We start from the raw sequence: 144,179 nt of genomic DNA on the forward strand, positions 1-144,179 counted from the left end.
TGGCAAAGTGAGCAAGGGACTCACGTCTGAGCATACCCTGCCACACTTATGTCGGCCAAAAGCGGTACAAAAGGGGGTGGTGATGGACGGTGCATCTGAATCAATCAAACACTCACACCCAGTCAAAAGATCTGGGTTTAATCCATTACCGTTCTTTAGCCCACTCTGCCACCCCAGTTCAGACATGGCTGTATGCAAATCAGTCTGACCCTGTGCCTCATGGGAACAGTCCAGCCCGAGCTGCCAAGCCATGTCTTCCCTGGACCGGAAACAAGCTTCCGAGGACCGGTTTCTCGCATTCCAGCCGTCTTCAGCCCGGCTTGCTTGAATCCAGTGGCAAAGTGAGCAAGGGACTCACGTCTGAGCATACCCTGCCACACTTATGGCAGCCAAAAGCGGTACAAAAGGGGGTGGTGGTGATGGACGGAGCATCTGAATCAATCAAACACTCACACCCAGTCAAAAGATCTGGGTTTAATCCATCACCGTTCTTTAGCCCACTCTGCCACCCCAGTTCAGACATGGCTTTATGCAAATCAGTCTGACCCTGTGCCTCATGGGAACAGTCCAGCCCGAACTGCCAAGCCATGTCTTCCCTGGACCGGAAACAAGCTTCCGAGGACCGGTTTCTGGCATTCCAGCCGTCTTCAGCCCGGCTTGCTTGAATCCAGTGGCAAAGTGAGCAAGGGACTCACGTCTGAGCATACCCTGCCACACTTATGGCGGCCAAAAGCGGTACAAAAGGGGGTGGTGATGGACGGAGCATCTGAATCAATCAAACACTCACACCCAGTCAAAAGATCTGGGTTTAATCCATCACCGTTCTTTAGCCCACTCTGCCACCCCAGTTCACACATGGCTGTATGTAAATCAGTCTGTCCCTGTGCCTCATGGGAACAGTCCAGCCCGAACTGCCAAGCCATGTCTTCCCTGGACCGGAAACAAGCTTCCGAGGACCGGTTTCTTTCATTCCAGCCGTCTTCAGCCCGGCTTGCTTTAATCCAGTGGCAAAGTGAGCAAGGGACTCACGTCTGAGCATACCCTGCCACACTTATGGCGGCCAAAAGCGGTACAAAAGGGGGTGGTGATGGACGGAGCATCTGAATCAATCAAACACTCACACCCAGTCAAAAGATCTGGGTTTAATCCATCACCGTTCTTTAGCCCACTCTGCCACCCCAGTTCAGACATGGCTGTATGCAAATCACTCTGACCCTGTGCCTCATGGGAACAGTCCAGCCCGAACTGCCAAGCCATGTCTGCCCTGGACAGGAAACAAGCTTCCGAGGACCGGTTTCTGGCATTCCAGCCGTCTTGAGCCCGGCTTGCTTGAATCCAGTGGCAAAGTTAGCAAGGGACTCATGTCTGAGCATACCCTGCCACACTTATGGCGGCCAAAAGGGGTACAAAAGGGGGTGGTGATGGACGGAGCATCTGAATCAATCAAACACTCACACCCAGTCAAAAGATCTGGGTTTAATCCATCACCGTTCTTTAGCCCACTCAGCCACCCCAGTTCAGACATGGCTGTATGCAAATCAGTCTGACCCTGTGCCTCATGGGAACAGTCCAGCCCGAACTGCCAAGCCATGTCTTCCCTGGACCGGAAACAAGCTTCCGAGGACCGGGTTCTGGCATTCCAGCCGTCTTCAGCCCGGCTTGCTTGAATCCAGTGGCAAAGTGAGCAAGGGACTCACTTCTGAGCATACCCTGCCACACTTATGGCGGCCAAAAGCGGTACAAAAGGGGGTGGTGATGGACGGAGCATCTGAATCAATCAAACACTCACACCCAGTCAAAAGATCTGGGTTTAATCCATCACCGTTCTTTAGCCCACTCTGCCACCCCAGTTCAGACATGGCTGTATGCAAATCAGTCTGACCCTGTGCCTCATGGGAACAGTCCAGCCCGAGCTGCCAAGCCATGTCTTCCCTGGACCGGAAACAAGCTTCCGAGGACCGGTTTCTCGCATTCCAGCCGTCTTCAGCCCGGCTTGCTTGAATCCAGTGGCAAAGTGAGCAAGGGACTCACGTCTGAGCATACCCTGCCACACTTATGGCGGCCAAAAGCGGTACAAAAGGGGGTGGTGGTGATGGACGGAGCATCTGAATCAATCAAACACTCACACCAAGTCAAAAGATCTGGGTTTAATCCATCACCGTTCTTTAGCCCACTCTGCCACCCCAGTTCAGACATGGCTTTATGCAAATCAGTCTGACCCTGTGCCTCATGGGAACAGTCCAGCCCGAACTGCCAAGCCATGTCTTCCCTGGACCGGAAACAAGCTTCCGAGGACCGGTTTCTGGCATTCCAGCCGTCTTCAGCCGGGCTTGCTTGAATCCAGTGGCAAAGTGAGCAAGGGACTCACGTCTGAGCATACCCTGCCACACTTATGGCGGCCAAAAGCGGTACAAAAGGGGGTGGTGATGGACGGAGCATCTGAATCAATCAAACACTCACACCCAGTGAAAAGATCTGGGTTTAATCCATCACCGTTCTTTAGCCCACTCTGCCACCCCAGTTCACACATGGCTGTATGCAAATCAGTCTGACCCTGTGCCTCATGGGAACAGTCCAGCCCGAACTGCCAAGCCATGTCTTCCCTGGACCGGAAACAAGCTTCCGAGGACCGGTTTCTGGCATTCCAGCCGTCTTCAGCCCGGCTTGCTTTAATCCAGTGGCAAAGTGAGCAAGGGACTCACGTCTGAGCATACCCTGCCACACTTATGGTGGCCAAAAGCGGTACAAAAGGGGCTGGTGATGGACGGAGCATCTGAATCAATCAAACACTCACACTCAGTCAAAAGATCTGGGTTTAATCCATCACCGTTCTTTAGCCCACTCTGCCACCCCAGTTCAGACATGGCTGTATGCAAATCAGTCTGACCCTGTGCCTCATGGGAACAGTCCAGCCCGAACTGCCAAGCCATGTCTGCCCTGGACCGGAAACAAGCTTCCGAGGACCTGGTTTCTGGCATTCCAGCCGTCTTCAGCCCGGCTTGCTTGAATCCAGTGGCAAAGTGAGCAAGGGACTCACTTCTGAGCATACCCTGCCACACTTATGGCGGCCAAAAGCGGTACAAAAGGGGGTGGTGATGGACGGAGCATCTGAATCAATCAAACACTCACACCCAGTCAAAAGATCTGGGTTTAATCCATCACCGTTCTTTAGCCCACTCTACCACCCCAGTTCAGACATGGCTGTATGCAAATCAGTCTGACCCTGTGCCTCATGGGAACAGTCCACCCCGAACTGCCAAGCCATGTCTTCCCTGGACCGGAAACAAGCTTCCGAGGACCGGTTTCTGGCATTCCAGCCGTCTTCAGCCCGGCTTGCTTGAATCCAGTGGCAGAGTGAGCAAGGGACTCACGTCTGAGCATACCCTGCCACACTTATGGCGGCCAAAAGCGGTACAAATGGGGGAGGTGATGGACGGAGCATCTGAATCAATCAAACACTCACACCCAGTCAAAAGATCTGGGTTTAATCCATCACCGTTCTTTAGCCCACTCTGCCACCCCAGTTCAGACATGGCTGTATGCAAATCAGTCTGACCCTGTGCCTCATGGGAACAGTCCAGCCCGAGCTGCCAAGCCATGTCTTCCCTGGACCGGAAACAAGCTTCCGAGGACCGGTTTCTGGCATTCCAGCCGTATTCAGCCCGGCTTGCTTGAATCCAGTGGCAAAGTGAGCAAGGGACTCACGTCTGAGCATACCCTGCCACACTTATGGCGGCCAAAAGCGGTACAAAATGGGGTGGTGGTGATGGACGGAGCATCTGAATCAATCAAACAAACAATCAATCAAACAAACACTCAATCAACTCACTCAAACAAACAATCAAACAAACACTCACACGGTGACCTAGTTCTAGGACACCCCCGCGCCGCACGGCCACCAGCTGCTGCGTGTGCCTACCCTGCCTGACTGCCTCGCTACCGCCGCGTGACCACGCCCCCTGCCTTCGAGCGGCGTGGTCCGTGCTCGCCTGACCGGCCCCTGTTGTCTTTGCTGTTTTTGAACTGTTTTTGTCAATCTGTATTGCCTGTTTTCCTCAAGTTGATTGTATTTTCCTTTCTGTATCCTTTCTGTATTTCCCTTTCTGCATTGCCTAGCTGCCCTTCGTCCTCCCTCCCCGCTTCCCGCCACCGCCGCTAACCCCGCCCCTTTTTGCCTTCTGTACCCTCCCCGCTCCCGCCTCCCAGCTGCTCCGCCCCCCCGCGCACTTCGCCATTTATGGCGACCGTGCGAACGCGCAGCGGGCGCGCCGAAGGCGCGCCAAAGGTAAGCCCGTCTGCGCCTCGACCGCGCCCAGTGCCAGGACCCCTGGCCCCCACCAACGTAAGCCGACCCGACGAACCTACAACGCCGCCGAACTCATCGCACTCAACACCGGCGGCACCCCGGGATGTCACCGAGCCACCCCGAGGCACACCCACGGACCCTTCAGCTGCCACGCCTGCAAGTTCACCTGCATCCGGACCTACCCTGCACCAGCACCCACCTCAAGTGCATCCTGCTCAACACCCGCTCCGTCCACAGACACGCCATCGAACTCTGGAACCTCCTCGACACCACAGCCCCTGACGTCGCCTTCCTCACGGAGACCTGGATGAACGCCTCCTCAGCGCCCGCCATCGCCATCCCAGAGGGCTACAAGATCACCCGGAGGGACCGCACCGCCAACCAGATGGGAGGAGGCATCGCCATCATCCACAGAGACACCATCCGCATCACGACCAACACCGACGACACCCTAACCACCGCCGAACACCTGCACTTCCAGATCCACACCGACCCGAAGACCACCCTCAGAGGCACCCTGATCTACCGACCCCCGGGACCACGCACACGATTCAGCGAGGACATCGCCGACTTCATCAGCCCGCATGCCCTCCCCTCCGCCGACTACATCCTCCTGGGGGACCTCAACTTCCACCTGGAGAACAACAGCGACCGCAACACCATCACCCTGCTCGACAACCTCGCCAACCTCGGACTCAAGCAGCTGGTGTCCACCCCCACCCACCTCGCCGGACACACACTCGACGCCGTCTTCTCATCCAGCAAAGACATCGCCTTCAGCCACGCAACAGGACTCCACTGGACGGACCACAGCTGCGTCCATTTCACCTTCAAAAGAACGACGATCCACCACCACCAGCAACAGGTTGCCCGAAGAAGCTGGAACAAGATCACAGCCGACCAGCTCACCGCCTCCCTGAGCCTGCACCCTCCTGCCGGCTCAGCGAACCCCAGCCAGGCCGCCGACAACCTCACGAAGTGGATCAGCAACTGCGCGGACGAACTCGCCCCTCTGAGGACCCCGCCCAGCAGACCCGGCAGCAGAAAAACCCCATGGTTCACCGACGAACTCAAGAGCTCCAAGAAGAACTGTCGAGCTGTGGTATATAAATAAATAATACCGGATCTAGGTTTTATTGGACATAGCAATAACAGATAGCTCAATAAATAAGAGTCAAGATTCGAGGTAGTAGGAGTTTGCAGGTTTAATACAGCATAAAGGACAGGAACAGGACAACCTGCACGGGAACAGGATGGCAGCGCTGCCGGGGGCAGGATCAGAATCGGCACAACCTTTAATAACAGTGCACAAATATATATACTAAAACAGTTACATTACAATGAATTACAGTAGGCGGGCAGTGGGTGTAACAGGGGCGTATACATAGACATGTGATGCAAACGTAACAGAATATGTCATAAATGGGGCGGAAACATGGAGGGGGCTACCTAAGGAGCCGGGACCTCTAACCTAATGGTGCGCGCAAACTGACAATGACGTGTTACTAGGAGAAGCTGGGGGCTATGAACTCTGTGCTAGGAGCAGAGACTGAAGTCTGGAGAGTCAGGGCGACATGTACCTAAACAGTATCTAGTATCTGATGTTTAGAGAACATGTTGATAGAATCCAAAAGTTATCGGGGTAAAGGCTAACAGACTCTAAGAATGGTGCATGCATTATTCCACATGTAGTGCGTGATGAAGAATATTAAATGACCATTAAATGCAGTATTTCTCTTACATGGAGACGTAAAGGCTAGACAATGACGGAAACTATTGATGCGATTCAGTAGCTTAGGAATGCAGAGAAGGAGGGCTGGACTGATAACTAGAATCATAACATACTCTTGGCAGACTCAGAGGCAGAGCCAGGCTGAGCCGGGCACTGTGAGGCAGGAAGTAAGTGAAGGGTCGAGGATACAGGTGGGGGCTGTATCGCTCCTCAGCGAGGCTCAGGAGACAGGAGCTGAATCTGGTGTCCGGGCCCTTTTGAGGCCTAGAAACGGGGACTTTACAATGAAATAACGTGCACACTGAGAAACGTGGCAACGTAACTTTACATAGGCCTGATACTCGTAGCTTTCACGAGAACTGGAAACTGGCATACTAGTGATGGACACAACTGTAATTGCGTCTTTAATCAAACATGGGGAATACATATGCATATTTAATCATGCACACATAACATAAGATGGAGGACACGTAGGGACACAGAACATGGCAAAATTTACTTTTCCACATTCCCTCCTTGTCACTACGTTTCCATCAGGAAACATCAATATTCATGATACCATCTATCATTTCATACAGTATCATTTGCTCGTCTCGAATTTTCTTGGAACAGGATTTAGGACGGGACTTGGGACTAGGAACACATGATGTAGCACAAATGCCGCAAATCGCAGGGCCACATTGTAAACAGAGGCAGCAACTGAATATGATCGCTACTGCAATACCCAGAAATGACAATACTTTCCATCCCCAGGCGGAAATTATATTCCAGAACCAACCGGACCATGTCCAGGTGCCTGGATCTTGGTGTAACATATGGGCAATTTTATGGAGTCTGGTAATAGCTGAATAAACAGACGGTGCGTTATTAGGAATGAAAATGCAGCAACTAGATCCGATGACTCTACATGCCCCGCCCCTATCGGCCAGTATGACGTCAAGGACGAGACGATTCTGGAGCACGACAATTCTCATAAAGGATTGTTCTTCGGTTAAGTTACCTAGAGCAGAAGTAGTCTCAATCACTACTGCTTCAAGTGTTCTGGTTAATCTACGTATCAGTTTACTATTCACGACAGTACCTAAGTAGGGGAAGACACCTTTATTGATATCTATGTATTGTTCTAGAGCAGTTTCAGTATAATCGACAATCGGGAAATTTCTCTTGTGTCTAATATGTACTAGGAGGGAATTCCTATGATAGTCAGGTGGGGCTAGGAAAACTGGTGGCAGTAGGAAGGCAATGTAACATGTTCCCTCCCAATCGAGGGGCAGACGAACATATGCGGTCTGACCACAAACAAAATAAGAATGACGTGAAGCTTTGAAAATAGATTTCCCACTGTCACTATACTTGACAATAGTAGTACAATCACTATGGCCTACATGTACGGAACCATTATTTCGGACACATAATTCACCTTTGACTGGTAGTACTGAAATAGCAGGTAAGTCTGGAGTAGAATCAGACTGAACATTCAGGACCATGAAATTCGAAGAATAATTACCCAAATTATAAACTTCATTTTCTAGATCTAACCCTGTTCTGTGGGGAAGACCTTGCTTGTCTGGGAAACATGTGCTGTTCAGAAAAGACATATCTGTTGAGGATGACGTTAACGTGGACCATGCTCCACACGAACCATTATGTGAAAATGGATAAGGAAAGAGTGGCAGAACTCCCTTCGGTGTCTGGAAAGGGGGGAGTCGACCACACACCCAACAATTTGTGGCATTGCTGGTCTGGTGTGAATAATGTAACATGCGGATAAAGGAGTTATTACGCATAGCAAGACGATATGAGAGTTCATGAGGAGGCAGATCACTAAACGTGTGCTCTACTGTAACATTAGCAGACTTATTTACATGAGAAACTGAAAAATACAAATAAAATGCATAACTGGTGCAGGAAATTACAATGCTGAAATATAGCAGAAAACATAAAATAATAGTGCAACTTCTAGAGTTCTCACTAACTCTCTCTCTGTGGGGGTCTATTATATACATGTCAGAAACCGGTCTAACCGTTTCACCTAGGGGAGGACTTAGACAATCAAACTGGCTGACTTATTTTACTAGACCTTAGTTTAAGCTTATACTCCTGTTGCGGAGTTTTCTCTAACAGGGAAGGGTTCGTAGCAATGTCTTTTGCGGGACAGTCCTTAAGAATAGTACTTTGGCAGTCTTTAAGATCCTCGGAAATGTTCTTTGAAACAGGTTTCAATCCAAAAAATCTTTTCACATGTGACAAATGGACCCAGCCCTTCCTGCCTTCCAGCTTGACGGCAGTACGGGTGGCCAGGAGGACCTGTCGGGGTTCCTTCCAGCGAGGCTCCAGCGGACTTGAACGATCGAAATTCCGGACGAGAACCATGGATCCGGGAACGATTTCATGCGGTGCCACCTCGGTATTGTCTGGAAATGCGGCAGCAACCTGTGAACGACAAGAGTTGAGGGCAGACATCAAGGAAGCTAGGTAATCTGTCAGCATATTACTTGAAACATCGGTAATACTTCGGGGTCTAGGTGTACCCCACATATTGGGGGGGCGGCCGAATACGACCTCATAAGGGGACAGACCTGATCTGGAATGTGCGACCATGCGCATATAAAATAGGGCAACTGGCAGAGCTACTAGCCAGTCTACACCTTTCTCTTTACATATTTTAGCAATGCGGATTTTCAGGGTTTGATTATGTCTCTCTACGAGACCGGCTGCTTCAGGATGGCGTACACAATGGAACTTCCACTGGTACCCTAACAAAAGGGAAACATGTTTCATCAACTCGGATGAGAATGGCTGGCCGTTATCAGAATATACGACCCTAGGGAGTCCATAACGGGGGAAGAACTCACGAACCAACTGCTTGGCAGTGGTCGCGGCTGTGTAATCTGGGACTGGATATGCCTCTGTCCATCTGGACAAAGCGCATACAACTACAAGGACATACTTGAAACCTCGACATCGCTCCATCTGAATATAATCCATCTGGAGGACTTCAAAAGGGTGGTCAGGGGGCTGGAATCCACCTTGTTCCACCGGAACACTTTTACCTGGATTAAACTGGCAACATATCATACAGGTACGGACTTTCTGCTTGGCTGCAGCTCGTAAATGCTTGTTGAACCAAATGTTCTGGATACTATCTAACATAGCTTTTTCTCCTAAATGTGCTGGACTATGTGCGGTATTGATAATGACTTGAACCATAGAGTCGGGGAGAAACCATGTGGCTTTACCCTTCGTTACCCATCCCTGATCTGTCTGAACCCCTCCTTGTTCGGACCATTTCTTGATTTCCTCGGGAGTAGCATGTAACTGGATATCTATGACATCTTGAGTAGGGTCCTTAACTGTCATACATGTAGTCGGATCTGGAGTGGATGTCGGTGTCTTGTTAACTGGAATGTCCTGTGTCTGTGCTGTAAGCTTGGCTGTGCGATCTGCTAGATCATTACCTTGAGAAATAGTGTCAGTAACTTTCGTATGTGCTTTGCATTTCATGATAGCAATAGATGTCGGTAAGTGTATGGCATCTAACAGAGCTTGAATAAGGAGACCATGCTGAATCTTGGTTCCATGAGAAGTCATGAAACCTCTCTCCTGCCAGAGCACTCTAAAGTCGTGTACGACTCCAAATGCGTAGCGTGAATCTGTGTAAACATTAACATTCAGGTTCTTGGCGTGTATGCAGGCTTGAGTCAGAGCAACTAGCTCTGCTGCTTGAGCAGACAGGGTGTCAATACGATGTGTTTCAATAACTTCAGTGTCAGTAGTCACTGCATACGCGGCTACTAGTTCTCCTGTACTTGTTCTCATACATGAACCATCCACATAAAGTGTCAGGTCGGGATCTGGTAATGGAATATCTGTCAAGTCTTGTCTTGGCTTAGTCATAATGTTAACTACTTCCACACAGTCGTGTGTGGCAGGATTTGAATTAACTGACGGTAACAGTGTTGCAGGATTTAGAACGTTGCAGCGTCGGATTTCTATGTGTGGCTGGAACAGTGTCAATTCATAACCTGTTAAACGTGCAATTGTCAAGTGCTGAGTCTGTGTTCGGTTTAAAAGAACTTCCACGGAGTGTGGGACTTGTACTGTCAAGGAATGTCCTAATACTATGGAATCACTTTGTCTGATAGCTAGTGCTGTGGCTGCAACTGACTTGAGGCACGCAGGCAGAGCCTGGGCTACAGGATCTAATGTGCTCGAAAAATAAGCACAGGGCTTGTATTGTCCTGCTTGATCTTGTGTGAGAACAGATAATGCTGTACCTTCGCGTTCAGTGACAAAAAGTGTAAAAGGCTTACTGTAGTTCGGTGTAGCTAGAACTGGAGCTTGGCATAGAGCTTTCTTTAACTCATTAAAACTAAGTGTATGTTCAGATGTCCAAGGGAGGACAGTCGATACGGCTGCCTCCTGTGTCGTTAACTGTATCAGTGGCTTAGCTAGAAATGCATACTGAGGAATCCATTGTCTGCAATAAGAAGTGAGGCCGATGAAAGCACGTACCTCCTTCTGGGTCTTGGGCTGAGGAAGACTCGCTATTAACTGGATACGGTCGGGTGTCAACTGCCTACCCCTCTTGGACAGTAAGTGGCCTAAATAGATCACTTGCTGGACACAGAATTGAAGCTTAGAAGGGAACACCTTGTGCCCCATCTCGGCAAGGAAATACAAGACTGTAAGGGATGCTCGCTCGCAAGCACGTTCAGAACGGGCTGTGATCAGTAGATCATCGACATACTGGAGCAGGGCAGTGTCAGCTGGCATGTGAATATTGTCTAGTTGTCTCTTAAGTGCTTGACTGTAAATACTTGGACTTTCTGTGAAACCTTGAGGAGCGCGTGTGAACATATAGCTCCTTCCATTTAAACAAAATCCGAAAAGAAACTGACTGTCTGGATGAATGGGGACACTAAAGAATGCGTTCTTGAGGTCTATGACTGTGAAAAATGAGGCTTCAGAATCAATGGCTGTCAATAGGGAAGAAATATCTGGGACAACTGGGTACTGGGGAATAATACATTTGTTGAGTTCTCGTAGGTCAATCACTAATCGATATACTGGCGGTGCATTTGGATCAGTACGTTTCATGACTGGAATGATCGGAGAATTACATACATTGGAGTCAGTTTCTACAACTACTCCTTGAGCGATGAGCTCGTCAATAATTTTGGATAAGGCTGCTACAGCCTCAGGTGGCAATCTGTACTGTCTGATTCGTGGTAACACTACACCTGGCTTGAGAGTCACACGATGGGGTGTGATTTGCATATAACCAACATCAGTTGGACCTTGTGCCCATAGATGCTGCGGAACATTGGACAATCTCGGATCAAAATCTCGTAATACATAGTGACCCTTGAAGTCACGTAGGAACAATTGTATTCCCTCTGGGGAACAGCAAATAACTGCACCTAATTCTTTCAGTGTTTTAATGCCTAACAGATTTTCTGGACATGACTTCGTAAGTAACAGATCAGTAGTGCGGGACAATGGACCTACTTCTAGAGTAACTGGCTGAGATATCTCATTTACAATAGGCTTTCCTGAAAATCCAAGGGAAACATTTCTTGAGCCTGAGAGCGGAGCCCCTGGAACTTCGGCGTGACTAATGGTGGTCCTACTTGCCCCTGTATCAATCAGAAACTTTCTGTCTTTCCCTAATACTTGACTATGAACATAGGGACCCTCTTGATTTACAGGAATCTCGATGAGAGGCAAGCCTACCTCCCTCTCTAGGCTGTTTCATGAATATGGCTGATACTCTGGATACTCAGACTGCGCATACTGGTACATCTGCTGTGTAATATGCTGTGTTGCAGCAATAGGCTGCGGTGCTGGAACTGTCTGTTGTGCATTCTGTGGCTGAGAAGTCTGTGAAACTTGTTCTTGTCTAGGCGGACGTGGTCTTTCTTTAGTTTTACCGGTAGCTATATTGTGTTTCAGAACTGCACACTCGTTTATAAAATGACCTGGCTGTTTACAATAATTGCATGTCCCTTTAACGGGAACTGCAGGATGACTGGCTTGATTCGTACCCCTCTTCTGACTGTCTTGTGGAATAGATTGTGCAACCAGCACTTTCATTTTCGTGTCTTTCATACGTTTTCTCTCGTGTTCTTGCTCTTCTCTGATTCTATTCTGGTGGTATTGGAGCATCTGTAACATCTGGGACGGGGTATTAGCTTGCCAGGTACTTTCGACTTTCAAAACTCGATTCTTAACTTGTGGACTTGAATTCTCGACTAATTTATTAACAAAAAGATGAGGGTATGACTCGCTACTTGTCTTGAGGCCACTGTTGATACTAAAGCATTTCTCGAATCTAGAATAAAAATCACTAGTGTCTTCGTCTTGTTTCTGTTTACAGGCTGAGATTGCATCCCAGTCTTCCTTTTTAGTGGCTAATAATCTTGGCAAAACTTGTATTAATAGTTCTGGTAATTCTTTACATTTCTCTCCTAGACCGGTACCTGGTACTCGTATCTTATCTTCAGCTTCTAGGACTGCCCAATCGATCTTTTTCTCTCCCACCTCCCAATCTTTTTCCTTGAGTTTCTCGTATACCCCTGCGGGCAACAGGACTTTTAACATTTTAATTATATCTGGATACGTGTATTCTCCCATACGGAGCATGTCTTTTAATTCTCGGTGGAACCCTGCTGGATCTTTATCATGACAGGGAATTAACTTTTTCCTCTCTAAGAGTTCCATCTTTGTAATCGGAGTGTAAACAAACACTCGTTGCATTTCACCATCTGTTGTCCTAACTGGGTGTACTTCTCGTAACGGATTCTGTCTGTCTATGTAAAACGGTTTACTTTCTGGAGGTGAGACATGAACAAAATGCGGGTTCAAAAACATACTATATTTGTGGCGCTGTTCTAGAATGACACTAATTAAATCGGTACCTAAACCTTTCCATCTATACTGGAGTAACTCGTTCAGGACATCGTGTAACGGACCTGGATCAGAATGTTGACCCTCATACAATGTAATGAGGTGCTGGATCATATACATACCCACCAGTCGCTGCTCGGCTGGGGGCAATTTCAGGAACATTTGTGCCACTATTTCGTCTGGAAAAGTGGTAGAATCAGTAATCCATCGGACTGCTGATCGGGCTAGTTCTTGTTCATGCATAGTACTTAACTCACTGTAACCGATTCGTGATTTCAGAATGTGATCGGTAGCTTGAAATACTTGTTCCAGAGAACCTTGTTCTGGTGCTGGATGACGTAAAACTGACTTGTGTTCTAGGCGCAAATGGCGATCTGGAAATCTAGATTTTCCTACATACGCTATTCTAGTGGGATTCTCGTCCTCTACCTCTTCAGTAGAGTCATTTTCTTTCTCGCTTACTTGTGCTGCTTTACGTTGTTCGTGTAACTTTAGTATTTCCTTACGAATTTTCTTGTACATACTCTCTATACTACTGATAGTCTTGTGTTTACCCTCGGCTATATTATCACTCCACCTTGTCAGGATTTTCATTTCGGCCGGATCTTTAGTCGGGTAATCTTGTTCTCTTATTAGACAATTAATCAGAAACTTTAATATCATGAGCTGGATCTCAGCTTTCCTTTGAGACATGGCTTCGCCAATACTTTCTGGATCATCCCCTGTACGGATGAAACGATATATTCTGTCTAGATCTCCTTTCATATCTGGTAGGGTGTCTAAATACCCGGTCACCCGTCTTACACGGATGGAATATATTACTGTACTATCATCACCTGCAACTGGATCATAGCGGCATTCAGTGAGAGCTCGTCGGATTTCTGCAACGGACTTGAATTTGGGCGTACGCTGTAACGCACATTCATGTAACTCGGCCAACGTTCTACGTTGGTGCGGTGGCGGGGTACCAGGAGGACCTCCTCCTGCGGCCCCTAAACTGGAATCGTCGACTGATACTCTTCGTACCAGCGCGGCGGGAAATTGTAATGTAGGCTGGACCGGGGGTACCGTAGCAGGTACTGCAAGAGGTGCCCCGGTGTCTGGGGGAGCAGGAATTGCCTGATTTACAGGGACTGGCGGAACAGGATTTGCATATTCCGGGACTGTGTCGTCCAAATAGGACGAGATGAAAATATCAGCTGCGGTCGGTTTGTGACGTAGCTTGGTCGGAACTAATGGTGGCGGAAAATTACTGGATGCCTCCGGGGTCGCTTTTGGCAAGCCCTCGGCAAGAAGAGGATACATACCCTTGATGAGGGCATGCCTCTGTCTGTCTGACTGTTCTGTTTTAACTCGTTCACCTATCTCGATTAGTTCCCTTTCTTGGGCTCGTTCTAAGGATTCTCTACTTAATTCTGACCTTCTGATTTCTTTTTCGGTTCTTTTATGAGATTCTTTGCGCCATAACTCGATGGCATCTTTCTGTGACTGTCTGGCTTTCTTTTTCCATAATGCTTCTTCTACTCGCATGATGCACTCGGCATCCCATGTACCCGATACGGGCCATCTATACTTTTCTTCTAACTGTTTGGTATACTCTACCCATAAATCTAGATATAATATGGCACTTATGCCATGCTTTTGATACATAAAATGACCTGGACTGTCCCTAGGCGGGACAGGAACTGCTTCTTCTAACAGACCTTTTCTAGTTCTTAACTGACGTAGTCTGGAAAATAACGGCATGACTGAACTGTAATCTGGACACAATACAATACACAATGAACACGATAATTACTCCACATTCATACCACGACATTAAAATACATGAAGAACATTTAAAATAACAGTTCGAACAGAATACTACCTGGAATACGGAAAACAGAATACATGAATTTCTCGAGAACAGAACTGACTAGAACAGAAACTAGATGCACTGCTGAAACAGTACGAAACTTACCGGTCTCATAAAGAGACACGTCAGGACCCGCATCCACCGAAGTGGACACTTCGTTTGGGGGTCTGTGTACCACCAACCCACGGACCAGAGTCAATTAGATTGACCCTGTCTAGATACTACCCCAGCAATGGTACTCACCGGGCAGCAAGAACGGAAGGCCTCGGACTGGACTGGACTGCTTCGACGCCGGACGGACGAGCTTCGGACTTCTGTTACGGGTGGGCCTCCGGATACCTCGGACCTTGGACTCTCGGCTTGGGCTCTGGTCGGGACTCGCCGCGTTCCTCCACCGCCTCGTCTGGATGCTGGACCGCCACCTCCGTCTCCTCCGTGGGCCTGAGGGATACTTGAAGCAGAAATATCTGCACGTGCACGGTATGGTTCCGTCACGGCTGCAGAGGGTCAGGGGGCCGGCGTGGCTTCACCGGCGCGTGGGGAAAGGGCAAGTCCCTGTTCGGGCGCCATTATGTGGTATATAAATAAATAATACCGGATCTAGGTTTTACTGGACATAGCAATAACAGATAGCTCAATAAATAAGAGTCAAGATTCGAGGTAGTAGGAGTTTGCAGGTTTAATACAGCATAAAGGACAGGAACAGGACAACCTGCACGGGAACAGGATGGCAGCGCTGCCGGGGGCAGGATCAGAATCGGCATAACCTTTAATAACAGTGCACAAATATATATACTAAAACAGTTACATTACAATGAATTACAGTAGGCGGGCAGTGGGTGTAACAGGGGCGTATACATAGACATGTGATGCAAACGTAACAGAATATGTCATAAATGGGGCGGAAACATGGAGGGGGCTACCTAAGGAGCCGGGACCTCTAACCTAATGGTGCGCGCAAACTGACAATGACGTGTTACTAGGAGAAGCTGGGGGCTATGAACTCTGTGCTAGGAGCAGAGACTGAAGTCTGGAGAGTCAGGGCGACATGTACCTAAACAGTATCTAGTATCTGATGTTTAGAGAACATGTTGATAGAATCCAAAAGTTATCGGGGTAAAGGCTAACAGACTCTAAGAATGGTGCATGCATTATTCCACATGTAGTGCGTGATGAAGAATATTAAATGACCATTAAATGCAGTATTTCTCTTACATGGAGACGTAAAGGCTAGACAATGACGGAAACTATTGATGCGATTCAGTAGCTTAGGAATGCAGAGAAGGAGGGCTGGACTGATAACTAGAATCATAACATACTCTTGGCAGACTCAGAGGCAGAGCCAGGCTGAGCCGGGCACTGTGAGGCAGGAAGTAAGTGAAGGGTCGAGGATACAGGTGGGGGCTGTATCGCTCCTCAGCGAGGCTCAGGAGACAGGAGCTGAATCTGGTGTCCGGGCCCTTTTGAGGCCTAGAAACGGGGACTTTACAATGAAATAACGTGCACACTGAGAAACGTGGCAACGTAACTTTACATAGGCCTGATACTCGTAGCTTTCACGAGAACTGGAAACTGGCATACTAGTGATGGACACAACTGTAATTGCGTCTTTAATCAAACATGGGGAATACATATGCATATTTAATCATGCACACATAACATAAGATGGAGGACACGTAGGGACACAGAACATGGCAAAATTTACTTTTCCACAGAGCCCTCGAGAAAGTATGGAGAAGGGAACCAACAATGGACAACATGACCACCCTCAAGCTCGCCACCCGGAAACACCACCAACTGATCCGCGCCACCAAGAAAAATACATACAAGGACCGGCTGGACAACAACGCACACAACTGCAAGGAACTCTTCAACATCGTGAAAGAGCTCTCCAACCCCAACGCCGGAAACAACGACATCACCCCGTCGCAAGACCTCTGCAACTCCCTCGCCTCCTACTTCCACAACAAGATCGCGGACATACACAACAGCTTCAGCATCCAACCAACGCACGCCACAACCGCAGCAACGCCACCCACCACCACCCTCCGCGCCTGGACTCCGATCAGCACGGAAGACACCATCCGCACAATGAACTCCATCCACTCCGGATCTCCGACCGACCCCTGCCCTCACCACGTCTTCAACAAGGCCGACGCTGTCATCGCACCCCACCTGCGGGACATTATCAACACCTCCTTCGACACCGCCACCTTCCCGGAGAGCTGGAAGCACGCAGAACTCAGCGCTCTACTCAAGAAACCTACAGCGGACCCCACCGAACTCAAGAATTACCGTCCCATCTCGCTCCTCCCGTTCCCGGCCAAAGTCATCGAAAAGACCGTCAACAAACAGCTGGCCGCCTTCCTCGAGACGAATGGATCCCTCGACCCCTCACAGTCTGGCTTCCGTGCCAACCACAGCACCGACACCGCCCTTATCGCTGCCACCGATGACATCCGAACCCTGATGGACAACGGAGAAACAGCGGCCCTCATCCTCCTGGACCTCTCCGCGGCATTCGACACTGTCTGCCACCGCACCCTAGTGCAGCGCCTGGGCAACATCGGAATCCAGGAGAAGGCACTGGAATGGATCACCTCCTTCCTCAACGGAAGAACACAGAGAGTCCGCCTACCACCGTACAAGTCAGAGGCCACCGACGTCATCTGCGGCGTCCCTCAAGGATCCTCGCTGAGTCCCACCCTCTTCAACGTCTACATGAGCCCCCTCGCGGCCATCGCACGCCAGCACAACCTCAACATAATCTCCTACGCCGACGACACCCAGCTGATCCTCTCCCTGACCAACGACCCCGCCGCCGCCAGAGCCAACCTGCATGAAGGGATGAGAGATGTAGCCGAGTGGATGACGACCAGCCGCCTGAAACTGAACTCAGACAAGACGGAGGTCCTCATCCTGGGCTCCTCGCCCTCCGCCTGGGACGACTCCTGGTGGCCCCCCGCCCTGGGCACCGCACCCAAACCGACGGACCACGCACGCAACCTGGGCTTCATCCTGGACTCCTCCCTCTCCATGACCAGACAAGTCAACGCCGTCTCCTCGTCATGCTTCAACATCCTACGCATGCTACGGAAGATCTTCTGGTGGATCCCCACCGAGACCAGGAAGACTGTCACCCAGGCTCTCGTCACCAGCCGACTGGACTACGGCAACGCCCTCTACGCCGGAACCACCGCCAAGCTCCAGAAGAGACTCCAGCGGATCCAGAACGCTTCAGCCAGACTCATCCTCGACATCCCACGAAACAGCCACATCTCCGGACATCTGAGAGACCTGCATTGGCTCCCCGTCAACAAAAGAATCACCTTCCGTCTCCTCACCCACGCACACAAAGCCCTACACGACCAAGGCCCGAGCTACCTCAACAACCGAATCAACTTCTACGCTCCCAAGCTCCACCTCAGATCAACCAGCCACGCCCTCGCCGCCGTCCCCCGCATCCGAAGAGCGACAACAGGAGGAAGGTCCTTCTCCTACCTGGCCACCAAGACCTGGAACTCCCTCCCGACCGACCTGCGCCTGACCCAAGACCACCTCTCCTTCAGGAAGAAGGTCAAGACCTGGCTGTTCGAGCAGTAACGGCACCCCCCCCTCCTAGCGCCTTGAGACCCTACGGGTGAGTAGTGGGTTCTATAAATGTCTTGATTGATTGATTGATTGATTGACACACAGTCAAAAGATCAAGGTTTAATCCATCCATCATGACGACAAGAAGTGGCTGCTTGAAGATTTGGGCTACCTACTCACCCCAGCGGGTTTCTTAGGCAGTCGAGGCAGTGTGCTGCTAACAGGTCAGCCAAGTGACCCCTAGAGTCTCTTACTTTGGCTGGGATTTTTAGATGACTTCTCCATGAGCAGAACACAGCAGGAACAGTCCCTTCACTAGCTATTAGGTTCAGCAGGTACAGTGCACTCTGGCACAGCCTCTCTTTGTCGGTTCCTTGATGCAGGACAGCAGTCCTTCTTTGTTCCTTTTTCCGAGTCCATTGAGATTTCAGATTTCGAAGGACTGAGGAAGATTCCCAGAGTGCCAAGGGTGACCTACTTATGCCCAGAAAATGTCTGCAGTGACAGACTATGAGCCGTGTGTACTTCGGTCAAATCCAGGGTGGCGCAATCAGTGCTGTAGTCCCTGGGGTGACCCTCCAACTTACCGGCCGAGTACCTGAGTACCGTACTCTAGAGACTTACAAGCAAGTTAGCTCATGCTAATTGGGATAAGCCAATCACACATACACAGTTTAAGGTCAGGGCACAGGCCCTAAGGTCTAGTTAGCAGGCCTCAGTGAACTTCAAAGTTGAAAAAACCAGCAGCATCAGTCCAAACCTTTTGGGGTGACGATATAAAAAGAGGAATTTCCTTACATATCCCTTCTGAAGAAACCCTCAACAGCCTGAAGACACTGGCAATCTACAGACTGATCTCCCTGCTCCCCTACCTAGCCAAAAGACAGGAAAAAATAGGACTGCCTTCTCGTAAACAAACGGTTAGTGACCTCCTCAACTACAACCACCTCCTGGACCTCTCTCAATCTGCCCAATCAAGCCCAATCACAGAAGCAAGACTGACCACATCGCCGCCACCTACAATCTTTGCATGCTTATTGACAGAGGAAAGACAGCTGCACTCCCCCTGCTCAACTTCTCAGCTGCGTTCGACATAATCTCCCACCTCATCCTCATAGAATGCCTTCACGAGACAGGCATACGTGGACCTGCAGTCTCATGAATCAGATCCTCCTTACAGGGCACCCCTAGTCTATCAGCCTGGTGGTATACACTTCCACTGCCACCAACGGAATATGCAGAGTACCCCATGGATCCTTGCTCGGCTCTGTTCTATTCAATGTCTACATGGCACTGTTCATCAACATCGCCTGTGCACATGGAATCAACAACATCTCAAACACCAACGCCACCCAGCTCATCCTCTCCCTTCAGCTACGCCACCCCCAACACCCAGATGAAATTCACCACCAGCATGTCTGAAGTCACCAACTGGACCAACTAAAGACCTGCTGCCTAAAGAAGCTCAACTTCGAGAAGATAGAGGTGGTTCTCCTTGAAAAGGACACGGTGCTGTAGACCCACTCCTGGTGACCTGACGAACTAGGACCACCACCCCACCTGTCCAACCAAGCCAGACATCCTAGGATAATAATGTACAACCAACTCTCAATGACCAGCTAGATCACCACAGTCACTCCTCCTGCTGCCTCACCCTCACGCTCCTCAGAAAAATCTTCAGATGGCTCCCGCTCTGCACCCGCACAGCTCTGGTCTCTAGTAAGCTGGACTACAGGAATACGCTCTAGGTCAATATCACCACACTTTTCACCAAGAGACACCAGGTCATTACAAATGCAGCTGACAGACTTACACTCAAACACCCACCACACACTCACATCTCCATACACCTAAAAGACCTCCACTGGCTCCCAGTTCACAAACAAACTCTCTTCAAACTCCTCACGTACACATACAAATCACATAAACTATGCCCTATTTACCTGAACAGCCACATGAAATTCCATACCCCGGCCAGTAGCCTCTGCTCGGCCTGTCTCCTACTTATCCATGTCCCCACCTACGAAGAACCCAAAGCTGGCGGGCACACTTTCTCACACCTCTCGCCTAAAGTCTGGAATTATGTACCTCTGCACATCAGAGCCTCCAGAGCAGCACCGTCCTTTTTTAGGCGCTAGGATACTCACCCTGGTGAGAGGGATGCCATGCAAATACACATAATAACATAATATACCTCTTCCAAAGACCTAGAAAACTAAAGTTTCTTATCGGAGAGTGGTAGTTTAAGTCTGCTCATGAAAACATTTTACAAAAATAAGTTATTGGTTATACCTGTCCAGTGTTTGGATTCTCAGAGGTAACCGCCACTAATGGCACAATAGGAAGCAATAAAGGGATGTTCAGCATTAGGATGCTGGCAGAAAGGGGCAACAAGAAAAACATTCCTTTAAGGAACTAACAACCTGATTAGCCTCTTTGAGTAGCAGCTTGGTGATTGGTCCTAGAGTCAGAAAATGAATGCTTGAGCTTTCTTTTAAATGTTGTGCACCCGAAAACGTTTAATGCCTTAACTGTAATTGGTGTGGGCACCTGAACAATTGCTGGTACAGTCTTGCCATCTATCTAAATGCTCTGCACTGCGATTATGTATTTCTAAAACTCTACAGTGCTATGGAATACACATTTACCCATTGTGCCACAAGAATGGTGATGTCTCATTAATGCAACAACTATGTGAGAGTTCAAGGAGCAGTTTTGGGGTATTACACCCCGCGTCTGCCGAGTACTGAACGGTAAGCCATACATTTTGGCATTAATTATCAGGAGAAGAGAATGAGTCCTTCCTCTCCTGCCCTTTGGATGACATCATTTTTTGCCAACCTTTGTCTTCGGAAGTGGTTTGATCCAAAAAGGTGGAGTGGCATTTATTTATAGGTTTTTATTGAGTTAATGCCATCTTGAACTGATCTACTAAACATGCGGAGCTTTTTTGAATGGTTACGTTTGAACGTTAACTGCAGAGCTGTACCAAGGTCTCCCGAGGCCTCTGTGAATGGCCATCTCTATTCACTTACCAAACAACTGTGCTCTCACTCCCCTGCCTCATTCGAGATAACATGTTCCGTCCATATAGTGTGCTCTCCTGACATTCTTCTAGTCTTACTTTTTGGGTCCACCAGAAAAACTGGGCCCTATGCCTTTCGGTGGAACACTACCAGGAGATCCTAAGAATGCTCTACCATCCCCCATATTAAGGAGGGCTCCTAGTTAAAAAATATCTTCTGTTTGCATTCCAACCAGAAGATGCATTTCAAGATGTTGCTTAATTAACAAAATAGTCACAGTTTAGGTGTAGAGCAACTTGCTTATGGCACTTCATGCACATGTGCAAGATTACACAGGTTGGAAACCCGGGAGGGTATTTCTAAAATTGTCGACTTCAAATCACACAATTTATTTCATGCTAGCAAGATATCTTGTTTTCAAGTGAAATTTGTATGCAGAGGTTACTGGGCAATAATTCTGGGGGTTGGGACTTTTTACCACCAATTTACTGGTGCCTGACTAACTATTGCACTGCAGACTGGGTACCAAGTGCACCATTTCTGCACTTTACCCTTAGGGTAACAAGGGCAAGCAGTCAGAGGCTTCTCAGGGAAGATGGTGTGGGGGTAGAGAATCAGAACTCAAACATTCAGACAATAGACACAATAGATATTGTCCAGCTTTTCTTTGTAAAAAGAAAAGTATTTATTCACACACCAAAATGTAATACAAAACATAGAAAATGAGCTACACAGAAATTCAGGCGTAAATCTGCCACAGCTGAGAGCTCTTTTCAATATGGTGCAAGGAGCTTCCCGATTCTGCAACTTGTAGACTACCCTGTATATGTCTATACAAGGTTATTTTGGGTGATTCAGCGCCCCCCATGTTAAATAATCTGTTGGAGTTTTAGCAAAGGGAGACTCAGTCAATGTTTAAGTTTATGTGGCTCAAGTTATATGGTGGATTGGGCTCTTGGGACACAGAAACAAACAGCAGCTGGTAACCAGAGCATAGGCAAAGGACCCTGCTCTAAGCTCCCTATAATGTATTCAGTCCTGAACTGAGGGCTATCACTGACAGACACATGGTCATCCCCCACATCATGCTGTAAAGATACACTGCATTGTGCTGTGAGGCTGTAGCCCCCCTCCAGTCCAAACCTCTCTCTCCTCTTCTGCCCACCAGAGGTCTCTCCCCTCACTGCCACCAATGAACATGGAAGAGGCATCCGGGCAATTTTAGTAACACCCTAATCTCACATGTTCATGGCGTTATTCCCCTGTGGTGGTTGAAAAAACTCCCCCCAGTCAAAATGTTTCCTTTTCAATTAGCCTACATTCTAATATACTTTTGCTTTGTGTGAGTCATGTAGAACCGGGGGGTCTTAGAAGCAGACCACCCAGCAGTGCAGGAAAACACCCAAGTCCACAGCTTCCTCCACGTTCAAGAATGGGAGACCACACCACTTGGAGTGAAGAAACACAGGTTTATTAATCTTACACAGGAATCTCTAGAGATTGAAAAGTGTTAGTGACCCACTGGAGGTAGGTAATGGGAGACTGTTCAATTTGCAAGGAGCACGCAGCATCCTTTATAGGACGTGGACACTCCTCTTTGCAGAAAAGGCACGCAGAAAGTCCATATAGCCTGCAGAGATACAGATCACCTGCCCTTTGTCTTGGAGCTTGATGCAGATACAGATCACCTGCCCTTTGTCACGGAGATTGATGCAGGAATGGGGCAGTCTAAGCCTTAGGCACATCACCTGCCTCTTGCCGAGTAGTTGGAACAGGAATGAAACCTCCCCCAGGCGAGGTCATCTGCCATCTCAACATTCCTGGAACATTTTAGCATGGGTGCAGGGAATAGGTCAGCTCCAGTGCAGGTCGACCTGTACGTGGTCAGTGGGACAGAGGTGAAATGGACGCTGTAGTCACAAAGATGGTGGGGCACATGGCAACTTAGCAGATTCAGGTTTCACAGTCCCTCCTTTTGCCATGGGCAACACCTCAGTCAATATTGATCCGCATAAGCTCGTCTACAGCTTGTTGATACAGTATTTTACTATCTTTGGTCCGTTGAGGCGGCGTGGTAGGTGGTGTACATCCAATAGCACAGTTAGAACAGAGTGCGGGGCCACAGTGGATGCACAGACAGCAGAAGAACAGGAGAGCTAGCGGAATCAGTAAGATTGTCATCATTTTCCAACCTCAGGAGACGAGCAGTTGCCAGAATCCAGAGCTCCAAGACCAGGGAGTTTCAGTTTCTTGATGGATTTCGGAGGCAATTCGGTGAAGCTTGGAGATAGCATCATATACTGACGGTGACGAATCAGGAATATACACACAACAGCATGCGCCGATGATGCAGCAGGCTCCTCCCCTATCCACCAAGATGACGTCTAGCACCATATGATTCTGGAGGGCAACCATGCGGGTGGCATCAAGTTCGGCAGAGTAGTTGGTCAGTATTCCTGCAGTCACATTAATTGTTGCTTCAAGGACTCTGGTTAGTCTTCTGATTTGGAGGCTGTTGGACATAGGACCCCAGTACAGCAACAGTCCTTTCATAGTGTCATATAGATATGCTTTGCCTATATGCTGTGTTAAGTTAGGACGAGCTTATTAGGAGTTTAAACGCCATTTTACCTTTCTGCTGCTTCTGCACACGACACATAACTGTTATTGTAGCTTTGAGCCTAGTAGAGTGTTTTGATTCACACACAAATAATATGTTGTTACTCTGATATCAGCTTTGCTTAGTGAGCCGTGTCTGTACAGTGAGCGCTGAAGCCTTCAAGGATATCTCGACACAGTTGTGTGAGGTCTGATCTTCACACCTTCCTAGACATAACATACATGCAGCTGCGGCCAAATTCAGGCTTTAGGCGCGTTTTATATTGCTTTGCACAGAGCATACACACACACTTGATGGTGCTTTGCATGCAGAGAGCTAGTGGAATATGATATGATCCCTTACCACTAAGATCTGAGGTATGGGCCCGCCCTGCTAAAACCCAAAGAGAACTTCTTAGATATAATATAATATGCTAGCTAGGGAGGGTGAGAATTAGGTGTTGTTTAACCCTATTCATGTTAGCATTTTAATATGCTTTCACCTTTTGTATTCTATGGATTAGTAACTATGCTGATTACTTTGTTTCTTATAATATGTTTGCTTGTATTAGCTAAGATACTGCGTTTGAGAACACTGCATTAGTAAATAAACATTTCAAATGTGCACGCGTCCTCTTTTACTCCTTGTTCTGGATTGAACTGATTGTATAACGAAAGAGTGTTCATGTGTTCCACGTTACCTGAGGTATTCTAAGTCCATGTTCTGGTTTGTCTAAGCATTGGGAGTTTGTAATGACCAATGGGACACTGTAGCTAGTCTGGTAGGGGATTTTGGGTACTAAGGTGAGTTTTGGCACACCCTAACTCACTGAGGTTCCAAGTCTCTATGCACAGTTCTGTAGGAGAACGGAATCCCTGCGACATGGCGCCCAACGTTTTGGTGGTCCTATTACATGATGCTTGAGTAGTACATCATTCAGTCCTTAACCCCTTCACTATTGTTTCCGGATAACGGTGGTGTTGGACAAACCTACCTATTTTTTAAATAGGTCTTTTCAAGCTTGAATCTTTCTAAACGATTTCCTTGAATTACAACCCAGTTGTGCTACAAAGTTTACTTGGTACCTCTTTCTTTCTGTGTCGTTATGGCTGCGGTGAACATTCTGCAACATAGTCGTATTGCGGTGCGCAATCATTTGCAGCATTTTAATGTTCCCTTGGATGGCATGGCTGTGATTATGGTGGTGAGTGCAGAGGTAGCTTACCCTTACGAAATCTTTTACTCGTGGGTGACCTTCCCAGCTGCGAATGCAAATACTACTGTGTTCGACACATACACTGCCAAAGCTGTGCCACTGGAATATACTCTGTATAGGGCACAGGACGTTTCTATTGATGCTTGGCAGCACCGCGTTTGGTTTGATGGCGCCCTCCCCCACTCTTTGACAGCTCCGAGGTTAGGTCCTTTGTCCATTCCGGGCGCAAATTGGCCTGTTTTGGCTGGATTTACTCCTCATCCTCAACATGGCGCTTGTACCGTTGTTGAACTAAGACGACTACATGTAGTCGCAATTAGCGTGATTAGGTCGTTAGTGCAATACATAATCCGTAATCTCCCGGGCGGGGCCCCAGGAGATGCGGCGCTTCCTGCTGGACAGGGCGGTATGAAGCTCAGTCCCGTGATGGTCAACGCTGTGATGGGCAAGTGCCCCCACGATAGGGTGATTTTCCTTTCTGGCTTGCCGAAAAGTTTGACCAGCTGGAAGCCGTATTTCCTAACACGACTCCTGGTGAAAAACACAGGTTTCTGACAATTAGCATGCCGAAAGACTTGACCCCTGAAATCGGTGACTGTGAGACCTGGGGTAGAACATTTGCGGCAGTCTATGCGAGGTGTTACGGCACACCGTCTATGACTGTTTTGCCAACGGTCCTTAAGCGTGTTCATGATGAGCACAGACCTGAGGCTGCTGTTGAATTGGGTATGCGCCTTTGTGGCTCCTTTGATGTAGTTTATGATCTCATACTGGCTAATGTCAAGGGAGATGTGGTGAACTTTCAGGTAGCCAATGCTTTGCAGGCGATACCCGAGGTCGAGAAACCCCGACAGTTAGCACGGATTATTGTGGCGGCTTATAAAACCGTGGGCCACAATAGTAGGGGTCTCAAGCCTTTTTCTACAAAAGAGAAAAAACAACCCCAAGGGCAAAAGTCAGAAACTGACGAACAGCCCAAGACCAAAAAACAAAATTGGCCGAAAAAACAAAAACAGGGTAAGCAACATCAACAGAGACAGGAGTCTCGTCCTGCGTCTCCATTGCCTGCACCCACAGAAGTGTTTATGACTTGCGCGATCGCGCGACGATAAAATCACCTGATCGTTTTCAGGTTTCTGATCAACGCTCTCCTCGTTCTTTTCAGGAGTCATCGGCCTCAACGACCGGTGGTGAAGGAGGCGGCAGAGGTCGGGGTGGCCAGCAAGGACGCGACCAGCCCCGCCCGAAAGACGGTAAAGGCAAGCAGGACGATTCTACACCGTAAAGACCCCAGTTTCAGAAAAATAAAGTCGCAGCTTTAACAGCGAGATATGCCACAGATAGTGAGAACGCAGCTTCAGAATCAGACATGGGCTCTGACCTTGCTGGACAGCGCGGCGGAGATCACCATAGTACGAGAGGCGCTCCATCCACTACTGAAGGTGAAAGCGACTGACCGTTATGTTGTTGTGGAAACAGCTGACACTAGAGTTGCTCCCCCTGACAGACTTTATGAAATAGTCCTGTTCATTGAAGGTGACATACAACGTACCATAAAAGGGGTATTTTGGGAAAATCTTACAACTACCTATGACATTTTGTTAGCGGAGGCTGACTGGCGCCCGCCTTTTGTTCTCGCAGCTCCGAGAGGGGAGGAGGTAATCCTCCCTAGTTTCGCGCACACGGTCTCAAAGGAGCATGCGCTGAATTTTGCAGAAGAGTGGGCTAGAGCCCTTGCGCCAGCTCTGTACCGTACACACTGTGGTTGGGATACATTTTTCCCACACCACGAAATTCCTTTGCGGTCACAGCCACAGCCTCAACCGCAATATCCCATTAGATCTGAAGATAAGGCTTCTGTTGCGGAAATTCTTGAACAATTGGAATATCAAGGTGTGATTGAAACGTGTGTTTCACCAATGAATAACCCTCTTTTTACTGTGACCAAGCCTGACGGATCATATCGTTTGGTATTGGATTACCGGCATTTAAACTCGCATTGCTGTACCTGTGCAGTAAAGAATACTCACGGCTCTGCCTTAGTGGATAGTCTTGTGCGTAAGCGGTTTAAGACCACGCTTGACATTTCCAACGGTTTTTATGCCCACCATTTGGATGGTCTGAGTTCCCAATTGACCAGTTTTACATGCGGCGGCGTCCAAAAACAATTCAGGCGTTTACCGATGGGCTATAAGAATAGTCCTGGGGTATTTGCTGCCCGCATAGTCTCTCTGTTAGAGAGAATCGACCCTGATGCATGCTCGTATGTGGATGACATTTATCTCACAGATGACAAACTTTGGGAGCATCTGTGTCGAGTTGACCGCATAATTTGTAGCTTTGCGGACTTCGGTTACAAATTCAACTATGCAAAGTCGCACATTGCAAGGTATACAGTGTTGTTCCTGGGCTATGAGCTCAACAATGAAGGTCGAGGATTAGCTCCTCACTTCTTGGAGAAATGCGCACAACTGCTCGCTCCGACAACTCTGAAAAAATTACAGTCTTTGCTGGGATTTTTAAATTTCATAAGGACATACATTCCGGAATATGCCCAGCGTATCAAGCATTTGTATGCTTTGATACAACCTACTTTCACCAAATCGTGCTGGCTGCCTGAGCACTCAGCTATACTGCAATCTTTGCAGGCTGATCTGCTCGCTTCTAAATACTTACTGACTCGTGATAACCACACCAACCTGGTGATAAGAATCGTTCCTGGGGTGGTGGGTTTCACTTACCTTACTTTTAACGAAGGAGACACAGTACCAACTGCCTACAAGTCACACTTGTACACTTCGGCTGAAATGCGGTTTTCGACTGTGGAGAAAGTTTTAACGGCTGTACAGATGGCGATTCTTAAGGAACGTGCTCTGTCACAGGGAAAACGCATGTTGGTTGTTATCCCGTGTCCTGCTTTCGAAGCAGTCACGAAAGCCAGTGTACCTAATTCTAAAGCTTTGCACCCTCGGTGGATACAATGGGCTGCTTCATTGACATCTCCGGATGTCACATTCATTTTTGATGCCTCCTTACGGTCGCTGAGTTTTTGCAGTATGAATTTGTTCATTCTGCGCCTTTGGCTATGCGGCCTTTGGAGGATTTCCCTTGTATCATACACACTGATGGCTCGGCGCAGGTTGCGCATGGTTCTAAACACGCCTACGTTTCCGCATGCGCCATTGTGGTAGGTGCCATGGTGAACGATGAGTTCAAGTCCAGAGTTGTGCATACGCAGACTCTAGGGGACTGCACCACGCAATTGGCAGAGCTTCGTGCTTTGATGCTTGCATTGGAGTACGCTGATCCTAGTGTGATGACTCTTATTAGGAGTGATTCTTACTACTGTGTCCAGTCTTACAATGAGAACTTGTTCTTTTGGATTCAGAATGACTTTCGTGATTCCAAGGGTAGCACAATAAAACATAAAGTGATCTGGGTCCGAGTGGCTGAGCTCAAAGAGCAGTTACCACTCGTGTTTGTAATTCATACTCTTGGTCATCAGCGCGTTGGAGTCCACGCTCTTGGCAACTCGCTTGCTGATGAGGCAGCGAATCAGCGGTATCGACATATTTAGTTGCCGCTGTTACACGGTCCAAAAGTAAGATTGATGATGATATCTTGGCGGCTGTTGCTGCCACTGAGAAGGGAGGTAAATATCCTAAGGGATTCCCTTTGAAGTACTCTTACCACTTAAGTCCCAATAAGGTTCCTTATGTGAAAATACCTGACGTTGGGGAGAGATTGATTCCCAACGCGGATCGCAGGAATACATTGATCACAGCGGCTCATGAAGGTGTTGCGTCTGCGCATGCGGGCGTTTCTGCCACTGTGTCTCAATTACAACAGCGTTTTTAGTGTTGGAGATACAGATCACCGGCCCTTTGTCACGGAGCTTGATGCAGATACAGATCACCTGCCCTTTGTCACGGAGCTTGATGCAGTAATGGGACAGTCTAAGCCTTAGGCACATCAGCTGCCTCTTGCCAAGTAGTTGGAACAGGAATGAAACCCCCAGCAGGCGAGGTCATCTGCCATCTCAACATTCCTGGAACATTTTAGCATGGGTGCGGGGAAAAGTCCGGCTCCAGTGCAGGTCGACCTGTACGTGGTCAGTGGGACAGAGGTGAAATGGACGCTGTAGTCACAAAGATTGTAGGGCACATGGCAACTTAGCAGATTCAGGTTTCACAGTCACAGCTAAAGGCACGTTTCCATTTCTGTTTTGAGGGATGACTGGCTTTCCATGCTGCCTAAAACTAAAAGCAACATAATTAGGCATGAAAAGCAGAATTTAGTATAAACTGGGAAGGGAAATGTTATTTCGATTACATAGCCACAATGCAATGCATTTAGAAGGCAAAATGTTGTTGTTGAGAAGAAAATAATGTGTAAATTGTCATAACGAGATTTATAAAAAAAAATATGACAATTGAAAGAAAAACAAAAGAGCTTGCTTCCTACAGTGATTATGACAGAAATCCTCTTTTTTCTTTTCCATACCTTGAACAAACATAATTTGGACTTCTATCCTGCATTGTAGAAAGCATGGCACTTTCCACATTAACTTCACCACTGTTACTTACTATCTGCAGTTATCATTATAGTGAGACTAGATGTACCAATGGTGTGTATGGTTCCTTTAAGACTTCCCAGACAGCGTATAAGCCAGAGTTGTGAAACATCTTCCACCCTCAAGACATGTTAAATTTACACCAGCGTGCTTTTCTCTATCTTTCTCAATCTCCATTTTCTCAACAGCTCATCATGTGGCATGTGAGGGCCAGCACCACTGGCACTGGAGAGACACATCCTTGCCCTGGGGTCAGTTTGAGCCAAAATTCCTAAGTCCAGCCTTATGGGGCATCAGTTGGCTTCTCTTACCAACTGGACATTTTTTGCAGTCATTGCTCCCAGGTCCTTTGTCTTTTCATCTATTGCTCCCTTACGCCGGGGTTTTTAAGTGGGGTGGAAAGCTCTAGAAATCAGACCATTGGCCAGTGCTGGGGTGCAACATCATCACTCCACCCCATCCCAACCTCCTGCACAGCATTATGGGACAAGTCTGTAGAAAGAGCTCCCCTGAGAGCCTCACCTCCACTCCCGCTGCCTGGTTCCTTTCCACCAAAATTTCACTGACAAGTCGCTCATGTGATGGCTCCAGAAGTCTGGCCCTTATCCTTTGTTTCTGTGGGCCTGGGTTGTCCCAGCCCACTTGCAGTGTAAGAAGCTAATTAACACATTCACATTTCCTACCCATCCTTCCTGTACCAGGAACTGGGCCAAGCACTGTTAGTTCCTCTATTGTGTGAAGCGGTCACTGATCCTCCTGCCGGGGAACAAAGTAATTAACTTGGCCCAGCAGGGGGGACTCGAATATGATTATGAACTGGGCCAGGGGAATATGATAATACATAAACTGTCATAAGAAGTGCAAATATGAATTTATGAACAGTAAAGCTACACTTAGGGTACATGTTTACCACTAGATTGGTACCTCGCTTGACATCAATAGGCTTAAGTGGTACAAAACTCACGTTAAGTGCATATTTCGCCTGGAATGTGAAATACAGAATAAGCACAATAGATCTTCAGTAAGCACTATAGACATACACTACATCATTAGGCCTAGCCCAGGTCAGTATCAATAATTGAAGATGGCTTTCTGCAACAAGATACCAATGTGCAGATACTGAGTTGCGCAAGACAGTAGTCTGACATGCAGAACCCACGCACGTGTTGGCTTACCTGTTAGATTGTAACCAGTTCATAGCTTCTTACTCTAGCTGCGCAGCAAATTCCTTGTCTTAAAAGGGAGACACTGATGATTAGCACTCTCAGTCCATTTACCGAGAATGTACAGTGAGTGAGACTTAGGTAGTGAGACTTGTCCAGATTTAAAGTCCAAAAATGCGAAAAATGCAGGGGTATTAAATGCACTGAACTTATTTGCTACAAGGCCTTTCTGCAGAACTGTGTAGTTGGTGCCCAAAGTAAGATCTCTACTAAGAGAAATATGGTGTTATTAAAACTGCTCCCTACCGCACAGACACTTTCGCCTCGCCTATCAATGGATTTTATTGTAGAGTTGTAAGAATCCCAGGGTTCCCACCCCAGAAATACTTGGGACCTGTTGGGTTCCTAACTTATTGGGTTGGCTTTCGTGTCCCGACTTTGTCCATATTGATGCAACCCGTGGGAATGATTGATGAGGTGGGTGGGAGTGGGCCTAAACCGTCGCTCTGGAAAATGCTACCCTGACATGGTTTGTTCATCGTTGTAAGAAAACACCAATTTCTGGGCAGTCACCCCAGACTATTCACCTTTTGGCTAGACCCTATATTTGTGCTGACTTTAGATTTCTGCGCTAATACTACTACTACTTACTAGTAGTAAAATGCCTGTGCTCTCCCTTTAAACATGGTTGAATTGGCATATTCCTAATTGGTGTATTTACCTTACCTATAAGTCCCTAGTATATGGCACAAGGTGTACCCAAGGCCTGTAATTTAAATGCCACTACTGGACTGCAGCACCCTCTGTGGCATCCACTACAGTGACAGTCAAATCATGGCCGGAGAAACATGGCTTGAGACCTGCCATTGTAGTCTGAATGCTGCAGTTATAAACCTGTAGTCTGACATGTCAAAAGAACAATTTTTTGACAAGAGAAAATTTCCCTTTTGAATATTAACAATTCACTTCTATGTAAGCCTTGTAGGCCACAGGGTAGGGTGCATGGTATTTGAAAGTGGGATATGCAGAACATTCATATTGCCGTGTCTCTACGGTGACAAGGCCCAAATAGCTATTTTCCCTGAAGCAGGCCCAGCTGCCCTGTGTAGAAAATCATAGTGCATATTAAAATACTTATAATCTATCTTGGTAATGTGACCAGTTGGAAGAACAATTAAACATGTATTTTGAGTAGTTATTAAAAATCCAACCCAAATGAGAGTTAACTTTTTAATAAATATTAAGAAAAAGTAAGTTTTAAAAAGTTTACTTTTACCTGCCTGACGATACAGGAGGCTAATTTGCATTGGTTCTCTAGTTTCTCTTAATCAATGGACAGCCTTGAATAGGTGTAAAAAAGATATGAAAGGACTTGTAGAGCAAATAATAGCCTGGCCTGAATGGGCAGAGAGGAGTCCTCCAAGTTCAGCAGAATTTTCAGGGTTAGGGTTGTGGGCCTCTTACGGACAGCACAGTGTCAAATCATGATGTAACAATAGGGGTGCACTTTAAAAGAAGACAACAGAATTTCACAACAATTTTTGTGGGTCCATTGTCTGGGTGCTGAAAAACCCTACTTTTTTCCTATCAGACACCTGTCTCTGGGTTTATATATAATATTTTGGGTGCACTTGAAAGGAAGAGAACAGGATGCCAAGACGATTCTTGTGTGCCTACTGTCTGGTTGTTGAAGGACCCTGCTTTTTTCTTTTCAGATGTCTGTCTCTGGCTTTGATGTGGGTACAGTATCTGCTTTAGGATAAATTTTACTGTTAGATGTGGAAGGACACAAAGATTATCATAGTACACTCCCTACCCACCCCACCAACCCTCACAGTTCAAGTTTAATGTCGCCAAAGGCTCGCGCCATATTGAAAATGACCTGATACTTGGCATTTTTGACCTGTTTGCAATAAGGCAAACAAACTAAAAAAGTGGGTAGGTTAGGACCTCTGAACTTTTACCTCATAGGTTACGGTAGGGAAGAAGTCACCCATGTCCCCACCCACTAGCTAGTGCCAGGCATAAATGTGGCACCTCTAGACATTCACTTCAGAACACTTTCTGGACCCCCAGAAGATCAGAAGTGGACTCTAAGGCTCAGTTGGCAGACCTACTGCAAGAGGCCTTTTCCTGAAAAGTATCTAGCTGACTAGAGATAAATGGACCTACAAGCCTGTTGGCCAGTCGCAACTGGTGGCGGGGCAAAGTGGCATGGGGACAAAACAAAAAATTAATACTAAAAAAAGTATCTGAATCCTGCAGCATTACCACTCTTCTGACTCCACTGCAGGCACAGGCTCCGAGACTGCTCTGCGGCCAATCCTGATGCTGCTCTCACAGCATGAGAGCAACGTCACGATTGGCCTGAGTGCCTTCGATTTGTAATCCCAGGGAGAGTGGGACCTTGTGCCCCAGTGGCGGCTCCTCCGTTATGATGGAAGAGTGTCGCCTCCCCCCCGCTGAAAGCCAGCAGAGGCAAGGACAAAAAGAAAATGACAATAAATCGTTTTTATTATCATTTTATTTGGTGTCCTGCAGGCTGCCTGCCAGGGAGCTGCGGGAGTGGGGAGGACAGCCACAGTGATGCTATAGCTGCAGCACCAGGGAGGAGAGGGGAGTGGTGGGCACTGCTAGATGAGCACAATGTTTTGGCCGGCTCCATAGTGCCGACCAAACCATTATGCACACTTAGCCTTTCTCCACCTAACTGTGTTGTACAGCTGGGCGGAGAAAACAACAAAGTCTCCCAGTCTACTTCTGAGTGCCGAACTGAGGTGCTCAGACCTATCCAAGAGTGCTGCACACATGCTGGGAATGACATTCCCAGCATGTGATCAGCACTGGGATTGGGAGATGGGAGCCTGCACCAAGTTCCTGACACGGATGCAACGAATGGGAGAAACGCATCTGGCCGTCGTAGCAGGTAAGTGCAGTTTTATTTATTTTTTAATTGTCTTTTCTTATATCCCACTCCCCTGCTTCACCACTTCACAGTATGAGTGGCCGTTTCTGCTGTACCTGCTGTCTCCAGTCCAGCAACGCAGCTCAGGTTGGAGACAGCTTCAGTGCGCATGATGGTTTGGCAGGCCTGAGACAGCCGGCGAAATCGTCATGCGCACTGATATCAGTGCCCATCACTCCCCTCAGTGCCTGTCATCCCCTGGCCCCTCACCCAAGACTCCATGGTAGTAGAAAAATAAAATGATAATAAACATGGTTTATTATAATTTTATTTTTCAAGTTTTGCAGCTGCTGCTGATGGCAGGGGGCCAACACTCCTCCGCCTTAGCGAAGGAGCCGCCACTGCTGTTGGCCTCTGCCTGACACCTTCTGAGTTTCTATGTGCCCCCACTGAGATCCTATGGGGCTACAGAGGTGTACTCCTGTGGTAGATTGGGACTTAAAAGACTAAGTCAGAAGGTAAAATCTTTAACCCGGATGAACCTGGTTAATGTATTCGAGTCGTGTTCCATTGTGGTTCGCCTCAAATTGTGCCTTGGTCCCACTCTACCATGACCATTGACTATCATTGGCACTTTGTACTTCTTTGCACCATTTCTACTTAAAATGTTAAAACATCGTATCTCGGGACTTAGCCTGGTGCGCTAAGATGGCAGACATGCACTAGGCAGGCTCCCAGCAGTAATTCACTAATCCGCCAATATCCTGACAAAATCAATAGATTTGGTGCTTTCTACACCACTCTTGGCACAGTGAAGATGTCCAGGAACAGTTTAATGCCACAAGTGATGCTGGGGACAGTCCTTAGCTGCAGAGTGTCGATGGCATTGGGATTCGCACATCGCCACCGGGTCTTGCTTGGAGGCGGATGTGGCGGGAGTGCTGCTGTGAAAGTGAGGGTGGCCCTGCACCTCGGGCCCTGCGGCCTTGCAGACTATGATGGAGCGAGGTGAGAGATACTCCCGGCCTGGGACCCGCTGGAGAACTGTGAATCTCTAAGCAGGCCGGAGCAGAGGTGATTAGGCCTGACAGACAGCCCTGCCTGCTCCTGCTGCTGTTGGCTGGTGCCTGGGCATCCCTCGGCCTGGTGTGGGCCCCGTGTGTGTGTGTGTGTGTGTGTGTGGGGGAGCCCCTTTGGGACATCAGATGGTCACTGGGAGGGAATAGGGCCCCGCGGCCTGGAGCCTTCCTGCAGGGAGCGCAATGGGGGAATCAGCGTCCATCCACAATACACTCTGTGATACACTTGCCTGGCCCTGGAGGATATGGACAAATACAATACCTGTTCTGACAGCAACAAATTGGGCTCAAAACCTCACAGGACTCCCCAGCCTACAGCAAGCCTGTGAGGGTATACTCCCTGGTACAGCAATCTGTTAGGGGGTGCTGCGCTACGCTAAGCACCGGTTGCGCGGGTCAGCCAGGCCCTGGTGCCGCTTATGACCGAGGATGGACTGGGGCTCGAGTGACTGGTGCGGGGAGGGTTCACTCAGAATCGCTGACTGCTCTCCCTTTCTCCATGTAATACCGGAGTGGAGCTTCCCCCAACCCCTGTTGGCTGCTTGTGCCACCCTGGAGATCTGCATTGGGGTCTGGTGGGTCACACACATCACAATAGTTTGTCTCACCCCCGCGTATAGCAGTGGACTGCAGATGAAATCATGTCAAGAGATAAACACCTTGAACAGCTCCCGAACAAAGCACTATGGACCAATTTACAAATACTAACCCTAGGGGTGCTGGCCAGTTGGGGCCCCCTGCGTCGGGTCCTGACAATGTGGCATTGGTTGCAGCTAATATTCAGTCCCAGGATGCTCTTGATGCCAAGATTGGGGCTGGTGGCTCCGATGTTGCATTCTTACACCAAGACCTCCAGAAGGCAATAGTTCCTATCACAGACGCGGAGACCAGAGTTTCAGATGTTGAGGACTTGGTTACAGCCCTCCAACAAAAAGTCATTACCCTAATGGAAGCAACAAAGGAACTCATGATGTGAGTGGAAGATGTGAAGGGTCGCGCTCCTTGCAACAATTTGCTGTTTGTGGGCTACCCAGAGGGATACGAGGGCTCCTCCATCGCCAGTAGCGAGCCTATTATCTGTCTTTGTTTTGGAGAGGGATCCCAGAGCCTTGGGGAGGAAAGCCCTGCTGGGTGACAGGCCTTTTCCAATTATTGTGAAAATTCTTAATTATTTGGATAGAGATGCCATACTCTGGCAAGCCCAAAGTCAGACAAACTCATGTTTGAATTGGCCTCCAGCATGATATTCTCGGACTATCCGTAGATGGTACAGCAACACTGTCAATTCTTTTTGGCAGCAAATAAAATGTCCTTGACCTTAAGATTAAATACATTACTGTATTCTGCACGCCTGCAAGCAACTTACAACACCTTCACATTATTCTTTGATACCCCCAAGGAAGTATTCCAGGGTGCAGTCGAGTTTGTTTCAGTCATGCCCCATACGCTGCTAAGAATGGACACCGATTTGTCCCTAAGTGACAGATGTAATATCCCTATGAAGTCCACCTCCAAACGCTGAAATAGGTCTCGTTCTTCTTGGAAGAACCCATGCAACAACGAAGAACATTGAAATTGGTTTCACAATTTCACTTGCTTTCAGATAGATGTGGGATATTGTTATTGCATTCTCTTTCCTTACTGTGTCTGATTAACTATCTTTTGCAGGCTCCTGTATATTAGATATTGGATACTATCTCAACTGGTAATGCATACAGCTGGGTGTTTTATCACTGTGCTACTTTCACATGTTACACTGACTTCAATATTCTAGTATAGACCCCTGTAATACGGCCGCCAAGATGTCAACTGCACCTCTGGAGAGACGTGGTTGACAGTCTCCCTAGAGTTTATGTTTATGGGTTTAGGGTATACCGGATCCACTGGCGGTGTCCTGTCCCTTCTCCCTCGTTGGGGGCTGTGATGACACCTTCTGTGACAGGTACTTCTTGTTTACTGAAGTATGGGGGAGAGGGGAGGAGATGGTAATCAGTTATAACGATGTTGTCTTTGCGTGTGCTCTAGCACAGCCCTATTGCTCATGCCCTTCAAGACTCAAACCTGGAGACATTATATGTATGCCATAGACACTCATGATTGACTCAATCTCAGAGGGCCTGGAGGGACCTATCTGAGTCCTCACATGGAACGTCTCAGGCATGCTCGAAAAGATCAAGCGTAGTGCCATCCTACCACAAGCTAAAAGGCTGGATGCGGACATATTACACCTGCAGGAAACTCACCTGTTTGGGCCTAAGGTTCCTGTCTCGCTCGCTGTGGATATACACAGTTGTTTCACTCAGGGTTCACACGGGGATAACCGGGTATGGGAATTTTTAATTCATCGCAAAGTTCAGTTTCAATTCCTTATGGTGTGGACTGATGCCTATAGTCGCTACATAATGGTGACAGGCACACAATATGGGGAACAGCTAACATTGGGCAGCTTATATGTCTCCTCCATCAGGGGCAAACTTCATAGAGTGTATTATCTGCCTCTGGGAGGTTTTAACTGATGGCCTCTCTTTAATATGTGGAGACTGGAATGACGTCCTCAACCCTGAGATAGATAGATGGTACACAAGGGCAGGCGGAACCGCAGGGATCCATATTGACCTCTTTCTCCAGACTAGATTACTTATTGCTCCCAACTATATATCGCCATAGCAAATTGGGTCTTAATATTCTTACACTAGGGCTTTCTGATCATTCCCTGTTGTCCCTTGAGCTCCAGATGGGCCCAAGGCACCCTCGGTTTTGTTGCTGTATGTCGCTGTGACATCTCCAAAACCCGTCCTACTGATTACTCCTGCATTACTCTATTAAGGAATATTTTTCAGTTAACACTGCTACAGAATCCTCCAAGGTGATATTATGGGAAGCACTTAAATCATTCTCAGAGGGATAGATGTAAGCTTTCACATAGGAGAACGCAGACTAAAAACACAAGTATTTGTAGAATTAGTAGTGCAGATAGCTATGTTGGAGCGGTAAGCAGCTGTCAAGAATCCAGTGAGATTCCCCAGAGTTTTGTGGCTTACTACAGTAGATTATATGCTTAAAACGACAGGGTCAATGCCAACCAGCTTCTAGAATTCTTTAGCACTTTCCTACCGCATTCCGTGTCAGATATGGCTAGAGCACAACTCAACGAGAAGTTTACCTTGGTGGAGCTATCGGCGGACCTTGCTGATACACGGACTGGGTGGGTTCCTGGGCCTAATGGCTTCGCCAGTGAGTTCTTTAAAGCCTATATGCTACAAATGGAGAGTTCTCTAATAGATGCCATTCACACGGTTTCGGAAGACACTCTGCTTCCACTGGACTGGTGCCATGCTGAGATTGTCATTTTCCTCAAACTCTGGTGCCCACGGGAAGCCAACTCATCCTGTAGGCCAATCCCCCTCATCAATTTCAAGGTGAAACTCTTCACCAACACCCTGGACAATAGATTAATACAACACATGCCTGATCTGGTTCATCCAGATCAGGTAGGTTTTATGCCCTGAAGGGCCATATGACACAATATACAATGAGTCTATAATCCATTAGCTATGGTGGACTGCCTGAGGCAACCCGCTGCTATGTTGCTGGTTGACATAGATAAAGCATTTAATTCAGTTAGCTGAGAATGCCTGTTCGCTCTTCTCTGCAGTATCAGTCTAGGCCCGTGCTTCCTGTCCTATATTTGGCTTTTATGCACTAAATTACCTGCCTACATTTGTGTTGCCGGAACATTCTCTGACCCCTTTGACATTGGCAGGGGTACCCGACAGGGATGTGCGCTATGCCCCCTGTTGTTCGCCCTAGCGATGGAACCTCTAGCAGCGTGGGTGCAGATTGAGGACCTGCTACGAGGCTCTGAGTGGTCCACAGAGCTGTCTGACAGGATAGCTCTATATGCAGATGATGTTTTATTCTTTCTCATGAACCCTGCGACCTCTGGTCCACGTATCCTACAGTTCATGCAGGTCTTTGGTGAGACCTCGGGAGCGGCGAGTCAGTGGCGTTTTTCATTGAAGGATCTGCTGCAGATAGGATGGGCATCAGGGATAACGTTGGCCACCGCTGGGTTTAAGTATTTGGGCATATATATTACACCAGATCCTACCACATCCTGGGCTCATAATATGACACCCACATATAAAATAAGAAGTCAAACATTGGTCCCCACAGCCATTGTCTCTGCTAGGCCGTATGACAATATTTAAAATGGTCTTGATGCACCACATCTTGTATCAACTACAGAATTACCCCTTTGCCATTCCCTCTACCTAGTTTAGACAAGTTGATACAGTGCTAACCCACTTTCTCTGGGGAGGAGGGGTGTTACGCATCGCCCTTCGGACATGCTTTTAGTCCACCTATAATGGTGACATTGACGCAACAGACATATATTCATATTATGCTGCGTCCCACTTATTGATCATTAATAATTAGTGGTATACCTCGCAGGACAATCAGGCATACATGATAGATCGCTGGGAGGTGGGGGACACCCCAGTATTAGACCTGCTTTATGGAGGAAAAATTAAAAATGACCTTCCTCCGGTGATCCAGGTAGTGATTCATTATTGGAAACGATCTGTCCAACGGATGGGCTGGTGAGAGCGGCTGACTCGGACAACGCCTTTGTGGGACGGGGGCTTCCTTCATCAGGTGGCCTCGCTGCCGCGATTCTGGCAGTGGGGCACCATAGGGATTTCAGCCTTAGGAGATTTTATGCGAGCCATGGTCCGAAGTCGTTTCAGGAGCTACAGATAGATTTTCAATTACATTGTAACCAGTTCCATAAATATCTATAGATGCGCCACGCTTTTTCTCCACACATTCGAGATCTCCACGATCTACCAGGGTTCAATTCCTTAGAAGGCAATCTTCTAATGGGAGATTTAGGCACACACATGTGGAAAAGTAAATTTTGCCATGTTCTGTGTCCCTACGTGTCCTCCATCTTATGTTATGTGTGCATGATTAATATGCATATGTATTCCCCCTGTTCGATTTAAGATGCAATTATGTTGTGTCCATCTCTAGTATGCCAGTTTCCAGTTCTCGTGAATACTACGAATATTAGGCCTATGTAAAGTTACGTTGCCACGTTTCTCAGTGTGCACGTTATTTCATTGTAAAGTCCCCGTTTTCTAGGCCTCAAAAGGGCCCGGACACCAGATTCAGCTCCTGTCTCCTGAACCCTCGCTGAGGAGCGATACAGCCCCCACCTGTATCCTCGACCCTTCACTTACTTCCTGCCTCACAGTGCCCGGCTCGGCCTGGCTCTGCCTACGAGTCTGCCAAGAGTATGTTATGATTCTAGTTATCAGTCCAGCCCTCCTTCTCTGCATTCCTAAGCTACTGAATCGCATCAATAGTTTCCGTCATTGTCTAGCCTTTACGTCTCCATGTAAGAGAAATACTGTATTAATGGTCATTTAATATTCTTCATCACGCACTACATGTAGAATAATGCATGCTCCAGTCTTAGAGTCTGTTAGCCTCTCCCCTCCTGACTCTTAGTTTATATCAACATGTCCTCTAAACATTAGATACTAGATAGGGTTTAGGTACATGTCGCCCTGACTCTCCAGACTTCAGTCTCTGCTCTTAGCACAGAGTTCATAGCCCCCAGCTTCTCCTAGTAACACGTCATTGTCAGTTTGCACGCACCATTAGGTCAGAGGTCCCGGCTCCTTAGGTAGCCCCCTCCATGTTTCCGCCCCATTTATGACATATTCTGTTACGTTTACATCACATGTCTATGTACACGCCTCTTGTTACACCCACTTCCACTCTTATCTTTCGCGACTGCTATTGACCACACCCACTGCTCCGCCTATTGTATTCGCTGTAATGCAACTGTTTTAGTATATATGCTTGTGTACTGTTATTAAAGTTAGCGCGCTCATCCCATATCCAGCCCCGGCAGCTGCCGGGCCCTGCCATCCTATTCCTATGCAGGTTGTCCTGTTCCTGTCCTTTATGCTGTATTAAACCTGCAAACTCCTACTACCTCGAATCTTGACTCTTATTTATTGAGCTATCTGTTATTACTATGTCCAGTAAAACCTAGATCCGGTATTATTTATTTATATACCACATAATGGCGCCCGAACAGGGACTTGCCCTTTCCCCACGCGCCGGCGAAGCCACGCCGGCCCCCTGACCCTCTGCAGCCGTGACGGAACTCTTCTGCGCACCGGCAGATATTTCTGCTTCAAGTATCCCTCAGGCCCACGGAGGAGACGGAGGTGGCGGTCCAGCATCCAGACGAGGCGGTGGAGGAACGCGGCGAGTCCTGACCAGAGCCCAAGCCGAGAGTCCAAGGTCCGAGGTATCCGGAGGCCCACCCGTAACAGAAGTCCGAAGTTCGTCCGTCCGGCGTCGAAGCAGTCGAGTCCAGTCCGAGGCCTTCCGTTCTTGCTGCCTGGTGAGTACCATTGCTGGGGTAGTATCTAGACAGGGTCAATCTAAATTGACTCTGGTCCGTGGGTTGGTGGTACACAGACCCAAAACGAAGTGTCCACTTTGGTGGATGCGGGTCCTAACGTGTCTCTTTATGAGACCGGTGAGTTTCGTACTGTTTTAGCAGTACATCTAGTTTCTGTTCTAGTCAGTTCTGTTTCTCGAGAAAATTCATGTATTCTGTTTCCAGTATTCCAGGTAGTATTCTGTTCGAACTGTTATTTTAAATGTTTTTCATGTATTTTAATGTCGTGGTATGAATGTGGAGTAATTATCGTGTTCATTGTGTATTGTAATTACGTATTGTGTCTAAGTTACAGTTCAGTCATGCCCTTATTTTCTAAACTACGTCAGTTAAAAACCAGAAAAGGTCTGTTAGAAGCAGCAGTTCCTGTCCCGCCTAGGGACAGTCCAGGTCATTTTATGTATCAGAAGCATGGCATAAGTGCCATATTATATCTAGATTTATGGGTAGAGTATACCAAACAGTTAGAGGAAAAGTATAGATGGCCTGTATCAGGCACATGGGATGCCGAGTGCATCATGCGAGTAGAAGAAGCATTATGGAAAAAGAAAGCCAGACAGTCACAGAAAGATGCCATCGAGTTATGGCGCAAAGAATCTCATAAGAGAACCGAAAAAGAAATCAGAAAGTCAGAATTAAGTAGAGAATCTTTAGAACGAGCCCAAGAAAGGGAATTAATCGAGATAGGTGAACGAGTCAAAACCGAACAGTCAGACAGACAGAGGCATGCCCTTATTAAGGGTATGTATCCTCTTCTTGCCGAGGGCTTGCCAAAAGCGACCCCGGAGGCATCCAGTAATTTTCCGCCACCATTAGTTCCGACTAAGCTACGTCACAAACCGACCGCAGCTGATATTTTCATCTCGTCCTATTTGGACGACACAGTCCCGGAATATGCAAATCCTGTTCCGCCAGTCCCTGTAAATCAGGCAATTCCTGTTCCTCCAGACACCGGAGTACCTGTTACGGTACCCCCGGTCCAGCCTACATTACAATTTCCCACCGCACCGGTACGACGAGTATCAGTTGACGATTCCAGTTTAGGGGCCGCAGGAGGAGGTCCTCCTGGTACCCCGCCACCACACCAACGTAGAACGTTGGCCGAGTTACATGAATGTGCGTTACAACGTACGCCCAAATTTAAGTCCGTTGCAGATATCCGACGAGCTCTTACTGAATGCCGCTATGATCCGGTTGCAGGTGATGATAGTACAGTAATATATTCCATCCGTGTAAGACGGGTGACCGGGTATTTAGACACCCTACCAGATATGAAAGGAGATCTAGACAGAATATATCGTTTCATCCGTACAGGGGATGATCCAGAAAGTATTGGCGAAGCCATGTCTCAAAGGAAAGCTGAGATCCAGCTCATGATATTAAAGTTTCTGATTAATTGTCTAATAAGAGAACAAGACTACCCGACTAAAGATCCGGCCGAAATGAGAATCCTGACAAGGTGGAGTGATAATATAGCCGAGGGTAAGCACAAGACTATCAGTAGTATAGAGAGTATGTACAAGAAAATTCGTAAAGAAATACTAAAGTTACACGAACAACGTAAAGCAGCACAAGTAAGCGAGAAAGAGAATGACTCTCCTACGGAAGAGGTAGACGACGAGAATCCCACTAGAATAGCGTATGTAGGAAAATCTAGATTTCCAGATCGCCATTTATGCCTAGAACACAAGACAGTTTTTCATCATCCAGCACCAGAACAAGGTTCTCTAGAACAAGTATTTCAAGCTACCGATCACATTTTGAAGTCACGAATCGGTTATAGTGAGTTAAGTACTATGCATGAACAAGAACTAGTCCGATCAGCAGTCCGATGGATTACTGATTCTACCACTTTCCCAGACGAAATAGTGGCACAAATGTTTCTGAAATTGCCCCCAGCCGAGCAGCGACTGGTGGGTATGTATATGATTCAGCACCTCATTACATTGTATGAGGGTCAACATTCTGATCCAGGTCCGTTACACGATGTCCTGAACGAGTTACTCCAGTATAGATGGAAAGGTCTAGGTACCGATTTAATTAGCGTCATTCTAGAACAGCGCCACAAATATAGAACGTTTTTGAACCCGCATTTTGTTCATGTCTCACCCCCAGAAAGTAAACCCTTTTACATAGATAGACAGAACCCGTTACGAGAAGTACACCCAGTCAGGACAACAGATGGTGAAATGCAACGAGTGTTTGTTTACACCCCGATTACAAAGATGGAACTCTTAGAGATGAAGAAATTAATTCCTTGTCACGACAAAGATCCAGCAGGGTTCCACCGAGAATTAAAAGACATGCTCCGTATGGGAGAATACACGTATCCAGATATAATTAAAATGTTAAAGGTCCTGTTGCCCGCAGGGGTATACGAGAAACTCAAGGAAAAAGAATGGGAGGTGGGAGAGAAAAAGATCGATTGGGCAGTTCTCGAAGCTGAAGATAAGATACGAGTACCAGGTACCGGTCTAGGAGAGAAATGTAAAGAATTACCAGAACTGTTAATACAAGTTTTGCCTAGATTATTAGCCACTAAAAAGGAAGACTGGGATGCAATCTCAGCCTGTAAACAGAAACAAGACGAAGACACTAGTGATTTTTATTCTAGATTTGAAAAGTGTTTTATCATAAACAGTGGATTGAAAACGAGTAGCGAGTCATACCCTCATCTTTTTGTTACTAAATTAGTCGAGAATTCTAGTCCACAAGTAAAGAATCGAGTTTTGAAAGTCGAAAGTACCTGGCAAGCTAATACTCCATCCCAGATGTTACAGATGCTCCAGTCCCACCAGAATAGAATCAGAGAAGAGCAAGATCATGAAAGAAAACGTATGAAAGACACGAAAATGAAAGTACTAGTTGCACAATCTGTTCCTCAAGACAGTCAGAAGAGGGGTACGAATCAAGCCAGTCATCCTGCAGTTCCCGTTAAAGGGACCTGCAATTATTGTAAACAGCCAGGTCATTATATAAACGAGTGTGCAGTTCTGAAACACAATATAGCTACTGGTAAGACTAAAGAAAGACCACGTCCGCCTAGACAAGAACAAGTTTCACAGACTTCTCAGCCACAGAATGCACAACAGACAGTTCCAGCACCGCAGCCTATCGCTGCAACACATCATGTTACACAGCAGATGTACCAGTATGCACAGTCCGAGTATCCAGAGTATCAGCCATATTCATGAAACAGCCTAGAGAGGGAGGTAGGCTTGCCTCTCATCGAGATACCTGTAGATCAAGAGGGTCCCTATGTTCATAGTCAAGTACTAGGGAAAGACAGGAAGTTTCTGATTGATACAGGGGCAAGTAGGACCACCATCAGCCACGCCGAAGTTCCAGGGGCTCCGCTCTCAGGCTCTAGAAATGTTTCCCTTGGATTTTCAGGAAAGCCTATTGTAAACGAGATATCTAAGCCAGTTACTCTAGAAGTAGGTCCATTGTCTCGCACTACTGATCTATTACTTACGAAGTCATGTCCAGAAAATCTGTTAGGTATTAAAACACTGAAAGAATTAGGTGCAGTTATTTGCTGTTCCCCCGAGGGAATACGACTGTTTCTACGTGACTTCAAGGGTCACTATGTGTTACGAGATTTTGATCCGAGATTGTCTAATGTCCCGCAGCATCTATGGGCGCAAGGTCCAACTGATGTTGGTTATATGCAAATCACACCCCATCGTGTGACTCTCAAGCCAGGTGTAGTGTTACCACGAATCAGACAGTACAGACTGCCACCTGAGGCTGTAGCAGCCTTATCCAAAATCATTGACGAGCTCATGGCTCAAGGAGTAGTTGTAGAAACTGACTCCAATGTATGTAATTCTCCGATCATTCCAGTCATGAAACGTACTGATCCAAATGCACCCCCAGTATATCGATTAGTGATTGATCTTCGAGAACTTAATAAATGTATTATTCCCCAGTACCAGTTGTCCCAGATATCTCTTCCCTATTGACAGCCATTGATTCCGAAGCCTCATTTTTCACAGTCATAGACCTCAAGAACGCGTTTTTCAGTGTCCCCATTCATCCAGACAGCCAGTTTCTTTTCGGATTTTGTTTAAATGGAAGGAGCTATATGTTCACACGAGCTCCTCAAGGTTTCACAGAAAGTCCTAGTATTTACAGTCAAGCACTTAAAAGACAACTAGACAACATTCACATGCCAACTGACACTGCCCTGCTCCAGTATGTCGATGATCTACTAATCACAGCCCGTTCTGAACGTGCTTGCGAGCGAGCATCCCTTACAGTCTTGTATTTCCTTGCCGAGATGGGGCACAAGGTGTCCCCTTCGAAGCTTCAATTCTGTGTCCAGCAGGTGATCTACTTAGGCCACTTGCTGTCCAAGAGGGGTAGGCAGTTGACACCAGACCGTATCCAGTTAATAGCGAGTCTTCCACAGCCCAAGACACAGAAGGAGGTACGTGCTTTTATCGGCCTCACTTCTTACTGCAGACAATGGATTCCTCAGTATGCATTTCTAGCCAAGCCACTGATACAGTTAACGACACAGGAGGCAGCCGTATCGACTGTCCTCCCTTGGACATCTGAACATACACTTAGTTTCAATGAGTTAAAGAAAGCCTTATGCCAAGCTCCTGTTCTAGCTACACCGAACTACAGTAAGCCTTTTACACTTTTCGTCACTGAACGTGAAGGTACAGCATTATCTGTTCTCACACAAGATCAAGCAGGACAATACAAGCCATGTGCTTATTTTTCGAGCACACTAGATCCTGTAGCCCAGGCTCTGCCTGCGTGCCTCAAGTCAGTTGCAGCCACAGCACTAGCTATCAGACAAAGTGATTCCATAGTGTTAGGACACTCCTTGACAGTACAAGTTCCACACTCTGTGGAAGTTCTTTTAAACCGAACACAGACTCAGCACTTGACAATTGCACGTTTAACAGGTTATGAACTGACACTGTTCCAGCCACACATAGAAATCAGACGCTGCAACGTTCTAAATCCTGTTACACTGTTACCGTCAGTTAATTCGAATCCTGCCACACACGACTGTGTGGAAGTAGTTAATATTATGACAAAGCCAAGACAAGATCTGACAGATATTCCATTACCAGATCCCGACCTGACACTTTATGTGGATGGTTCATGTATGAGAACAAGTACAGGAGAACTAGTAGCCGCGTATGCAGTGACTACTGACACTGAAGTTATAGAAACACACCGTATTGACACCCTGTCTGCTCAAGCAGCAGAGCTAGTTGCTCTGACTCAAGCCTGCATACACGCTAAGAACCTGAAAGTTAATGTTTACACAGATTCACGTTACGCATTTGGAGTCGTACACGACTTTGGAGTGCTCTGGCAGGAGAGAGGTTTCATGACTTCTCATGGAACCAAGATTCAGCATGGTCTCCTTATTCAAGCTCTGTTAGATGCCATACACTTACCGACATCTATTGCTATCATGAAGTGCAAAGCACATACGAAAGTTACTGACATTATTTCCCAAGGTAATGATCTAGCAGATCGCACAGCCAAGCTTACAGCACAGACTCCAGACATTTCAGTTAACCCGACACAGACACATATTCCAGATCCGACTACATGTATGACAGTTAAGGACCCTACTCAAGATGTCATAGATATCCAGTCACATGCTACTCCCGATGAAATCAAGAAATGGTCCGAACAAGGAGGGGTCCAGACAGATCAGGGATGGGTAACGAAGGGTAAAGCCACATGGTTTCTCCCCGACTCTATGGTTCAAGTCATTATCAATACCGCACATAGTCCAGCACATTTAGGAGAAAAAGCTATGTTAGACAGTATCCAGAACATTTGGTTCAACAAGCATTTACGAGCTGCAGCCAAGCAGAAAGTCCGTACCTGTATGATATGTTGCCAGTTTAATCCAGGTAAAAGTGTCCCGGTGGAACAAGGTGGATTCCAGCCCCCTGACCACCCTTTTGAAGTCCTCCAGATGGATTATATTCAGATGGAGCGATGTCGAGGTTTCAAGTATGTCCTTGTAGTTGTATGCGCTTTGTCCAGGTGGACAGAGGCATATCCAGTCCCAGATTACACAGCCGCGACCACTGCCAAGCAGTTGGTTCGTGAATTCTTCCCCCGTTATGGACTCCCTAGAGTCGTATATTCTGATAACGGCCAGCCATTCTCATCCGAGCTTATGAAACATGTTTCCCTTCTGTTAGGGTACCAGTGGAAGTTCCATTGTGTACGCCATCCTGAAGCAGCTGGTCTAGTAGAGAGACATAATCAGACCCTGAAAATCCGCATCGCCAAAGTATGTCAAGAAAAAGGTGTGGACTGGCTAGTAGCTCTGCCAGTCGCTTTATTTTATATGCGCATGGTCGCACATTCCAGATCAGGTCTGTCCCCGTATGAGGTCGTATTCGGCCGCCCCCCTAACATGTGGGGTACACCTAGACCTCGAAGTATTACAGATGTTTCAAGTAATATGCTGACAGATTACCTAGCTTCCTTGATGTCTGCCCTCAACTCTTGTCTTTCACAGGTTGCTGCCGCATTTCCAGACAACACCGAGGTGGCACCGCATGACATCGTTCCCGGATGCATGGTTCTTGTCCGGAATTTTGATCGTTCAAGTCCGCTGGAGCCTCGCTGGAAGGAACCCCGACAGGTCCTCCTGGCCACCCGTACTGCCGTCAAGCTGGAAGGCAGGAAGGGCTGGGTCCACCTGTCACATGTGAAGAAGTTTTTTGGATTGAAGTCTGTTACCAAGAACATTTCCGAGGATTTGAAAGACTGCCAAAGTACTATTCTTAAGGACTATCCCGCAAAAGACAATGATACTGAACCCTCCCCGTTAGAGAAAACTCCGCAACAGGAGTATAAGCTCAAATTAAGGTCTAGTAAAATAAGTCAGCCAGTTTGATTGTCTAAGTCCTCCCCTAGGTGAAACGGTTAGACCGGTTTCTGACATGTATAAAATAGACCCCCATAGTGAGAGAGTTAGTCAAAACTCAATCCGATGTATCGTTTTTCTAAGTTTCATATTGTTTTTCAGCCTTATGATTACCTGCACATGTTATGCATTTTATTTGTATTTTCCAGTTCCTCATGTAAATAAGTCTGCTAATGTTACAGTAGAGCACACGTTTAGTGATCTGCCTCCTCATGAACTATCTTATCGTCTTGCTATGCGTAATAATTCTTTTATCCGCATGTTACATTATTCACACCAGACCAGCAATGCCACTAATTGTTAGGTGTGTGGTCGACTCCCCCCTTTCCAGACACCGAAGGGAGTTCTGCCACTCTTTCCTTATCCATTTTCACATAATGGTTCGTGTGGAGCATGGTCCACGTTAACGTCATCCTCAACAGATATGTCTTTTCTTAACAGTACATGTTTTCCAGACAAGCAAGGTCTTCCCCACAGAACAGGGTTAGATCTAGAAAATGAAGTTTATAATTTAGGTAATTATTCTTCGAATTTCATGGTCCTGAATGTTCAGTCTGATACTACTCCAGACTTACCTGCTATGTCAGTATTACCAGTCAAAGGTGAATTATGTGTCCGAAATAATGGTTCCGTACATGTAGGCCATAGTGATTGTACTACTATTGTCAAGTATAGTGACAGTAGGAAATCTATTTTCAAAGCTTCACGTCATTCTTATTTTGTTTGTGGTCAGACCGCATATGTTCGTTTGCCCCTCGATTGGGAGGGAACCTGTTACATTGCCTTCCTACTGCCACCAGTTTTCTCTAGCCCCACCTGACTACCATAGGAATTCCCACCTAGTACATACTAGACACAAAAGAGACCTCCCGATTGTCGATTATACTGAAACTGCTCTAGAACAATACATAGATATCAATAAAGGTGTCTTCCCCTACTTAGGTACTGTTGTAAATAGTAAACTGATACGTAGATTAACCAGAACACTTGAAGCAGTAGTGATTGAGACTACTTCTGCTCTAAGTAACTTAACCGAAGAACAATCCTTTATGAGAATTGTCGTGCTCCAGAATCGTCTCGTCCTTGACGTCATACTGGCCGATAGGGGCGGGGCATGTAGAGTCATCGGATCTAGTTGCTGCATTTTCATTCCTAATAACGCGCCGTCTGTTTATTCAGCCATAACCAGACTCCATAATATTGCCCATATGTTACACCAAGATCCAGGCACCTGGACATGGTCCGGTTGGTTCTGGAATATAATTTCCGCCTGGGGATGGAAAGTATTGTCATTTCTGGGTATTGCAGTAGCGATCATATTCAGTTGCTGCCTCTGTATACAATGTGGCCCTGCGATTTGCGGCATTTGTGCTACCTCTTGTATTCCTAGTCCCAAGTCCCGTCCTAAATCCCGTTCCAAGACAATCCGAGACGAGCAAATGATACTGTATGAAATGATAGATGGTATCATGAATATTGATGTTTCCTGATGGAAACGTAGTGACAAGGAGGGAATGTGGAAAAGTAAATTTTGCCATGTTCTGTGTCCCTACGTGTCCTCCATCTTATGTTATGTGTGCATGATTAATATGCATATGTATTCCCCCTGTTCGATTTAAGATGCAATTATAGTTGTGTCCATCTCTAGTATGCCAGTTTCCAGTTCTCGTGAATACTACGAATATTAGGCCTATGTAAAGTTACGTTGCCACGTTTCTCAGTGTGCACGTTATTTCATTGTAAAGTCCCCGTTTTCTAGGCCTCAAAAGGGCCCGGACACCAGATTCAGCTCCTGTCTCCTGAACCCTCGCTGAGGAGCGATACAGCCCCCACCTGTATCCTCGACCCTTCACTTACTTCCTGCCTCACAGTGCCCGGCTCGGCCTGGCTCTGCCTACGAGTCTGCCAAGAGTATGTTATGATTCTAGTTATCAGTCCAGCCCTCCTTCTCTGCATTCCTAAGCTACTGAATCGCATCAATAGTTTCCGTCATTGTCTAGCCTTTACGTCTCCATGTAAGAGAAATACTGTATTAATGGTCATTTAATATTCTTCATCACGCACTACATGTAGAATAATGCATGCTCCAGTCTTAGAGTCTGTTAGCCTCTCCCCTCCTGACTCTTAGTTTATATCAGCATGTCCTCTAAACATTAGATACTAGATAGGGTTTAGGTACATGTCGCCCTGACTCTCCAGACTTCAGTCTCTGCTCCTAGCCCCCAGCTTCTCCTAGTAACACGTCATTGTCAGTTTGCACGCACCATTAGGTCAGAGGTCCCGGCTCCTTAGGTAGCCCCCTCCATGTTTCCGCCCCATTTATGACATATTCTGTTACGTTTACATCACATGTCTATGTACACGCCTCTTGTTACACCCACTTCCACTCTTATCTTTCGCGACTGCTATTGACCACACCCACTGCTCCGCCTATTGTATTCGCTGTAATGCAACTGTTTTAGTATATATGCTTGTGTACTGTTATTAAAGTTAGCGCGCTCATCCCATATCCAGCCCCGGCAGCTGCCGGGCCCTGCCATCCTATTCCTATGCAGGTTGTCCTGTTCCTGTCCTTTATGCTGTATTAAACCTGCAAACTCCTACTACCTCGAATCTTGACTCTTATTTATTGAGCTATCTGTTATTACTATGTCCAGTAAAACCTAGATCCGGTATTATTTATTTATATACCACACACAAAATAAAACAGGTTCAGCAATCCCTGATAACACACATTCCCACCATCCTACCTGCCCTTAGGGTGAAATGGCTGTGTGATCTACCTACGCTAGACAAGGAAGATTGGACAGAGGCCCTGCCGGCTCCACACGAGGCAGCGATCCCGTCCTGACTCCGCCTAATCCAACTGAAATACCTCAACAGAACATATTTTACTAGATATCACTTGTGGCACATAGACACCATTAGCTCATCAGTATGCTTCCACTGTGGAATGAGTGAGGGCACCTTTTTTCACACAGTGTGGGAATGTACATGCCTGGTAGGCTTCCGGAGTGGTGTGGTGTCGTGCCTTGAGGAGGTTTTGTCTTGGGTAATCTCGTTGGATCCAGAGCTGCTCTTGGTCCACAGTACTGAAGGGATAGGAGGTAATAGATATACAAGACACGTACTATTCCTGGGCCCCACCCTATCGAAGAGAGATATTGCAAAACTACGGAAAGACACAGCTTCACTCAGAGTAAGAACCTGGAAGAGGGGGATGGGCCACTGTATGGGGATGGAAGTTGCGTAGGTGCCCACAAAAACACACAAGATCTGGCAAAGATGTCTGGACTATAGGGGGTCTTGTCTTGGCTCCGGTCTCCACTATGGAATCCCTATTTGATGCAGAACTACAACAATATGGCGGCCAGTCTTGAGATTTCGTTGGGCTGTACAGCACGATATTGTCATTGATGACTTGTGGGACATGGGGTGGGAAATGGGGTTGATCCGCGCATATCAAAATAGATTCACTGTGTTTGGAGATTTGATTCATGACGTCTTTTCTATAACAGTAGACATGTTGGTGCAGATATTACAACAAAAAACTCAATAAAGCTTGTTGGGAAAAAAAATCATATCTGGTGTTCACCTTATTGGATTGGGGTCATTTCGGTGTCATTTAAATATGACTCTATTTTTCTAATTTCGTTTTTTTCTGTTTAGTATTTTCACTTTATTACTGTTTTAGTACTGCATAAATACTCCACATATTGACCTAAGTTAAGCCTGTCTGTTCTGGGCCATAGTTACTGGCGGTGAGTTCAGGTTAATTTAGTAACTTTGAGGATTCACTGTGACAAGTGTGCAATTATTTCAAGGTGGTTAGACACCCACCCATAATAATAAAGAAAATTCTTACAATTGTGAATTGCTGTCTGTGGTATTGGGTCTTTCTGTGTGGGTCGCGTGAGGCATTTAGAATGTGTGCGGGGAGAATGTTGAGGGTGGAGGTTCGGTTAGAGGACAGTTGTGAAGGACGATGATGGTTGATGTATCCAGTGCTGCTTATGCTCCGTATGTCAATTAAAAGTTTATTGACCACCACTTACCATCTGAAGACCATATTTTCCACCTTGGCGGTGAGGATTGCTTCAAAGCGACACCGGCGTCTCGATGATAATCTGCTTTGATTTGTTTGATGATCAGCTTCTGCTTAATGTTGAACTTCGTCTTGGAAATTATTTGAACTCTTGAAGACAATTTTTCTGGTGCGTACTGTGTTTGTGTACCCTGGAATTCCTGAGGATATTGTGTGACTTGCGAAGCGTCTCTTTCATTGTTGCCAGAGGTCGCAGTATTAAATGTTGATGACGTCAATCAAGCGACGTCCATTTTGCGGCTGGACTGGTTCATTGGCAACGGAGTCGGCATTCTTTTAAGTGCAGCCACGATTATTGCATCATCATGTTTCTGCGTGTCGTGAAGTGGCCATTTTGGGCCGGTCTCAAGTATTAAGGAGTCAGGTCTATGCATCAAGGAGATTCAGGTATAGCGGCGTGCTTAAGATGCAGCTTCGGCGGACCTGCAAGTAAGTGACCGGCGGCTGGCGGAGCAGCGAGGATATGTCCTGTTTTGTGTCAACTCTGTAGCTTCAGTATCTACAAGGCGTTGGGTTGGCATTTGTGTACAGCACCAACTTTGAGTTACTGATCTACAGGGGCACTGTTCCCGTGGCTGTCAATTTTGGTAACAGGCACATCATCAGACTTCCTTACATTGGTCAGCAGCGTTTCAGGTATTGCTAGTTTCTGTGGCTGTCAATTTTGGTGACAGGCACACCTGATTTACATTGGTGAGCAGCTTTGCAAGCATCGACTATTTTGCATATTTTAATATTTGCCTTTGTAGTATTTTTCATTTGCAATTAAGACCCTTTCTGCAAGTGTAATCAAGACTTTCCTTTTCTTGGAACTTATCTTCCAAACAGTTGGCATTTCAGGACTCTTTTTTATTTTTTTTGTTTCTTTTGTTAGTGTATGTGTTACCATGGCGACTATTCATCCTCCACCATTTTTTTTGCTGATTTGGGTGAACCTCTTGTGATTTGTGGATTGACATTTTTGAAGCATATGTTGATGTTCTTGAAGAGGAGGAGTGTTCGGGAAGAAAGGAAGTTGTCACTTCTCAAACATCGTTAGGTGCTGTGGGTTTGAGGGAATTTAAGAATTACCATCTATTGAGAATGCTGGTGATGTTGGTGTTTATCAATATGCTGTTAAACAAATGCAAGAGAGGTTTGGTAGGGAGATTAACGCAGTCATGGAGAGCTTAAGGTGTTATTCTAGGGCACAAATAGAGGATGAAAGCATTGATCAATTTGCATCTGCTGTGAGGGGTTTAGCTGTGATGTATGAGTTTGACCGTATGACATATGACCAGGTTCTCTGTGATCAGATCTTGATGAAGACAAAGTCCAAGAAAATTCAAGAGAAGTTACGGTCATGTGGTGGAATTTCTTTGAAGGTGGCTGTTGATGTTGCCAGGGATTTACTGAGTCACAAGGGTTATTGTGTTTCAGGCGTGGTTCTAGTAGCCATTTAGCAAATTCCAAATGGTGCCCGGCATTAAGCAAAGTGTATACTACGTGCAAAAAGAAGGGGCGCTGTAATAGGGTGTGTAAGAGTTCAGGGAAGAAGGTCAATTTTATTCAAAAAGATGTACATGACGATGATTTGAATGTAATCGGAGAAGTGTCTAGCGTGCATGATAATTTGGTTAATGTGGTGGTTAAGGCTAAAAAATTGCCCACTTGCATTGTGTGCTTTGATGGTGTGGAAGTGTGTACGATGGTATACCATCATGGGTAAAAATCTTTTTGAAAAATTATGGCCAAGTAGGCAGTTGTGAATCCTGGCAGCTACTTTGGCCATAAAATTCCTCTGGAAGGTTTTGTGTGGGCGGAGATGAGTTTTGGAAATAGGTCATGTCGGGGTAAAGTGTACGTAGCTAAGAAGGGTGCTACCATTTTGAGTTGGCCACACATCATGGGATTGGGTTTAAAGATTGATGCTAGTTTGGAGTCTCCTATGTTTGTGGTGCAGTGTGAGAGTGAGGATGGAAGAATACATGCCCAAGCTGAGTATTCTGAACTTAAGAAAATTTATTCTGATGTCTTTTCTGATGGTGTGGGCAAGATGGCAAATTTTAAACACAAAATTATTTTGCGGGACGGTGTTTGTCCTATAAGACAAAAACTCAAGAATGTTTCTATTAATTATCGTGATAAGTTGGGGGACAGTCTTAAAACATTGTGTGAGGATGGGATAATTGCCCCTGTGGAGAGTTCGGATTGGGTTTCTCCGGTGGTAATTTCCCTTAAAGCCAGTGGTGATCTACGTTTATGTGTGGATTTGAGGTGCTTGAACTGGGTAATTTGGGTTGATACTTTTCCTCTCCCTAATCTACAAGAGTTAACTTGTTCTATTAGTGGTGCTTCTAAAATAGATTTAGCAAGTGCGTATCACCAAATTGAATTGGATGAGAACTCAAAGCATTGCACAGCTTTTATTACCCCTGAAGGCATTTCTAGGTTTCGTTTTATGCCTTTTGGCCTGGCAAGTGCTTCAGCTGTCTTTCAGAGGAAAATGATAAGAATTCTGCATGGGATTGGTGGAGCAAAAGTCTTCCAAGATGACATTTTAATTTTCGGCAAAGATAAAGAGTCTCATGACAAGTCTATACACACAGTTTTGATGGCTCTTAGGGAACATGGTTTAACTGTTAGGAATCAGAAATGTGTTTTTGGTGAACGTGAGGTAGAGTACCTTGGTCATGTCATATCCAAGGATGGGATTCGGCTTAAAATCAAACATGTAGAAGCAATTTTGTCTGCTCCAGAGCCAAAGAACAAGGAACAGTTAGTGTCCTTTTTGGGCCTCACTGATTTTATTCATGATTTGTTGAAAACTACTCATCCAAAGTGGAACCATTAAGGGGATTACTTACGAGAAATGTGTAATTTGTGTGGTCACAACAACATAGACTATGTTTTGAAGCTGTGAAAAAGGACATTTCTGTAACTCCTTGTTTGAAATCCTTCATGCCTTTAGCTGAGTGTGTGGTGTCTGTGGATGCCTGTGGGAATGGAATTGGTGCAGTGTTTTCTCAACGTATGAAGAACATTAAGGTCTTCTGAACGGAATTATTCTGTGATTGAGAAAGAGTTACTCGCAGCAACGTGGACTGCTGAGAAATTCCGGATGTATGTGCGGGGGGAAGAAGTTCAAGATTTGTACTGATCACAAGCCTTTGGTGAATATTTTGATACTTGAAGGTGGGAGGAATTTGACACCTAGGTTAGCCCGTTTAGCTTCTAAATTGCAAATGTTTTGCTATGAAATTGAGTATATTCCTGGGAAGGAAAATTTGGTTGCTGATGGTCTTTCGCGGTTGCCTAGCATGGACGTGACTGATGAGGTGGAAGGTGGAAGCGAATGTGAAGTTGCTTTTACTGTCAAGGATATCTTGTATATTGAACGTGGGGAGAAGGCAGTGTGTAATATACTGTCTGAATAGTCATGGTTGCATGAAATGGATACGGATGTGGTTCTGAGAGAGGTAGAGAAGTATATTGTGGGTGTTTGGCCGAGGGAGTCATCCTTACTAGGGGAGTGTTCTGCCTTTTGGAAGGTTAAGCAAGAGTTGTGTATATCGAATGGTATCATTTTGAGGGGGGACAGTATTGTGCCTCCGTTGGGCATGTGTAATGATATCATTGAGAAGAGCCATAAAGGTCATGGTGGCATGTCAAGTACCAAAAGAAGAATAAAAGAAATTTTGGAGGCCAGGTATTGACTCAATGGTAGATCGTTGGGGCAGAAATTATAAAGTATGTGGTGCTAGCGATAAGGTGGCTAAAGCATTGTGTATACCCTTGACCATGGTGGAGTTACCTGAGAGACTGCGGCAAAAGTTTGCTAGTGATTTTATGGGTGACTTTTCTGTGGTATTGGCTACTGATTGTTATGCTATCGTTTTGATTGATTATTACTCCAGCTGTCCGGAAGTAAGGATGGTTAGCAGTGTGACTACGTATGTGGTTATTACATTTTTGGAAGATGTGTTTTCTAGGGAAGGTGTACCAGAGATTTTGGTTTCGGATAATGGTTTCCAGTTAATATCTTGACAAGATACGAGAGTTTGTAAAGGACATGGGTATTAAGCATGTGAGGTCATCGTTATATCATCCTGAGGGCAATGGACAGGTGGAGCGCTTCAACAGAGTGGTTAAGGACGCAATTCAGTTAGCTTTGAGAGCAGGATTTCCTTGGAGGAGGGCTTTGCAAGAGAGACTTTTGGCGTATCGTGTTACTCCCCATTCTGTGACTGGTAAAACGCCTTTCGAAGTGCTGAGGGGGAGGAAACCTTCAACAGTGTTGGTTCCTTGGTGGTTGAGGGAAAGGAATGCTAGAATGAGGTCTAGTGAGAGTGTATTTGATGAGGAGATTAAATCTAAAGTTAAGGCATTCCAGGAGCGGACTGTTCGTTCACGTGGTGGCAATTACCGTTGGCCTGTTACTGAAGTGGGTCAGATGGTTCATGTGTGGAATCCTAGAGGTGTATTGAAGGGTGAGGCTGTTTGGTCAGAGCCTTTGAGAGTGCGGAAGGTGTTAGGTAGTATAGTGGAACTGGAAGATGGAAGGAGATGGAATCTTCACCAGTTGAGTTTGTGTAACGGGCAGCTGGCCGAATTGTCTTGGCGACCCTCCAATTCCAAAAAAAGAGATCAAAAGCCTTGGGGTGTGGCTGGAGCAAGACCTGTCTTTTAAGACCCATGCAAGAAAAATCGCTGGAGTCTGTTTTGTTATGCTCCGGTCAGCCCGTAAGGTGTTACCTCTTCTTCCCCCGGCCTCTAGGAAACTCCTCATCCAGGGATTAATTATCTCAAGGCTGGATTACAGCAATGTGATTTTCTTGGGCGCACCGGAAGCAACACTCAATAAACTCCAACAAGTGCAGAACGCAGCAGCAAGGCTCCTGATGAACATCCCAAGGAGACAGTCTGCAAAGCCAGCATTAAGAGCGCTGCACTGGCTCCCGGTACGGGAGAGGATTAAATTTAAATCTCTCTGTACGGCCCATAAAATCCTTCAAGGGAAGGGACCTCCTATCTTGGCTAATATGGTGCTCCCCTACAAGGCTACCAGAGCCCTGCGCTCTGACCATAAATCCCTGGTACAAGTGGTCAGAGTTAAAAGAGCCCGGACCGGTGGTAGGAGATTCTCTGTGAACGCAGCCAATTTATGGAATGCGCTACCTCTGAACTTGCGGACTGAGGCTTGCATTACTCGGTTCCGAAAGTTACTCAAGACTCACTTGTTCCCCGCCTAATGCTGTCCCCCTTGCTTTACCTCCCTGAGACATGAATGAGCGCTGGGATGCCCTAGGGTAACCACGCGCTATACAAGATTCCAAATAATAATAATAATAATAATATAGTGTTCCTGGTGGAAAGGTGGTTACCGAGGAGGAGTGCAGAGGGTACATGTTCGGGAAGGATCATGGTATGGAATTTTGCAGTTGTGATGTTGGGTTGATAGAAGCTGCCAGTCACGAGTCTTGTGTTGATAGTATTGTTCTGCGTCGTGGTGGCAGGTAGAGGAGAATCCCAGCTCGTTTTGCCTATTTTAATTTGAGGTAATTTTTCTTTGTTTTTCCTCGTTTCTTTTTATTGTTTTCATTTTTGTTGCCGTTTTGGTTGTGTGAGTTCTTGAAGGGGGTAGGTGTGTGGTATTAGGTCTTTCTGCGTAGGTCATGTGAGGCATTTGGAATGTGTGCGGGGAGAATGTTGAGGGTGGACGTTCAGTTAGAGGACGTTTGGGAAGGATGATGATGGTTGATGTATCCGGTGCCACTTATGTCAATTAAAAGTTTATTGACCACTTACCGTCAGAAGACCATCTTTTCCACACTGTCACTTCAATATCCTGAAACTGATAGTGTTACTGTGTCTACTCAAGTGCTGCAATATGCGGTATATGTTGCTTCATTGAAAACCAAAAATAAAAATAATAAGAAAGGAATACCAGTGAAACACTGTGTTATGGATTATTGTAGATTACCTTTTCCAACTTGCCTCTATGATACCATTACTTAAGCTCCCAACAGCAATGGAATTTTCCTAGGAAGTAGTCAACCTCCATGGGTTACCTGGGGTCATCATAACTGATAAAGGAAGACAGTTTGTGTCCGTTTTTTAAGCACATTGTTGAAAATACTGGTGACTGTAAATTTTACAGCAAAACACACAAGATGATGGACGTAATGTTGCTCATGGGCAAAACTGGGGTGGTGTGGAGAGCAAAATAACAATGGATTAAACCCAGATCTGTGACTGGGGGTGAATGTTTTGCCAATGTGCAACATTCCGTCCATCACCTTGTGTGTTTTGCTGTTCGCCCTATGTGGGAAGGGTATGCCCAGACATGGGTCCCGTGCTCACTACGCCACTAGAGTCAAGCTATCCTGGCTTATGATGGCTGATCGCCAGAAACCGGTCCTAGGAAGCTTGATTCAGGTTCAGGGAAGACATGGCTTGGCAGTTCGGGCTGGACAGTTCCCATGAGGCACATTGTCAAGAGTGATTTGCTTATGGCCATGTCTGAACTGGGGTAGCGTGGTGAGCAAAATAACGATGGATTAAACCCAGATCTCTGACTGGGGGTGTATGTTTTGCCAATGTGCAACATTACGTCCATCACCTTGTGTGTTTTGCTGTTCGCCCTATGTGGGAAGGGTGTGCCCAGACGTGGGTCCCGTGCTCACTACGCCACTGGAGTCAAGCTATCCTGCCTGATGCCGGCTGGTAGCCAAACACCGGTCCTAGGATGCTTGATTCCGGTCCAGGGACGACATGGCTTGGCAATTCGGGCTGGACTATTCCCATGAGGCACAGGGTCAAGACTGATTTGCATATGGCGATGACTGAACTGGGGTTGCGTGGTGAGCAAAATAACGATGGATTAAACCCAGATCTGTGACTGGGGGTGAATGTTTTGCCAATGTGCAACATTCCGTCCATCACCTTGTGTGTTTTGCTGTTCGCCCTATGTGGGAAGGGTATGCCCAGACGTGGGTCCCGAGCTCACTACGCCACTGGAGTCAAACTATACTGGCTTATGACGGCTGATAGCCAGAAACCGGTCCTAGGAAGCTTGATTCCGGTCCATGGAAGACATGGCTTGGCAGTTCAGGCTGGACAGTTCCCATGAGGCACAGGGTCGAGACTGCTTTGCATATGGCCATGTCTGAACTGGGGTAGCGTGGTGAGCAAAATAACGATGGATTAAACCAGGATCTGTGACTGGGGCTGAATGTTTTGCCAATGTGCAACATTCCGTCCATCACCTTGTGTGTTTTGCTGTTCGCCCTATGTAGGAAGGGTATGCCCAGACATGGGTCCTGTGCTCACTACCCCACTGGGAGTCAAGCTATCCAGGCTTATAACGGCTGATGGCCAGAAACTGGTCCTAGGAAGCTTGATTCCGGTCCAGGGAAGACATGGCTTGGCAGTTCGGGCTGGACTATTCCCATGAGGCACATTGTCAAGAGTGATTTGTATAAGGCCATGTCTGAACTGGGGTAGCGTGGTGAGCAAAATAAGGATGGATTAAACCCAGATCTGTGACTGGGGGTGAATGTTTGGCCAATGTGCAACATTCCGTCCATCACCTTGAGTGTTTTGCCGTTCGCCCTATGTGGGAAGGGTATGCCCAGACATGGGTCCTGTGCTCACTACGCCACTGGAGTCAAGCTATCCTGGCTGATGATGGCTGATAGCCAGAAACTGATCCTAGAATGCTTGATTCTGGGCCAGGGAAGACATGGCTTGGTAGTTCGGGCTGGGCTGTTCCCTTGAGGCACAGGGTCAAGACTGATTTGCATATGGCATGTCTGAACTGGGGTGGCGTGGTGAGCAAAATAACGATGGATTAAACCCAGATCTGTGACTGGGGGGAATGTTTTGCCAATGTGCAACATTCCGTCCATCACCTTGTGTGTGTTTGCTGTTCGCCCTATGTGGGAAGGGTATGCCCAGACGTGGGTCCCGTGCTCACTACGCCACTGGAGTCAAGGTATCCTGGCTGATGACGGCTGATAGCCAGAAACCGGTCCTAGGATGCTTGATTCCGGTCCAGGGAAGACATGGCTTGGCAGTTCGGGCTTGACTGTTCCCATGAGGTGCAGGGTCAAGACTGATTTGCATATGGCCATGTCTGAACTGGGGTAGCGTGGTGAGCAAAATAACGATGGATTAAACCCAGATCTGTGACTGGGGGTGAATGTTTTGCCAATGTGCAACATTCCTTCCATCACCTTGTGTGTTTTGCTGTTCGCCCTATGTGGGAAGGGTATGCACAGACATTGGTCCCGCGCTCACTACGCCACTGGAGTCAAGCTATCCAGGCTTATGATGGCTGATAGCCAGAAACTGGTCCTAGGAAGCTTGATTCCGGTCCAGGAAAGACATGGCTTGGCAGTTCGGGCTGGACAGTTCCCATGAGGCACATTCTCAAGAGTGATTTCCTTATGGCCATGTCTGAACTGAGGTAGCGTGGTGAGCAAAATAACGATGGATTAAACCCAGATCTGTGACTGGGGGTGAATGTTTTGCCAATGTGCAACATTCCGTCCATCACCTTGAGTGTGTTGCTGTTCGCCCTATGTGGGAAGGGTATGCCCAGACGTGGGTCCCGAGCTCACTATGCCACTGGAGTCAAACTATACTGGCTTATGACGGCTGATAGCCAGAAACCGGTCCTAGGAATCTTGATTCCGGTCCATGGAAGACATGGCTTGGCAGTTCAGGCTGGACAGTTCCCATGAGGCACAGGGTCGAGACTGCTTTGCATATGGCCATGTCTGAACTGGGGTAGCGTGGTGAGCAAAATAAAGATGGATTAAACCAGGATCTGTGACTGTGACTGAATGTTTTGCCAATGTGCAACATTCCGTCCATCACCTTGTGTGTTTTGCTGTTCGCCCTATGTGGGAAGGGTATGCCCAGACATGGGTCCCGTGCTCACTACGCCACTGGGAGTCAAGCTATCCAGGCTTTTGACGGCTGATAGCCAGAAACTGGACCTAGGAAGCTTGATTCCGGTCCATGGAAGACATGGCTTGGCAGTTCATGCTGGACTGTTCCCATGAGGCACATTGTCAAGAGTGATTTGTATATGGCCATGTCTGAACTGGGGTAGCGTGGTGAGCAAAATAAGGATGGATTAAACCCAGATCTGTGACTGGGGGTAAATGTTTTGCCAATGTGCAACATTCCGTCCATCACCTTGTGTGTTTTGCTGTTCGCCCTATGTGGGAAGGGTATGCTCAGACATGGGTCCTGTGCTCACGACGCCACTGGAGTCAAGCTATCCTGGCTTTTGACGGCTGAAAGCCAGAAACCAGTCCTAGGAAGCTTGATTCCGGTTCAGGGAAGACATGGCTTGGCAGTTCGGGCTGGACTGTTCCCATGAGTCACAGGGTCAAGACTGATTTGCATATGGTCATGTCTGAACTGGGGTAGCGTGGTGAGCAAAATAACGATGGATTAAACCAGGATCTGTGACTGGGGCTGAATGTTTTGCCAATGTGCAACATTCCGTCCATCACCTTGTGTGTTTTGCTGTTCGCCCTATGTGGGAAGGGTATGCCCAGACATGGGTCCCGTGCTCACTACGCCACTAGAGTCAAGCTATTCTGGCTTATGATGGCTGATCGCCAGAAACCGGTCCTAGGAAGCTCGATTCAGGTCCAGGGAAGACATGGCTTGGCAGTTCGGGCTGGACAGTTCCCATGAGGCACATTGTCAAGAGTGATTTGCTTATGGCCATGTCTGACTGGGGTAGCGTGGTGAGCAAAATAACGATGGATTAAACCCAGATCTCTGACTGGGGGTGAATGTTTTGCCAATGTGCAACATTCCGTCCATCACCTTGAGTGTTTTGCTGTTTGCCCTATGTGGGAAGGGTATGCCCAGACGTGGGTCCCGAGCTCACTACGCCACTGGAGTCAAACTATCCTGGCTTATGACGGCTGATAGCCAGAAACCGGTCCTAGGATGCTTGATTCCGGTCCAGGGAAGACATGGCTTGGCAGTTTGGGCTGGACTGTTCCCATGAGGTGCAGGGTCAAGACTGATTTGCATATGGCCATGTCTGAACTGGGGTAGCGTGGTGAGCAAAATAACGATGGATTAAACCCAGATCTGTGACTGGGGGTGAATGTTTTGCCAATGTGCAACATTCCGTCCATCACCTTGTGTGTTTTGCTGTTCGCCCTATGTGGGAAGGGTATGCACAGACATGGGTCCCGTGCTCACTACACCACTGGAGTCAAACTATACTGGCTTATGACGGCTGATAGCCAGAAAACGGTCCTAGGAAGCTTGATTCCGGTCCATGGAAGACATGGCTTGGCAGTTCAGGCTGGACAGGTCCCATGAGGCACAGGGTCGAGACTGCTTTGCATATGGCCATGTCTGAACTGGGGTAGTGTGGTGAGCAAAATAACGATGGATTAAACGAGGATCTGTGACTGGGGCTGAATGTTTTGCCAATATGCAACATTCCGTCCATCACCTTGTGTGTTTTCCTGTTCGCCCTATGTGGGAAGGGTATGCCCAGACATGGATCTCGTGCTCACTACACCACTGGAGTCAAGCTATCCAGGCTGATGATGGCTGATAGCCAGAAACTGATTCTAGAATGCTTGATTCCGGGCGAGGGAAGACATGGCTTGGCAGTTCGGGCTGGGCTGTTCCCATGAGGCACAGGGTCAAGACTGATTTGCATATGGCATGTCTGAACTGGGGTGGCGTGGTGAGCAAAATAACGATGGATTAAACCCAGATCTGTGACTGGTGGAAATGTTTTGCCAATGTGCAACATTCCGTCCATCACCTTGTGTGTTTTTGCTGTTCGCCCTATGTGGGAAGGGTATGCCCAGACATGGGTCCCGTGCTCACTACGCCACTGGAGTCAAGGTATCCTGGCTGATGACGGCTGATAGCCATAAACCGGTCCTAGGATGCTTGATTCCGGTCCAGGGAAGACATGGCTTGGCAGTTCGGGCTTGACTGTTCCCATGAGGTGTAGGGTCAAGACTGATTTGCATATGGCCATGTCTGAACTGGGGTAGCGTGGTGAGCAAAATAACGATGGGTTAAACCCAGATCTGTGACTGGGGGTGAATGTTTTGCCAATGTCCAACATTCCTTCCATCACCTTGTGTGTTTTGCTGTTCGCCCTATGTGGGAAGGGTATGCACAGACATGGGTCCCGTGCTCACTACGCCACTGGAGTCAAGCTATACTGGCTTATGACGGCTGATAGCCAGAAACCGGTCTCCTAGGAAGCTTGATTCCGGTCCATGGAAGACATGGCTTGGCAGTTCAGGCTGGACAGTTCCCATGAGGCACAGGGTCGAGACTGCTTTGCATATGGCCATGTCAGAACTGGGGTAGCGTGGTAAGCAAAATAATGATGGATTAAACCAGGATCTGTGACTGGGGCTGAATGTTTTGCCAATGTGCAACATTCCGTCCATCACCTTGTGTGTTTTGCTGTTCGCCCTATGTGGGAAGGGTATGCCCAGACATGGGTCCCATGCTCACTACGCTGCTGGAGTCAAGCTATACTGGCTTATGACGGCTGATAGCCAGAAACCGGTCCTAGGAAGCTTGATTCCGGTCCATGGAAGAAATGGCTTCGCTGTTCAGGTTGGACAGTTCCCATGAGGCACAGGGTCGAGGCTGCTTTGCATATGGCCATGTCTGAACTGGGGTAGCGTGGTGAGCAAAATAACGATGGGTTAAACCCAGATCTGTGACTGGGGGTGAATGTTTTGCCAATGTGCAACATTCCTTCCATCACCTTGTGTGTTTTGCTGTTCGCCCTATGTGGGAAGGGTATGCACAGACATGGGTCCCGTGCTCACTACGCCACTGGAGTCAAGCTATACTGGCTTATGACGGCTGATAGCCAGAAACCGGTCTCCTAGGAAGCTAGATTCCGGTCCATGGAAGACATGGCTTGGCAGTTCAGGCTGGACAGTTCCCATGAGGCACAGGGTCGAGACTGCTTTGCATATGGCCATGTCTGAACTGGGGTAGCGTGGTGAGCAAAATAATGATGGAATAAACCAGGATCTGTGACTGGGGCTGAATGTTTTACCAATGTGCAACATTCCGTCCATCACCTTGTGTGTTTTGCTGTTCGCCCTATGTGGGAAGGGTATGCTCAGACATGGGTCCTGTGCTCACGACGCCACTGGAGTCAAGCTATCCTGGCTTTTGACGGCTGAAAGCCAGAAACCAGTCCTAGGAAGCTTGATTCCGGTTCAGGGAAGACATGGCTTGGCAGTTCGGGCTGGACTGTTCCAATGAGGCACAGTGTCGAAACAGATTTGCATATGGCCATGTCTGAACTGGGGTATCGTGTTGAGCAAAACAACGATTGATTAAACCAGGATCAGTGACTGGGGATGAATGTTTTACCAATGTGCAACATTCCGTCCATCACCTTGTGTGTTTTGCCGTTCCCCCTATGTGGGAAGGGTATGCCCAGACATGGGTCCTGTGCTCACTACGCCACTGGAGTCAAGCTATCCTGGCTGATGATGGCTGATAGCCAGAAACTGATCCTAGAATGCTTGATTCCGGGCCAGGGGAGACATGGCTTGGCAGTTCGGGCTGGGCTGTTCCCATGAGGCACAGGGTCAAGACTGATTTGCATATGGCATGTCTGAACTGGGGTGGCGTGGTGAGCAAAATAACGATGGATTAAACCCAGAACTGTGACTGGTGGAAATGTTTTGCCAATGTGCAACATTCCGTCCATCACCTTGTGTGTTTTTGCTGTTCGCCCTATGTGGGAAGGGTATGCCCAGACATGGGTCCCGTGCTCACTACGCCACTGGAGTCAAGGTATCCTGGCTGATGACGGCTGATAGCCATAAACCGGTCCTAGGATGCTTGATTCCGGTCCAGGGAAGACATGGCTTGGCAGTTCGGGCTTGACTGTCCCATGAGGTGTAGGGTCAAGACTGATTTGCATATGGCCATGTCTGAACTGGGGTAGCGTGGTGAGCAAAATAACGATGGGTTAAACCCAGATCTGTGACTGGGGGTGAATGTTTTGCCAATGTGCAACATTCCTTCCATCACCTTGTGTGTTTTGCTGTTCGCCCTATGTGGGAAGGGTATGCACAGACATGGGTCCCGTGCTCACTACGCCACTGGAGTCAAGCTATACTGGCTTATGACGGCTGATAGCCAGAAACCGGTCTCCTAGGAAGCTTGATTCCGGTCCATGGAAGACATGGCTTGGCAGTTCAGGCTGGACAGTTCCCATGAGGCACAGGGTCGAGACTGCTTTGCATATGGCCATGTCTGAACTGGGGTAGCGTGGTGAGCAAAATAATGATGGATTAAACCAGGATCTGTGACTGGGGCTGAATGTTTTGCCAATGTGCAACATTCCGTCCATCACCTTGTGTGTTTTGCTGTTCGCCCTATGTGGGAAGGGTATGCCCAGACATGGGTCCCGTGCTCACTACGCCACTGGAGTCAAGGTATCCTGGCTGATGACGGCTGATAGCCAGAAACTGATCCTAGCATGCTTGATTCCGGGCCAGGGAAGACATGGCTTGGCAGTTCGGGCTGGGCTGTTCCCATGAGGCACAGGGTCAAGACTGATTTGCATATGGCATGTCTGAACTGGGGTGGCGTGGTGAGCAAAATAACGATGGATTAAACCCAGAACTGTGACTGGTGGAAATGTTTTGCCAATGTGCAACATTCCGTCCATCACCTTGTGTGTTTTTGCTGTTCGCCCTATGTGGGAAGGGTATGCCCAGACATGGGTCCCGTGCTCACTACGCCACTGGAGTCAAGGTATCCTGGCTGATGACGGCTGATAGCCATAAACCGGTCCTAGGATGCTTGATTCCGGTTCAGGGAAGACATGGCTTGGCAGTTCGGGCTGGACTGTTCCCATGAGGCACAGTGTCGAAACAGATTTGCATATGGCCATGTCTGAACTGGGGTATCGTGTTGAGCAAAACAACGATGGATTGAACCAGGATCTGTGACTGGGGATGAATGTTTTACCAATGTGCAACATTCCGTCCATCACCTTGTGTGTTTTGCCGTTCGCCCTATGTGGGAAGGGTATGCCCAGACATGGGTCCTGTGCTCACTACGCCACTTGAGTCAAGCTATCCTGGCTGATGATGGCTGATAGCCAGAAACTGATCCTAGAATGCTTGATTCCGGGCGAGGGAAGACATGGCTTGGCAGTTCGGGCTGGGCTGTTCCCATGAGGCACAGGGTCAAGACTGATTTGCATATGGCATGTCTGAACTGGGGTGGCGTGGTGAGCAAAATAACGATGGATTAAACCCAGATCTGTGACTGGTGGAAATGTTTTGCCAATGTGCAACATTCCGTCCATCACCTTGTGTGTTTTTGCTGTTCGCCCTATGTGGGAAGGGTATGCCCAGACATGGGTCCCGTGCTCACTACGCCACTGGAGTCAAGGTATCCTGGCTGATGACGGCTGATAGCCATAAACCGGTCCTAGGATGCTTGATTCCGGTCCAGGGAAGACATGGCTTGGCAGTTCGGGCTTGACTGTTCCCATGAGGTGTAGGGTCAAGACTGATTTGCATATGGCCATGTCTGAACTGGGGTAGCGTGGTGAGCAAAATAACGATGGGTTAAACCCAGATCTGTGACTGGGGGTGAATGTTTTGCCAATGTGCAACATTCCTTCCATCACCTTGTGTGTTTTGCTGTTCGCCCTATGTGGGAAGGGTATGCACAGACATGGGTCCCGTGCTCACTACGCCACTGGAGTCAAGCTATACTGGCTTATGACGGCTGATAGCCAGAAACCGGTCTCCTAGGAAGCTTGATTCCGGTCCATGGAAGACATGGCTTGGCAGTTCAGGCTGGACAGTTCCCATGAGGCACAGGGTCGAGACTGCTTTGCATATGGCCATGTCAGAACTGGGGTAGCGTGGTAAGCAAAATAATGATGGATTAAACCAGGATCTGTGACTGGGGCTGAATGTTTTGCCAATGTGCAACATTCCGTCCATCACCTTGTGTGTTTTGCTGTTCGCCCTATGTGGGAAGGGTATGCCCAGACATGGGTCCCATGCTCACTACGCTGCTGGAGTCAAGCTATACTGGCTTATGACGGCTGATAGCCAGAAACCGGTCCTAGGAAGCTTGATTCCGGTCCATGGAAGAAATGGCTTCGCTGTTCAGGTTGGACAGTTCCCATGAGGCACAGGGTCGAGGCTGCTTTGCATATGGCCATGTCTGAACTGGGGTAGCGTGGTGAGCAAAATAACGATGGGTTAAACCCAGATCTGTGACTGGGGGTGAATGTTTTGCCAATGTGCAACATTCCTTCCATCACCTTGTGTGTTTTGCTGTTCGCCCTATGTGGGAAGGGTATGCACAGACATGGGTCCCGTGCTCACTACGCCACTGGAGTCAAGCTATACTGGCTTATGACGGCTGATAGCCAGAAACCGGTCTCCTAGGAAGCTAGATTCCGGTCCATGGAAGACATGGCTTGGCAGTTCAGGCTGGACAGTTCCCATGAGGCACAGGGTCGAGACTGCTTTGCATATGGCCATGTCTGAACTGGGGTAGCGTGGTGAGCAAAATAATGATGGAATAAACCAGGATCTGTGACTGGGGCTGAATGTTTTACCAATGTGCAACATTCCGTCCATCACCTTGTGTGTTTTGCTGTTCGCCCTATGTGGGAAGGGTATGCTCAGACATGGGTCCTGTGCTCACGACGCCACTGGAGTCAAGCTATCCTGGCTTTTGACAGCTGAAAGCCAGAAACCAGTCCTAGGAAGCTTGATTCCGGTTCAGGGAAGACATGGCTTGGCAGTTCGGGCTGGACTGTTCCAATGAGGCACAGTGTCGAAACAGATTTGCATATGGCCATGTCTGAACTGGGGTATCGTGTTGAGCAAAACAACGATTGATTAAACCAGGATCAGTGACTGGGGATGAATGTTTTACCAATGTGCAACATTCCGTCCATCACCTTGTGTGTTTTGCCGTTCCCCCTATGTGGGAAGGGTATGCCCAGACATGGGTCCTGTGCTCACTACGCCACTGGAGTCAAGCTATCCTGGCTTTTGACAGCTGAAAGCCAGAAACCGATCCTAGAATGCTTGATTCCGGTTCAGGGAAGACATGGCTTGGCAGTTCGGGCTGGACTGTTCCAATGAGGCACAGGGTCAAGACTGATTTGCATATGGCATGTCTGAACTGGGGTGGCGTGGTGAGCAAAATAACGATGGATTAAACCCAGAACTGTGACTGGTGGAAATGTTTTGCCAATGTGCAACATTCCGTCCATCACCTTGTGTGTTTTTGCTGTTCGCCCTATGTGGGAAGGGTATGCCCAGACATGGGTCCCGTGCTCACTACGCCACTGGAGTCAAGGTATCCTGGCTGATGACGGCTGATAGCCATAAACCGGTCCTAGGATGCTTGATTCCGGTCCAGGGAAGACATGGCTTGGCAGTTCGGGCTTGACTGTCCCATGAGGTGTAGGGTCAAGACTGATTTGCATATGGCCATGTCTGAACTGGGGTAGCGTGGTGAGCAAAATAACGATGGGTTAAACCCAGATCTGTGACTGGGGGTGAATGTTTTGCCAATGTGCAACATTCCTTCCATCACCTTGTGTGTTTTGCTGTTCGCCCTATGTGGGAAGGGTATGCACAGACATGGGTCCCGTGCTCACTACGCCACTGGAGTCAAGCTATACTGGCTTATGACGGCTGATAGCCAGAAACCGGTCTCCTAGGAAGCTTGATTCCGGTCCATGGAAGACATGGCTTGGCAGTTCAGGCTGGACAGTTCCCATGAGGCACAGGGTCGAGACTGCTTTGCATATGGCCATGTCTGAACTGGGGTAGCGTGGTGAGCAAAATAATGATGGATTAAACCAGGATCTGTGACTGGGGCTGAATGTTTTGCCAATGTGCAACATTCCGTCCATCACCTTGTGTGTTTTGCTGTTCGCCCTATGTGGGAAGGGTATGCCCAGACATGGGTCCCGTGCTCACTACGCCGCTGGAGTCAAGCTATACTGGCTTATGACGGTTGATAGCCAGAAACCGGTCCTAGGAAGCTTGATTCCGGTCCATGGAAGACATGGCTTGGCTGTTCAGGTTGGACAGTTCCCATGAGGCACAGGGTCAAGACTGCTTTGCATATGGCCATGTCTGAACTGGGGTAGCGTGGTGAGCAAAATAACGATGGATTAAACCAGGATCTGTGACTGGGGCTGAATGTTTTGCCAATGTGCAACATTCCGTCCATCACCTTGTGTGTTTTGCTGTTCGCCCTATGTGGGAAGGGTATGCCCAGGCTTGGGTCCCGTGCTCACTACGCCACTGGAGTCAAGCTATCCTGGCTGATGACGGCTGATACAGAAACCAGTCCTAGGATACTTGATTCCGGCCCAGGGAAGGCATAGCTTGACAGTTCGGGCTGGACTGTTCTCATGAGGCACAGGGTAAAGACTGATTTGCATAAAGGCCATGTCTGAACTGGGGTGGTGTGGTGAGCAGAATAACAATGGTTTAAACCCAGATCTGTGACTGGGGGTGAATGTTTGCCAATGTGCAACATTCCGTCCATCACCTAGTGTGTTTTGCTGTTCACCCTATGTGGGAAGGGTATGCCCAGACGTGGGTCCCGTGCTCACTACGCCACTGAAGTCAAGATATCCTGGCTGATGACGGCTGAAAGCCAGACACCGGTCCTAGGATGCTTGGTTGCCGTCCAGGGAAGACATGGCTTGGCAGTTCGGGCTGGACTGTTCCCATGAGGCACAGGGTCAAGACTCATTTGCATATGGTCATGTCTGAACTGGGGTAGCGTGGTGAGCAAAATAACGATGGATTAAACCAGGATCTGTGACTGGGGCTGAATGTTTTGCCAATGTGCAACATTCCGTCCATCACCTAGTGTGTTTTGCTGTTCGCCCTATGTGGGAAGGGTATGCCCAGACATGGGTCCCGTGCTCACTAAGCCACTAGAGTCAAGCTATTCTGGCTTATGATGGCTGATCGCCAGAAACCGGTCCTAGGAAGCTTGAATCAGGTCCAGGGAAGACATGGCTTGGCAGTTCGGGCTGGACAGTTCCCATGAGGCACATTGTCAAGAGTGTGCCCAGACATGGGTCCCGTGCTCACTACGCCACTGGAGTCAAGGTATCCTGGCTGATGACGGCTGATAGCCATAAACTGGTCCTAGGATGCTTGATTCCGGTCCAGGGAAGACATGGCTTGGCAGTTCGGGCTTGACTGTTCCCATGAGGTGTAGGGTCAAGACTGATTTGCATATGGCCATGTCTGAACTGGGGTAGCGTGGTGAGCAAAATAACGATGGGTTAAACCCAGATCTGTGACTGGGGGTGAATGTTTTGCCAATGTGCAACATTCCTTCCATCACCTTGTGTGTTTTGCTGTTCGCCCTATGTGGGAAAGGTATGCACAGACATGGGTCCCGTGCTCACTACGCCACTGGAGTCAAGCTATACTGGCTTATGACGGCTGATAGCCAGAAAACGGTCCTAGGAAGCTTGATTCCGGTCCATGGAAGACATGGCTTGGCAGTTCAGGCTGGACAGTTCCCATGAGGCACAGGGTCGAGACTGCTTTGCATATGGCCATGTCTGAACTGGGGTAGCGTGGTAAGCAAAATAACGATGGATTAAACCAGGATCTGTGACTGGGGCTGAATGTTTTGCCAATGTGCAACATTCCGTCCATCACCTTGTGTGTTTTCCTGTTCGCCCTATGTGGGAAGGGTATGCCCAGACATGGGTCCCGTGCTCACTACGCCACTGGAGTCAAGCTATCCAGGCTTATGATGGCTGATAGCCAGAAACTGGTCCTAGGAAGCTTGATTCCGGTCCAGGGAAGACATGGCTTGGCATTTCATGCTGGACTGTTCCCATGAGGCACATTGTCAAGAGTGATTTGTATATGGCCATGTCTGCACTGGGGTAGCGTGGTGAGCAAAATAAGGATGGATTAAACCCAGATCTGTGACTGGGGGTGAATGTTTTGCCAATGTGCAACATTCCGTCCATCACCTTGTGTGTTTTGCTGTTCGCCCTATGTGGGAAGGGTATGCTCAGACATGGGTCCCGTGCTCACTACGCCACTGGAGTTAAGCTATCCTGGCTTATGACGGCTGAAAGCCAGAAACCGGTCCTAGGAAGCTTGATTCCGGTTCAGGGAAGACATGGCTTGGCAGTTCGGGCTGGACTGTTCCCATGAGGCACAGGGTCGAAACAGATTTGCATATAGCCATGTCTGAACTGGGGTATCGTGTTGAGCAAAATAACGATGGATTAAACCAGGATTTGTGACTGTGAATGAATGTTTTGCCAATGTGCAACATTCCGTCCATCACCTTGTGTGTTTTGCTGTTCGCCCTATGTGGGAAGGGTATGCCCAGACATGGGTCCCGTGCTCACTGCGCCACTGGAGTGAAGCTATCCTGGCTGATGATGGCTGATAGCCAGAAACTGATCCTAGAATGCTTGATTCCGGGCCAGGGAAGACATGGCTTGGCAGTTCGGGCTGGACTGTTCCCATGAGGCACAGGGTCAAGACTGATTTGCATATGGCATGTCTGAACTGGGGTGGCGTGATGAGCAAAATAACAATGGATTAAACCCAGATCTGTGACTGGGGGGAATGTTTTGCCAATGTGCAACATTCCGTCAATCACCTTGTTCGCCCTATGTGGGAAGGGTATGCCCAGACGTGGGTCCCGTGCTCACTACACCACTGGAGTCAAGCTATCCTGGCTGATGACGGCTGATAGCCAGAAACCGGTCCTAGGATGCTTTATTCCGGTCCAGGAACATTCCGTCCATCACCTTGTGTGTTTTGCTGTTCGCCCTATGTGGGAAGGGTATGCTCACTACGCCACTAGAGTCAAGCTATTCTGGCTTATGAAAGCTGATCGCCAGAAACCGGTCCTAGGAAGCTTGATTCAGGTCCAGGGAAGACATGGCTTGGCAGTTCGGGCTGGACAGTTCCCATGAGGCACATTGTCAAGAGTGATTTGCTTATGGCCATGTCTGACTGGGGTAGCGTGGTGAGCAAAATAACGATGGATTAAACCCAGATCTCTGACTGGGGGTGAATGTTTTGCCAATGTGCAACATTCCGTCCATCACCTTGAGTGTTTTGCTGTTTGCCCTATGTGGGAAGGGTATGCCCAGACGTGGGTCCCGAGCTCACTACGCCACTGGAGTCAAACTATCCTGGCTTATGACCGCTGATAGCCAGAAACCGGTCCTAGGATGCTTGATTCCGGTCCAGGGAAGACATGGCTTGGCAGTTCGGGCTGGACTGTTCCCATGAGGTTCAGGGTCAAGACTGATTTGCATATGGCCATGTCAGAACTGGGGTAGCGTGGTGAGCCAAATAACGATGGATTAAACCAGGATCTGTGACTGGGGCTGAATGTTTTGCCAATGTGCAACATTCCGTCCATCACCTTGTGTTTTTTCCTGTTCGCCCTATGTGGGAAGGGTATGCCCAGACATGGGTCCCGTGCTCACTACGCCACTGGAGTCAAGCTATCGAGGCTTTTGATCGCTGATAGCCAGAAACTGGTCCTAGGAAGCATGATTCCGGTCCAGGGAAGACATGGCTTGGCAGTTCAGGCTGGACAGGTCCCATGAGGCACATTGTCAAGAGTGATTTGCTTATGGCCATGTCTGACTGGGGTAGCGTGGTGAGCAAAATAACGATGGATTAAACCCAGATCTCTGACTGGGGGTGAATGTTTTGCCAATGTGCAACATTCCGTCCATCACCTTGAGTGTTTTGCTGTTTGCCCTATGTGGGAAGGGTATGCCCAGACGTGGGTCCCGAGCTCACTACGCCACTGGAGTCAAACTATCCTGGCTTATGACCGCTGATAGCCAGAAACCGGTCCTAGGATGCTTGATTCCGGTCCAGGGAAGACATGGCTTGGCAGTTCGGGCTGGACTGTTCCCATGAGGTGCAGGGTCAAGACTGATATGCATATGGCCATGTCTGAACTGGGGTAACGTGGTGAGCAAAATAACGATGGATTAAACCCAGATCTATGACTGGGGGTGAATGTTTTGCCAATGTGCAACATTCCGTCCATCACCTTGTGTGTTTTGCTGTTCGCCCTATGTGGGTAGGGTATGCACAGACATGGGTCCCGTGCTCACTACACCACTGGAGTCAAGCTATACTGGCTTATGACGGCTGATAGCCAGAAAACGGTCCTAGGAAGCTTGATTCCGGTCCATGGAAGACATGGCTTGGCAGTTCAGGCTGGACAGTTCCCAGGAGGCAGAGGGTCGAGACTGCTTTGCATATGGCCATGTCTGAACTGGGGTAGCGTGGTGAGCCAAATAACGCTGGATTAAACCAGGATCTGTGACTGGGGCTGAATGTTTTGCCAATGTGCAACATTCCGTCCATCACCTTGTGTGTTTTCCTGTTCGCCCTATGTGGGAAGGGTATGCCCAGACATGGGTCCCGTGCTCACTACGCCACTGGAGTCAAGCTATCCAGGCTTATGATCGCTGATAGCCAGAAACTGGTCCTAGGAAGCATGATTCCGGTCCAGGGAAGACATGGCTTGGCATTTCATGCTGGACTGTTCCCATGAGGCACATTGTCAAGAGTGATTTGTATATGGCCATGTCTGCACTGGGGTAGAGTGGTTAGCAAAATAAGGATGGATTAAACCCAGATCTGTGACTGGGGGTGAATGTTTTGCCAATGTGCAACATTCCGTCCATCACCTTGTGTGTTTTGCTGTTCGCCCTATGTGGGAAGGGTATGCTCAGACATGGGTCCCGTGCTCACTACGCCACTGGAGTCAAGCTATCCTGGCTTATGATGGCTGAAAGCCAGAAACTGGTCCTAGGAAGCTTGATTCCGGTTCAGGGAAGACATAGCTTGGCAGTTCGGGCTGGACTGTTCCCATGAGGCACAGGGTCGAAACAGATTTGCATATAGCCATGTCTGAACTGGGGTATCGTGTTGAGCAAAATAACGATGGATTAAACCAGGATCTGTGACTGGGAATGAATGTTTTGCCAATGAGCAACATTCCGTCCATCACCTTGTGTGTTTTGCTGTTCGCCCTATGTGGGAAGGGTATGCCCAGACGTGGGTCCCATGCTCACTGCGCCACTGGAGTGAAGCTATCATGGCTGATGATGGCTGATAGCCAGAAACTGATCCTAGAATGCTTGATTCCGGGCCAGGGAAGACATGGCTTGGCAGTTCGGGCTGGACTGTTCCCATGAGGCACTGGGTCAAGACTGATTTGCATATGGCATGTCTGAACTGGGGTGGCGTGATGAGCAAAATAACAGTGGATTAAACCCAGATCTGTGACTGGGGGAATGTTTTGCCAATGTGCAACATTCCGTCCATCACCTTGTGTGTTTTGCTGTTCGCCCTATATGGGAAGGGTATGCCCAGACGTGGGTCCCATGCTCACTACACCACTGGAGTCAAGCTATCCTGGCTGATGACGGCTGATAGCCAGAAACCGGTCCTAGGATGCTTTATTCCGGTCCAGGGAAGACATGGCTTGGCAGTTCGGGCTGGACTGTTCCCATGAGGCACAGGGTCGAGACAGATTTGCATATGGCCATGTCTGAACTGGGGTATCGTGTTGAGCAAAATAACGATGGATTAAACCAGGATCTGTGACTGGGGATGAATGTTTTGCCAATGTGCAACATTCCGTCCATCACCTTGTGTGTTTTGCAGTTCGCCCTATGTGGGAAGGGTATGCCCAGACATGGGTCCCGTGCTCACTACGCCACTGGAGTCAAGCTAACCTGGCTGATGACGGCTGATAGCCAGAAACCGGTCCTAGGATGCTTGATTCCGGTCCAGGGAAGACATGGCTTGGCAGTTCGGGCTGGACTGTTCCCCTGAGGCACATTGTCAAGAGTGATTTGCATATGGCCATGTCTGAACTGTGGTAGCGTGGTGAGCAAAATTACGATGGATTAACCCAAATCTGTGACTGGGGGTCAATGTTTTGCCAAAGTGCAACATTCCGTCCATCACCTTGTGTGTTTTGCTGTTCGCCCTATGTGGGAAGGGTATGCCCAGACATGGGTCCCGAGCTCACTACGCCACTGGAGTCAAACTATCCTGGCTTATGACGGCTGATAGCCAGAAACCAGTCCTAGGATGCTTGATTCCGGTCCAGGGAAGACATGGCTTGGCAGTTCGGGCTGGACTGTTCCCATGAGGTGCAGGGTCAAGACTGATATGCATATGGCCATGTCTGAACTGGGGTAGCGTGGTGAGCAAAATAACGATGGATTAAACCCAGATCTGTGACTGGGGGTGAATGTTTTGCCAATGTGCAACATTCCGTCCATCACCTTGTGTGTTTTGCTGTTCGCCCTATGTGGGAAGGGTATGCACAGACATGGGTCCCGTGCTCACTACACCACTGGAGTCAAGCTATACTGGCTTATGAAGGCTAATAGCCAGAAACCGGTCCTAGGAAGCTTGATTCCGGTCCATGGAAGACATGGCTTGGCAGTTCAGGCTGGACAGTTCCCATGAGGCAGAGGGTCGAGACTGCTTTGCATATGGCCATCTCTGAACTGGGGTAGCGTGGTGAGCAAAATAACGATGGATTAAACCAGGATCTGTGACTGGGGCTGAATGTTTTGCCAATGTGCAACATTCCGTCCATCACCTTTTGTGTTTTCCTGTTCGCCCTATGTGGGAAGGGTATGCCCAGACATGGGTCCCGTGCTCACTACGCCACTGGAGTCAAGCTATCCAGGCTTATGATGGCTGATAGCCAGAAACTGGTCCTAGGAAGCTTGATTCCGGTCCAGGGAAGACATGGCTTGGCATTTCATGCTGGACTGTTCCCATGAGGCACATTGTCAAGAGTGATTTGTATATGGCCATGTCTGAACTGGGGTAGAGTGGTGAGCAAAATAAGGATGGATTAAACCATGATCTGTGACTGGGGGTGAATGTTTTGCCAATGTGCAACATTCCGTCCATCACCTTGTGTGTTTTGCTGTTCGCCCTATGTGGGAAGGGTATGCCCAGACATGGGTCCCGTGCTCACTGCGCCACTGGAGTGAAGCTATCCTGGCTGATGATGGCTGATAGCCAGAAACTGATCCTAGAATGCTTGATTCCGGGCGAGGGAAGACATGGCTTGGCAGTTCGGGCTGGACTGTTCCCATGAGGCACAGGGTCAAGACTGATTTGCATATGGCATGTCTGAACTGGGGTGGAGTGATGAGCAAAATAACAATGGATTAAACCCAGATCTGTGACTGGGGGGAATGTTTTGCCAATGTGCAACATTCCGTCCATCACCTTGTGTGTTTTGCTGTTCGCCCTATGTGGGAAGGGTATGCCCAGACGTGGGTCCCGTGCTCACTACACCACTGGAGTCAAGCTATCCTGGCTGATAGCCAGAAACCGGTCCTAGGATGCCTTATTTCTGTCCAGGGAAGACATGGCTTGGCAGTTCGGGCTGGACTGTTCCCATGAGGCACAGGGTCGAGACAGATTTGCATATGGCCATGTCTGAACTGGGGTATCGTGTTGAGCAAAATAACGATGGATTAAACCAGGGTCTGTGACTGGGGATGAATGTTTTGCCAATGTGCAACATTCCGTCCATCACCTTGTGTGTTTTGCAGTTCGCCCTATGTGGGAAGGGTATGCCCAGACATGGGTCCCGTGCTCACTACGCCACTGGAGTCAAGCTATCCTGGCTTATGACGGCTGAAAGCCAGAAACCGGTCCTAGGAAGCTTGATTCCGGTTCAGGGAAGACATGGCTTGGCAGTTCGGGCTGGACTGTTCCCATGAGGCACAGGGTCGAAACAGATTTGCATATGGCCATGTCTGAACTGGGGTATCGTGTTGAGCAAAATAACGATGGATTAAACCAGGATCTGTGACTGGAATGAATGTTTTGCCAATGTGCAACATTCCGTCCATCACCTTGTGTGTTTTGCTGTTCGCCCTATGTGGGAAGGGTATGCCCAGACATGGGTCCCGTGCTCACTGCGCCACTGGAGTGAAGCTATCCTGGCTGATGATGGCTGATAGCCAGAAACTGATCCTAGAATGCTTGATTCCGGGCCAGGGAAGACATGGCTTGGCAGTTCGGGCTGGACTGTTCCCATGAGGCACAGGGTCAAGACTGATTTGCATATGGCATGTCTGAACTGGGGTGGAGTGATGAGCAAAATAACAATGGATTAAACCCAGATCTGTGACTGGGGGGAATGTTTTGCCAATGTGCAACATTCCGTCCATCACCTTGTGTGTTTTGCTGTTCGACCTATGTGGGAAGGGTATGCCCAGACGTGGGTCCCGTGCTCACTACACCACTGGAGACAAGCTATCCTGGCTGATGACGGCTGATAGCCAGAAACCGGTCCTAGGATGCTTTATTCCGGTCCAGGGAAGACATGGCTTGGCAGTTCGGGCTGGACTGTTCCCATGAGGCACAGGGTCGAGACAGATTTGCATATGGCCATGTCTGAACTGGGGTATCGTGTTGAGCAAAATAATGATGGATTAAACCAGGATCTGTGACTGGGGATGAATGTTTTGCCAATGTGCAACATTCCGTCCATCACCTTGTGTGTTTTGCAGTTCGCCCTATGTGGGAAGGGTATGCCCAGACATGGGTCCCGTGCTCACTACGCCACTGGAGTCAATCTATCCTGGCTGATGACGGCTGATAGCCAGAAACCGGTCCTAGGATGCTTGATTCCGGTCCAGGGAAGACATGGCTTGGCAGGACTGTTCCCATGAGGCACATTGTCAAGAGTGATTTGCATATGGCCATGTCTGAACTGTGGTAGCGTGGTGAGCAAAATGACGATGGATTAACCCAAATCTGTGACTGGGGGTCAATGTTTTGCCAATGTGCAACATTCCATCCATCACCTTGTGTGTTTTGCTGTTCGCCCTATGTCGGAAGGGTATGCCCAGTCATGGGTTCCGTACTCACTACGCCACTGGAGTCAATCTATCCTGGCTGATGATGGTTGATAGCCAGAAACTGATCCTAGGATGCTTGATTCCGGGCCAGGTAAGTCATGGCTTGGCAGTTCGTGCTGGACTGTTCCCATGAGGCACAGGGTCAAGACTGATTTGCATAGGGCATGTCTGAACAGGGGTGGCGTGGTGAGCAAAATAACTATGGATTAAACCCAGATCTGTGACTGGGGGTGAATGTTTTGCCAATGTGCAACATTCCGTCCATTACCTTGTGTGTTTTGCTGTTCACCCTATGTGGGAAGGGTATGCCCAGACGTGGGTACCGTACTCACTGGAGTCAATCTATCCTGGCTGATGATGGCTGATAGCCAGAAACTGATCCTAGAATGCTTGATTCCGGGCGAGGGAAGACATGGCTTGGCAGTTCGGGCTGGACTGTTCCCATGAGGCACAGGGTCAAGACTGATTTGCATATGGCATGTCTGAACTGGGGTGGCGTGGTGAGCAAAATAATAATGGATTAAACCCAGATCTGTGACTGGGGGGGAATGTTTTGCCAATGTGCAACATTCCGTCCATCACCTTGTGTGTTTTGCTGTTCGCCCTATGTGGGAAGGGTATGCCCAGATGTGGGTCCCGTGTTCACTATGCCACTGGAGTCAAGCTATCCTGGCTGATGACGGCTGATAGCCAGAAACCGGTCCTAGGATGCTTGATTCCGGTCCAGGGAAGATATGGCTTGGCAGTTCGGGCTGGACTGTTCCCTTGAGGTGCAGGCTCAAGACTGATTTGCATATGGCCATGTTTGAACTGGGGTAGCGTGGTGAGCAAAATAAGGATGGATTAAACCCAGATCTGTGACTGGCGGTGAATGTTTTGCCAATGTGCAACATTCCGTCCATCACCTTGTGTGTTTTGCTGTTCGCCCTATGTGGGAAGTGTATGCCCAGACATGGGTCCCGTGCATACTACGCCACTGGAGTCAAGCTATCCTGGCTTATGACGGCTGATAGTCAGAAACCGGTCCTAGGAAGCTTGATTCCGGTCCAGGGAAGACATGGCTTGGCAGTTCGGGCTGGACTGTTCCCATGAGGCACATTGTCAAGAGTGATTTGTATATGGCCATGTCTGCACTGGGGTAGCGTGGTGAGCAAAATAACAATGGATTAAACCCAGATCTGTGACTGGGGGTGAATGTTTTGCCAATGTGCAACATTCCGTCCATCACCTTGTGTGTTTTGCTGTTCGCCCTATGTGGGAAGGGTATGCTCAGACATGGGTCCCGTGCTCACTACGCCACTGGAGTTAAGCTATCCTGGCTTATGACGGCTGAAAGCCAGAAACCGGTCCTAGGAAGCTTGATTCCGGTTCAGGGAAGACATGGCTTGGCAGTTCGGGCTGGACTGTTCCCATGAGGCACAGGGTCGAAACAGATTTGCATATAGCCATGTCTGAACTGGGGTATCGTGTTGAGCAAAATAACGATGGATTAAACCAGGATCTGTGACTGGGAATGAATGTTTTGCCAATGTGCAACATTCCGTCCATCACCTTGTGTGTTTTGCTGTTCGCCCTATGTTGGAAGGGTATGCCCAGACATGGGTCCCGTGCTCACTGCGCCACTGGAGTGAAGCTATCCTGGCTGATGATGGCTGATAGCCAGAAACTGATCCTAGAATGCTTGATTCCGGGCCAGGGAAGACATGGCTTGGCAGTTCGGGCTGGACTGTTCCCATGAGGCACAGGGTCAAGACTGATTTGCATATGGCATGTCTGAACTGGGGTGGCGTGATGAGCAAAATAACAATGGATTAAACCCAGATCTGTGACTGGGGGGAATGTTTTGCCAATGTGCAACATTCCGTCAATCACCTTGTTCGCCCTATGTGGGAAGGGTATGCCCAGACGTGGGTCACGTGCTCACTACACCACTGGAGTCAAGCTATCCTGGCTGATGACGGCTGATAGCCAGAAACCGGTCCTAGGATGCTTTATTCCGGTTCAGGAACATTCCGTCCATCACCTTGTGTGTTTTGCTGTTCGCCCTATGTGGGAAGGGTATGCTCACTACGCCACTAGAGTCAAGCTATTCTGGCTTATGATGGCTGATCGCCAGAAACCGGTCCTAGGAAGCTTGATTCAGGTCCAGGGAAGACATGGCTTGGCAGTTCGGGCTGGACAGTTCCCATGAGGCACATTGTCAAGAGTGATTTCCTTATGGCCATGTCTGACTGGGGTAGCGTGGTGAGCAAAATAACGATGGATTAAACCCAGATCTCTGTCTGGGGGTGAATGTTTTGCCAATGTGCAACATTCCGTCCATCACCTTGAGTGTTTTGCTGTTTGCCCTATGTGGGAAGGGTATGCCCAGACGTGGGTCCCGAGCTCACTACGCCACTGGAGTCAAACTATCCTGGCTTATGACCGCTGATAGCCAGAAACCGGTCCTAGGATGCTTGATTCCGGTCCAGGGAAGACATGGCTTGGGAGTTCGGGCTGGACTGTTACCATGAGGTGCAGGGTCAAGACTGATTTGCATATGGCCATGTCTGAACTGGGGTAGCGTGGTGAGCAAAATAACGATGGATTAAACCCAGATCTGTGACTGGGGGTGAATGTTTTGCCAATGTGCAACATTCCGTCCATCACCTTGTGTGTTTTGCTGTTTGCCCTATGTGGGAAGGGTATGCACAGACATGGGTCCCGTGCTCACTACACCACTGGAGTCAAGCTATACTGGCTTATGACGGCTGATAGCCAGAAAACGGTCCTAGGAAGCTTGATTCCGGTCCATGGAAGACATGGCTTGGCAGTTCAGGCTGGACAGTTCCCATGAGGCACAGGGTCGAGACTGCTTTGCATATGGCCATGTCTGAACTGGGGTAGCGTGGTGAGCCAAATAACGATGGATTAAACCAGGATCTGTGACTGGGGCTGAATGTTTTGCCAATGTGCAACATTCCGTCCATCACCTTGTGTGTTTTCCTGTTCGCCCTATGTGGGAAGGGTATGCCCAGACGTGGGTCCCGTGCTCACTACGCCACTGGAGTCAAGCTATCCAGGCTTATGATCGCTGATAGCCAGAAACTGGTCCTAGGAAGCATGATTCCGGTCCAGGGAAGACATGGCTTGGCAGTTCGGGCTGGACAGTTCCCATGAGGCACATTGTCAAGAGTGATTTGCTTATGGCCATGTCTGACTGGGGTAGCGTGGTGAGCAAAATAACGATGGATTAAACCCAGATCTCTGACTGGGGGTGAATGTTTTGCCAATGTGCAACATTCCGTCCATCACCTTGAGTGTTTTGCTGTTTGCCCTATGTGGGAAGGGTATGCCCAGACGTGGGTCCCGAGCTCACTACGCCACTGGAGTCAAACTATCCTGGCTTATGACCGCTCATAGCCAGAAACCGGTCCTAGGATGCTTGGTTCCGGTCCAGGGAAGACATGGCTTGGCAGTTCGGGCTGGACTGTTCCCATGAGTTGCAGGGTCAAGACTGATATGCATATGGCCATGTCTGAACTGGGGTAACGTGGTGAGCAAAATAACGATGGATTAAACCCAGATCTATGACTGGGGGTGAATGTTTTGCCAATGTGCAACATTCCGTCCATCACCTTGTGTGTTTTGCTGTTCGCCCTATGTGGGAAGGGTATGCACAGACATGGGTCCCGTGCTCACTACACCACTGGAGTCAAGCTATACTGGCTTATGACGGCTGATAGCCAGAAAACGGTCCTAGGAAGCTTGATTCCGGTCCATGGAAGACATGGCTTGGCAGTTCAGGCTGGACAGTTCCCATGAGGCACAGAGTCGAGACTGCTTTGCATATGGCCATGTCTGAACTGGGGTAGCGTGGTGAGCCAAATAACGCTGGATTAAACCAGGATCTGTGACTGGGGCTGAATGTTTTGCCAATGTGCAACATTCCGTCCATCACCTTGTGTGTTTTCCTGTTCGCCCTATGTGGGAAGGGTATGCCCAGACATGGGTCCCGTGCTCACTACGCCACTGGAGTCAAGCTATCCAGGCTTATGATCGCTGATAGCCAGAAACTGGTCCTAGAAAGCATGATTCCGGTCCAGGGAAGACATGGCTTGGCATTTCATGCTGGACTGTTCCCATGAGGCACATTGTCAAGAGTGATTTGTATATGGCCATGTCTGCACTGGGGTAGAGTGGTGAGCAAAATAAGGATGGATTAAACCCAGATCTGTGACTGGGGGTGAATGTTTTGCCAATGTACAACATTCCGTCCATCACCTTGTGTGTTTTGCTGTTCGCCCTATGTGGGAAGGGTATGCTCAGACATGGGTCCCGTGCTCACTACGCCACTGGAGTCAAGCTATCCTGGCTTATGACGGCTGAAAGCCAGAAACCGGTCCTAGGAAGCTTGATTCCGGTTCAGGGAAGACATGGCTTGGCAGTTCGGGCTGGACTGTTCCCATGAGGCACAGGGTCGAAACAGATTTGCATATAGCCATGTCTGAACTGGGGTATCGTGTTGAACAAAATAACGATGGATTAAACCAGGATCTGTGACTGGGAATGAATGTTTTGCCAATGTGCAACATTCCGTCCATCACCTTGTGTGTTTTGCTGTTCGCCCTATGTGGGAAGGGTATGCCCAGACATGGGTCCCGTACTCACTGCGCCACTGGAGTGAAGCTATCATGGCTGATGATGGCTGATAGCCAGAAACTGATCCTAGAATGCTTGATTCCGGGCGAGGGAAGACATGGCTTGGCAGTTCGGGCTGGACTGTTCCCATGAGGCACAGGGTCAAGACTGATTTGCATATGGCATGTCTGAACTGGGGTGGAGTGATGAGCAAAATAACAATGGATTAAACCCAGATCTGTGACTGGGGGGAATGTTTTGCCAATGTGCAACATTCCGTCCATCACCTTGTGTGTTTTGCTGTTCGCCCTATGTGGGAAGGGTATGCCCAGACGTGGGTCCCATGCTCACTACACCACTGGAGTCAAGCTATCCTGGCTGATAGCCAGAAACCGGTCCTAGGATGCTTTATTTCTGTCCAGGGAAGACATGGCTTGGCAGTTCGGGCTGGACTGTTCCCATGAGGCACAGGGTCGACACAGATTTGCATATGGCCATGTCTGAACTGGGGTATCGTGTTGAGCAAAATAACGATGGATTAAACCAGGATCTGTGACTGGGGATGAATGTTTTGCCAATGTGCAACATTCCGTCCATCACCTTGTGTGTTTTGCAGTTCGCCCTATGTGGGAAGGGTATGCCCAGACATGGGTCCCGTGCTCACTACGCCACTGGAGTCAAGCTATCCTGGCTTATGACGGCTGAAAGCCAGAAACCGGTCCTAGGAAGCTTGATTCCGGTTCAGGGAAGACATGGCTTGGCAGTTCGGGCTGGACTGTTCCCATGAGGCACAGGGTCGAAACAGATTTGCATATAGCCATGTCTGAACTGGGGTATCGTGTTGAGCAAAATAACAATGGATTAAACCAGGATCTGTGACTGGGAATGAATGTTTTGCCAATGTGCAACATTCCGTCCATCACCTTGTGTGTTTTGCTGTTCGCCCTATGTGGGAAGGGTATGCCCAGACATGGGTCCCGTGCTCACTGCGCCACTGGAGTGAAGCTATCCTGGCTGATGATGGCTGATAGCCAGAAACTGATCCTAGAATGCTTGATTCCGGTCCAGGGAAGACATGGCTTGGCAGTTCGGGCTGGACTGTTCCCATGAGGCACAGGGTCAAGACAGATTTGCATATGGCCATGTCTGCACTGGGGTATCGTGTTGAGCAAAATAACGATGGATTAAACCAGGATCTGTGACTGGGGATGAATGTTTTGCCAATGTGCAACATTCCGTCCATCACCTTGTGTGTTTTGCAGTTCGCCCTATGTGGGAAGGGTATGCCCAGACATGGGTCCCGGGCTCACTACGCCACTGGAGTCAAGCTATCCTGGCTGATGACGGCTGATAGCCAGAAACCGGTCCTAGGATGCTTGATTCCGGTCCAGGGAAGACATGGCTTGGCAGGACTGTTCCCATGAGGCACATTGTCAAGAGTGATTTGCATATGGCCATGTCTGAACTGTGGTAGCGTGGTGAGCAAAATGACGATGGATTAACCCAAATCTGTGACTGGGGGTCAATGTTTTGCCAATGTGCAACATTCCATCCATCACCTTGTGTGTTTTGCTGTTCGCCCTATGTGGGAAGGGTATGCCCAGACATGGGTCCCGTACTCACTACGCCACTGGAGTCAATCTATCCTGGCTGATGATGGCTGATAGCCAGAAACTGATCCTAGGATGCTTGATTCCGGGCCAGGTAAGACATGGCTTGGCAGTTCGTGCTGGACTGTTCCCATGAGGCACAGGGTCAAGACTGATTTGCATAGGGCATGTCTGAACAGGGGTGGAGTGGTGAGCAAAATAACTATGGATTAAACCCAGATCTGTGACTGGGGGTGAATGTTTTGCCAATGTGCAACATTCCGTCCATTACCTTGTGTGTTTTGCTGTTCACCCTATGTGGGAAGGGTATGCCCAGACGTGGGTACCGTACTCACTACGCCACTGGAGTCAATCTATCCTGGCTGATGATGGCTGATAGACAGAAACTGATCCTAGGATGCTTGATTCCGGGCCAGGGAAGACATGGCTTGGCAGTTCGGGCTGGACTGTTCCCATGAGGCACAGGGTCAAGACTGATTTGCATATGGCATGTCTGAACTGGGGTGGCGTGGTGAGCAAAATAATAATGGATTAAACCCAGATCTGTGACTGGGGGGGAATGTTTTGCCAATGTGCAACATTCCGTCCATCACCTTGTGTGTTTTGCTGTTCGCCCTATGTGGGAAGGGTATGCCCAGACGTGGGTCCCGTGTTCACTATGCCACTGGAGTCAAGCTATCCTGGCTGATGACGGCTGATAGCCAGAAACCGGTCCTAGGATGCTTGATTCCGGTCCAGGGAAGATATGGCTTGGCAGTTCGGGCTGGACTGTTCCCATGAGGTGCAGGCGCAAGACTGATTTGCATATGGCCATGTTTGAACTGGGGTAGCGTGGTGAGCAAAATAAGGATGGATTAAACCCAGATCTGTGACTGGCGGTGAATGTTTTGCCAATGTGCACCATTCCGTCCATCACCTTGTGTGTTTTGCTGTTCGCCCTATGTGGGAAGGGTATGCCCAGACATGGGTCCCGTGCATACTACGCCACTGGAGTCAAGCTATCCTGGCTTATGACGGCTGATAGTCAGAAACCGGTCCTAGGAAGCTTGATTCCGGTCCAGGGAAGACATGGCTTGGCAGTTCGGGCTGGACTGTTCCCATGAGGCACATTGTCAAGAGTGATTTGTATATGGCCATGTCTGCACTGGGGTAGCGTGGTGAGCAAAATAACAATGGATTAAACCCAGATCTGTGACTGGGGGTGAATGTTTTGCCAATGTGCAACATTCCGTCCATCACCTTGTGTGTTTTGCTGTTCGCCCTATGTGGGAAGGGTATGCTCAGACATGGGTCCCGTGCTCACTACGCCACTGGAGTTAAGCTATCCTGGCTTATGACGGCTGAAAGCCAGAAACCGGTCCTAGGAAGCTTGATTCCGGTTCAGGGAAGACATGGCTTGGCAGTTCGGGCTGGACTGTTCCCATGAGACACAGGGTCGAAACAGATTTGCATATAGCCATGTCTGAACTGGGGTATCGTGTTGAGCAAAATAACGATGGATTAAACCAGGATATGTGACTGGGAATGAATGTTTTGCCAATGTGCAACATTCCGTCCATCACCTTGTGTGTTTTGCTGTTCGCCCTATGTGGGAAGGGTATGCCCAGACATGGGTCCCGTGCTCACTGCGCCACTGGAGTGAAGCTATCCTGGCTGATGATGGCTGATAGCCAGAAACTGATCCTAGAATGCTTGATTCCGGGCCAGGGAAGACATGGCTTGGCAGTTCGGGCTGGACTGTTCCCATGAGGCACAGGGTCAAGACTGATTTGCATATGGCATGTCTGAACTGGGGTGGCGTGATGAGCAAAATAACAATGGATTAAACCCAGATCTGTGACTGGGGGGAATGTTTTGCCAATGTGCAACATTCCGTCAATCACCTTGTTCGCCCTATGTGGCAAGGGTATGCCCAGACGTGGGTCCCGTGCTCACTACACCACTGAAGTCAAGCTATCCTGGCTGATGACGGCTGATAGCCAGAAACCGGTCCTGGGATGCTTTATTCCGGTCCAGGAACATTCCGTCCATCACCTTGTGTGTTTTGCTGTTCGCCCTATGTGGGAAGGGTATGCTCACTACGCCACTAGAGTCAAGCTATTCTGGCTTATGATGGCTGATCGCCAGAAACCGGTCCTAGGAAGCTTGATTCAGGTCCAGGGAAGACATGGCTTGGCAGTTCGGGCTGGACAGTTCCCATGAGGCACATTGTCAGAGTGATTTGCTTATGGCCATGTCTGACTGGGGTAGCGTGGTGAGCAAAATAACGATGGATTAAACCCAGATCTCTGACTGGGGGTGAATGTTTTGCCAATGTGCAACATTCCGTCCATCACCTTGAGTGTTTTGCTGTTTGCCCTATGTGGGAAGGGTATGCCCAGACGTGGGTCCCGAGCTCACTACGCCACTGGAGTCAAAACTATCCTGGCTTATGACCGCTGATAGCCAGAAACCGGTCCTAGGATGCTTGATTCCGGTCCAGGGAAGACATGGCTTGGCAGTTCGGGCTGGACTGCTACCATGAGGTGCAGGGTCAAGACTGATTTGCATATGGCCATGTCTGAACTGGGGTAGCGTGGTGAGCAAAATAACGATGGATTAAACCCAGATCTGTGACTGGGGGTGAATGTTTTGCCAATGTGCAACATTCCGTCCATCACCTTGTGTGTTTTGCTGTTCGCCCTATGTGGGAAGGGTATGCACAGACATGGGTCCCGTGCTCACTACACCACTGGAGTCAAGCTATACTGGCTTATGACGGCTGATAGCCAGAAAACGGTCCTAGGAAGCTTGATTCCGGTCCATGGAAGACATGGCTTGGCAGTTCAGGCTGGACAGTTCCCATGAGGCACAGGGTCAAGACTGCTTTGCATATGGCCATGTCTGAACTGGGGTAGCGTGGTGAGCCAAATAACGATGGATTAAACCAGGATCTGTGACTGGGGCTGAATGTTTTGCCAATGTGCAACATTCCGTCCATCACCTTGTGTGTTTTCCTGTTCGCCCTATGTGGGAAGGGTATGCCCAGACATGGGTCCCGTGCTCACTACGCCACTGGAGTCAAGCTATCCAGGCTTATGATCGCTGATAGCCAGAAACTGGTCCTAGGAAGCATGATTCCGGTCGAGGGAAGACATGGCTTGGCAGTTCGGGCTGGACAGTTCCCATGAGGCACATTGTCAAGAGTGATTTGCTTATGGCCATGTCTGACTGGGGTAGCGTGGTGAGCAAAATAACGATGGATTAAACCCAGATCTCTGACTGGGGGTGAATGTTTTGCCAATGTGCAACATTCCGTCCATCACCTTGAGTGTTTTGCTGTTTGCCCTATGTGGGAAGGGTATGCCCAGACGTGGGTCCCGAGCTCACTACGCCACTGGAGTCAAACTATCCTGGCTTATGACCGCTCATAGCCAGAAACCGGTCCTAGGATGCTTGATTCCGGTCCAGGGAAGACATGGCTTGGCAGTTCGGGCTGGACTGTTCCCATGAGGTGCAGGGTCAAGACTGCTTTGCATATGGCCATGTCTGAACTGGGGTAGCGTGGTGAGCCAAATAACGCTGGATTAAACCAGGATCTGTGACTGGGGCTGAATGTTTTGCCAATGTGCAACATTCCGTCCATCACCTTGTGTGTTTTGCTGTTCGCCCTATGTGGGAAGGGTATGCACAGACATGGGTCCCGTGCTCACTACACCACTGGAGTCAAGCTATACTGGCTTATGACGGCTGATAGCCAGAAAACGGTCCTAGGAAGCTTGATTCCGGTCCATGGAAGACATGGCTTGGCAGTTCAGGCTGGACCGTTCCCATGAGGCACAGGGTCGAGACTGCTTTGCATATGGCCATGTCTGAACTAGGGTAGCGTGGTGAGCCAAATAACGCTGGATTAAACCAGGATCTGTGACTGGGGCTGAATGTTTTGCCAATGTGCAACATTCCATCCATCACCTTGTGTGTTTTCCTGTTCACCCTATGTGGGAAGGGTATGCCCAGACATGGGTCCCGTGCTCACTACGCCACTGGAGTCAAGCTATCCAGGCTTATGATCGCTGATAGCCAGAAACTGGTCCTAGGAAGCATGATTCCGGTCCAGGGAAGACATGGCTTGGCATTTCATGCTGGACTGTTCCCATGAGGCACATTGTCAAGAGTGATTTGTATATGGCCATGTCTGCACTGGGGTAGAGTGGTGAGCAAAATAAGGATGGATTAAACCCAGATCTGTGACTGGGGGTGAATGTTTTGCCAATGTGCAACATTCCGTCCATCACCTTGTGTGTTTTGCTGTTCGCCCTATGTGGGAAGGGTATGCTCAGACATGGGTCCCGTGCTCACTACGCCACTGGAGTCAAGCTATCCTGGCTTATGACGGCTGAAAGCCAGAAACCGGTCCTAGGAAGCTTGATTCCGGTTCAGGGAAGACATGGCTTGGCAGTTCGGGCTGGACTGTTCCCATGAGGCACAGGGTCGAAACAGATTTGCATATAGCCATGTCTGAACTGGGGTATCGTGTTGAGCAAAATAACGATGGATTAAACCAGGATCTGTGACTGGGGATGAATGTTTTGCCAATGTGCAACATTCCGTCCATCACCTTGTGTGTTTTGCAGTTCGCCCTATGTGGGAAGGGTATGCCCAGACATGGGTCCCGTGCTCACTACGCCACTGGAGTCAAGCTATCCTGGCTGATGACGGCTGATAGCCAGAAACCGGTCCTAGGATGCTTGATTCCGGTCCAGGGAAGACATGGCTTGGCAGTTCGGGCTGGACTGTTCCCCTGAGGCACATTGTCGAGAGTGATTTGCATATGGCCATGTCTGAACTGTGGTAGCGTCGTGAGCAAAATTACGATGGATTAACCCAAATCTGTGACTGGGGGTCAATGTTTTGCCAATGTGCAACATTCCGTCCATCACCTTGTGTGTTTTGCTGTTCGCCCTATGTGGGAAGGGTATGCCCAGACGTGGGTCCCATGCTCACTACACCACTGGAGTCAAGCTATCCTGGCTGATGACGGCTGATAGCCAGAAACCGGTCCTAGGATGCTTTATTCCGGTCCAGGGAAGACATGGCTTGGCAGTTCGGGCTGGACTGTTCCCATGAGGTGCAGGGTCAAGACTGATATGCATATGGCCATGTCTGAACTGGGGTAGCGTGGTGAGCAAAATAACGATGGATTAAACCCAGATCTGTGACTGGGGGTGAATGTTTTGCCAATGTGCAACATTCCCTCCATCACCTTGTGTGTTTTGCTGTTCGCCCTATGTGGGAAGGGTATGCACAGACATGGGTCCCGTGCTCACTACACCACTGGAGTCAAGCTATACTGGCTTATGAAGGCTAATAGCCAGAAACCGGTCCTAGGAAGCTTGATTCCGGTCCATGGAAGACATGGCTTGGCAGTTCAGGCTGGACAGTTCCCATGAGGCACAGGGTCGAGACTGCTTTGCATATGGCCATGTCTGAACTGGGGTAGCGTGGTGAGCAAAATAACGATGGATTAAACCAGGATCTGTGACTGGGGCTGAATGTTTTGCCAATGTGCAACATTCCGTCCATCACCTTTTGTGTTTTCATGTTCGCCCTATGTGGGAAGGGTGTGCCCAGACATGGGTCCCGTGCTCACTACGCCACTGGAGTCAAGCTATCCAGGCTTATGATGGCTGATAGCCAGAAACTGGTCCTAGGAAGCTTGATTCCGGTCCAGGGAAGACATGGCTTGGCATTTCATGCTGGACTGTTCCCATGAGGCACATTGTCAAGAGTGATTTGTATATGGCCATGTCTGAACTGGGGTAGAGTGGTGAGCAAAATAAGGATGGATTAAACCCAGATCTGTGACTGGGGGTGAATGTTTTGCCAATGTGCAACATTCCGTCCATCACCTTGTGTGTTTTGCTGTTCGCCCTATGTGGGAAGGGTATGCTCAGACATGGGTCCCGAGATCATTACGCCACTGGAGTCAAGCTATCCTGGCTTATGACGGCTGAAAGCCAGAAACCGGTCCTAGGAAGCTTGATTCCGGTTCAGGGAAGACATGGCTTGGCAGTTCGGGCTGGACTGTTCCCATGAGGCACAGGGTCGAAACAGATTTGCATATAGCCATGTCTGAACTGGGGTATCGTGTTGAGCAAAATAACGATGGATTAAACCAGGATCTGTGACTGGGAATGAATGTTTTGCCAATGTGCAACATTCCGTCCATCACCTTGTGTGTTTTGCTGTTCGCCCTATGTGGGAAGGGTATGCCCAGACATGGGTCCCGTGCTCACTGCGCCACTGGAGTGAAGCTATCCTGGCTGATGATGGCTGATAGCCAGAAACTGATCCTAGAATGCTTGATTCCGGGCGAGGGAAGACATGGCTTGGCAGTTCGGGCTGGACTGTTCCCATGAGGCACAGGGTCAAGACTGATTTGCATATGGCATGTCTGAACTGGGGTGGAGTGATGAGCAAAATAACAATGGATTAAACCCAGATCTGTGACTGGGGGGGAATGTTTTGCCAATGTGCAACATTCCGTCCATCACCTTGTGTGTTTTGCTGTTCGCCCTATGTGGGAAGGGTATGCCCAGACGTGGGTCCCGTGCTCACTACACCACTGGAGTCAAGCTATCCTGGCTGATAGCCAGAAACCGGTCCTAGGATGCTTTATTTCTGTCCAGGGAAGACATGGCTTGGCAGTTCGGGCTGGACTGTTCCCATGAGGCACAGGGTCGAGACAGATTTGCATATGGCCATGTCTGAACTGGGGTATCGTGTTGAGCAAAATAACGATGGATTAAACCAGGATCTGTGACTGGGGATGAATGTTTTGCCAATGTGCAACATTCCGTCCATCACCTTGTGTGTTTTGCAGTTCGCCCTATGTGGGAAGGGTATGCCCAGACATGGGTCCCGTGCTCACTACGCCACTGGAGTCAAGCTATCCTGGCTGATGACGGCTGATAGCCAGAAACCGGTCCTAGGATGCTTGATTCCGGTCCAGGGAAGACATGGCTTGGCAGGACTGTTCCCATGAGGCACATTGTCAAGAGTGATTTGCATATGGCCATGTCTGAACTGTGGTAGCGTGGTGAGCAAAATGACGATGGATTAACCCAAATCTGTGACTGGGGGTCAATGTTTTGCCAATGTGCAACATTCCATCCATCACCTTGTGTGTTTTGCTGTTCGCCCTATGTGGGAAGGGTATGCCCAGACATGGGTCCCGTACTCACTACGCCACTGGAGTCAATCTATCCTGGCTGATAATGGCTGATAGACAGAAACTGATCCTAGGATGCTTGATTCCGGGCCAGGGAAGACATGGCTTGGCAGTTCGGGCTGGACTGTTCCCATGAGGCACAGGGTCAAGACTGATTTGCATATGGCATGTCTGAACTGGGGTGGCGTGGTGAGCAAAATAATAATGGATTAAACCCAGATCTGTGACTGGGGGGGAATGTTTTGCCAATGTGCAACATTCCGTCCATCACCTTGTGTGTTTTGCTGTTCGCCCTATGTGGGAAGGGTATGCCCAGATGTGGGTCCCGTGTTCACTATGCCACTGGAGTCAAGCTATCCTGGCTGATGACGGCTGATAGCCAGAAACCGGTCCTAGGATGCTTGATTCCGGTCCAGGGAAGATATGGCTTGGCAGTTCGGGCTGGACTGTTCCCTTGAGGTGCAGGCTCAAGACTGATTTGCATATGGCCATGTTTGAACTGGGGTAGCGTGGTGAGCAAAATAAGGATGGATTAAACCCAGATCTGTGACTGGCGGTGAATGTTTTGCCAATGTGCAACATTCCGTCCATCACCTTGTGTGTTTTGCTGTTCGCCCTATGTGGGAAGGGTATGCCCAGACATGGGTCCCGTGCATACTACGCCACTGGAGTCAAGCTATCCTGGCTTATGACGGCTGATAGTCAGAAACCGGTCCTAGGAAGCTTGATTCCGGTCCAGGGAAGACATGGCTTGGCAGTTCGGGCTGGACTGTTCCCATGAGGCACATTGTCAAGAGTGATTTGTATATGGCCATGTCTGCACTGGGGTAGCGTGGTGAGCAAAATAACAATGGATTAAACCCAGATCTGTGACTGGGGGTGAATGTTTTGCCAATGTGCAACATTCCGTCCATCACCTTGTGTGTTTTGCTGTTCGCCCTATGTGGGAAGGGTATGCTCAGACATGGGTCCCGTGCTCACTACGCCACTGGAGTTAAGCTATCCTGGCTTATGACGGCTGAAAGCCAGAAACCGGTCCTAGGAAGCTTGATTCCGGTTCAGGGAAGACATGGCTTGGCAGTTCGGGCTGGACTGTTCCCATGAGGCACAGGGTCGAAACAGATTTGCATATAGCCATGTCTGAACTGGGGTATCGTGTTGAGCAAAATAACGATGGATTAAACTAGGATCTGTGACTGGGAATGAATGTTTTGCCAATGTGCAACATTCCGTCCATCACCTTGTGTGTTTTGCTGTTCGCCCTATGTGGGAAGGGTATGCCCAGACATGGGTCCCGTGCTCACTGCGCCACTGGAGTGAAGCTATCCTGGCTGATGATGGCTGATAGCCAGAAACTGATCCTAGAATGCTTGATTCCGGGCCAGGGAAGACATGGCTTGGCAGTTCGGGCTGGACTGTTCCCATGAGGCACAGGGTCAAGACTGATTTGCATATGGCATGTCTGAACTGGGGTGGCGTGATGAGCAAAATAACAATGGATTAAACCCAGATCTGTGACTGGGGGGAATGTTTTGCCAATGTGCAACATTCCGTCAATCACCTTGTTCGCCCTATGTGGGAAGGGTATGCCCAGACGTGGGTCCCGTGCTCACTACACCACTGGAGTCAAGCTATCCTGGCTGATGATGGCTGATAGCCAGAAACTGATCCTAGAATGCTTGATTCCGGGCCAGGGAAGACATGGCTTGGCAGTTCGGGCTGGACTGTTCCCATGAGGCACAGGGTCAAGACTGATTTGCATATGGCATGTCTGAACTGGGGTGGCGTGATGAGCAAAATAACAATGGATTAAACCCAGATCTGTGACTGGGGGGAATGTTTTGCCAATGTGCAACATTCCGTCAATCACCTTGTTCGCCCTATGTGGGAAGGGTATGCCCAGACATGGGTCCCGTGCTCACTGCGCCACTGGAGTGAAGCTATCCTGGCTGATGATGGCTGATAGCCAGAAACTGATCCTAGAATGCTTGATTCCGGGCCAGGGAAGACATGGCTTGGCAGTTCGGGCTGGACTGTTCCCATGAGGCACATTGTCAAGAGTGATTTGTATATGGCCATGTCTGCACTGGGGTAGCGTGGTGAGCAAAATAACAATGGATTAAACCCAGATCTGTGACTGGGGGTGAATGTTTTGCCAATGTGCAACATTCCGTCCATCACCTTGTGTGTTTTGCTGTTCGCCCTATGTGGGAAGGGTATGCTCAGACATGGGTCCCGTGCTCACTACGCCACTGGAGTTAAGCTATCCTGGCTTATGACGGCTGAAAGCCAGAAACCGGTCCTAGGAAGCTTGATTCCGGTTCAGGGAAGACATGGCTTGGCAGTTCGGGCTGGACTGTTCCCATGAGGCACAGGGTCGAAACAGATTTGCATATAGCCATGTCTGAACTGGGGTATCGTGTTGAGCAAAATAACGATGGATTAAACCAGGATCTGTGACTGGGAATGAATGTTTTGCCAATGTGCAACATTCCGTCCATCACCTTGTGTGTTTTGCTGTTCGCCCTATGTGGGAAGGGTATGCCCAGACATGGGTCCCGTGCTCACTGCGCCACTGGAGTGAAGCTATCCTGGCTGATGATGGCTGATAGCCAGAAACTGATCCTAGAATGCTTGATTCCGGGCCAGGGAAGACATGGCTTGGCAGTTCGGGCTGGACTGTTCCCATGAGGCACAGGGTCAAGACTGATTTGCATATGGCATGTCTGAACTGGGGTGGCGTGATGAGCAAAATAACAATGGATTAAACCCAGATCTGTGACTGGGGGGAATGTTTTGCCAATGTGCAACATTCCGTCAATCACCTTGTTCGCCCTATGTGGGAAGGGTATGCCCAGACGTGGGTCCCGTGCTCACTACACCACTGGAGTCAAGCTATCCTGGCTGATGACGGCTGATAGCCAGAAACCGGTCCTAGGATGCTTTATTCCGGTCCAGGAACATTCCGTCCATCACCTTGTGTGTTTTGCTGTTCGCCCTATGTGGGAAGGGTATGCTCACTACGCCACTAGAGTCAAGCTATTCTGGCTTATGATGGCTGATCGCCAGAAACCGGTCCTAGGAAGCTTGATTCAGGTCCAGGGAAGACATGGCTTGGCAGTTCGGGCTGGACAGTTCCCATGAGGCACATTGTCAAGAGTGATTTGCTTATGGCCATGTCTGACTGGGGTAGCGTGGTGAGCAAAATAACGATGGATTAAACCCAGATCTGTGACTGGGGGTGAATGTTTTGCCAATGTGCAACATTCCGTCCATCACCTTGAGTGTTTTGCTGTTTGCCCTATGTGGGAAGGGTATGCCCAGACGTGGGTCCCGAGCTCACTACGCCACTGGAGTCAAACTATCCTGGCTTATGACCGCTCATAGCCAGAAACCGGTCCTAGGATGCTTGATTCCGGTCCAGGGAAGACATGGCTTGGCAGTTCGGGCTGGACTGTTCCCATGAGGTGCAGGGTCAAGACTGATATGCATATGGCCATGTCTGAACTGGGGTAACGTGGTGAGCAAAATACCGATGGATTAAACCCAGATCTATGACTGGGGGTGAATGTTTTGCCAATGTGCAACATTCCGTCCATCACCTTGTGTGTTTTGCTGTTCGCCCTATGTGGGAAGGGTATGCACAGACATGGGTCCCGTGCTCACTACACCACTGGAGTCAAGCTATACTGGCTTATGACGGCTGATAGCCAGAAAACGGTCCTAGGAAGCTTGATTCCGGTCCATGGAAGACATGGCTTGGCAGTTCAGGCTGGACCGTTCCCATGAGGCACAGGGTCGAGACTGCTTTGCATATGGCCATGTCTGAACTAGGGTAGCGTGGTGAGCCAAATAACGCTGGATTAAACCAGGATCTGTGACTGGGGCTGAATGTTTTGCCAATGTGCAACATTCCATCCATCACCTTGTGTGTTTTCCTGTTCACCCTATGTGGGAAGGGTATGCCCAGACATGGGTCCCGTGCTCACTACGCCACTGGAGTCAAGCTATCCAGGCTTATGATCGCTGATAGCCAGAAACTGGTCCTAGGAAGCATGATTCCGGTCCAGGGAAGACATGGCTTGGCATTTCATGCTGGACTGTTCCCATGAGGCACATTGTCAAGAGTGATTTGTATATGGCCATGTCTGCACTGGGGTAGAGTGGTGAGCAAAATAAGGATGGATTAAACCCAGATCTGTGACTGGGGGTGAATGTTTTGCCAATGTGCAACATTCCGTCCATCACCTTGTGTGTTTTGCTGTTCGCCCTATGTGGGAAGGGTATGCACAGACATGGGTCCTGTGCTCACTACACCACTGGAGTCAAGCTATACTGGCTTATGAAGGCTAATAGCCAGAAACCGGTCCTAGGAAGCTTGATTCCGGTCCATGGAAGACATGGCTTGGCAGTTCAGGCTGGACAGTTCCCATGAGGCACAGGGTCGAGACTGCTTTGCATATGGCCATGTCTGAACTGGGGTAGCGTGGTGAGCAAAATAACGATGGATTAAACCAGGATCTGTGACTGGGGCTGAATGTTTTGCCAATGTGCAACATTCCGTCCATCACCTTTTGTGTTTTCCTGTTCGCCCTATGTGGGAAGGGTATGCCCAGACATGGGTCCCGTGCTCACTACGCCACTGGAGTCAAGCTATCCAGGCTTATGATGGCTGATAGCCAGAAACTGGTCCTAGGAAGCTTGATTCCGGTCCAGGGAAGACATGGCTTGGCATTTCATGCTGGACTGTTCCCATGAGGCACATTGTCAAGAGTGATTTGTATATGGCCATGTCTGAACTGGGGTAGAGTGGTGAGCAAAATAAGGATGGATTAAACCCAGATCTGTGACTGGGGGTGAATGTTTTGCCAATGTGCAACATTCCGTCCATCACCTTGTGTGTTTTGCTGTTCGCCCTATGTGGGAAGGGTATGCTCAGACATGGGTCCCGAGATCATTACGCCACTGGAGTCAAGCTATCCTGGCTTATGACGGCTGAAAGCCAGAAACTGGTCCTAGGAAGCTTGATTCCGGTTCAGGGAAGACATGGCTTGGCAGTTCGGGCTGGACTGTTCCCATGAGGCACAGGGTCGAAACAGATTTGCATATAGCCATGTCTGAACTGGGGTATCGTGTTGAGCAAAATAACGATGGATTAAACCAGGATCTGTGACTGGGAATGAATGTTTTGCCAATGTGCAACATTCCGTCCATCACCTTGTGTGTTTTGCTGTTCGCCCTATGTGGGAAGGGTATGCCCAGACATGGGTCCCGTGCTCACTGCGCCACTGGAGTGAAGCTATCCTGGCTGATGATGGCTGATAGCCAGAAACTGATCCTAGAATGTTTGATTCCGGGCGAGGGAAGACATGGCTTGGCAGTTCGGGCTGGACTGTTCCCATGAGGCACAGGGTCAAGACTGATTTGCATATGGCATGTCTGAACTGGGGTGGAGTGATGAGCAAAATAACAATGGATTAAACCCAGATCTGTGACTGGGGGGAATGTTTTGCCAATGTGCAACATTCCGTCCATCACCTTGTGTGTTTTGCTGTTCGCCCTATGTGGGAAGGGTATGCCCAGACGTGGGTCCCGTGCTCACTACACCACTGGAGTCAAGCTATCCTGGCTGATAGCCAGAAACCGGTCCTAGGATGCTTTATTTCTGTCCAGGGAAGACATGGCTTGGCAGTTCGGGCTGGACTGTTCCCATGAGGCACAGGGTCGAGACAGATTTGCATATGGCCATGTCTGAACTGGGGTATCGTGTTGAGCAAAATAACGATGGATTAAACCAGGATCTGTGACTGGGGATGAATGTTTTGCCAATGTGCAACATTCCGTCCATCACCTTGTGTGTTTTGCAGTTCGCCCTATGTGGGAAGGGTATGCCCAGACATGGGTCCCGTGCTCACTACGCCACTGGAGTCAAGCTATCCTGGCTTATGACGGCTGAAAGCCAGAAACCGGTCCTAGGAAGCTTGATTCCGGTTCAGGGAAGACATGGCTTGGCAGTTCGGGCTGGACTGTTCCCATGAGGCACAGGGTCGAGACAGATTTGCATATGGCCATGTCTGAACTGGGGTATCGTGTTGAGCAAAATAACGATGGATTAAACCAGGATCTGTGACTGGGGATGAATGTTTTGCCAATGTGCAACATTCCGTCCATCACCTTGTGTGTTTTGCAGTTCGCCCTATGTGGGAAGGGTATGCCCAGACATGGGTCCCGTGCTCACTACGCCACTGGAGTCAAGCTATCCTGGCTGATGACGGCTGATAGCCAGAAACCGGTCCTAGGATGCTTGATTCCGGTCCAGGGAAGACATGGCTTGGCAGGACTGTTCCCATGAGGCACATTGTCAAGAGTGATTTGCATATGGCCATGTCTGAACTGTGGTAGCGTGGTGAGCAAAATGACGATGGATTAACCCAAATCTGTGACTGGGGGTCAATGTTTTGCCAATGTGCAACATTCCATCCATCACCTTGTGTGTTTTGCTGTTCGCCCTATGTGGGAAGGGTATGCCCAGACATGGGTCCCGTACTCACTACGCCACTGGAGTCAATCTATCCTGGCTGATGATGGCTGATAGCCAGAAACTGATCCTAGGATGCTTGATTCCGGGCCAGGTAAGACATGGCTTGGCAGTTCGTGCTCGACTGTTCCCATGAGGCACAGGGTCAAGACTGATTTGCATAGGGCATGTCTGAACAGGGGTGGCGTGGTGAGCAAAATAACTATGGATTAAACCCAGATCTGTGACTGGGGGTGAATGTTTTGCCAATGTGCAACATTCCGTCCATTACTTTGTGTGTTTTGCTGTTCACCCTATGTGGGAAGGGTATGCCCAGACGTGGGTACCGTACTCACTACGCCACTGGAGTCAATCTATCCTGGCTGATGATGGCTGATAGACAGAAACTGATCCTAGGATGCTTGATTCCGGGCCAGGGAAGACATGGCTTGGCAGTTTGGGCTGGACCGTTCCCATGAGGCACAGGGTCAAGACTGATTTGCATATGGCATGTCTGAACTGGGGTGGCGTGGTGAGCAAAATAATAATGGATTAAACCCAGATCTGTGACTGGGGGGGAATGTTTTGCCAATGTGCAACATTCCGTCCATCACCTTGTGTGTTTTGCTGTTCGCCCTATGTGGGAAGGGTATGCCCAGACGTGGGTCCCGTGCTCACTATGCCACTGGAGTCAAGCTATCCTGGCTGATGACGGCTGATAGCCAGAAACCGGTCCTAGGATGCTTGATTCCGGTCCAGGGAAGATATGGCTTGGCAGTTCGGGCTGGACTGTTCCCATGAGGTGCAGGCGCAAGACTGATTTGCATATGGCCATGTTTGAACTGGGGTAGCGTGGTGAGCAAAATAAGGATGGATTAAACCCAGATCTGTGACTGGCGGTGAATGTTTTGCCAATGTGCAACATTCCGTCCATCACCTTGTGTGTTTTGCTGTTCGCCCTATGTGGGAAGGGTATGCCCAGACATGGGTCCCGTGCATACTACGCCACTGGAGTCAAGCTATCCTGGCTTATGACGGCTGATAGTCAGAAACCGGTCCTAGGAAGCTTGATTCCGGTCCAGGGAAGACATGGCTTGGCAGTTCGGGCTGGACTGTTCCCCTGAGGCACATTGTCAAGAGTGATTTGCATATGGCCATGTCTGAACTGGGGTAGCGTGGTGAGCAAAATAACAATGGATTAAACCCAGATCTGTGACTGGGGGTGAATGTTTTGCCAATGTGCAACATTCCGTCCATCACCTTGTGTGTTTTACTGTTCGCCTTATGTGGGAAGGGTATGCTCAGACGTGGATCCCGTGCTCACTACGTCACTGTAGTCAAGCTATCCTGGCTTATGACGGCTGATAGCCAGAAACCGGTCCTAGGAAGCTTGATTCCGGTCCAGGGAAGACATGGCTTGGCAGTTCGGGCTGGACTGTTCCCCTGAGGCACATTGTCAAGAGTGATTTGCATACGGCCATGTCTGAACTGGGGTAGCGTGGTGAGCAAAATAACAATGGATTAAACCCAGATCTGTGACTGGGGGTGAATGTTTTTCCAATGTGCAACATTCCGTCCATCACCTTGTGTGTTTTACTGTTCGTCCTATGTGGGAAGGGTATGCCCAGACGTGGGTCCCGTGCTCACTACGTCACTGGAGTCAAGCTATCCTGGCTGATGACGGCTGATAGCCAGAAACCGGTCCTAGGATGCTTGATTCAGGTCCAGGGAATACATGGCTTGGCAGTTCGGGCTGGACTGTTCCCATGAGGCACAGGGTCAAGACTGATTTGTATATGGCCATGTCTGAACAGGGGTGGCGTGGTGAGCAAAATAATGATGGATTAAACCCAGATCTGTGACTGGGGGTGAATGTTTTGCCAATGTGCAACATTCCGTCCATTACCTTGTGTGTTTTGCTGTTCACCGTATGTGGGAAGGGTATGCCCAGACGTGGGTCCCATACTCACTACGCCACTGGAGTCAATCTATCCTGACTGATGACGGTTGATAGCCAGAAACTGATCCTAGGATGCTTGATTCCGGGCCAGGGAAGACATGGCTTGGCAGTTCGGGCTGGACCGTTCCCGTGAGGCACAGGGTCAAGACTGATTTGCATATGGCCATATCTGAACTGGGGTGGCGTGGTTAGCAAAATAACAATGGATTAAACCCAGATCTGTGACTGGGGGGAATGTTTTGCCAATGTGCAACATTCCATCCATCACCTTGTGTGTTTTGCTGTTCGCCCTATGTGGGAAGGGTATGCCCAGACGTGGGTCCCGTGCTCACTACGCCACTGGAGTCAAGCTATCCTGGCTCATGACGGCTGATAGACAGAAACCGGTCCTAGGATGCTTGATTCCGGTCCAGGGAAGACATGGCTTGGCAGTTCGGGCTGGACTGTTCCCATGAGGCACAGGGTCAAGACTGATTTGCATATGGCCATGTCTGCACTGGGGTGACGTGGTGAGCAAAATAACGATGGATTAAAGCCAGATCTGTCACTTGAGGTGAATGTTTTGCCAATGTGCAACATTCCGTCCATCACCTTGTGTGTTTTACTGTAAACTTTACATCCATTAGCTATGACCATCAGATGGATGTGCAGAGAGACACTCAATAAGACAATGAAGCAGTATTGAGTTGTTTCATAGCAGAGCATCAATAACTTTGAGTTTTCTGGATACCATTACCTGAGTGTGCATATAACAAGTCATTGTTAGAACGGAACTAAGATGGAGACAGCTACTCTATAAGGAACGTATCCTTAAGGCCAAGGCTGACTTCTACGCTAGTTCAATCTCCCTCGCATCTAACGGGACAAAAGCTCTCTTTGAAATTACTAAAGCGCTGTCCGCCCCTAAATGTCTGGATAATAAAGTGGCAGCATCGCAAGAACTTTGTGATGCGATTGCCTCACACTTCAAAGACAAAATCTCTAAGATAGTGGACAGCCTCTCTGTTAACAACACGGCGGACCAACTCATTTCGGTACAGATGGGAGCAGAAGCTCAATCACAATTGGCCTCTCTGAACAATTTCCAAATCCTGCCAAAAGAGGCCTTTGATAGTCTGGTAGAGATTGTATCCTCAGGCTCCCCAAATGACCCCTTCCCCTCCAGAATATGGAGGTCATCTGTCCGTGACACTCTCCCTTGGCTGAGACAGATTTGTAATCAGTCCCTGGAGAAAGGAGAGGTTCCAGAGGAATGGAAACTGGCAATGGTGACTCCTCTGATTAAAAAGCCTTCCCTAGATCCTTCGGTACCGGCCAATTTTAGACCCATTTCCCTCCTACCCTACCCAGTGAAGATCCTGGAGAAAACGGTTAGTAGGGAACTGTCATGCTTCCTGGAGGAAAATTCTTTGCTTGATAAAGACCAGTGCGGCTTCCGCCCCGGTCACGGAACGGAGACAGCCTTGGTCACAATGTTGGACAACCTGCGGATGCACGCCCACAACGGGAATGCGACTGTGTTAGTGCTTCTCGATATGTCGGCCGCTTCGACATGGTGAACCATCTAATCCTGTTGGAAAGACTGCAGAATTTGGGAGTGAGGGGGCGGGCACTGCAATGGTTACAATCTTACCTGGTAGGACGTCATCAGGTGGTAACACTGGCTCCTTTCACTGCCAGGAAAACATCAGTAACTCATGGGGTTCCACAGGGGTCTGCAATTAGCCCCATTCTATTTAATATTTATTTGCAGCCCTTGCTCCCCATTATAAAGTCTGCCGGAGTCTGTACAGTCAATTACGCGGATGATACACAATTGGCATGCTCACTGGAGGGTGCCAATGCTGTATCTCTTGATCTGTTCCAGGAATGTATGCAGAACACAGCTAATTGGCTTAGCAGGAACTCCCTTCAGTTTAACGCAGGACAAACTGAGGTGGTTTACTGCTCTTCGGGTAGGCCACCTAGACAATTTCCATCTGAATTTAGGCTGACTCCAGAGGAGGAACCACTGATTCCGGTGAGCAAAGTACGTAACCTGGGGGTGCTGATTGACAAGGACCTCCAGTTGGAATCACAGGCTAACAAGACCGCCAATGTCTGTTTTGCTTTGTTACGCATGCTGCGTAAAATTCTTCCCTTGTTGCCTAAAGAGGCACGCCCACTGGTAGTAGGTAGCATAGTAGGTAGCAGGCTGGATTATTGTAACTCGCTGTATCTGGGGGCCCCGCTTTATATTCTACAAGGGCTCCAGAGAATCCAGTCTGCAGCATCAAAACTTGCCCTTGGTTGGCAACGCCGTTCCTCGACAACAATGGCCTTGAGGGAGCTGCACTGGCTACCTGTGACGGAACGTATTCGCTTCAAGTCCCTGTGCCTGGTTTTTAAAGCGATACATGAGCTAGGGCCAGTCCCTTTGCAAGAAAAGTTCTTTAGGTATCAACCCTCCAGGCAGCTGCGATCATCTAGTGCCTCACTACTCACGGTGCCTAGGTTCAAACGGGCCAGGTTAGGAGGTAGAGCATTTAGTGTAGCCGGCGCTCGGCTGTGGAATGGACTTCCCCAAAGCCTTAGACAGATCAGCGCCTTGCTGGAATTTCGTAGGAACCTGAAAACTTGGCTCTTTCCTAAAGCCTAGTAGGAATTTCCTTTTTAGATTAGGGCTGATGTGATCTATCTAATCATGACTCAGTTCTTAGTCGGAAGCGCCAGGATACCCGTGGGGTGACAGTAAGCGCTATATAAGTTTTAAATCAATCAATCAATCATTGCATATCTCCAATGGATTCTCCCCATTCTTCTGTACATTTGGTTCTCATCCTCAAGTATGGCGTTCCAATTTTTGAGTGGACAAGGTACCTTCTGTATGGTCTTTTTAAAATATCTTGTACACAAAATAACAAACTCTAAAATCTTGTTTAGTGATCAACAGAACATTTAGCTGTTCTTGGATCACATCTCAAATGTGTTCCTTGTTTTGTAGGTCCTTTTCCATAATTGGTTCTTCAGCTCAACTGAAGATACCAGACCAATTGAAGATTCACCCAGCATTCCATACTTTCAGAATCAAACCAGCTCAAGGCAATCAAAGGACCTAACCACCCCCCATCATTTCTGCCAAGCGACAACAGGAATTTGGAGTAGTGGTGATCTTAGTTTCTCGAATCAGAAGAGACCTTCTACAATATCTAATAGCCTGGAATGGTTATGATGTTTTGGCTAGATTATGGCAGCATGCCTCTTTTGTACATGCCACCGTTTGATTAAAGATTTAGCAGAAAGTTCCACAATAAGCCATCAACACTAAAGGGTAGGGGGTGTCGTAAGGTGGGTGAGGAGATTGAGTGGTACTGTCCTGAATCATGTAAAGAACATGCAAGGTATGCTTACTCGAAGGTGAAGAATCAGGGTGAAGGGCAGAAAGAGAACCCTAAGAGCGTAGAGACTGTGGAGCATGTACATGGAAGACTGGGACTGAGGGACAGGAGCCTGGTCTTCCATATTAGAAAAAGAAGGTCAGCCAATCAGACTGCAGTAGGATCACATCCCACATAATGTAGATTTTCCTAGTTGTTATGACGGAAAGTCTTAATTTTATTAAAGACACGGAGGCGAGTGTTATGCTTTTCTTATCTTACATTTATTATCACAGCTGCCAAGGTAAGTGAAAAAACTACAGTTCCCAGGGGCCAAGGTAAACAAACTGGCCAATGGGACCACAAGGAAAACGAGACCTAATAACCAATCAGTACATATCAGCCTATATAAAGTCACATCTGACTGCGGAGCTTCCTCTTTACACTGATGAGCAGTTCAGATAAAGTCAGAAAATAGTGGAACAATCGTCAAAACAATAGAGAGAGCCAAAGTCCAGGAACAAACTTCTTGAGTCAAATCCATCCCGGAGAAACGAACAGAAGGATTCGCCGTAGATGACTCCAAACAGGAAGGAGAGGTGATCTGACGGGGAGAAGACCATATCCGTTGGTGAACAGGACCATTACGAAGATGCAGGCGGCAAGGCCGGAGTCGCTGAAGGGAGGGAGAACACAGATTAGTAGTGTAGAGGCGGGATAATAGTCGCCTCCTTGTCTTTAATAAAATTAAGACTTTCCGTCATAACAACTAGGAAAATCTACATTTTATGGCAAGACCGGAGGCTCCTATTATGCTTGTTTAAAGCATATCAACCACCAAAGAAGCCAAAGTATCAATTGCTTTGCAGTAAAACATACGAAAAACATTGTCATTAGTCCAGTCAGCTGATCTCAGAATGTCCTCTAGACGGGAGCCTGCCGAAAAGGTTTTAGAAGTCATGGCTCCCCTGGTGGAGTGAGCTCTGAAAACGGAGACATCAATGCCCGCAAGAACCTTAACCCAAAGCACCAGGGTAGCGGAAGAGACAGAAAGGTGGGGTTTACGGAAAGAAATGAGGAGCTGGGATGAGAGGGTGATCTGAGATCAGAAGTCCTTTGTTCATACATTTTTAAACATTGTCCAACACATAACTTAGGATGAGAGGGAAAATATGGGTAAAACACAGAATTCAAATTTGTTTTAGTTCGCCTATGAATTTGAAACACAACACCTGTAGGAAAAAATTGACGAGAGGAAATATCCAAAGCTTTAACATGATAAACACGTTTAAGGGAAACCAGACACAAAAGCATGGTAAGTTTAGCAGACAACATTTTTAGAGAAAGTGTAGCATTATCTGGCCAGTCAGAAAACTACTTGAGAACTACAAAAATATCCCATGAACTGGAATACTTAGTCAACTGAGGTTTGGAACAACAAACTCCTTTCAGAAGACGGCAGATCAAAGGATGAGCGCCTACTGACTTGCCGTCGATAGGTGAATGGTTAAGGGAAATGGCAGACCTGTACAAGTTGACTGTCCTGTAAGACTTACCTGCACTAGCTTCAGAGGCCAAGAAACTGACCACAAAATTTAGAGGGGCTGAAAGGGGATCGATAGGCCTTTCCGGACACCAGCTTGCCCACAGAGACCAAGCAGATTTGTAAGCTTTTGAGGTCCCAGGGGCCCAGGCCTTGCTGATAAAGAGAGAAGCCTCTTGCGAAAGGAGGATGTGGGTAATATGGGTAAAACACAGAATTCAAATTTGTTTTAGTTCGCCTATGAATTTGAAACACAACACCTGTAGGAAAAAATTGACGAGAGGAAATATCCAAAGCTTTAACATGATAAACACGTTTAATGGAAACCAGACACAAAAGCATGGTAAGTTTAGCAGACAACATTTTTAGAGAAAGTGTAGCATTATCTGGCCAGTCAGAAAACAACTTGAGAACTACAAAAACATCCCATAAACTGGAATACTTAGTCAACTGAGGTTTGGAACAACAAACTCCTTTCAGAAGACGGCAGATCAAAGGATGAGCGCCTACTGACTTGCCGTCGATAGGTGAATGGTTAAGAGAAATGGCAGACCTGTACAAGTTGACTGTCCTGTAAGACTTACCTGCACTAGCTTCAGAGGCCAAGAAACTGACCACAAAATTTAGAGGGGCTGAAAGGGGATCGATAGGCCTTTCCGGACACCAGCTTGCCCACAGAGACCAAGAAGATTTGTAAGCTTTTGAGGTCCCAGGGGCCCAGGCCTTGCTGATAAAGAGAGAAGCCTCTTGCGAAAGGAGGATATCAGGAGGGACAGGCCGGAAACTTTCCAGGCAGGCAAAACCAGGGAGTTGTTCAGAATGAGACTGTGCTGAAGTCCAAGAGGGTTCAGAAGCAAGTCCTCGCGTGCTGGAAGAAGCACCGGAAAATCTACCACCATTTCCAACAGGGACTGATGGCAGATTTGAGACTGCCAACATGGGACCACAATGACCAGGGATATCGACTGACGACGCACCTGGGAAAGTACCCTGCTGATCATGAGGAAAGGAGGAAATGCGTGGTTGAGGTGGAGGGACCAATCCTGAAGGAAAGCATCCATTGCTAGGGTTGAAGGATCTGGACACCAGCTGAAGAAACGGAGCAACTGAGCGTTGAGACGGGAAGCGAAGAGATCTATATAAAAAGGGATTGGAAGACGGATGGAAGCAGCTTCCAGTCGCTGGAATCTCGAAGATATCGAGAATGCCAATCTGCTACAGAATTGAGGTCTCCCAGAAGAAACTCCGCCGTCAAGGAAAGCTTGTTTGACAGACAATACTCCCAAAGGCTCTTTGCCAATTCTGCAAGGGGTTTGGATTTGGTACCGCCAAGATGGTTGATGTAGCAGACTGCAGAAACATTGTCCATGCGAAGGAGAATGGAACATCGTACTCTGTTCTTTGAAAGGCTTTGGATCGCAAAGGAACCTGCAAGCATCTCTAAACAATTGTTGTGCAATTTCGACTCCTCGCGAGACCATGTACCGCCAGTCGATATTGGACCACAGCGGGCACCCCAACCTGACAGACTTGCATCTAATACAAGATCTGGGGCCGAAGCCAAGATAGTTCGCCCGTTCCATGCATCTAAAAGGTCGATCCACCTTTGAAGTTCTTCGCAGGATTATTGATCCAAGGCGATAAGGTTGGCGTAAGCCAAGCCTTGATGCAGATGTCTGATTTTTAGACGTTGAAGAGCCCAATAATGGAGGGGGCCCGGAAAGATGGCTTGAATCGAAGCAGAGAGAAGGCCGACTATTCTCGCAAGCGATCTGAGAGAGATGAGAGAGGTCTGAAGGACATAAGAAATCTCTGCCTTGATCGACGAGACCTTTGACTGAGGGAGAAGAAGGGAAGCTGTGGCGGAATCCACAGGGAAACCCAAGAACTCGATGCTCTGAGACGGAAGAAGCATCGATTTTTCGAGATTGAGAAGGAAACCCAGATCCAAGAGCAGGGATTGAGTGGTGCACAGATTGGACAGAAGGAGCTGTTTGTCTGTATTCATGATCAAAATGTCATCAAAATAAATGATCAGCCTGATCCCGAAGCCACCACCGGTTTCAAGAGCTCTGTAAAGCACCAAGGGGCTGAGGAGAGGCCAAAAGGGAGAGAGGTGAAGCGGTAAGTCACGCCCGACCATTGGAATTGAAGAAACTTGGAATGAGAAGGGTGAATGGGAACAGTGAGGTATGCGTCCTGTAAATCCAATCTTACCATCCAATCGTTTGGAAGGAGGGTATCTCTTAAATGAAGAATAGTCTCTATCTTGAAGTGGCGGTACACCACAAACTGGACGAACCATTTCAGATTGATCACTGGACGCAGCTTTTTGTTCTTTTTCTGAACAAGAAAGATGGAACTTAGGAAACCTGTAGGATCGTAAGGAGCGATTTGAATGGCCTGTTTCTGGAGAAGGGTCTGAATCTCCGACGAGATCAGATGAGCCATTTTGCTTGAAAAAAACAGAGGAGGAGGGAACATAGTTTGGGAAGGCGGCGAATAAAGCTCTATAAGATAACCTTGAATGGTATTTAGCACCCAAGAATCTGTGCTGATAGTTTGCCATTTTGGGAGAAACAGTTTTAAACGTCCTCCCCCTGGGGGAGGGGACAAAAGACATACCGTGTTGGTTGTTGTTGTTGTTGCGATAGTTCTTCTGGCCTCGACCTCGGAATCCACTACCCCTTTGAGGGTAGAATTGAGACTTGTAGTCTTGGGTGGTGGAGTTGAAGGACCCCCTAGAGCCTTGGTTATGGTAGGGACGACCGGAAGAGCGGCTCCTGCCTCTGCCGGCCTGTCCAAAAACCTGGGGCGAAAACACCTTTTTTATGGATTCTTTATGCCTTGTCCAACGAGGTGAAGGTAGACACAAACCTGCTGAGGTCCTTCACAAGAGATTCTCCGAAGAGAAGACCATTAGCTTTACTGCCTGGATCATCGGGAGCTAGATTGGCCAGCTTGGGGTCTAACTTGATAAGAAGGCCTTTACGGCGTTCAAAAGGCTCGCTGGCCCCACATCAACACGTCCTCTGCTGACAGCTCAGAGCCATCCAGACGGGCCGCTTCAGCCAAGTCGAAACTATGCACCAAAGGACCTACTACATCAAGAAGTTTATCCTGACAAGTGGACCAAGCCTTGTTCACCCCCTTACGAGGATCTTTACCAAATTTAGAGAAAAAGGTAAGTAAGAGATGATCGATGGAAGGGACCATGGTAACCTTTTCAGGCAAGGAGGACTTAAGGCACTCAGATTTCAATCTCGACCTGACCGAGGCATCCAAGGGGAGGCGAAGTCTGGCCGATATATATTCTCCCACATGAGGGGCAGGCAACCATTCAGTGGAATTAGGGTGGCGTATTGATGAACGATCAAACATAGGAACCCCTTCAGAATCTATAACTCGGTCAAAGGCCAAAGAATCCAACTTGGATTTTTTGTAGGGAGGAGAGGGTGGGCCAGAAACATCAAAAAGATCAAAGAGGTAATCTGCGTCATTCATGTCGTCATCAGTGTCCATAATGCTGGAAATAACCAATTTCTTTGGTAACTCTGCGTGCTTCGCTATATGTTTACGTTTGCCCTCGGAACCTAATATCCCCTCCTTCGCCGGAGGCCTGGGAGGCACTTGGTCCTCATTCAAGCATGAGAAAACCTCGCCAGTCAATAGTGACGCAGATTTGGAAGCATGTAATGAAGCAGAGGAAACAACCTTTGTTTTTCTGCTATCCCCCGCAGACTGGGCCAGTGCTTTGGACAAGAGACTCAACATGAAATTTTCCATGCCCTCAGACATGCGTCTCATGGACACCTCCACTGCATTCTCCACAGAGGAATTAATGAACTTATTCAAATCATGTTTAAAGGCTTCGCCTTCCTCATTAAGCTAAACAGGCTCAGGAGAACTGTCAATTTCCATATTAAAGCAGTGTAACAAATAAGGAGAGGTAACAAGGTGTTAATAGGCAGGCAGGAGGGAGGGACGCGAAGGAAAACACTTCCAACAGGGGCATGACTCAGCCTCCGAGCTCACAGGAGCTCCGTAATGCAGCCCGAGGCATGGTCCGGGAGCACTGGAGAAAGGAAGGGAAACAACACCTTAGCGCTCACACGAAGGAGAAAACAGCCTTCACTACACAGGGAGTGGAGTCAGGTAAGCACGAGCGCTCCGAGAAACTCGGACCGGCAAAGTGCGCAACAGTATAAACCAACGAAACCACACCCACGTGGGGGAAAGGAGTGGAGCGGGTCCACACGACAGCTGCGAAACGCCGACCGGGAGCACTTAAACGCCTCAAATGAAAGGGAACAATAAACCAATGCATAAAACAGTATATATATATACAAGTTATATAAACATAGAGCAATAGGAGCAAAGAAGATAAGTCACTTATCTGACTGCGAGCAGCAAGAAAAGAGGAAGCTCCGGTGTCAGATGTGACGTTATATAGGCTGATATGTACTAATTGGTTATTAGGTCTAATTTTTCTTGTGTTCCCATTGGCCAGTTTATTTACCTGGGCCCCTGGGATCTGTAGTTTTTTCACTTATCTTGGCTGCTGTGATAATAAATGCAAGATAAGAAAAGCATAATAGGAGCCTCCGGTCTTGCCATAAAATATAAGTAGCCAGGTAGCAGTAGCAATCTGCCTTACAACTGCTTAGTTGTATGGCTCCCACCTGCTAGTTCGATCACACTTTTGGTGTTTTCCTGCAGTTTTGTTTTTGTTCTATACTTTTCTCTCATGTTTCCTTTCTTTGTTCCTTTGTATGCCTCTTTGTATTCCTCTTAAGACCTGCACATCATAAACTTACACCTGCAATGTGATATTCTATATGACCACCATTTCTCATCGTCTCCTGGTGCTCCCAAGCTCAGTGTAGGTAACCAGGTACTTCATGGGTTCTATTATTTTTCCTTATTCAGCATCATGTAAGAACACAAGGGTTGGGGATTATTATGTATCAGTATACTGGCCCTACTACTATTACTTACTATCTGCTTTTGTCGTTAAAGTCAGACTTTGTGTACCAGGACTGCGTACGGTTCCTTTCTGACCACTTAGGCAGAATGTGGAAGCTCAAGTTGTGAAATGTCTAAAGTGACTGAGAGACTTGACTTCTACTCCAGCACGTTTTTCTCTCTCTGTTCCAATCCCCATTTATCCCTCTTAGAATGTAATAGGTTGAGGATTCCTATTTCTCTGCGTATTATTACTTGGTCGATAGTGGTGGACTTGCATAGGAATTACTTTTTCTTACACAGCTCCCAAGAGGGTTGTGATGACTTCCTCTCTTGTCAGTAAAGCACCTAGAACTTTAACCAAGTGGGGTAGTTTGGATCCCTCTTTCACTTTCCAGACAGGGGATGTTGATTACAGTGTCTGGACAGCTCCTTTTCATGGTCATTTTTTCCTTCTGCAGAGCTGATACATTCTTTGTCAAAGGTAAGGACTCTCACAGAAATTAGCGGCAATGCTGGCATCAAATATGGAACCGAAACCATGAGCGCAAAGTCTCTGCAGCTGGAGTATTCCACCTTCTGGAGTAGCACTCAGGTGAGAGACAAAGGGGACTGGCCCTGCCTTGCAGATTCCATCTCCTTAACAACAACATCTGCTGACTTACCTCCCCTGCCCCACTGTCAACTCAAATAGCAGTGCTCAGGAACAGGTAATCATCAGATCCTTGCCTGCAGGTCACAACTGAATGACTAAAGTGGCCAGACCTGTCTTCATCCCCATCCTCACACGCGTGTCTGAGCCTACACCCTCTAGCTTAGGAATAAGGCTCTACCTAAACCTCCATCTGGGACTATGTTTTACCAGTGGTATCCAAAATAGAATCCACTGGTCTCTGCAGCTACACAACAGGAAACCACGTAGTCCTGTTGCTAGTTACCAAGCATGCAACTCGTAAGCAGGAATGTCAGTGCAGAGTCTGGGCATTACATCCGAGCTGACCTTTACACATGTGGGGCCTGTGGGCCCCACACCTATCTCTGAACAGAAAAAAAAGGTTTAGTCAATACTATCAATCAGACAAACTTTATCCTGCCACAACTTGCTTAGTGTAAATGACCCAGGACATGGAGAGTAGCCCTATATAGCCTAGAAAGCATGCTTGGTGTCCGATCAAGACAACACGTAGTTAGGTCCCGTACCCAGGTATGAAAGAGGGCAAAGATTGTTTTTTTATCTATGATTCTCTTGCAATGCAGGAACAGGTAAATACAGTGTGCAGGAGCTGTTTTGGACTTCTGTACATTCTTTGCACATTATTTCAGTGGAACCCAGTGACGTGGCACAGCAATATCATTCAAGCTTTGTTATGAGTAGGCTAAGCTACGGAAAAGCTCTATATGTGGGCATGAAAATTATTTGTTCACATGTCTTCAGTCTATTCAGAATGCGGCAGCAGGACTGATTTGCAACATGTCTAGCAGGAGTTCCGCTCTGGCCCGTTTCAATTCTCTTCACAGGCTTCCATTTCACAAGAGAGTTACTTTTAAGCTAGTTTGCCACGCGCACAGAGCACTTTATGACAATGGTCCAGCAATCCTACATGACCAAGTTACATTTTATAAGCCTACACAGGATCTCCGCTCCACTAATCAGACTTTGGTATGTTGCAGATGAATCAAGAAATCCAGAATGGGTGGTCGCTCTTTTAATTTTTGGGCAGCTACCCACTGCATTTTCCTCTGACTCTACATTTGACATTGGAAATGTTGGTCGTTTGGAGAATGTTGAAGCCATGGTTGCTTCTGCTCTAATGAACTGGTGAAGGTTAGAACCGGAAAAGTATGAGGTCTAGCGTCGGGATATCCGTTAAGGGATGGGAGTGTACTGTATAATAATAATAATAAAAATACTTATAACAGAGCTAGACTCTGGGTCTAAGAACCAAGAAGAAAAGCCTTGGCATCAGCACACACAAAGGATTATCAGAGTACTGGGCCAAACAAATATCAGGTTAACAGATAACCTAGAGCTCGGATCATTCAGTGCAGGGGTACAAGCCTGTAATACCACCCAGGGGACATTCCTGCCCCAAAAGTAGGTATATGTGGTTTAAATCATATGCCTTTTTCCACCATAGATAATCAAGCAAATTTGGTGCCCAAGAAACGAGTTGGTTCATGTCACTAATGTTTTTTGTAAATTTGCCCACTCTGTAGAAAAGTTTCTTTCTGGTGGGCAACAACACTCAGGGGAGTGGTGGCAGTATTTGTGCTTGTGGTTGCAGGTATTGGGCACTGGCACTAATTTTTGTGAAACTACGTTTTCATCATCATATTTTTCCCCACTGCAGGAGAGACAAAGGCAGAAAAGTGAGAGGAAGGAAGAAGAGAAAGATAGAAAAACAGTATCAAGGGAAAAACCAGGGATGAAGAAGCACTTTCAAGAGTGATAAAAAGAGACAGGAAATGCAAATTGGTGGAAGGAAGAGACACGAGGGAGGGGCTCGGTCAAGAATAGGCACCCATGGAATTCGGCAAGCGTAGCATTTAGCGCTACAGGCAGTGAGGTCATACGAAGAGGTTTGGTCCCCCTTAATTTTTTGTATACAAGTGAACATTGAATGATGGTGACATGATGTTCCTGATGCTGGGGCAGGCTTCATCACAAAGACAATTTCATATGTATTTATAGGCACTGAATGGCACTGGTTGTTTGAATGTCAGACCACAGGCACTCTTCGTAGGAATGCATGTTTGTAAAGCAGACACTTGAGGTTGACGGTTCTATAGACAGTAAGAAGGAAGAAACTCTGAAGCAGAGAAATGACAAAATGACAATCAGCCACAGTGCACACATTGATACAGACACTACACACGATGGGTGGAGGCCAGAAGACAGTCACCTAGTGCTATAAATCACTATTGAGCATGCAGGGATCTCTCTCCACCCGCTGAGAGATACACAGGATGGCAGAGTGGATCGCGCCGTCAACACTTAGGCATGGGAAAAAGCACATGAATACCTGAAGAAAGTTTCCCGAACTGCTAGATTCCAGAATATCCAGTTTAATATTTTGCACAGGGTGTACTTTATCCCATACAAGATCGGGTGGGTGTACCCAGAGACACCATCGGCCTGCCCTAAGAGCTAAAGCCAAACCGCCAGTTTGCAACATATGCGTGGGAGCTGCCCCGTGCTGCACATTTTTGAAAACCCAGGGCGTGATAAACAAAGTTAAATCACAGGGAGGACGGCATGGAAAGCATTGAGAGCTGCCTGCTGGGGATACACGCACCTCCCAAGACATATAGGGGCTTATTCTCAAAGACTTATCACCGAGTTAGCAGCACTTTATCGCAACCAAAGTCGCGATAAACGTATCGACTCATTCACAAACTGGTGCTAACATCCAATATCACCAGTTTCCCTGTGATAGCAGCTGCAAAAAACATCGCCATAGATGACACCGGCAACTATCTCTAATGAGATGCAAAGTAGGCTTTACTAAGCAAAAAGCTGCAAAAACACCACTTCGCAACATTCCCAACGACTAGCGAGATCGGCGATAAGATCACAAAACAGTCGAAAAGGCGCGTTGGCAGCAGGACTTTAACACCTGCTCTTACCTGGTGTAAAGTCGGACGATAACCTGTACCATAAAAGGGAGCCCAGCCCAGAGCCACACCTGAATAACAACAGATGCCATGGAGCTACTGATCATACAGCTTGGAGCCCCATGAGGACCACAACTCCCACCATCACCACCCCCAGGCCGGCCCCCCCCTGGAGCCCCCACTGCCCCCCCCCCCACCCCAGACTACCACAGAGGCGGTGTAGACAACGAAAGCAGACCTTCAGAAAATGCACCAGCCTCACAGACTTTTTTTTTTTTTTGCACTTGTACTGCGCAACGGATACCCAAAAAGGGTTTCCTGGCGCATTTTGCTGTCACAGATGGAAAAGAGTCTTATTTATCGAATAACCAAGTTTTTAGCAACTTTCGGAAACTGGAGTAATTAGGCTCATTTCTCAATGAAATGGGGAGAGAGTTCCAGTGGGACGGGCCTAAGTAGGCAAAGGATTTTCCTCCTATGCGAGTGCGCTTAAATTTAGGGATCCTAAAACGACCCTGAGTGGCTGATCTGAGGTTCCTGGATGGGATATAGGTATTTGCCAGTGCACAGAGGTACTTTGGGGCTATGTTGGCTTTTATTTTATACATATAAGTGAGTGCTTTAAATTTCACTCGATTCTCAATGTTAAGCCAATGCAGTTTACGTCGGAATGCAGAAACTGATTTCCTTTTAGGTACCTTACATAATAATCTGACACTAATCTTAACACTAGAGGATGTCATTGCCCACTACAGACTCAAAAGGACAACTATCCTCCACATCCTGAACATTATTGCCCACATGCTGACGGTACCCACACAGCGGACAACCAGCATCCCTCCACAGACAAAGCTGCTGGCTGTGCTGCACCTGCTGGCCTCTGGTACCTTCAAACCAACAACTGCCAGAGTCGGAGGAGTCTCACAGCCAGCCCTATCAAAATTCATCACAACTGTCTTGGATGCCATCATCAGCTTGGGACCCCAGCACTTTCACTTCCCCCACACTGCGCAGGAACAGCTAGAGATCAAGCAAGCTTCTACGACATAGATGGCTTCCCACACATGTTGGGGGCAATTGACTGCACACATGTCCTACTTGTGCCCCCTGCCGACACTGCACACAATTACAGCAACAGAAAGCACACGCATTCCATCACCGTGCAGGGAATAGTGGACCACGGTGGACTCTTCACCAATGTCATCTCCAACTACCCAGGCAGTGTGCATGATTCTTACATCTTCCAACAGTTCATCATCAACCAGCGCTTCCAGGATGGCACCTATGGGACTGCACTGCTCATTGGTAAGTAACAAATGAACACACCACACACCTCAACTCCACAATCATGCAACTCACAACTCTGGGGATGCACACGTAACAAACTCACATACAACAATGCCAAACAACATGCCCACCTACCAGACACGATAGCACAACTTACTGTGGTAACCTGGGCTAGCCATGTACATCAGCCATCAATGACATGGCACCTCAGCCACACAATAGCAGACTGTGGGGAGAAGTTTGAACCAGGCATGTGCGAAGGAGGCAAGTCACCAAATAATAAGCATTTACACAATGCCAAGTGTGGCGTGGATCTGATGGACAGACTGCAGTATGCAGACCACTGACATATCCATGTCGACATACACTGCTGTTGTTTGGAGTGTAGTGGACAGTGGACACAACCATGTTACCTCAGCCAGTGGGGAAGATCGCAGTAATGTAGCATGTCACGTCCCCCCTGTAAGCGTGAGCAGAGTGGGCTGGACCGGTGTACGCCAGGCTAGCGTAGGGGTATGAATAAAAAGCATGTAGCACTCGGCGTGGTTCTCTTGCGGAATGGCCAACGTGTCTGCCAAGTCTGCGCCTCTCACCCCACCACGAGGCTGACGCCGTGAGCGGTGTTGCCTGAGATCCTGTGCGCCTGCTGCACCCCAGATTGGTCTTGCCCACACCTGCGCACCCAGGCCTCACTGCTCACCTGCCGACACCGGCATGTGTCAAAGAGGGACCACCATGTGCCGGTGCAAGCTGCAAGCCCGAGGCCCGTGACCGTGGTAGCCTCCACAGACCATCACTGCCTCCGTGACAGATGCCTGCAGTACTCCTTTCCCGTTGACGTACTGCACTGCTGCCTTCATCCTCCACTGCGGTCCAGGAGGTCACACATTTGGAACTGAGTCTTGATTTTTCTATGGCAGAGTTCATATGGTAATGGGGCATTTGATATCACTGTACTCCCTTCGATGTGGTGCCAACAACTCTGTGCATAGCATTCCAACGACACCGGTCAGTTATCCCTTGCTGACTACTGCCTTCGGCCTACACTGCGTTCAAGTAGCTTACACATTTGGAACTGAGTCTTGATTTATTTATGGCAGATTTTATATCATTGTACAGGCCTCATCGCAGACTGCATCCCCTTTCTGCTCTGGTGCCACTGACTCTGTGCCCCGAAATTCATGGACACTCTCTGGTTGAATGTTGGTGGCGTCTGAGTCTATGGCCTGGGGGTTGTCTTCATCATAATGTAGCTGATACTGACTTGGTGGTAAAAAGGAGTCTGTAGCCTTCCACTCCTCCATTTTACTGTTTCTGCTTGCTTCTGCCCTCTGCATCATACCCTGGAAGGACACCTTCCACTGTCCCCCGAAACACTCTGCGACATTCTCCTTGGACATCAGAGAGGACCAGCTCAGCTCGCGGGGCCCTTCCTCAGTACATTGCAAGTCACCGTCCCGTGGCAGTATTCCTGTGCCGGCCGCAGTGCATCCGGGGCCACTAACTCTGTGCAGCTCAAGTCATGGACCCTTGCTGTTTGAACTTTGAACTTCTGATTGTCTGATCACTGCTGTAGTTGTTGCCAGCACCAGCCACCCCCCTGAGGGGTGGCTTACACTACCCAACACCCATCCAGCACAGGCGTCACTGGACATGTGACACTGGCAATAAAAGGGGCCAGGCACGCATGCCCATAGCCAGTCTTACAAACTATCTAAGTGTGTCTGTGTGGTCATTATGCATGCATGAGGGCCCGGGTCCTACCACATTACATTGTACAGCGGACGCAACCATGTCACCTCAGGCAGTGGGGTAGACCTGGGCAATGTAGCTGTGTTGTACCCCCCCTGTAAGTGTAAGCAGAGTGGACTGGCATACGACAGTCCAGCGTAGGGTTGTGGTTCATCAACCCGGGGCTCTGGGCTTGGTTAAGTTTTGGCCTTGCAAAGGAAGTAACTAATATGTGTGTCTCTGTTGTAGTGTCGGCGACACCCCTCCCGCAATGTACAATGTTGCAATGTAGCATGCCCCCGGAATGCGAGCTTGGCCTAAGGGGTAAATGAAGGGGCGCAAGCCCGCTCGGGGTCCGGGATCATACATGCCAACTGTTGTGTGTGTTGCTATTACCACAGCATGAGCCAAAGGTCTACCCTCAACCACATCGCGAGTTCAGCCAGCCATGAACTCTACATCTGTGTCCGCCCTATCCTTACCATAGGCCTACACGTTGCCGACCACCTTCAACGCACATCACAGTGTCGTTGTCAGGCTTGTGGACATGCACAGACAGACATGACAATGGTGTGCCGTAGGAGTGCAAGTGATGCAACCTCGCTGCGCATACTGGTAAATGGGCTCGGGGGAGGGAGGAGCAGCAGTGACGCTACGTAATACACATTGATGCTGCTCATTTGCTACCAGCAGTACATGTCAAACAGGAATGACTCAGTCACACATATCACACACCAATGAACCAGTGAGCCTGCCAACACATCATGCAGAACCAACAACTGACTCATGTCTCTCTGCACTGTCACAAGTGGTCAAGGATATGCACTCTGCCCTTGGATGATGACACACCTCCGAGCCCCGAACACACAGGCCCAGAGGCAGTACAATGCAGCCCACAAACACACCAGGGGCATAGTGGAACGCACATTTGGCATGTTCAAGTCACGTATCAGGTGCCTGGACATCACAGGTGGAAGGCTCCTGTACAGCCCAGACATCGTGTGCAAGATGATCGTTGTGTGTTGCACAACATATGTGTACGTACCAATGCCCCATGGATACAAGTGCCAGATGCATCGGACTATAATGAGGAAGATGAGGCAGGTGGACCACACTCCACTGCAGCCGCAGCAGGAATAGCATCATTGACAATTTCTTCATATGAGCATGTCACATTGTCACAGTCCTTAGCAATCATGGGACAGTACAAAATACCCACAGCCACAGCATGTGCAAATAAATTCATTATGATACACAATCCCTGAGTGCATGTCACTCATCTGTACAAGCACATCACTCTGACAAGTTTAAGTGCAACATGTAGTGCTAACAATCTCATATTTTGAGAATTGATGGTGGGTGTGTCACCTCTGTACAGAGAGGCTGTTTAGGGTATCACGTATAAGAAATGCCATTTCTGTGTGTCACAGGTAGTACGGAATCCTACTCACCAGTTCAGCCAGCTCCTTCTGGTGGTCTAACACGGCGTTGGAACGCCATGTGTTCTTCAGTGAGGTGCTGGGTGTCAAACGTGATGGTGGGTGCTTCCTGCTGTATGGTCTGTGCAGGGGGTGGACTCACTTCGATGGTGCTGGGCTGCCCTGCTGCTGGAGGTGGGGTGTGGAGGTTGTCCATGAACCGTTGGAGTTCGTCATAGTCGATGTCCTGGGTATCGTCTCCATCATCACTGATGTGATGTAGTGTCTGCACTGCAGGTGTTGATTGTCCCTCTGCAATGTACAGGGGAGATGCAGGTTCGGTGTGTTCCATGTATATTGACCCATTGGTGAAGTTTATGTACAGACTGCATGATGCGGGACAGTGGACATTTGTAATACATCAATGATGTGACGTTGTACTCGTACATCGTCATCTCACAGTTTTTTTTCTCTGCTTTCATGGATTCATGGATTTCCACAAGATTGCGTCCTGAAGTCAATATGGTCAAAACAATCGCTCCAATCACTGTCTACCATCTCAACTGAGGATAATCTACCACCCCAGCCTACTGCTTGATTGGAGACAAAACCCCTTGACCTTACACCTAACACAACTTAGATCTGCTCGGCGGTCATACAAAAAACACATTTTCAGTGAAAAGGCATCTTTTTTCCGCAGCCAACTAGATCTGGCGAAAAACAGACCAAGAGAACTGTTCAACATTGTTAAAAGCCAAACTAACTGCACTCCCTCTCAAGAAATCGCAGCCACCAATGAGCGATGTGAAGAAATTGCCACCTTCTTCACTAATAAAGTCTCTAAAATTGATCAATCCTTCATACAGACCGCTAACCCTCCTTCCGTTTTAACCTACCCCCTTCAACCACCCTTGACCACTCAGAAAGAGTTCTTAATAAGGACAATCAGACCTGCCTCCAGCTAAAAAACAATGCGCATTGGTCCAACTTTGAGCTAATGTCGGTAAACGAGGTCTTCAATATAATTTCTAATCTAAAACCTTCCTCCCACACTATGGACCCCATCCCATCAACAATTATAAAAGAACTCAGCCACACCATTTCCCCTTTCTGGACAAAAATTATCAACGCCTCTCTCACCTCAGGCTGTGTCCCAGACTCCCTTCAACTAAGACAAATCACACCCATTCTCAAGAAACATGGGGCTGTCCCTAATGATCTTAACAACCTCAGACCTATCTCTACCCTCCCATTCCTTGCAAAAACATTGCAGAAATGTGTTCTCCACCAACTCAATTAACACATTGATGAGTTCAACCTCCTCAACGCCTTTCAATCTGGATTCAGAAAAGGCTGTAGGATGGAAACAGCTATGCTCAACGTCTCCGACGACATTCACAAGGCCTTAGATGAAGGTGATGCCTGCCTACTCATTCATATTGACTTATCTGCGGTATTCGACACAGTAAACCATCCAGCTCTTCTGGAGATCCTGTCGAAGTGTTCCGGCATTAATGGCACAGTACTAAAATGGTTCACCTCCTTCCTTCAACACCGCTCGCAACAAATTGAAATCAACTCCTGTCTCTCAAAGCCAACAAAAGTCACACTTGGGGTCCCACAAGGATCGATCCTCTCCCCGTCCCTCTTCAATATCTTCATGGAGCCCCTCACAATCATCTTGAAAAAAGCTGGAGTGAATTACCACCTTTACGTGGACGACACCCAAATCTATTGCAGAATCAAGTCTCCCAGCGGCATCCAACTCCTCAATACCACTCTAACCGAGATCCAAACTTGGTTCAATGTTAACCACTTAAAGCTCCACCCAGACAAAACAGAACTAATCCTATTCTCTCCAAAAAGCAACCATCGTCCAATCCAAGAGTGGCTCAAGAATCTTGTTGCCCCAACTGCCCCCTTACCCTATCTGACTCAGTTAAGTCTCTAGGCGTCACCCTTGACAAGAACTTATCAATGGAGACCCACATCAAAAGCTCTGCAAAAAGTGCTCTTTTCTCTCTAAAACACCTCAAGAAATTGAAGCCTTTTCTTCCCCATGATGGCCTCAAGACAGTAGTCCAATCCCTAGTTCTCTCTAAAATCGACTACGGGAACGCCATCCTTACAGGGACTCCAAAAGCTCACCTAGCCCCTCTAAGGGCAGTGCTGAACATGTTCACTCGACTCTTATCTGGAGTAAAAAGATTTGAACACATCACTCCAGCTCTCAACTGCCTCAATTGGCTTCCCATGGAAGGGAGGTGTATCTACTAGCTAGAATGCATCACACACAAAACCCTTCACTCTCCTGCCCCCAACTACCTAAACAACAAACTGGTAAGAGCAGGTCAATCCAGAACGCTGAGAAGCTCCAACTCACTCCTTCTTATTCCTCCGTAACTGAAAAATAAAACCACCCAATACCGATCGATTTCTGGCAACGTTCCCATGATGTGGAACGCTCTATGAGTCCTCAGATACAAATCCTCCATCTCCTTTTTCAAAAGGGACCTGAAACTCCATCTCCTTAACAAATACTTTCTTGACCAACGTCAACTAACCTAGACTTCAATATCCGAGTTGACTCCTCTCTCTCTGGACATTCAAGGATAGTTGGTGACCGGACTATGTTAATCACCTTTTTCTTTTTATTGTTCTCTCCCCCTCCGCAGCACTGCATATTTATTTCCCTTGCTGTATTTTTTATCATTGGTTTGCTTCCTTACTGCCGGCTTACTATGTAATGTAATATCATTCTGTTTTTCACTGTGTGCATGTAGAGCGCTCTGATACCTACGGGTCAAGCTAGCGCTATATAAAACTTTTAAAATAAAATAGAGCATTTTTGCGCATGACGCGTGGGAATTGCAGGCCTGTCGCTGGTTATTTGTGATTTTTGTATCGTGGTTTGGGACATCCCCGCTTTTTTCACGTTCATGTTTTAAATTTTGTAGGTGTTGCGTTAATTTTAACGCAGTAATTTGACGCGTTATCGTGTGACTATCACATGGTACCGCCATGTTGAGAATTCTGCGTTAACACAGCATTATTTTTCCGCGATAGACTGCGATGTTGAAAGTTGCGTTAAGCTAATTTTGCGATCATTATCACACGTTCTTGAGAATATCCTCCATAAGGTGGCTACATAGTTTGCTGATCTTGCAGTTTTGCTAAACCGAAAGGCCCATCACCCTGAGATGGAAGGCACCTGGGCCCCCTGGACGAGAAACTTGAACCGGGTGGAATTGGAACCATGGTGCTCAGAAAGGAAGAGCCTGCGCAGAAACCCATGGCAGGACTGTGGGCTGAGACAACTCGCACCTTTAAAACAGATGGAAATATTGATGGTAGGTCTGCTTGAGCATGGCAGTGCCAAAATACCGAAACTCCACAGCCATATTTACATGCCAGTCCCACAGACAGGAGCTGCCTTCAATGGATTGGCTGGCGATCATGAAATACATACAAGTCAGGCATAAACTTGACTCCAAATAACACACCACTGATAGGGATGGTGACCCCACCCACGCCGTTCCACAACCTACATCAACCGAACTGCACTAACAAAACGCCAAAGAGTACTCTTCCGGGGTAAAGTGAGTAGGAGGGAGTTCAATGTTCAAAGCGTTATTGCTCCATGCATGACGTATCAAGAGCACAAGGAAACGGCCCCAGCGCCATAAAACACTGTGAGTGAGGGATGTCATAGGTACACAACAAAATGTAACAGAAAGAAATGAGCGAACTTTAAGTGGCTGAAGAATACGTAATACTGTTTCCACGAGAGAAAATGTACACTGTACAAATATGAAAATGCCAATAAAATTATTTATAAAAATTCACCATAAGCCCTAAACTTGTCTCTTTTGACTCGAGATTCCGCCGGGGAACAGATGTAGTTCGTAGCCCTGCCGAAGGTAAGATGTGAAGCTCGTCCAGTGAGGCAGGTACCACTTACCGGATGAACGCTGCACAAACGTGTTCGATCGGCTGCTGTCCCCGAGAATAATAATATTGGAGCGGATGCGGCGAACCCCGTGCATTAGGTGCCCTTCGAGGATCATGGACATATGTAAGTCCGGGTAAGTGGCTATAATGACTCTGTTAAGAGCACCGATATGGGTTTATGACTCTAAGCTGTAGAGATAAGAAGCGGGGACTTCCTGTGCACTGCTGAATCAAGGGTTTCAGATGTATGCAGCCCCGAGCTCACGGAATCTACCTGCGTCAACTCGGTACAGAAACAAGGCCTTCTCAGTAGGCAGCGACTAACACCAAATGTTAGAATTATGAGGCTGTTTTCTCAAATCTACGGCGGATGTGGCATTGCAATAGCAGTGTATTTCTCTCATGTCTGCTAGTACAGATTTCCAAAACGCTCGTCTCGATTAACAAACAAGCGCAGGAAGCGGTGAGCTGACCGCGCGAGAACAGCAGCAGCACATCTTGTTGAGGCGGCTGCTCCATGCAAATGCGGCGAAGGACCCCCTGACAATGAAAGCAATTTCCTCGAAGATGGTGCAGAACGCAGAAACACGGGCGGCATCTCTGGGTTACCAGGGCTTGGCCAATGGGCAGGTAGCAGAGCACAGCTGCCTGGACTCCGGGGAGGGCTCCGGGTCGAGGGGAGTTACGTCCGGGACAACACAGTAGGGTGACCAACTGGCATGAGTGCAAATTCAGGACGGTAAGTGTAAAAATTCAGGACAAAGTATCAAAATTCAGGACAAAAATTCAGGACAGAAAGTGAAAATTCAGGACAAAGGGTACGTTTTACAGACACATCAGAGGAAGTTGCGTGATAGTATCAAAGTTAGAAAATGGACAAGTACAAGTCAATAAGTTTTTATTAGGTTGAGGTGATCGTGCACATCACAGTTGTTTGGTATGCACGCAGCTTTGAGCAACTGTGCAGGTCTTTTTGTGGTATTTCATATGATAATAATCTATTTATATGGTTACTGCACTGGGTTGTACAGTCTGATATGTTGGTTACAACTCATGGTCCTGAGCCGGCCTGTTTGATGACAGAAGTGGCCAGGAAGATCTGCTCGGATAGACTTTGTTGGTAGCATCTCATATCTGATTGTCATTGTCAGATGCAAAGCGGCACGAGTAGGTGAACTAAAAGGAGGAATGCTGTGATGAACCCACTAAAGGGAACTCATTATGGGCGTTTCAGCAAGTGGAACTTAAAATATGGAATCTGACTTTGCTTATGGGGTCTTCGCAGAGAGTTGCACTAGTTGACGGAAGTCACAAATGTGCTTTTCCCTGCAGCTTTCTTAAAAAAGGCACTTCCTATACACTATTACATAGTTTATTTTTGACGCCTTGCTGATTGGTACAAACACAGTATACATCTCAAGCACAGCTAATGCACTATGAGGCTCTCCATAAAACCTTAAACCTAAAACAAAACATGCAAATATTTACAATTACTAGTGTATCATTCAAGAAGCGGTTGGGTGTCATGAAAAATGTTATATGCATGATGTATAGATCTCACACATAGGCACACAGCAAATACAGAATAGTAACATATCGGCAAGGGACTAGCCAGAAAATGTAAATACCTCCCACTTTTAACTAAAGCTCTTATGGCACCAAGAAAGCAAAGTAAGTCACCACAACCCTCCTCTGAAGAGCTCTCATGTCCAGGATCTAGCCATTCATCCTTCCATCAAACCCCTAATATCCACCATTTCAAACTTACATTCTGTCATCTATTAATTCTTTCATCCATGATTCAGTCTTTCACCATTCATTTTGTCCTTCCATCTGTGCGCCCACCATATCCAAACCTTTTGAACCCTTTGCAAACCTATCCATCATCTATCCTTCCATCCATCCATCTACCCTTTCACTTACCCATCCATCATCCTTCCACCCTTTCATCCAATCCATCCTTTCACTCATCCACTCTTCCACTCATCCATCCATTTACCCTTTCACCCATCCAGCCATCCTTTCACTTACTCATCCTTCCACCCAGTCACTCATCCATCCACCCATTGAACGTTTCACTCATCAATCCTTCCTTTCTTCAGGCTCTCCACCTTCCCTTTCACTCATGTATGCATTTGTTACTCATCCATCTTTACATTCTTCTTTTCACTCATCCATGCACTGATCCATTCTGCCAATCATTCATCCATGCTTTCACTCATCCATCCATCCTCCCCTTCTCTCTCCATTCCCCTTTCACTTAGCCGCCTATCCTTCTATCCACCCTTCACCCACACATCCATTTACTCATCCATCCATTGACCCTATCGCTCATCCATCCTTTCTCTCATCCATCTGCCCTTTCACTCATCTATCCATCTTTTTGTCCATGTACTCTCCCTTTCACTTACTCGTCAATCCTTACATCCACCCTTTGACTCATCCATCTATTCATTCACCCTTTCACTTATCAATTCATTAATCCATCCATCATTTCTCACATCCTTCCACCCATTCACTCACCCATCATCCACCCTTTCACTCATCCATCCATCCTTTTACTGATCCATCGACCCGTTTACCCATCCATCTACCCTTTCACCCATACATACATCTATATACCCTCATCCATCCTTCCACTCACGCATCCATCCATCCATTCTCTCATTATCCATCCATTCACCCTTCACCATCCATTCATCCTTTCACTAATCCATCCAGCCATTTACCCATTTCCTCACTTATTCACTAACTCACCTCTTCACATTATGAGCATAGCCTTTGTCTGCTGAGTTGCAGATAGAAGAGCCCTATAAAGAACTTCACCCCTGCTGTGGTTCCTAAAGCAAGGGGGGGAGTGGGCGAGGGTTCACTATGCCCCTGCACATAGGCAATCTGAAAACTTGGAAGTCATGAGTCCTACATGATGCACAGTGCCAGGATATGAGGTGACTGTGACATGGTGTTGTTTCCAGGACTTTAAATGGGATGAAAAAACTGGGAGTCTCTCCAAGGGGCGTGTCTCATGTAATTAAGGGCGTAGCTTACACCTAAGCTAAAAATATGTGCTGAGCATAATGTGCCACCCGACTGGTATTTTTCTGTTTCTGTCGTTGCATCCAGTAACATTAGACCAACAACAAGCCATGACTATTGGCTTTATCACTGGATGTTAGTTCCATAAAAGAAATAAAAAGAAACAAGTATGGCTTTGTTGTATATAATATTATATATGCTTCAGCTCTGAAAGAATAAAAAAATATAACCTCTCCTTTTTAACTTCTTTCACCAGCTTCTTTTCATGAACTGGCACATAGCAGCATGGGCGTTTTTGTACATTTTTTTTTTTTTACCTTACTTCCATCTAACCCTAACAGAATGCCCTGCCCTAGACCGTGGCAGGAGGCGGCCACACACGTACACAATTTTCATAACGGCCCGTTGTAGGTGGCTGCTAGTGTGTAGAGCTCGTTGAGCCACTGAAAGCTCAAGCGAGGATCGACCCTGAAGCCTGGCTCTAGCTCATAACATAGGGGGTAACTTATCGCAGAGTACGTTATGGCCAGTATGGTAGATGCAGCCTGGTGTACAATTACTTTCATCTAAATAACTCGCAATAGTGTAATTTTAATTCAGAACATCTTAGCATTGTGGAAACTTGTCAGCAAATGTTTGTAAATAATCGCAAAGTCAGGAGTCTTCAAGAGTTCACTTACTTTGCAAGGCATCCCCACACTCAATTGTCCACTTCCTAGTCATGTGACTAACACTTTACTTGATCTCCTCCAGTACAACCTGACAGGACACACAAGGCGACCACCACATGCTGGAGCAGCTCAAACTGCCCCATTGTCATTCTGTATGTGGCAATCAGCCGCATGCAGAATGATAATGGGCGGGCGTGGCTGCTCTTGTGCTCTGATGATGAGTGCAAGGCAGACCTTCAGGGAGCTGAGGCCTCTTGCAGCGGAACAGCTCTGTCCCCTGCAGGGCCCAAAATTACGGACAAAAGGCGTCCGTAAGAAGGATCCTCACGGACAACGGACGGTTGGTCACCCTACAACACAGGCAGAGACGGATTTAGGGTAGCGGTCAGTTTAGCAGATGACTGGCAACGAAGTTAGCGCTCCGCGATCAAGTTAGCCTGCTAAATCTGCTTCTTTGCATCAAAACGCGCATGGCTGCCAAGATTTTAGTTGACCATGTGTGACATTTTCATCATTTCGGTGTGCTTAGTTAGGTGTGACATTTCAATGTGATGTGTGACACTTTAGTGGCACTTCTTTGCGACTCGAATAAAACAGTTATGTCCAGCTGTAATAAGATAACGATCATAAAGAACTTTCATTTGGGCAGTGCAAAGGTCTACATTTGGCCAATCAAAGTTCAGAATGTAGAGGGACCTTAGCTATAAAGGCGGAAAAGGCAAATGTGTGGGTCACGGTCATGGGGCTATTTGGCAGCTCTGTGATGGGCTTGCCACTTTCTCTTCGCACACTCCCTCTCCGCTAACATCAATATTAATTCAATTTATTTTTGTCAAAATCAATTATTTTATTGATCTCGGAGGGATAAAAAGCAGAGTAGGTCCTGCCAGGATTGTAGTGGGTGTGCGGATCACACACACACCACGGTTACCTGTCACATAATGTTTGATGATTTTTTTTTTGTTGCATATTTTATATAGCGCGAACTCGACCCGAAGGTATTGGAGCGCTTTACATGAGCACCGTATTTACATTACACATTCAGGCACGGGGAGATTAAGGGCCAGATGTAGGTAAATATCATTTACCGATTCTAAAATACCGAATTTTACAGATTCGGTATTTTATAATCGGTAAATGGTATGTAGCTAATGATTCGGTAAATTTTACCGAATCGGTAGGATTCGGTAAATAACGATTCGGTATTTACCGATTCGGTATTCTCCATTCATTCCTAAGGGCCTGAAGGGTGGCAGGGTGTCACATTGACACCCTGTTGCACCCCTGAATAGTGCATGGGTGCACATGTGGCAGACATACATGCCCTACGGGCATGTATGTCTGCCACATGGCACTGTTAAAAAAGCACAAAATTGCTTTTATAACGGTTTTTGTTATTTACCACCAACTTGTAGTTGGTGGTAAATAACGAATCCTTAAATGTGAAAAGCAATCACTTGAGTGCTTCCTACATTAAGAATTCGGTAATTTACAGATTACTTAAGTTACCGATTCGGTAAAATACCGAATCCTACAATCATGCCACCTACATTCCAAATGTCAAATACCGGTCGGTAACGGCCGAAATTCGGTAATTTCGGCCGCTACCGACCGGTATTGGGCGACCTACATCTGGCCCCAAGTGATTTGCCCAGGATTGGACTGAAGCTCAAAGAGGGCGCTACTGGCACCTGAGCACAATGACCAGTTTGGGCATCTGGCATCACCTTCATCAGTGGCAGGTGGGGCTGCAAGCTTTGGGTCCAGTGGAAGGTCAGCTTGAGTAGAGCTAGAGGAAGGGCACGAACTGCGGTTACTTGGAAAGGGCTGGCAGCAAGGTTGGGCAGTACTAGCTCTGGTTCAGGGGTGAGCAGACAGAGTAACTGCTACGCTCCTAGGTTTTTTCGCTGACACATGTGCCACTAGGCAGGCGTGCATGCTTTGTCGTTTTCCAATTCCAAACCAGGTGGCAGATACACTAGTAACTGCCCAATTGGAAGAGCACGAATACAGAATCCTCATCTGCTTGTCCCAAGGGTGATCACATTCACCCCTCACCCACGCTGCAATAACTCCATTCAATCCAGATTTGTATTATCATATGAGGCATCACATCATTACCCCCTGTTGTGTAGCAAGGATGTCATGGTCTATGGTGTGAGCAACAAATGCCCCCTCTGGCTGATGTTGGAGTAGTAAAGAACAAGTTACTTACCTTTGGTAACACTCTTTCTAATCAAGACATGGTCTAGCTGCAGATTTCTCACCTTTTGCACGTTCCCCAGAATCCTGACTGAGTCCTTGAACTTTTCAGCAGTACCTCTGCCCAACAGTAGGTGACATTGTGCGGCTCCTCACTGATGGCGTTCCGCTCTGAAAGTGACATGCAGAGCCTATATGTGCCACTAACACAACGGGGAGGATGGGAGGGTCAGTGAGGAATCTGCTGCTAGAGAGTCTCCACCAGAAAGAGCGTTTCTGAAGGTAAGTAATATGTTCTGAAAGAGACTTCTAGCCGCAGGTTACTCAACTTCTGAATAGATACCAAATCAGTGACTATTTGGAGGTGAGTCTGTGGACGGACTCAAACCAGAAGGTACTGCAGGACTGAGCAGACAAAATGCCCCTCTCATCGCACTTGACTGTCCAGACAATGGTACTTTGTGAATGTATGGAGGGACGCCCATGTAGCTGTCTGGCAAATGTCCAGGTTAGCGACTTTGCATGATAATACAGTTCTTTAAGATTTGGCACTGGTATGATGAGCACACAGTCTGTCCAGAGACTGCTCTTTAGTAGTGCATAGTAGAGCTCGATCCAGCTGGAGATGATTCTCTTCTGCACAATCTTGCCCTTTATTCGCTCCTGAAAAGCTAACCAATAGCTGACCACCCACCTGATGTTCTTTGGTATGGTCAATATAAAAACTCAACACTCTTTTAGGGTTTAAGAGATGGAGTCTTTCCTTGTTAGAGGGATGGATGGAGCACAGAATACCCATACGGTGATGTTTTGATCTACGTGGAACAACTTTAGGCAAGAAAGATGCCTGTGTCTGCAAGACCAGTTTATCTGGGAATAAGGTGGTGTCCGGCAGGTTGACACAAAGATATTGAAGCACACTCACATGCTGCACCAATGTTATGGTGATAGGGATCACTATCACGAGGGTAAGAAGCCAGAAGAAACAGCTGTGAAGTAGCTTAAAATGGGTGCACATCAGGAATGAGGACAAAGTTGAGGTCCCACTGTGGCAACACAAAGGCAGAGAGAGGAAACTAATGTAAATATTTTAAAAAACGCACAACAAGATATCAGAAAACTCTGCCTTGGGGGGGGGGGGGAGGAGTTCTCTCTGCCAAGCACTGCACTAAGCCGCAAATTGAGCCCCGGAACAGGAGTATACAATTTTTGTCGAGGGACGTCTGGCTGCCAACATGGCATCAACAACCTCTGGAGGAAGATCGAAGTTGTTCAACTGTTGCTTCTAAATCTCCAAGCATGAAGATGGAGATTGTGAAGACCCGAGTGCAGAACCCTTTTCTGTTGCTGCAACGGAAGGTCCTCCGAGAGGGGCAGCCTGACCGGAGGACAGATCTTCAAGTCCAGGAGTTCTGAATACCATACTCTTCGTGCCCAATCAGGGGACACAAGGATGACTTGGGCCAGTCAGTCCTGATGTCCTGGAGAACTCGGGTGAGAGTTATATTGGCAGGAAGGCATATAGAAGTCCAGAGTTTTACTTGAGGCGGAATGAGTCTCTGAGAAAACTGCTCCTTGAAAACTTCAACATGTAGAGGTTCTGACATTGCAGATTGTCTGTAGTAGTAAACAGATTGAGCCAAGGTTCTCCCTTTTCAGAGACCTTGTGCCACATTCAGCTGTAACGGTCACTCCTAATCTGCTTGGCTCTGATGGCTGTGCTCGTCGGCCCTGTCATTCAATAATCCTGCCAGGTTGTTCACCACCAGGAAAAATTCTTTGGTAGTCCAGCCATTTCCAGAGGTGCAGGGCCTCCTGGCACAGGGTCTGTGACCACACCCCATCCTAGTTGTTCTAGTACAACATGCTGGTGGTGTTGTCCGTGAGCACATGTACCAGCCTTCCATTGATGGATGGAAGAAAGACTCTCAACATCAAGTGGATGACCCTCAGCTCCAGAAGCTTGATATGGAGCTGGGACCCCACTGGTACCCACTGGAACCCCTCTATAAGGTGTGCCTGTTAGAAGGGAACAATTGGCAGTTGTTGATGATTAAGTATATTTCTGAGTCAGGGTTTTGACTGTCATTTCCAGGTCTTTTTGTTTCAGTTTAGGTTGGTTCTTTGGAATGGCTGCATCAATCATTAGTGAACCTCTTAGGGTTCCACCTTGCCAGTGGCCCACAGCATTTGCATGGTCGTCATTTAGCCCTTGTTTTCTGCTACTACCACAAAATGATAGTGTCTTCAAGTTTCTTACTTTCCACAGGTAACTTGCAGTATAAGACATTCAAGAACCAGGGTTTGTGTTTGTGTGCAACAAATTGAAAACCATAGTTCAGGAACAGTGATATTGGCTGATATAAGATGTGAAAACTTGGTCATCAATTGCAGCGATAATAATGGGACAAGGAAATGGTCTAATCTTGATTTAGATACATGCAATTTGAACAAGTATGAATATTTTTGATCTGGAGGATGTAGGAGTCTCCATGCATCCACAATCCTGTAGTTAAGAGAAGGCATCATGGAATGGCTCAGCTCTGTCCAAGACAGTGTCTGTGGCTATGATCCTGTTGTGTCCCATGATTAGCCATGTACAGCTAAATTCAGCAGGCAATCTAGAGATGCGACAGACGAACAGTGTGCTAAGATAGTTAGGTGTGTGGGTAGTGCAGACTATCAAGAATTGATTGAGAATAGCAAATTTAGCAAAATTGTATCTTCTCTCTCCATCAGACCATGTCGTCAGGACTCTGCACAGCAGGGGCTTTTTGATCTGGATGAGAACATCACATTTTCTGGAGCTGGAGGCGGTATCATCTGTAGTGCTGGTTGTGGAGGGGCTGCTCAACAGCTATACATCAACCTTCTCATCTAGTGTTGCTTTAAGCTGTAAGTGTCCTTTGAGGGTAGATATGTATCTTGTATGAGAATAATGTTAGTCTACTTAGTTTCCAAATAGTATCGAATCTTTTTCCTCTTAATGTAATGAGACAAGCCACTCATGTTGACAGTCAAAGGTTCCGAAGTCTGTCTGATTGAGAACATGTCAAGCATTGTAGTGTAGGACTCAGAGGCAATGATGGATCAGTTACTGTGTAGTAGGGAGTGAATATCAGTGTCGTAGGGGCTTGGGAAAGAATAAAGAGCAGTATGTCAAGGAGGGTGTGGGAAGCTATCAGGTAGGACGTTGGATAACACAGGATTGCATGGAGGAATTTAAGCCCAGACATAGATAGTTGTGGATCCTCTTAAGGTCTTTTAGGTCAATGTAGTCTGAAGATTTTACATCAATGGTGATCCACTTGTGGAAATGTACCCCCGTGAGGGAACACTGGTGCAGGGTCACCCTCTCTTCCACAGGTCCGAAGACTTACAAAAGAGAGGTCTGTACTTGAGCGAAGTGAAACAAACCAAGTTTATTAAACACCCATGAGCGGGACCGCGTCCGAACAAAAACCTAAATTGTTGTGGGAGGAAGTACCTTGAATACAAAAACCTTCATCCTTATATACTGTTGTTGCAGTGTAATTGCATGGAAAGGAAAACTGGAAGAAACAAGTTTAAGCATGGAAATAGCTATAGGCAAACAAGGGTAGATGGGTGACCAGGTGGTCAGCAGATGAGGAGGGGGAGTAAGAATGTTTATGGCGGCAATAAGCAATCATTTGATAACATCTGAGACCAGGTGCACCGGCAGCTGTTGCCCCCCAGCACGTACACCAGATTGACCATGTCAGGGAGGTCAGCTTAAAGTTGAGGACACAGGTTGGGTGAAAAGGCGAGCAGCAGAGAATAAAATGAATACGACAGAAAACAAAATGGATGCGACAGTAGAAATGGCTGCCGCTTATGCTAACATAGAATTTATACTTTTCCACATACAACCTAGTTTTTGTCCCTTCTAAGGGGCCTAGCATATACCCTCAATATCTATTGCCATGAGTCCATATATTTCTTGTTCCACTGCCAAACGGGCATTTGCGTTTTTGACATTCTCTCTAGATGTGATGCAGGCAGTACAGGCAGAAGTACAGAGAGAACAGAGCATTGGCCCACAATGAATACACAAACAACAAACGGAGATAATAACTATTAATGTGAACAGGACTGATAATACTTTCAAACCCCAAACTGAAAGTAAGTCCCAAAACCACCCAGTCCAAGTCCATTTTCCTGGGTCTTGATACATTTTGGTGGCTATCTTGTGTAGTTTGGAGATGGCCGCATAGACAGATGGTGAATTGTCCCGTATGAAAACACAGCAGCTGGATCCGATGACACGGCACGCTCCACCTGGGTCAGCTAGAACAACATCTAAAACAAGTCTATTCTGTAAAGCGACCATTCGGATTGATGCTTGTTCTTCCGTCAAGTTTCCAAAGGCCGCAGTTGTCTGATTAATCACTGCCTCCATTGTACTGGTGAGGCAGCGGACCAGCTTGCTGGTTTGTACTGGGACAATGAAGAAGAAAAATCCTTTATAAAAGTCTGTATACTGCTCCCATGTGGTCCCTGACTGATCGACTACAGAGACATCAATGGCACATTTTCCCCTACTACCAACGTGCTGATTGATCAATTGAAAATCTTGGTGGCATGTTGGGGAGCTAGAAACACAGGTGGTAGAAGAAAAGCTATGTAACAGGTACCAGACCAGCAATAAGTATGACGTGATGTGTGGAAGCTGCTTCGGCCCCGTGTGGACATTTGCAATGCTGTGGTACAGTTACTGTGACCCATTAGCACATTGCCTGTACTCTGTACACAGAGGTGGCCGGTAGTCAGAACAACAGAGATAACAGGTGGCCCATTTCCTTTCGCCGATCTAGAGTTTGTATACACATATATACACATATTTTGATGCTGCATTTCCTCTACTATATTCTTGCATCACCAAGACGGTCCCATTTGTTTGTGGGTCCCCCTCTTCGTTGGGATAGCAAACTTTATTCAGTTTGGCGTTGAGGTTACCCACATCCCATATTTCTGAGTGGTTAAATTTATAGGAAGCATATAGTAGTGTTAAAATCGATAACCTTTACGTGTACATAAGCGGCGTTAATTTATGTTCACCACAGCATATTGTTAAAGGTAAAATGATGGTAGTGAACATTGCCTGCGCCATCTTGCTTAGTGGGTATTTCTATGTGCACGTAAGCTGCAGCCATTTTACACATCACAGCCATTTTGTTCTCTGTTGGTCACCTTTGTTTCACCCTGCCCTTACTAGCATACCTCTGACCAACCTGGTATGTGAGCTGGGGGGACAAACATCAACACCACTTGCTGCCACAAACTCGTTTTTCCTCTCATCTCTGTTTACAGGCAAACCCATGGACACTCTTACACAAACAGGTTCTAAATACCAAACAGACTCTTGCAAACATGGTGTATTGCACTGCACACAGCAATACTTGTTTTTGCCAACAATGGGACCTGTTTTTATCAACAGAACAGACTCTTAGATCTGGCCGGTCTCACATGTTTTAGACCCTGAAGCAAGGTTCAGCTGCAAGATTAGATTGTCTGTTTTGACCTGGGTGGGAGGAGAATTAATGTTGGGCTTGTGTAACCATGTTGATGAACCAATGTTGGGCTTGTGTAACCATGTTGATGAAACAATGTTGGGCTTGTGTAACCATGATAATGAAACAAATGCATTGTGTCAAACCTGTATAAAAGGAAGAGCCAAAGGAGTTGCCAGCAGAACACCTCCCTGAGACATCCCGGTGTCTGCAGTTGACGTGGTCTCCTCTCAAGAATAATAAACCTTTTTCTTGCCTACCAGTGTCCAGCGCCTGCCTCATTATTTTGATAGCAAATCCAGTGAATTAAAGGTGACCCTGCGCCGGGCAGCATTGGGGATCTTAGGAGACTCACTGCTTTTCACAAATTGGCGTCCCAAACGTGGGGTCCATCAGCGACACGTGGGTCCGGTGACAGATGTCCTATTGGCCGGGTGAACATCTAAACGATTGGAGTTAACCTGCCCTGAAAAGACCCTCGTCTGGCTGCCGATCAACTGAATTTCACCGGTTCCGAACGGACCTCTCTCGAGTGACCTGCGGCCCTGACTGGTACCTTAGAGGAGTGCCGCATTGATATTGGATTGAGAAGACAAACAGGCGCTGGAAGGGGAAGACGAAGAACTGTCCATACGGTCTGGGTAAGGTCGTGAAAAAGCGACAAATTGATTGATTGATTGATTGAATAGTTTGATCGAATACTAGTATTCCTTTTTGAGTTATTTGAGACATTTCCTGCTTGCAAACAACAGAGAATAGAGTCTCTCTCTTTGCAGACAGCGAAGGACAGGTAGTGCAGGCTTTTTGTCTAAAATTGTTTGATTGAGATATTCATTTTGACCGGTAAATACGTCATGCCTGTTTTCTCTAGATTGTTTTGTAGTTGTTTTAGACCGGACTGTTTGTTAGAGGTCAGTCAGCCGACACTGCCGGAAGGCACCCCTAACAAAGACATATTGATTGATTGATTGTTTGAACAAAAGTTACTATTTGCAAATAGTAAAGGGCAGGTAATGCAGACTTCTTGTCTGAATTTAGGATTAAGTGAGAGATTTATTTTAACCGATATCCATCATGCCTGTCTTTTCCAAAGTTGTTGGAAAATGGTTGTTTAAGCTCAAATTGTTTGTTAGATATAAAGTACGGTATTTGTCCCATATTGTATGACTCATTGTGGAACAAATACACAAAGAAGAAACTCGATTTTCAGTGGCCAGTAGAATGAGTAATTCAATTCTAAAAAGTTAAAACGATGCAGTACGCAGAAATCACGCTAAAAGAATAGTCAAGATATGTTTTATTTATTTGCACTTCTACAACATAAAGCAATTTGTAAGATCCTGGCGTTTAGGTATGTCAATGAAGAGGACAGTAAATTCAGCCTCTTTTACTTCACAGCTCCCTTGAAGGAGCAAAAGCACACATTTTTCTCATTGAACATTTTGGTACTACTATTGTATAGTTTCCAAGGGAGTACTTTAGCCAGATATTGATTGAATGTGAGGCACAGGTGCATTCTGGTTTTTGGGGTCCTAAACATTGTAATCTTTATTTTGCACACCATGTGTTTCACCTACCTTCCCTCCCACGTTCCACTCTAATAATCTTGCCGACCTTCAGAGGGGTTTTTCAAATGCTCCTGAGCCTTACCAGGGGTATGCCATCCAGTCTAACATTAGACAGAATTGAGATGTAAATCTATTAAATGAAAAGAGAGAAAATATCTTCCCTAAACATATTGCATGGCCAAAGCCAGGGCTCGGAGAAACTTCACAAGAAAGCTCATTTTAAGTGTTAGCATTTGATGTCCATGCAGAAGTTACATGACCTGAATGAGCATTTAAAGAAAGTCTTGCTCTGTTTTAACCACCCATAACCTCCTAGGAAAAAGGTCATGTGTTTAGATTGTAATATGGAAAAGCTTTTCTAGGCACCGCATCTTAGGAGTCAGGCGCAAACACATATTGCTGGTTTAAGAAAGGCACAGCTTCTTTTATGTCATATAGAGTGGTGCACCCTGCACAAGCATTTAAGGCATGTCCTAGTCAGTGGTTGGGAGTCCATGGGTAGGTCTGCCAGCCCTGGCAGTTACAAATCTGTGGTTTCCAGGCACAGCTGTACCCCCACGTTTTTTTTAACTGTAGCTGCACTGTTTCCCCCATGTGCTCGCAAACTGATCTCCATGCAAACATTAAACGAGTTTGTTAGTGGTCTTGCCACTGTAACCAAGATGTACACCCTTAGAAACAAGGATGCACCCAATGAAACTTGCCACCTCCTATAGTTTTCCTATTCTGTGAATGGGGACAGCCCCAGACCACTGTAGATTGTTTTTTTAATGAAAGCATTAAACCATCATCCCCCTACCTTATACTGAATACCTCTGGCATCTGACCTTTTCCTACACGCGGTCCGTAATGCTGCACTTGAATGATCTATGTAGTGAACGTTCCGCCATTAGTTAACCTTGCCGCACTAACAATCTTTCTGGGCTTCAATACCAAGGTGCCAAGGACTGCATCTCAGAGATGAGTCTGATTCATGGTGGGTTAAAAATCTTCATAATCACGCGTATCGATGTGCTTTAGATGCTGCCCACCCCTTTTCTTTAGGTTATAGCGGTGTTTCAACTGAAGGTTGGAGAGGCTTAGCACACTGTCTTTTATGCGAAAATAGGCTAGTGTTATGAGATTGTGCATTGTGTGTAGGGACTATCTCTGAGTGCGTGAAATATTTGCATAGTATGAATGTGTACGTGTCATGTACATATGGGTCAATATGAGAATGCCTTTGTATGGCTGGGTTGCTAACCAAGTGGCCAATGGGATGTGAAAAACAGGCCCGAACCTGGTGCCCACATGCAAAAGACAAATAGCATTTATATTAAAATATGACACATTCCTTACTAAAAACATGTCTCCTGGAAGCCAGTGAATGGGAGGTCAGTTCACATCAAGAGCCTGAAGGTTTATTGCAGTACAAATAGCCCGGCTCCAGCAGGTATCACAAGTGTGCGACCTTTCACTTTTCCTAGAAACACTTTCTATCCTATTTAGACCAAAGTAACGCATACTAGTGAGAATGATGAATTTGATTTATGTACTGACCAAATGGAGAAGTGAAGGGTCCCCTGGGTTGGGGTTCATCCTATCTCCCTCCACCCAGAAGTTAGAGACATTGTCATGTTTCAGATTTACCTCTTCTTCCTCCATCCACATAGAAACATAAGAGCTGTACCATTGCACATCTGACTGGCATCCCTACTTTACACCTATACCTCAACTCGGACTATCGTTGCTAGAGGGTGGCAGACACCACTGTGAGTATTAGTATGACTGTGCTTGTGTCCAGCCATTAAAAAGAGTAAGTATTTTCAAAAGAAGGTCACCTGCTTAGGTCATCTACTGTCAAAAAGGGGGGAAGGAAGGAGCCTGGCCCCTGGGTAAATTAAATGAACTATGAGATGCGCGACGTGCATGAAAAAGTCCTTTTGTGCAACTAACACTGTGTTTTTCTTCAGTTTCTATGCTTGGTACATGTATTGTCGCGTCCTATTCTGTATTGTGTGTATACAAAGACTGTGCGTTTTATGTTTTCCTTTGGCTTATGTGCTTATTATGCGAATTGCCCTGTACTAGTCTACGTGGTAAGTGCACTGGATAGCTTGTTGTCGTGCACTCTCTCTCTCTCTCTCTCTCTCTTTGAGCCTACCTACGCTGTCCAGGAATGACCATGCAGGGACCAATTCCATAAGACAACTGGGTGGACTCACTCTTAGCTATTCACATCATAGAATGCTGTGAATACACTTTTGAATAAATGAAGGCACTGTACCTCACAAGTACACGTCTAATTGGCTTTAACACAACAGTGTTTGAACAAATTGACAGGAACAAAATACCATACGCCATGTTACTGCCCCTCCTTTCTGTAAAATTATGGAATTTCAATTGGCTGAAAATGAAAGGACGGGTGGACGACTGATGAACCCTAATCTGACCATTAAAAGGGAGCTATATGTAGGTGGCTTTCGTTTGAATGCCTTAGTGACACCACCATCATCGTTCATGTTACCACAAACATTGCATATAAGTTGTAGGGACATCACAAGTCCTTCAATAACTAGTGAATTAGCTAAGCTATAAAGGATGATGTAAAAATAAGTATAATGTTTACAGAAAATGATTTGTACTAAACTGAAAGGAATGTTGTAGTAAGCCCTGCTGAGTGGGTACTGAGGTCAAGATGTTTAGTTAAAAGTTATTGACAGGATGGGACAGTGCTCAGCCTGTGTACTTTATGGTGCACAATACTAGGGGGTACCTGTATGCCCATGATAATAGCGCATCACACTTTTTATTATGTTTAGCAGATCTTGAAGAAAATATAGCCCTGCAGGAATTTGTTTGCAACAACAGGTTTTTCCTGGAGAAGTCAGTTTAAATTTGACAGGCTATATAATTAATAATTTTAGATTTCTTGCCACAACCATAAACGTAAAAGAAATGGACAAGAGATAATACGTATGCTGGAAATTCCTAGAGGTGTTTGCAGACCTGCACAACAGTGAAGGTTCATGAGTGAATGATATACAGAGATGTAAAGATTCAGAGTATCCATATTATCTTCCTTTTAAGTAAATGATACATATTTCCCCAGCTGCTTGGGATTGGGAGAGAAAACTAAATTGTGTTACGTATTCCCCTGCCAGTACTCTAAAAATTAGTTTTTTACTCACTACTAGATTTAGGACGTCCTCCAGTCATTGGAAGAGAGAGGTCGGATGCAATGCACAGCCTGGCTGCTTGTCATGAAACGCCTATGACCACGACCAAGGTGGAGCCGCAGAGCAAAGATATGCTGGACGAGGCACTATCACCGGCAAGAAGAATGAAAGATTGAAGGGCTGCCCAGAAGCCCCCAGCCTGTTGATCTACTTGTGCCTGAAGTCTCAGCCCATTGGGCCTAATTGGTGGACTCACTTGTGTGGAGTATCTGCCCCCCTTGGTCCACCTCCAGTCTGACCCCACTCCACCCTCTCTTCCTTTGACTCCCCCAACCCCCTTTTTCACATGGGGTTTTAATCCACTTGATGAAGGAACAGTGCACAAAGATAGAATTGGGTTAGTAGCGATGGACTTAACGGATCAAGAATAGGATGCGGGTACCATGCCTAAGGTACCAGCGATAGATTAGTTAGTGAACAGGGAAAGGGACTGTGATCCCATAGAAAGGACGACCTCGCCCTGCAACGTGGAATCTGGATCCGAGCTGGACGCATAGCTCCACCACCGGTGCTCAACAGCGCCAACACTAGATGAACAATGGGAGCCTACCAGTGATGGCTCACTGGAAAGGACACTGGAAAGAAGAGCTTTGACAAATATCATTCCCTGACCATCAATTATATTAGGTTGAATTTCTCTCCCAATCACCTTGTATTCATTATGCCTCAAGTGGACAAGAAAAAGGTTTCCCTTTGAAATTCTACATCAATTGTATCCATAGTGTCATTGTATTAATAATTGCATAGGAATATCATACCATATGGAAGAGAGAGTAAACTGTGTATCAGAAGAATTATACAACGCCAGTTGCCCTCATGAATATACTTATTAGTTTGGCTCCTCACACAGTCTGAAGGACTGAGCTATTTAAGGCCCAGGGGTGTCAGGGAACAACACCTATAACCTTCGTGGGATACCTGTTTCGGCGCACAAGTGACAGAGAAACGGGAGACTTCCTTCGGCGTCAAAGATCAGAGTTTATTACTGCAGGGAGGCAAAAGTCACTAGAAGTACAACAGCGTGTAGGTTCTACGAGTCTGCTTCAAATTGCATATGTGAGTCGCTCTCTTTTATACAAGATTTTGCCATTGCACAACATGTGAACAAAAGGTTACAACTCAGTTCCCACAATAAACCTCAAAAGGGGTCACTTTCATGCTTTCAGAACTCCGGAACATAATCACAGTAACATTACCAGTTCCCAACTGTAAAAGCACATCTTCCCATCGTTAGGCACATTCCACTTGAGTTGTAAATGAGCAAGAGTAAAGAGACAAGAACAGCTGCTAGGAAGTCAGGCACACCTAAAGAAAAGAGTGTGGGGGTAATATTGAAAACATGATCATAGGATCAAAGAGCTTGATCCCAGCGCATGCACGGCTGAAACAATAGGCCGGTACGGCAAGATTACCCTCAAGCTGAGCCATTTGCCTCTGCAGTGTCATTCCTCCGGTCATAAAGGCGCATGAAAGGAATATGCGTCTTCCGTATGGCTTGGGAACTAAAAGGTCACGGTGCGGACAGTTGCCTGTTCACTGACTACGTGAGGGCAAGAAACAAAATGGATGCCGTATCTAAAATGGAACCCTCGGGTTCAGATGTAGAAACACGTAAATAAGGCGAACCAAGCCAGGTAGTGTAGTGAAAACGCGTACACTTACCGAACTCGCCATTTACGGTTCATAGATACCTAATTCGTCCATATTCGGCAATGCCCAAAACACCGTAACGATTTTCACGGAACCTCAGACGCTCCTTTTGCCCTCATGTAGGCAATCACTAGTCGAAATCAGAATCGATCTCGATATTCATCAGATCATCCAGGTGTTGCTGGAACATTATTCTATCCATCAATGCCTCTCTGGAAACAGTCGGCCTTCTTATACACGTTGTAGCACAAAGGCCACATAAGGCAGGACCACACTGTACACAAAGACAACACGTGAACAGGAACGTCACAACAACCCCTATAATCATCAGAATCTTCCAACCCCAGGTCGACATCAGGCCCCAAAACCATCCTAGAAGCGTCCAATCTCCCTCGTCCACGTGTATGGACTCCGAGATTTTGTGCAATTTAGAGATGGCTTGATAAACCGTTGGAGCGTTATCAGGTATGAATATGCAGCAGCTCGAATGGATGACCTTACACACACCTCCTCTATCTGCTAGAACAATGTCGAGAACCATACGGTTCTGTAACGTCATGAGCCTATCCGCTTGAAGCTCTGCTGTCAAATTACCAAGGGCACTTGCGGTTATGTTAGCAGTTGACTCTACTACACGGGTTAACTGTCTCAGATTTCTGCTGTTAACCATAGGGCCCCAAAACGGTAGGAAACCCTTAAAGAAGTCTCCTGCTTCTTGACCGGCGGTATCTTCTTTGCTAATAACACCTCTCTCAACTCTGGCTCTGTGATAATCTGAGGCAACAGTGAAGGTCGGAGGCAAGAGATTTGCAATATAGCAGATACCCGAGAAGTCATGAGGTAACCACGTATATGCTCGATCATAACATACAAAATAGGTACCCTTGGCAGTTAAGAAGACAGGGGAAGAGAGCATCGGTAGAACGTAAGTATCCACACAAGCGCTCTTCCCAAGCTGGGCTCTTGGATTTCGGCCACGACCTTGCAGACAAAAGTGGCCTAGGTGAGGTACAATCCAGATTGGAGATGAGCTTTTAAGCTGCCTATCACCCACTGATATATTATACTCAGCCTCACTAAGGTACTTATAGGCCTGCACTTCCTCCTCTGGGATAAGTGAGGTATCGAAAATGTCTCTATCTAGATCAGCAATCGCTGTCGCCAGAGACTTATGGTATGGGCCTGGACCAAAGCTTGCTGAGCGTGGCTCTCGGTGGGGGTAGGAATCTAGTGCACTATGGAACATGATTTGGAATGCCCGGGCTGACCCTTGGGGACTGTACGGAAGCACAAAATACGGGATACCCCTGTCCATGGTATGTGGCATTAGTCCACACACCCAACAATTTGTAGTATTTACCACCATCTGATGCTGGTGCAAAAGTTGCACAAAAGAATTGTTTCGAAATTCCGCACGTCTGACTTGCTCATGTTGGGGCAGTATGTGAAAAGAATGTGGAGAAACAGTAGAGACGAAATTTAGATCATGAGAAGGAGAGGTAGGTAAGGCAGAAGGCAGTAATGATTGAAAACCAAAATATACTCCACCCACCAGCAGCATAGAAACAGTTAGGAACAACATGGAAACCTGTAGCAAGAAACATTTTGTACGCAAGACCTTATCTAATGCAGATCTTTGCGCCGACATTTTCTCTCTTTTCGACAGCTTAGAAAATTCCATCCTCTAACGACCGTCCGCGACGTTCTTGACGCACTTCGTTCTGTGTAGCGATCATCAATTCCCAGGAGTTCCCAGAAATTGACAAAAGAAACCGACCTAGTGTCGATAACTGCTAACCAGAAGAAAGTACCCGCACGGCCCTACGGCCAACCCGGATGATAGGTTCTAGATAAATTGAACATTCAATTTATTATAAGGTTCTTGGCTGCACGGAAAAAGGAAAAAGGTACACCATATAAAATGTCCACAATGTTCAGGGTTACTGTGGGATCCAAAAAAAAAAAAAAAAAAAATTCTTTTATTAGTCTTTTGTGCGTGGGCGAAAAAAGTATCGGCTGCTCCCAGGGCGTGTCTGATCTTCAAACAGTGAATTGGATGGCAAATGAGTGTTCGATTGTTCAGACAATTGTTCAGCACTTGAAGTTTTCAAGGTAGATGGAAAAGAAATTGTTTGAGGGGAATCAACAAGGGTGTCAGATATGGGCTGAGCTTCGCTGAACGGGACAAAGCGGTGTGGAGCGTCGGTCTCGGACGAGGAAAAGCCCTTTATTATCCAAGTATCCTCCGGCAAAGGAAGCGGGACTTTCTTGGTGTGGGTGGCATGCACCCAATGCTTCCGTCCCTCCAGCCGAACCGCCGTCCTTGTTGCCAGTAGCACCTGGAAGGGTCCCACAAACCTCGGCTCAAGGTTTCGTTTTCGTCCGAAGTTACGGGTGAGGACCCAGTCCCCTGGTTGCAGCCGATGACCAGGACCCTCTGTTTGTGACGGCAGAGCCTCAAAGACCTGTTGATGAATCAAACTCAATTTAGCAGTCAGATCATGGAGATAATCAATCAGCATGGGATATTCAATTCTATCAAATTCTTTAGGCCTCGGGACTCCCCAAATATTAGCAGGACGGCCGAACACAATCTCATATGGGCTAAGCCCTACTCGAGAGTGCACAGTTGCCCTGGTCGATAAGAGAGCTAGAGGCAAAGCATCTGGCCATGATAAACCAGTTGTTGCCTGAATTTTTGCAAGTTTCAGTTTCAGGGTGCCATTGTATCCTTCCACCAAACCCGCTGACTGAGGATGATTAGCACTATGAAATTTCTGTACTATACCTAAGCCACGACACACACTCTTCATCACAATTCCCACAAACTCACTTCCGTTGTCCGACCATACAATCCGAGGCATGCCGTATCTGGGGAAATACTCTTTGAGCAGAATTTTTGCTGTGGATAGGGCAGTATTATCCTTAAGGGGGTAAGCCTCAATCCATCTGGAGAAGGCACATACTACAACCAAAACATATTTCAAATTGTTGCATCTCTCCATATGGATGAAGTCCAACTGGATAACTTCAAAAGGGCATGTAGGAGGGGCAAAATGACCAGGTGGAGTGGGAGTGCCCTTACCGGGATTATACATCAAGCACACCATACAATTCTTAACCACTCTCTCTGCACATTTAGTAATACCATCATTCTTCCATACAGGAGACAACAACTTGCATATGCCTTTTGCGCTTATGTGTGCTGTACCATGAGCCATTGTAACAACAGCGAGCACATATGCATCCGGTAACATCCATCTCTGCTTTTCTGACAAATCAACCCAACATCCATTTTCATCCAACTTCCCCGTGCTCTCTTTCCATTTAGTCTTTTCCGTCTCAGTGGCCTCATTCTGTATTCCCTTCACACATCTTTAGCTGTCTCCTTAGCAATCTCGTCTGCAAACGCATTACCACGACCAACATCATCCGTCACTTTCCGATGCGCACTACATTTGATTATTGCCACCTGCTTAGGCAATGTAAGTGCATCTAGAAGGTCGTTCACAAGCTGACCATGCTGAATCTTAGTGCCATGCGACGTTAAGAATCCTCTTTCTCTCCACAATCGCCCAAAACTGTGCGCCACACCAAAGGCATACTGGCTGTCGGTAAACACATTCACCCGTTTTCCTCTGGACAACACACACGCTCTCGTCAAGGCGATCAGCTCAGCAGCCTGAGCCGAATTCTGACTCAATCTTGCAGTTTCTACAACCGTACTCAATGTCACTACAGCATACGCGGTCGTCACATCACCATTTGGCAACTTAAAACAGGAACCATCCACATACAAAGTACCATCGGGATCTACCAATGGAGTATCTTTCAGGTCAATACGACCCTTTGTTTCCTCCTCAGTTCTCAGATAACAGTCATGTGGTGCTTCACCACTTGACTCCATGTTGATCGGCAACAATGTTGCTGGGTTCAACACATTACATCGTTTGATGCGTATGTGACTAGCCAGTAACGTCAACTCATACCCAGACAACCTTGCGCTCGTCAAATGTTGACTTTTCGTTCGGTTCAAGAGAGTGTCAACTGCATGCGGAACCATCACCG

Source organism: Lissotriton helveticus, chromosome 3_2, assembly GCF_964261635.1.
Source record: "Lissotriton helveticus chromosome 3_2, aLisHel1.1, whole genome shotgun sequence".
Lineage (NCBI taxonomy): Eukaryota > Metazoa > Chordata > Amphibia > Caudata > Salamandridae > Lissotriton > Lissotriton helveticus.